This window comes from Heteronotia binoei, chromosome 6 (genome assembly GCF_032191835.1).
Source record: "Heteronotia binoei isolate CCM8104 ecotype False Entrance Well chromosome 6, APGP_CSIRO_Hbin_v1, whole genome shotgun sequence".
Taxonomy (NCBI): domain Eukaryota; kingdom Metazoa; phylum Chordata; class Lepidosauria; order Squamata; family Gekkonidae; genus Heteronotia; species Heteronotia binoei.
Window position 1 is genome coordinate 29,665,660 of NC_083228.1, and position 121,896 is coordinate 29,787,555.

The 121,896-nt window shown below is 43.2% G+C and overlaps 2 protein-coding genes across 2 annotated transcripts; one reads left to right on the forward strand and one right to left on the reverse strand.

Annotated features, from left to right (window-relative positions):
- Window positions 1-43,509: 43,509 nt before the first annotated feature.
- PCBD1 (pterin-4 alpha-carbinolamine dehydratase 1) lies at window positions 43,510-48,899 on the forward strand. Its single transcript, XM_060241186.1, has 4 exons — window positions 43,510-43,808; window positions 46,741-46,872; window positions 47,571-47,651; window positions 48,422-48,899. Exons 1-4 carry the CDS (start codon window positions 43,686-43,688, stop codon window positions 48,518-48,520), a joined length of 435 nt encoding a protein of 144 aa, XP_060097169.1. The 5' UTR covers window positions 43,510-43,685; the 3' UTR covers window positions 48,521-48,899.
- Window positions 48,900-48,903: 4 nt separating this feature from the next.
- On the reverse strand, window positions 48,904-106,737 carry SGPL1 (sphingosine-1-phosphate lyase 1). The gene is made up of 14 exons (XM_060241183.1): window positions 106,464-106,737; window positions 78,716-78,881; window positions 76,437-76,504; window positions 74,155-74,302; window positions 72,951-73,030; window positions 65,934-66,062; window positions 60,200-60,288; window positions 57,303-57,408; window positions 56,966-57,064; window positions 55,153-55,302; window positions 54,130-54,368; window positions 52,600-52,746; window positions 50,669-50,789; window positions 48,904-50,570 (listed from the first exon to the last, which is right to left on the reverse strand). Exons 1-14 carry the CDS (start codon window positions 106,464-106,466, stop codon window positions 50,427-50,429), a joined length of 1,689 nt encoding a protein of 562 aa, XP_060097166.1. The 5' UTR covers window positions 106,467-106,737; the 3' UTR covers window positions 48,904-50,426.
- Window positions 106,738-121,896: the final 15,159 nt, after the last annotated feature.

Genomic DNA, 121,896 nt, shown 5'->3' on the forward strand with positions numbered 1-121,896 from the left:
AATGGCTGGAGGAAATGGCTTTGGGAGGTGGGCTGTATGGCACTGTACCCCACTGAAGTCCCTCCCCTCCCCTCCCCAAACCCCACCCTCCACCCCCAAAATCTCCAGGTATTTCTCAGCCCAGAACTGTCAACTCTACTGAACTAGGCTGCCCTTCTAAAAATGCATAAGAACAAGGGCAAAGGATTTATTTCTTTCAACATTTTAATTCGTAAAACCCCATTGTGAAATTTGCTGCTCTACACCCATGGTTTAGGTTCCTATATGTGCTTGCTGGGTAAAAGTTCCTGCCCATAAACAGGAGAGGGGCTGCTCTAATCTTATCCCAGGGTGTAATAATCAATGGTGATGGCTACTTGCTCCAAGACCCTATCCAGTCTCTGGCATCCTCTTGTGCTCCCAGACCTATAGGCTTGATTTTATTGGCCTAGCTAGCCAAACTCAACTCAGGTTGTTTGCTCACACCCAAAGGATGGGGAAGTGGCTGTTAGTTCAGTGACCTCTGGATTACTATAATCCCTTGTTGTCTGAGGCATATGTGTTGAGGGGGAGGGTGTCCTAGAATGCCACATGGACATCCTTGGAGCATACTAATTTCATCCTTTGCATCTGCTTCCAACATGACAGGGAACAGTAGAACTGCAGTGGCAATGGGCCCAGAACCCACCATGGTTTGGATTCCATTATGAAAATATTTGTTCACCAGCTAGCATCCAAAGTTCTGAAACAGAGGTCAGCTGTGCAGAATGCAGTTGCATCTTTTTTTCTGGACTGATAATTAGAAGAGAAGTAGGTGTCATCCAACTAAAATTTAGTTGTAGTTCAAAGGGTTTCATTTGCACCAAAAGCATGTCACTTTGACGCAAGAAGCAATAGAGCAGATTTACTATCATCTCTACCTTTCTGTGGGAGACTTCTGACAGGTGCAGTTTTCCTTCTGTACAGTCCTGGATGACCCCAGCTAGCCCAGTCTCATCAGATCTCAAAAGCTGAGCAAGGTCAACCCTGGTTAGCATTTGGATGGGAGACCACCAAGGATTGCCAGGGTCGCTATTCAGAGGCAGGCGATGGCAAAATGCCTCCGTTAAGTCTCTTGCCTTGAAAACTCTACAGAGTCCCCATAAATCAGCTGCAATTTGATGGCACTTTACATATTTACATAGAACAAATATGGAAAGGGACGTCCAGTATTATACTTGCTTGAATTTGGCAAGCCCAGCCATGACAAAGACAGCAGAGGCTCACTCTTGTCCCTAAGCTTACAAAAGTATGCTTTTCACTCACCCACTCCAAAATGATTGGGAGAAAAAAAAGAGGTAAGAAAAGCAACAAAAAGGTGAGGGATGCAGGTGGAAGGGAAGCTGGAGAGATGAAATAATCCTACTATTTCCACACAAGTGCATTGTTAATTAGGAGCAATCCCCGTGCAGGATTCAGCCAGGTGCAAATGTAACATTCTCAGTTAACAGAAGTGAAGAGAGAACATTCACAAGAATCTTAATTGCCTAATTAAAAGCAACCTGAGCTGGAGGTTCAGAATGAGCAAAACTAGTGAAATGTCTTCATCCTGTATTTCTGGCTTATTGCTTCTCATGGGGTCAGCCTCATCATTAAGGCAACTGTGGGTAGCCGCCTAGTGAAGGAAGAGGCATTAGGCATGCCATTCCCAGTATATGCTCAGTTTAACAGCTTCCTGTGCAGTGTATGAATGGCAGGCTGGAGACAGGAAAAAAGCTGAAATAATGTGGAAGACCGCAGGCTTGGTTGGCAGGGCCATTATCAGTGGGGGGCCCTTTGCTGAGGACTGCATCTTGGATGTGTGCCCATCACAGACCACAGATGCTTGACTAGGGTTGCCAACACCAGGCTGGGAGATTCCTGGAGATATGAGAATAAAGCCTGGAGAGGGTGGAGTTTGGGGAGGGGAGCTATCTCTGTGGAATATAATATCATCTGTAGTCCACTCTCCAAAGCTGCCGTTTCCTTCAGAGGAACTGATCTCCATAGTCTGGAGATCTGTTGTAATTCTGAGAGACCTCCAGGCCCCACCTGGTGGTTGCCAAAGTGAGCCACTGGGCCATGAGTTCCATGTCCATGCCTCAGTTTCATTATCCTCCATGGTTAGCATTGCTGCTTTTACACTTGATTCCCACCCTAACAGTCTTTTTTAATTGAGAACCAATTTGGTGTAGTGGTTAAGTGAGTGGACTCTTATCTGGGAGAAGTGGGTTTGATTCCCCACTCCTCTGCATGCACATGCTGATGTGACCATGAGTCAGTCACAAGTTCTCACAGAGCTGTTCCTCTCAAGAGCAGCTTCTGCCAGAGCTCTCAGCCCCACCTACCTCACAAGTTGTCTGTTGCGGGGAGAGGAAGGGAAAGGAGATGGTAAGCTGCTCTGAGACATAGTGAATGGCAGGGTATAAATCCAATCTCTTCTTCTTCTAATGAAAATACCCCTCAGTGTGTTTATTGCTACCACATTAGATACCACAGCTTGGGAAAAGTCAAGTGGTTTGTGTTCTACTCCACCTAGGGTCACCAGCTCTAGGTTGGGAAATACCTGGAGATTGTGGGGGAGGAGAGTGATATAATGCCATAGAGTTCACCTTCCAATGCAGCCATTTGCCCCAGGTGAAGTAATCTCTGTCACCTGGAGAACAGTTATAATCTCAGGAAGTCTCCAGCCACCACCTGCAGGTTGGCAACCCTAATGCCACCTGCCCCAGTCCTCCTTAACCTGAACCATTTCACATACTCTTGATAGATTCCTGTTTAGATAAAATATAACAGAAGCCACCGTGTTTCTCTCCCATTCCCCTGCCACACAAACTTCTGAGGTCTTTCAGCACTTGTAGGGTTTCATTCCCTTTCTCTTCGGAACACTTCCCCTCTTATTTCTAAATCTGGACACATCTTTGGTTACATTTCTTCCCCATATTATCAGATTATTATTTTTTATACATTGCTGTTTAAAAGTTACTCTGGACTAGGTTCTGAAATTGAGTGTATCTTGAATGCTTTATTGAGTAAAACTTATTGAGTTACAGTTTGGTCTGTGAAAATACACAGTGTGAAAGAAAACAGCATTATGGGTCAAGAAAGAAAACCGGAATTCTTTCTGACAAGAACTGTTGAAGATCTGGCTCTGGAATGGTAGATGGAGCTGAGAGTCAGAAAGAACCAATTTCACTGTCAGAACTGTCCCATTAAAGAAAACTGGTAATTGTAGCTTTTCAGAGAACAAGAAGATCTCAGCCAGAGAATTGTCAATACCTTTACAAAACTATAATTTTCAGAATTCTTATGAAAATCTATAATAATTAAAACAACCTGACAGCCCAGTGAATGACCTGGGTGTACTTGATGTCATCGAATGGTTAAAACTAAATTGGTTGATCCTTGATCAGTACCCAAATGAAAACTCCATGTGGGTGGATATGAGAGTTTTAAGAACCAGATGTAAATATAATGACTAAGTAGTTGAAAAATGAGATTTTCACAATTGTTTTCTTATGACTATAATTATCTATATTGGTTAGAATACACATTCTGGCTCGTAATGGCTTATTTTTGTTCTCAGTCCTATGGCTTTTCTTTTTTTAAAAAAAATGCATATACTTCCAAATGCCGTGAAGAGGCTCGGGTGCTTTTGGTATGTGTGTCAAAAGGCACCCTCTATAATAAAAATGCATCCAGAATTCAGCTCAAACCTCAACATTGTTGTGGCCAGCCCTCTTGCGCATTTCGAGAAGGAGCAGTGCCAGAATGACTCAGCAGAGCCAGAAATCCACAAGCAGGGAAGAAGATCAAGTCCACATTTCCGTTACAATGCTTCCACAAGCACAAGCACAATTTGGGAGGGAAAACTCTAAGGTACAATAGGTACCATAGAGTTTTTCCCTCCCAAAATGCTAGAGCATCCGGGAAAACCATAGAGGTTTCCTGGAAACGCCTAGAGTGGCCGGCGCACAACATCGTTACCACGTCACATGCAGGTGATGTTATCGCACCACACGCACTTTGCACACACAAGAAAAGATTCCCACCAGAGGCTGCGAGGGACTTGGCAACCCTAGATGGAACCCCCCCTGAGCCTGCTTTGTGGGAAGGGCAGGATATAAATTGAATAAATGAAATGAAGTTTATAACCTGGACATCTTGCTGCTCTTTAAAGTGCGCCTGGACTCAAATCTTAGGGCGTTTTCGCACTGACCTTAATCGGCAGCGACGTCCCTCTTCACCGCGCAGGATCTGCGTGGATTTCGCACCAATTGCTGCAGAGCACCTGGAAGAGCCGCAAAGTCCCGCGGCTTTTGCGGCGCAAATGGAAACTGTTTTTTGGCAGTTTCCATTTGCGTTGCAAAAGCTGCGGGACTTTGCGGCTCTTCCGGGTGCTCCGCAGCAATTGGTGCGAAATCCGCGCAGATCCTGTGCGGTGAAGAGGGACGTCGCTGCCGATTAAGGTCAGTGCGAAAACGCCCTTACTCTTCCACAGACAAATGCATCTTTCAAAATAAAGAGATTAGAATTGGTCAATGTAATATCTCCTGTCTAAGCAATGTTTGTGTTTCACAAATCTTGTCAGTAACTTTAAGCAGTTGAAGGAATGATGTAATACTTTTTATAAAAATATGAAAATGTATTCTTGTGGAAAATCTGAACTCAATTAAGAGGGGGACATTTTATTCAGTACAGAAAGCAGGAAAGTTAAATGTATTTGAAAGCTCTTGTTGAAAAGTAGACAAGGAAGCCAGGAGGACGATTTCTAAACTGCTTTCCACTGAATTATACACATTCTTATTAACACAGCCAAGGAAGTATTTTATTCAAGGTATAGATTTTTGCCTCAGGCATGTCCCTTTAAAAAGAATTTCATTTACAATATTGCAGCAAAATGTCTTCTGAAATTCCCTAGATTTACTATTTAATCAGAAGGAAATAACAGCAGGAGAAGTCTGTGGAAAATTAAACATATACAAACATTAAGAAAGACAGTAAGTGATGTATACTGCCCAATGAAACTTTATAGTTTGTGACCGATAGCCGTATCTGAATGTGTGATTTACAAGTTTGCATTAAGAGCCTGGATCTCTGTCTAAACACTATAAATAACTTGTACTGGTAACTCTACAGAACATTTTTCAGCTGGGTTCTGAGACATTAGGCAAATGTTTTGCATCTAAAACTATTGGGAGGAGTTCTCACAGAAAATAGGAATGGCTTCACAGTATTCCAGTCAGGATTTAGGAGAGCACATTAATAAAGGAATTAGGATTGTAATCTACTACAATGATTATTCTAGGTGTTGGTCTTCTTTTACTGCATTGCCTTCTGCCTTCCTAATTCCACTTGCTATGCTGCTTATGGCATATCAAGCCTCAGGCAGACCATTACCATGTGACCCTGAAGAAGGTCTGTGGTTCAGTGGCAGAGTATCTGCTTGGCATGCAGAATACCCCAGGTTCAGTCACTGACATCTCCAGTTCAAAGAACCAGCTGGTAGGTGAGAGGAAAGACCTCTGCCCAAGACCCTGGAGAATTGCTGCCAGTCTGAGCATAGGGAAAGGGTTGGAACACTTTCCCTATGAAGAAAGGTTAAAATGCTTGGGGCTCTTTAGCTTGGAGAAACGTCGACTGCGGGGTGACATGATAGAGGTTTACAAGATAATGCATGGGATGGAGAAAGTAGAGAAAGAAGTACTTTTCTCCCTTTCTCACAATACAAGAACTCGTGGGCATTCAATGAAATTGCTGAGCAGTCAGGTTAAAACAGATAAATTGAGGTACTTCTTCACCCAAAGGGTGATTAACATGTGGAATTCACTGCCACAGGAGGTGGTGGAAACTACAAGCATAGACAGCTTCAAGAGGGGGTTAGATAAAAATATGGAGCAGAGGTCCACCAGTGGCTATTAGCCACAGTGTGTATATATATGTGTGTGTGTATAATTTTTTTGGCCACTGTGTGACACAGAGGGTGTTTTCGCACTCACCTTCAGCCGGCGCCGCGACCCTCTTGACGACGGAGGATCTGTGCTGATTTCCCACACGAAGCGCTGGAGCAACCAGAAGAGCCGCCAATTTCCGGCGCGAAGCCCGCTCAAGCGTTTTCCTGCTTCTTGGCGATTTACGTTTGAGCGGGCTTCGCGCCGGAAATTGGCGGCTCTTCTGGTTGCTCCAGCGCTTCGTGTGGGAAATCAGCACAGATCCTCCGTCGTCAAGAGGGTCGCGGCGCCGGCTGAAGGTGAGTGCGAAAACACCCAGAGTGTTGGACTGGATGGGCCATTGGCCTGATCCAACATGGCTTCTCTTATGTTCTTATGAGCAGACAGTACTGACTTTGAAGGAACAATGCTCTGATTAACTATAAGATGCATTCATGAGTTTATGCCATATGAGGTTATTGTTTTTATTCTGTAACCTGCCTTGAGTCTCAGAGAGGAAGGTGGTCTATACATAAAATGAAATAAATAAACTGCAGAAGGAAGGAAGGAAGGAAGGAAGGAAGGAAGGAAGGAAGGAAGGAAGGAAGGAAGGAAGGAAGGAAGGAAGGAAGGAAGGAAGGAAGGGAGGGAGGGAGGGAGGGAGGGAGGGAGGGAGGGAGGGAGGGAGGGAGGGAGGGAGGAAGAAAGAAAGAAAGAAAGAAAGAAAGAAAGAAAGAAAGAAAGAAAGAAAGAAAGAAAGAAAGAAAGAAAGAAAGAAAGAAAGAAAGAAAGAAAGAAAGAAAGAAAGAAAGAAAGAAAGAAAGAAAGAAAGAAAGAAAGAAAGAAAGAAAGAAAGAAAGAAAGTCCCTGTATTCAAAGCAGAAAGGGCAGCCTTGCTCATAATTTTTTTTTCTTATGGTGGGGAATTAACCTTTCTAGAGAAGAAACATCCTGACCTGGATGCCTTGGCCCAAGTTAGCCTGCTGGTCAAGGCTCAAGTCTCTAGAGTGCAAGCCGGAACTGTGCACATCACCTATGGCACGATTGTGCATTTGGTGGAGCAGAAGAATGACGCACAGGATGTCATCTCCTCCATGACCATCTTGCATGGGGAAGAGGAGCTCAGCATCAGCTCCAACAACTGTCTGACCCGCTCCCAAATGGTGCATGCCCTCAAGCCCTTCCAGGACACCACTGACTGCTGTGCGCCTATACAGCCAGTCTAGGGCAATTCATTCCCCTGATTTGAGGGCTGGACCAGGCACTGGCCTCCACACTGGAACCAGCTGTTCTCTTACAGATCAGGGCCTTGGCAGAGAGGTTGCAAGTGAGCATCACCACCAGGTTGCATCCTTTCTGCAATAAAGTTGGCCTGTATAGATAAAGGGTAACACTGCTCTCCCAAATGCAGACCTCTTGCAGTGGAAAGACTGCAAAGACTGTGGAGGCTACAGGTCAACATACGTGACCAGAGGGAACAGTGGGTGGAAGAGGCTGGAGAGAAGGAGGAGCCACAGTCCAACACCTCAGCCTCAAAGAGCCCAACCAAGGAGAAGCCCCACTATTGGTTGTCAACAGTGCCAGAGATGCATGCAATGGTGAAGGATTTGGTAGAGGTGATGGTGAGGGAGTATCTCACCAAGTCCTCTGAGACCATCAATCCCAATCCCTTAAACTACTGGTCACACAAAGCTGTCATCCAGCTCAACCTCTCTTGCATGTCCATGAGCCCTGAATCCACCTAATACCCAAACCCCAGCAGGGAAAAGGAGTTCATAATCAGGAGGGGATAAATGAATATGCTTGCTAGTTGGCTTTTAACAAGTTCCCAGCCTGTGATGTAACTGTGACAGCTGACAGATGAAAAAGTGCAGAGCTCAGCTGAGCGTATATCTAGCCTTCTGATCCCATAGAGCAGAATGGGAACTCTGTTATTGGCAGCTAGCAGTGCCTTTTAAGCTTTGGAGGGCTAATGGTATTTCCAAGGCAGGAGAATTCCACCCCCATTGCCTTGGAGTTTTGTAAACAGTTTAATTAAGTGGAGACTGTAAATATATCCATGCACCAAGCACCATAAACTGCTACAAACAGCACCAAAGTTCATGGAATGTTCATGCTGGGCACCTTCCACGAACACTGCTTCACAAACCACAAACCAGTCAAAATCTGTGATGAACTTACTTCATAAACTGGTTTGTGACTATCCCTATTCATCACATCCAGGGGTGGAATTCTAGCAGGAGCTCCTTTGCATATTAGGCTGCACACCCCTGATGTAGCCAATCCTCCAACAGCTTACAGTAGACCCTATACAAAGAGCCTTGTAAGCTCTTAGAGGACTGGCTACATCATGGAGGTGTGGCCTAATATGCAAAGGAGTCCCCACTAGAATTCCACTCCGATCAGATCTCAGAAACAATGTAGGGTCATCCCTGGTTAGTATTTGGATGGAAGACCACCAAGGGTTGCTATGTAGAGGCAGGCAATGGCAAACCACCTCTGAATGTCTCTTGTCTTGAAGACCCTACAGGGTCACCTTAAGTCAGCTGCATTTTGATGTCCCTTCCCCCCCCCTCCCCTCCCCCCCGAGAAGGAACACTGGTTATATCGATTCCTTGACTCACCACAAAGACCATTCATGGTTCCCAGATCTGAATAACCTTGCAAACAAAAATGGTTTCCACAGAAGCAAAAAGACAAATTCTAAAAAGGTGCCACAGGATTCAGACTTTGACCGATTTTGCACTCACCTTACTCCGCCCTCACATCTGTCTTCTCCGCAAGGCATCCTCCCGATCTCCCACTATTTGCGCTGGGGCTGCAGCAAACATTGCAGTTTTCAGGCAGCAAATGGAAACCTCTAAAAACCAGTTTCCGTTTGCTGTGCAAAAACCATGATGTTTGCTGCAGCCCCGATGCAAATAGTGGGAGATCGGGAGGACGCTGCGCGGAGAAGACAGACGTGAGGGCAGAGTAAGGTGAGTGTGAAATCGGCCTTTGTTCTTACACCTGTTTGTTAGCTGTTGTATGTGTATACTAATTTACTGCCATTCACAGATCTTACCAACTGCCTTAATCCACTCTTGAGTATAGTCATCAATTTACTTATGCAGCTTGACTCTTAACTAGCCCTTTCTGGCAACACCCCCCCCCCCCCAACTCCCCCTCCACCTATACAAAATGGCTGAGGAAATTCTGCTTCATTGTGTCCAACGAAGTGTGCTTCATTGAATAAATTAATTGAATACATTGAATAAAACTTTGTCTTAAAGGTGCTACTGGATTAAAATTTTGTCCTTTAAAAGATGTGTTTATGCCATATGGCTATGTTATCATCCCAGAAAGATGCTCAGGAACCTTAAGCTTGTATGTGTGATATTCTTTTTGTGCTAGCAATGTAACTGATTCATACTACCAACATGGTTAAACAGTACTTTTTCCTCTCAAACCAAAGTTGTATCTGTATGAACAGATGAAGCTGCCACTAGCCTATCTAATCCAGTACAGTCTGATCTGACAATGTGGTGTAGAAGATAAGGTGTCACTGGACAAGCCAATCCCTAGCTGGGAGTAGGGGATCCCCTGGTTTGGAAGCCCCCTCCCCACCGATTCAGGGTTATCAGAATGTCTGCTGGGCTCTCCATTATGCCCTATGGAGACCAATCCCAATAGGGTATAATGGAAAATTGATCCGTGGGTAGCTGGGGCTCTGGTGGGACTGTTTTTGAGGAAGAGGCTCCAAATTTTTAGCATAGCATCTGGTGCATCCCCCCAAAACTCTCACCAAGTTTCAAAAAGTTTGGACCAGGAGGTTCAATTCTATGAGCCCCAAAAGAAGGTACCCCCATCCTCCATTATTTCCAATGAAGGGAATGCATTTAAAAGGAGAAAGTCCCTTTAAATGTGATGGCCAGAATTTCCTTTGGAGTTCAATCATACTTGTCACAACCTTGATCCTGGCTCCACCCCCAAAGTCCCCAGTTATTTCCTGAGTCAGACCTGGCAATCCTAGCAAATCCCCACTGAGCCATTAAGCTTACCAGATGACCTTGAGCTGATCATTAATGTTGGTCAAACGACCATAATAAACAACTGACTGACTGATCACTAATAACAGACTTCAAACTTCACACTTTTGTCTTGCTGTCAAGACAAAATAGGATAGTCTTCCCATATGTGCTGCTGCTGTGAAGGCACAGGAGAATCATGTCATATGTAAGAACATAAGAAAAGCCATGTTGGATCAGGCCGTTGGCCCATCCAGTCCAACACTGTGCTACACAGTGGGTAAAACCCAGGTGCCATAAGGAGGTTCACCAGTGAGGCCAGAACTCCAGAAGCCCTCCCACTGTGCCCCCTCCCCCAGCACCAAGAATACAGAACATCACTGCCCCAGATACACTGTTCCATCCATACCTTATGGCAGCCACTGATAGACCTCTGCTCCATTTTTATAATTTTATTGATTTTAACTACAAAAAGAAGAAGCACAAGCATAGATACAGAGACATTAAAGAAGGGGAGGGGTGGATACAAAGTGGGAAAACAGAAACAAAGAAAAACGCAAATATATCAGTTACATTTCTACCTCCAAATGAAATACCCAATTCTTTCTACCTGCAAGTATTAAGTTGTCCCCTTATATTTTACCATCTTTATCTTTCATTATAGATTTTTTACTAAACTATTACTTAAAATACAAGTCTAAACTATTCTTCAGCACATATAAGTATAAAAAGGTCAGAGAAGTCTCAACACAGAACTGACTGGCTAAGCTTAACCATATTGAAAATATAGACTAACTTGTTAGTTTAACAATATCGTCATTAAAATGAGCATAAGAAACAAATATCTTTATCCTTCTAACTAACTTAATTCAAGTGGAAAGAAAAAAAATCAGATTTAAAATATCATAAAACATAGAGAAAAAAATAATAAGCTAAAAATAAAACATAGTAGTTTATTTGTCTCAGTATAAACAATTTATCCAAACATACATATTAAGAGCAGATCTACCAGATTGCAAAATAATTGTGCTGTCTGCCTTCTTAAAAATTGATCCGTTAACTATTTATTTATATAATATTCTTTTCAATCCTTTAACTCTTATATCCATATTACTCTAGGAGAAACAACTTAATATAACCCAAGAATCTCACTTGACCTTTTAAAAACGCATATCAGTTCTTATTGAAAATTCCATATCCGATTACCCATAGAGAGAGCGACAGTTCAAAGACCCTTCTTCCTGAAAGATTTCCACATCTTGATTTTTTTGCTGCTAAGCTCAACCATATTGAAAATACAGACTAACTTGTTAGTTTAACAATATCATCATTAAAATGAGCATGAGAAACAAATATCTTTATCTATTAAGAGTGGATCTACCAGATTACAAAATAATTGTGTTGTCTGCCTTCTTAAAAGTTGATCCAAGTTAACTATTTATATAACATTATTTTCAAAACTTTTCAATCCTTTAACTCTTATATCCATATTACTCTAGGAGAAACAACTTAATATGACCCAAAAATCTCACTTGGCCTTTTAAAATTGCATATCAGTGAACATATGAACATATGAAGCTGCCTTATACTGAATCAGACACTTGGTCCATCAAAGTCAGTATTGTCTTCTCAGACTGGCAGCGGCTCTCCAGGGTCTCAAGCTGAGGTTTTTCACACCTATTTGCCTGGACCCTTTTTTGGAGATGCCAGGGATTGATTGTTGAGAGTTCCATATCCGATTACCCACAGAAAGCAAGACAATTCAAAGACCCTTCTTCCTGAAAGATTTCCACATCTTGATATTTTTGCTGAGATGTACCTTCTCTCTCCTTAATGCAGTGATCCCTCTCAGTAAAAATAGGAAGGATTCCATGCCATTTGTTCCTCCCAAAAAAACTTCAATCAGTCTCGATTTCCAGTCCTTCTTTTTAACTGCGCAATAAGATTCCATTTTGGTTTTCTTTTGTTCGTTTCCCAACAGATCACTCTCCATTTCCAATTCCACAGACGTCACCAAGATCTCTTTAACACTCTGCTCGTGTAGATTTGAGATTTCGCTAGCTTTCATCATAAAAGCTCCCATTTGCTTTTTAATCAACTGTGTCAATGAACCAAGATCTTGCTGTAGAGAAGATATGGTAACCATTATATCTTTTTTATAAAACATTTCACTTGGTAATGCCATTTTTCTCTATCAAATAACTCAGTCTATCAATCCAAGTTGAAAAGTAGCTCAGAGACCCAGTTAGTCTGCCTCTCCAAATCTCCTACAGCTGTGTTTTTGGATGTTACCATTTCAGTTGCATTCAGATGACAAAGACAAATCTCTCTAGGATATATCTCATTTTTGTTCAGACCATATTGTAGCCAGATGATAGTCTCTTTAACACATATCCAATTATAATCCGGGTCGATTTGAATATCTTTATTCAGTCTAAATTCAAATTGTTGCAAATACTCAAAGTTGTTCTTTATCTTTTTGAAGCCTCATTCACAGGAAAGTGTGGGGGGGAAATCCACCTCTTTCCCTTCCTTTGAACGGTCCCGCTTGTTGTTATGTAAAATAACCCATTAGCCGGTGGTATTGAAAGCAAACTTACTTGCCGAGTAGAATTGCCATGCTTGAGGTAGGAAAGCGATGCATAAGAAGCTTGTTAAGAGAAGAGAGAGCAAGCGATCGGGTGTTCATCTCTTACTGCTGTGGTAGCGACCATGGCGGCACAGCTTCAGGGCATACAAGAAGGACAGGAACAGCCGCCGCTATGCCACTGGCTTCTTGCAAAAGTCCCATACCAAAAGGAAACCCCTTCAGGGTCTCCCTGGAGATGCCACGTCTGTGGCACCTCTCCAACCGCCTGATTCAGGGGAGCTGCTAGAGAGACGGTCCATGGACCCCCACTGAGCTCAAGGCAACATAACCTGGAAGTCTATCCAATCCCTTCTTGAAGCTGTCTATGTTTGTACCTGCCACCACTTTCTGTGGCAGTGAATTCCACATGTTAATTTATCTTTGGGTGAAGAAGAACTTCTTTTTATCTGTTCTAAGCCCAGGGCTTTTTTTGTACCAGGAACTCCTTTGCATACTAGGCCACACACCCCTGATGTAGCCAATCCTCTGGAGCTTACAGTAGGCCCTGTACTAAGAGCCCTGTAAGCTCTTGGAGGACTGACTACATCAGGCGTGTGTGGCCTAATATGCAAAGGAGTTCCTGCTACAAAAAAATCCCTGTCTCAGCCTACTGCTCATTCAGTTCATCCAATGTTCGCGAGTTCTTGTATTGTGAGAAAGGGAGAAAGCTACTTCTTTCTCTACCTTCTCTATGGGATTAATAATAAACCCATGGGCAATAAGCCCATACCCAACAACAAGCCCTTGTCCTCTGTCCTGCTACCTGAGATCTTTCTAACAAGAGATGACATAGACTGAACCTGCGGTTCCTGAATGCTGAGCAACTGCTCCCTCTTCTGAGTTCTCCACTCTCTCTGTCTGCTCTCTATACTTCATGCAGCTCCATAGTACCAAGGTGCTTAATCATGCCTCTGCCTTTTTCTTCTAGAGGGCTCCCTCTGCAACCGTCAGCCCAAAATTTAGCAGATGCACTTGTAATGAGGTTGTTAATGACACAAAATCCCCACCAAAACTTCGGGTGAGGGCCCTAATCACTAACTATAAAAACAGTCAGACCTGAGAACCAAAGATGGTTGCCCTTGGAACACGTACAGTTTAATCAAAGAGACAGCAAGCAATTCACTGTTGGTTGCAGCAACAATTTCTTCTTCATCAAGGACCTCTGGGATTTGTTGGTTCATATTCCTTCCAATTGTATACAACTAAAGAGCTGTGGGATGCAGGGCCAGATCTAGGGGAGGGGGCAGAGGGGGGTGCTTGCCCTGGGCGCCAACAGAGGTTGTTGTTGTTCAGTCACACAGTCGAATTTGACTCTTTGCGACCCCATGGACAAAGTCACACCAGGCTCTCTTGTCTTCCACCATCCTCCAAAGCCTGCTCAAATTCATGTTTGTCGAACTCCTTTTCCTATTCTAAACCAATCAGTTGTTCCATATCCCACACTGGCTATCCAACTAGTTCTGGGGACATAACAGAATAAGGCCTAGTGTGTGGCTGAAAAGAGAGTTCTGTCATTGTGAAAACTCAGGAGGAGGGGAAGGAACATATTTCTGCCATTTCCAAAATGAAAACATTTCACAGCAACAAGGAAGGAGGCAATATTCCCACTAAAAGGCTTGCGGCTCCAAGCCATGTAGACTGCGCATGACTCCTGAGGTCTACAGGTTATTTCCCAAGTGGATTCTGCTAAGCAAGTGGGGAAGTCAATTTTTAAGTCTGGGAGAATAGTAATTCAGCTATCAATGAATATTGATCTTCTTTCTTGACCTAGGAAGACATTCTCAGATTACTTACAAAATGAGGGAAACTATACATTATTTATCCACCTCTTAAAAGGTTTGTTTCTCCATTTTTGTCCTGAAGCGGCACAAGCCAATCTGGAGGGAGGGAGTTGATGAGAAGAAAAGGTGCAATTATTCTAACATGCCTACCTGTTTAGGACACTTTCTTTTATGCATTGTCTTCCTTTTAAAAGCTAGTCCCACTATCCCCCCTCTTTTCCTGGTCTTCTTTTCCCATTCTCTTGAAGTCCAACATGAAAATTAACCATCGATCATATATATATATATCTTTTTAGAGGGTAGACATGTCAGTCTGCAGTTGAAGAGCAAGATTCAAAGCATCTTAGAATCATAGAATCATAGAGCTGGAAGAGATCTCCAGGATCATCTAGTCCAATCCCCTGCACAAAACAGGAAATTCACAAATACCTCCCCCTAAATTCACAGGATCTTCATTGCTGTCAGATGGCCATCCAGCCTCTGCTTAAAAACCTCCAAGGAAGGAGAGCCCACCAACTCCCGAGAAAGCCTGTTCCACTGAGGAACAGCTCTGTCAGGAAGTTCTTCCTGATGTTGAGCCGAAAACTCTTCTAATATAATTTCAACCCATTGTTTCTAGCCCTACCTTCTGGGGTCACAGAAAATAATTCCATACCATCAGATACCTGACACAGGAAGCTTTCTCTCCCAAAAAACTCATACCCCAAGTCTCTTGTTGGTCTCTAAGGTGCTACTGGATTCAAATCTAGCTATCCAATATACAGAGTTCAAGAATATTATGAGAAAGGGAAGAGAAGGCATTGGTCACTGATGGAAGTACTATCTTTATTGTCGTCTGGAAGTATACCAATAATCAGGGCTTTTTTGTATCAGGAACTCCTTTGCATATTAGGCCAAACACCCCTGGTTTAGCCAATCCTCCAAGAGCTTACAGGGCTCTTAGTACAGGGCCTACTGTAAGCTCCAGGAAAATTGGCTACATCTGGGGTGGGGGGTGGCCTAATGTGCAAAGGGGTTCCTGCTACAAAATAAGCCCTGCCAATCAGGGCTGGATCTAGGGGGGCAGAGGGGGGTGCTTGCTCCAGGCGCCTATGCAGGGGGGGGGGTCCAAATTGGGTATGGAGTCCATTGTATTCTATGGGCCCATAAGATAGCGTAGGCCCATAAGGGGGGCATCATTTTTTAATTTTGCCCCCCTCAAAAAACATGTAGATCCAATCCTGCTGCCAATAATTCAGAATTCATTTTAAGAAGCCACCTAAAAAGTATCCTCACAGGTTGTCCATTGGCAACCAAAGAAAAAGGGGAGGAACCAACAGAAGAAAAAGCCCAGTGGCCATCCATCAGTCCCTCTCTGGTTCCAGAATGAGAAAGTTAATGAAGATAGATGAAGCCATCCACACAGTTGGCCTCTGGGTACTAATGAAAATTATTTAATGGTCAAGCGCTGTCACTGGGAGAGTTGATTAATTAGCAAAGGATGCAAGGAGAGGAACTCTAATGGCATCTCAGCTACTAATAATAGCGATCCAATCAAGCCAGGTGAGCTGGTGTGTGAGGATGATGAGAGAAGAGCATCGCTTTGCAGCTCACCTTCAACACCAGCCACAAAGGCAGCAGGTGCCCTCTGCAGCAGCGGGCCTTCCTGACCCCTACGGTAGAGGGACAGGCCCAAGATTAATTGCTGCCTTCTCCAAAATTAACTTTAGCCTTGGATCTGAAAAGCCATATGGTTGGGCACTTGAAGGAAAGAGCCTGGAACGGCACAATGGTGTTTAAAGGACACTGATTCCCAGTGATTTTTTTTACCCCAAACCCATTCACCCCTCTGATGAGAAACAGAGTGCGCAAAACATGAAAGTGAAGGCAAGGGTACTTTTCAGTACACAACGTCTGTCTGTATTCCTTCCTTCACTCTGCCTGTCTCCTTCCACTTTTAGTATCCTCTTCTTTTTCACTTCCCTTCATTTAATCTACCTACTTTCCTTAATCTGGGATACAGTTTTCACACAAACACATATGAGGAGGGCAGTGTCAAGTTCTTTTCAGAACACCAGGTGTCTGTTGGACTAGTTACAATTCTGTATTTTTGCTGCTTATACAGTGAGCTCTTTTATTGCTTGCATTGCACTTCAAAACTGCTTCTTTTCTACCATTTCACCTAGCCATTGTAACCAATGGGACTGAAATTTTGCATTCAGAATGGCCACTTTCCCCATGATATCACATCTGAAAATGCTTCTGTAAGCACAGACTCAAAGATTCCATGTCTGAGTTCTCCATCCCATAAAAGAAGCCATGTTGTATCAGGCCAATGGCCCACCCAGTTCAACACTGTGTCACACAGTGGCCAAAAACCAGGTGCCCTCAGGAGATCCACCAGTGGGACCAGGCTCCAGAAGCCCTTTCACTGTGGCTCCCCAATCACCAAGAATACAGAGCATCACATCGTGTTCTATCATTCCGTTGAGACTAATAGTGCAAAGTTCAGTCCCCCCCTGTACCCTGACATGCCATGTTGTAATACCCAGGGCTGGCTTGTGCACTGTGATTCCACCTGCAGAAGCCTCGGGACTGTTTGGAGCTTGGGGTTGTTGTTATCCTACCTTGAGCAAATACTTTGCCTGAACTGGTCAGGACCCCATGGAGCTCAAAGTTCAGATCTGGTAAGGCAGAGACAGTTTGCCTAAAAGTATTCAGTACTCTCCTCTCTCTCCATGTCACCTCATTTGGGCTATTGCCTCCCAGAATAGACTTGTTAGCTTGCTGAATAGGAAGTCACAGGCTCTTCCATACAGCCCGGCTGCTGTTTGTGAGGAGTTACAGTCTGATATTTTTCAAGGTTGCTAGACCAAAGCCAATTTATTTCAACGAGTGCATCTAATTCAACTTAGAACTTAAAACTGCATCTGTGCAGTCCACTCCTAGCCAAAGTTTGGTCCTCTAAGCCCTTGGAAATCAGCAGGCTTAGGCATGCCAAGCTCTGCATGGAGTCAGGCTGTTTATGCCATACCTGAATGTAAACTCCTATTTTCCCTGTTGGTTTCACAGAGCCCAAATAAAAGCAACAAAGTGCATTTAATGCATGATTGACAGACACAAATAAAGACAAGGGATGTAGGAAAAGCCCAGCAGGAACACATTTGCATATTAGGCCATACACCCTGACATCGCCATTGTTTCACACAGGGTTGTTTTTTTAATAGTAGTAGTAGTAGTAGAAGAAGAAGACCACCACAGATTTATGCCCCGCCCTTCTCTCTGAATCAGTCTCAGAGCAGCTTGCAATCTTATCTCTTTCCCCCACAACAGACACCCTGTGAGGTGAGTTGGGCTGAGAAACCTCTCCCAGAAGTTGCTCTTTCAAGAATAACTCCTACAAAAGCTATGGCTGACCCAAGGCCATTCCAGCAGCTGCAAGTGGAGGAGTGTGGAATCAAACCCGGTTCTCCCAGATAAGACTGGAACTCATTTGCATATTAGGCCACACCCCTGATGCCAAGCCAGCTGGAACTGTGTTTCTGTGCATTCCTGCTCAAAAAAAGCCCTGGATAAAGACAAAGACCCCTTTGGTGCAATAGCTTTCCCTCCACCTTCATCATCTTCATGCATCTGTGCACAATTTGCAGTCCTGGGGTCATCCTGATTTAAAAAAAAGAATGACATCTGGATTTTTAGTTCTGTCACTATGCATCCGGATTTCAGAGGGCCTTTCCCCTCCTGCAGCTGGGGAACTGGGTGAGTGCAGAACTTCTATTTTCACTGAGGCATTTGAACTGATGTTAACTGCAGTGTGAGTTTTGTGAAAGTACCAGGGAGTTTTTAAAACTTCTTGGGCAATATAAGCAACTCTCCAGGACACGCAGGGACCAATATATCATCTGTGTCCTAAAATTCTTTAAAATAGGTTTTTAATAAGTTATGCTTCACCTGAGCTTTAGAAGTCGTCAGTTCAGCAGAGCAGTAAACCTTTCAGAGAGAACCCATATGAATTCCAGATTTTATTTTTTATTTACTTGATGACTCCAGGGATTTTTCTCGCCGATGCTATTCTAGGCTCTTTTCATAAACCCCCAAAGCAGGCAGTTAAAGAAACTCGTGGGCTTTATGCCTTGTGTTGTTGCTGGTTAGAATACCCTTATTTATTTCTAGGCAAAATGATAGGGACTGTCCATCATGCTAGAGCTTCCTGTGATTGTAGTTTGATGCCATAGAGGCATATCCATTCTACATGTGTAGACCAGTTTTGACAGTCATTTCGTCTCCCTTGGGAAGTCTTTGTAGTTCTGTGATGGCGCTACAGTAATCTAACAAGACAATCTGAAGCCTGTCACTGAATTCTTAGCAGGAATTCTAAGCACTACATTCCTGGGATTCTGAAGCAGGAAGACAGGACACCTGACCCAACTGGTCTGAAATGATAGTAAATGTGTAGTGTAGATCCTTCAGTGATTCTTTCCTGCTTGAATTACAGTTGATGGCCAATGGCAAATAACTGGAAGACTGAATAACTGGAAAATTGCTCACTTTTTATCGAGTCCTCAAATAGTATTGCAAACACATTGCTCATGCTCATTTGCACACTGTTTTCTTGCTGCTGTCCTCCTCACTGAGGGGGGGGGAACTCACATAAGAGATGCTTTCTTTCCTTCTTTTATAGCATTTGTGTGTGTGCGCACAAGTGTGTGTGTATGCTTGTGTGCCTGGAAGTCATGGTGACTTCTGGTGACCCCCCTAGTGGGGCTTGGATGTTTCAGAGAGGAGGCTTGCTATTGCCTGCCTCTGTGTCCCAGCCCTGGTATTCCTTAGAGGTCTCCCATCCAAATACTTGCCAAGGTTGGCTCTGCTTAGCTTCTGAGATCTGATGAGATCCAGCTTGCCTGGGCTATCCATGTCAGGGCTGAGATGCTTTCTTTCCTTGATGGTTTCAACTCTGCTGTGGTAGGGCTTAACCTAGTATTCCAGCTTTGCTCATTTCACCTGCCTGACACTTAAAGCCAAGCATGCTCTAAATAGGCTCACAAATACTTTGCACGTTCTTACATGACCCTATGGGAACTATAGTTCAATCTACTTTGTTCTTAACACATAACGAGATGATGAATGCCACAGACTGTGCAAGCCAAAAGCAACGCAAACACACTAAAAATGTAATTGCAATTAAATGAGGCATGACTTGCCCATGACAGACCTGGAAGTTTATGGAATCCTAGCAACCCGCTAAAAAAAATTACCAGTAGCAAGAATGCTACCAACTGCACAGCTGTAAAACCACATCAACTTCTGCTCCTTTTGCATGGTAAACAAATCATCCATCTAAGAATACTTGGAGCTTAACTTGAAAGAATACAGGTCTTGTAAGCAAGGCATATTTGATTTTCAAGTATATCTTTTGTGGCAATCACAGTATCGCTGTGTACAATGGTGGTGGTGGTGAGGGGGACCCCGGAAGCCATTTCAGAAGATAGGCTGTATCCTTGACTCAGCAAAATGTATAAGCAGTGGACTTCCATATATCCTTTTCCCCAACCTTAACATTCCTATTCAGGATCTAGGGTTGTGTGTGTGCAGCTACAGTCAGGTGACGTCATGGCACCTATCACCTGCTCAGTCTGGATTCAGCCCTCCTTGCCCCTCAAGGAAGTGACTGGTGCTATCCAATCCACATCCCAGGATCATTGGTACCATGTTGTTTCTGAGAATACTAGCCTAGGAGCCCAGACAAGTCAGATTGTGACACAGACAATTAATCTGTTTGTCTTACACATCAGTGCTTTACTGCAACAGAGGGTCACATTCCAGTTTTACAGAGAATCAAAGTTCAGCATGTACTACCCCCATCTGCTGTTTGTCAGTATATCAATACAGATCAACTGATTAAATCCTGCCAAGCCAGTGTTTTCTCCCAGTGTTTTCTACTAATGCAAGAGATAATGATTCCCTTACCTTGTAATCTCTCCTCCTACAGCTGCATTGCACAATGAAACTGCTGAGCATATGCAGGAACACAGAAGATACTAACCTGCCTATCCCTGATAACCTTCCATATCTACCTCTCCATACATTCCATGCCCTGGCCTGGATAGCCCAGGATAACCTGATCTAGTCAGAACTCTCAGAAGCTAAGCAGGGTCAGCCTTGGTTTGTATTTGGATGGGAGACCTCCAAGGAAGACCAGGGTTGCTATGCAGAGACAGCCAAAGGCAAACCACCTCTGAAACATCTCTTGCCTTGAAAACCCCGAGGGGTCACTATAAGGCGATTGTGACTTCTTAGCACCTATTAGAATAATTATTGCTAAATGAGTAGCATTCCATCCCTTCAGTAAAAAAAATACAAACTAAGTATGGTCTTCCACCCCATACTTAATAGAATATAAATTCCTCCCTTCAACCTTTCATGTTTCACTCAGATTTTTGATACCAATAAAATGGTAGATCTAGATCATTTGCTTGGCCTGGGGAGATGCTTGTCTTTATGACAAGAGTTCCCTTTTCTATAATCTACCCGCTTTTCTGCCGCTTCCCAGATGTATGCCTAAAGTTCTGTAGAAACCTTGTGACATCCTATGAGCAGATGTCTTAATTCTATACAACAACAACAAAATCACTTGAGAGCAAATAAAAATGGTAAGAGCCCGGAAGCGATGCACAAATCATGCTCTTCTATAATTCATCATTTCTTTCCTTTCCACATTTCTTTCCAAAGCCATTTTTTGTGCAGTTTTGCCTATTCCAGCGATTATCATCTACCCAAAACGGAGCTGCTTTCAGCACAGGGTTTTATTCTGCTTCCCATGTATGCTGGGGGACTTGGAGCAGCCACTTCTGCATGCTCCATTTACCACCCCTGTTTCTAGGTACCTGTCCTGGGAAATGTACTGATCTTGTTTTGCCTTTCTTTGCCTTTTGCAGTGATTCGGGTGATGTTCTGCCAACATGGACATATGTAAAAGGTGCATGAGAATGTACTAGTTTCATTTGACTTCCACGCATATACACACTGCCTACCCACTTCAAGGCTGTTTGCAGATTTGGGAGGAGAAAATCCTCAGGCCACTCTTGCACGGCTGCTTTGACTAATCATCCACTCAGTTCCCAAGGGTTCACAAGGAAAGCAAGGCTTCAAAATCACAACAACACCTCCTATCCAGATAGCAAATATTACTGCATGTGATTGAGTTTCAGCTCTTCAGCAGGTCCAGAGGAGGGCAGCAAAGATGGTGAGAAGTCTGGAGACCAAGTCCTACGAAGAAAGGTTGAAGGAGCTGGGTATGTTTAGCCTGGAGAGGAGGTGGCTGAGATGATATGATCACCATCTTCAAGTACTTGAAGGGCTGTCATATAGAGGATGGTGTGGAATTGTTTTCTGCGGCCCCAGAAGGTAGGACCAGAACCAATGGGTTGAAATTAAATCAAGAGTTTCCGGCTCAACATTAGGAGGAACTTCCTGACGGAGCTGTTCCTCAGTGGAACAGGCTTCCTTGGGAGGTGATGGGGTCTCCTTCCTTGGAGGTTTTTAAGCAGAGGCTGGATGGCCATCTGACAGCAATGGAGATCCTGTGAATTTAGGGGGAGGTATTTGTGAATTTCCTGTTTTGTGCAGGGGTTGAACTAGATGACCCTGGAGATCCCTTCCGACTCTATGATTCTAAGAAGCAGAGATGAAACCAACTTTTGATTCAGTGACTAGCAATGCTTTGCTTCCAGAATGAGACAATGACAACCACAACACAGCTGTCATATTCCTTTCTGGCTTAAGTGGTACAGGCAAACCAGAAAATTCCTTCCTTCACTCTGCTTCTCTCCGACACACCTGCTGTTGTTCCTACAGAGGCAGTCAGTGGTCATGGTGACAACTGGTGATGGAGCAGCTAGCATCTGGGAAGAAGACTCTCCTTATAATCCTTATATGGTGCTCAAACCCTCCCCCTGCATTACCCCAACAATATTTAGACAAACAATCACCCTGTCTACATCTGTTCTAGCTCTAGAACACAGCTGGCAGGGAAGGGCTGTGGAGTCATAGAAGCTTGCAAAGGTACTGGTGTGTGACCAACGCAGAGACTTCCTGAATCACCTGTAGTCTCTTTGAGATCAGTTAAATATGATGGACATCAGGCATCTCCATCAGTCTTCTTCAGCTGAATACTAACCAAGGAGGTTTATTTGTTTATTTGAAAAGTTCTATCTCACTTTTGTCTCCCCCAGAGACTGTTGCCAGGGAGATTTTGCCCTCCAGGCTCAACTTGTCCCCTGACTGCTGATGCCTCTACACGGAACTTCAATGTGGAGGAACTGCCTTTTTATTTGTTGTATTGTAGTAGATGTGATAAGAGCTCCGTGGTGCAGAGTGGTAAAGCTGCAGCACTGTAGTCGGAGCCCTCTGCTCACGACCTGAGTTCGATCTCAGTGAAAGCTGGTTCAGGTAGCTGGCTCCAGGTTGACTCAGCCTTCCATCCTTCCAAGGCTGGTAAAATGAGTACCCAGCTTGCTGGGGGGGACGTGTAGATGACTGGGGAAGGCAATGGCAAAAAGTCTGCCGTGAAAACAACGTCACCCCAGAGTCGAAAACGACTGGTGCTTGCACAGGGGACTACCTTTACCTTTAGTAGATGTGATGTCACCCCATGAGTCAGTAATGACCTGGTGCTTGCACAGGGGACTACTTTTACCTTTTAGTAGGATTTCACATGTATATATTAACAGAGGTCGATTCCCCACTAGCCTTGTCATGGTCTCGTGCTCCTGTTTCCCGCAGTGCTTCTGCCCGACGCACACGCTGCCTCAGAGCTGCCACTTGCCCTGCCTCTTTCCCAAGTTCTCTCCGCCGCTGTAGGATTCTCTGAAAACCAAATTCTGAAGCTGTGGAGGGAGCTTGGGAAAGAGGCAGGGCAAGTTGCAGCTCCATGGCAGCGTGTGAAAAATCAGGCAGAAACACCGCGGGAAAAAGGAGTGCGAGACCGCAGCAAGGCTAGTGGGAAATCGGCCAGAATTTTGTATTTGTTAGCTTCCTTGTGTGTTCTGTTTAACAGAGAGGAAAGGTATAAGTGTGTGTGTGTGTGTGTGTGAAGTGCTGTCATGTTGCTTGTGACTTATGGTGACCCCATAAATTAACGGCCTCCAAAATGTCCTACTGTTAACAGCCTTGCTCAGTTCTTGCAAACTGAGGGCCACGGCCTCCTCGATTGAGCCCATCCATCTCCTGTACGGTCTTCTTCTTTTCCTAGCATGACCATCTTTTCCAGTGACTCTTGTCTTCTCATAATGTGACCAAAGGACAATAGCATCAGTTAAGTCATTTTAGCTACTAGGGATTTGACCTAGAACCCACTAGTTTGTCTTTTGGCAGTCAACAGCATCTGCAAAACTCTCCTCCAACATCACATCTCAAATGAATCTATTTCCTTCCTGTCAGCTTTCTTCATTTTCCGACTTTCACACCTGTACATAGTAATGGGAACGCTGCTGCATGAATGCATTAAATAAATTAATAAATGAAGCAGCTTACAAAGGAATTTGAATATAATTTAGACAAACAAGAACAAGAATACACAGCATCTTTCTAAACAGACTGCCAGCTACATGGGAGCTGGATTTTAATTAGGATGGTGAGCAGAAGGGAAAGATGGGAAAGATGTGGAAAGAAGGAAAGATGTGGAATTCACTGCCACAGGACATGGTGGCGGCTACAAGCATAGCCAGCTTCAAGAGGGATTTGGATAAAAATATGGAGCAGAGATCCATCAGTGGGTATTAGCCACAGCATATTATTGGAACTGTCTGGGGCAGTGATGCTCGGTATTCTTGGTGCTGGGGGGGGGGGGCAAAGTGGAAGGGCTTCTAGCCCCACTTGTAAACCTTCTCTCTTTTTTGGCCACTGTGTGACACAGAGTGTTGGACTGAATGGGCCATTGGCCTGATCCAACATGGCTTCTCTTATGTTCTTAAGTTCTTATGGTTTACCTTTTTATCCTCATGCATCTTCACAAATCAAAATCAGAGAGAGAGAGAACTCATTTGCACATTAGGCCACACCCCCTGGCATCACCATTACTTTGCAAGGACTTATTTTGTAGGAAAAACCCTGCAGGAACTCATTTGCATATTAGGCCACACCCCCTGACACCAAGCCTGCCGGAACTGCATTCCTGTGTGTTCCTGCTCAAAAAAGCCCTGGTTATTAGGACTTCAAAGGAGGGGGGGATACAGGTATCCAATACCCTGCCTGTCTTTTCATTTAAAGGGCTATAACAGTGCAGGATAAGCTGGTCTAGATTTGTAAAAATGTGCAGGAGTTAAAAGTTTAAATCCTCTGTCCTTTCCCCACACTGGTCACAAATTGCGTTGGTGCAAACCTAGCCAAAGGAGCCCCATGGCGCAGAGTTGTAAAGCTGCAGTACTTCAGTTTGAACTCTCTGCTCATGACCTGAGTTCAATCTCGCCGGAAGCTGGGTTCAGGTTGACTCAGCCTTCCATCCTTCCGAGGATGGTAAAATGAGTACCCAGCTTGCTGGGGGGAAAGTGTAGGTGACTGGGGAAGGCAATGGCAAACCACCATGTAAAAAGGTCTGCTGTGAAAACATTGTGATGCGACATCACCCCAGAGTGGGAAATGACTGGTGCTTGCACAGGGGGCTACCTTTACCTTTAAACCTATCCAAGAGAGCCATATTGAGATTGCTGCTTTGGGCAGAATGTTCACTGCACCTCCCATTACTGCAGCTGGACACCTCCACTGCAGGAATCGTATGGTACCACAGTCAGAACATATTGTTGCCTGGCTAGTCACAGCAGGTAGTTCAAACCTGTGAGGCGCTGTCTGCTGAGCAAATGAGAGAGTTCTCACCCAGCCTATTCTTACACACAGGGCAAAGAATCAAGGGCTCAGAATGAATTCCTTCACATCCTTCTCTACTTTGCCAAGTGTAATTTTGGCTAATTCCAGCGCATTACTTGGGGAAACATATGTTTAGACAAGAAGAAGAAGAATTGCAGATTTATACCCCGCCCATCTCTCTAAATCAGAGACTCAGAGCTGCTTACAATCGTCTATATCTTCTCCCCCCACAACAGACACCCTGTGAGGTGGGTGGGGCTGAGAGGGCTCTCACAGCAGCTGCCCTTTCAAGGACAACCTCTGCCAGACCTATGGCTAACCCAAAGCCATTCCAGCAGCTGCAAGTGGAGGAGTGGGGAATCAAACCCGGTTCTCCCAGATAAGAGTCCGCACACTTAACCACTACACCAAACTGGCTCTAATTCTGGGTCTACACCAGGCACTACACCAGGATGCCTCCCACATACATTTTGTGAATAAGAGGACAAACCCGTTCCCTAGAATTTGTTTCAGAATATTCAAAAGGCAACTTTTACATGAATTTGAAACAAAAACCCTCTGTTTCTGCATCACACTTTAGTTCCGAGCAAAGAAGACTTGATGATGAGATTTACAAGGCATTTATCAGGGAAACTTATTAGGACCCCTTCAATTGCTGAAGTTTATTGTCTCTGCAACTGCTAATGGGAGCTCTAAATATATTATCTTACCTACCCCACAGAGCACATTTCAACACATTGACAGAAGGTCTGGACTGTAAAAGGGGGATGGGTATAATCAAACAGTAAAATTTTGGTATAATTTTCCTTTAGATCCCTAATTGAGTTTATAGTGCTGGTTTTCACTGTCTCAAGAGCTTTTAAAATAAAATAAACCGGGTCTCTTTTTACAAAGCCACTCTACAGATTCTCCTGTAGCTTTTCCCTGACCTCTAGTGGCCAAAAAAGTGTTGTTGCAACATGTGAACAAATCGTAGACCAGACCTATGGAAAGTACACCCAAATTATTTTCAGTTCGGAGTTGTAAACATGGGGATGCCCCTTATTGTATTGTATTGTATTGTATTGTATTGTATTGTATTGTATTGTATTGTATTGTATTGTATTGTATCTCTTAAGGGGAAAGCCTTTGCTTTAGTTTTATTTTCACTTATTATGTTGGTCACTGGCTGTGGCTGGTTATGACTTAGCAGAGCCCAGACCATCTGGATTACCAGCCTCCAGGTGGGACCCAGGGACCCCCTGAAATTACAGTTCATCTTCAGACTACACAGTAGGGTTTCCAACCTCCAGGAAATGCAATATGAAAACAACCCACAGGGTTATAGTGACCACAATTACTAAAATTTCATGCACTATAATTCCAAATGCATAGGTGGAACACAGATGCACACATACATTAAATTATGGAACACTCTCAAAAATGCCTTAACCCACTAAAAAGTCACAATACAAAGTAGAGTCCCATTGCACAGGAAGTCAACTTCATATCCTGCTTCGAAGTTCCTTCCAGCAAAGGTACACTCCACAGTCTTTTCCACGGAGACCACTCCAGTAATTTCAAGCACAATCCAAATGAAAGACAACTTCAAATTCTTCCTCCTTCAATTATTCTAATAAATTCTTCATATGGTACATTTACAACCAACATCAAAGTCTTATCTCTTTCCTAATAGGCAACTGCTCAAAAAACGGCTCACTTTGGAATTATACTGCAAGCAATTTTAGTAATTGTGGTCACTATAACGCTGTGGGCTGCTTTCATATTGCAATCTAGAGTGACCTCTCTCTGTGTTTTCAACCTCCAGGAAATGGCTGGAGAGCTCTTGCTATTACAACTGATCTCCAGGTGACAAGAGATCAGTTTGCCTGGATAAAATGGAAGGTGAATGACACTCAGGGCTTTGAAAGGTGGCTTCTATGGCATTCTACCCCATTGAAGTCCCTCCCCTCCCCAAACCCCACCCTCTTCAGGCTCCACCCCCAAATTGCCAGGAATTTTCCTACCCAGAACTGGCAACCCCACTACAGAGATCAGTGTCCCTGGAGAAAATGGATGCTTTGGAGGGTGGACACTATGGCATTGTACTCCACTGAGGTCCCCGTCCTCCCCAGGCTCTGTTCCCAAATCTTTAAGAGTTTCCCAGCCTGAGTCTTGCTACTGTCCCATACCCCATCCATCCCCAGCTGATGTGGCTGGGGAGGGGGGGGGCACCTGGCAACCCTACCAGGCCAGGCCTATGTTATAATAAAGTTCTGTTCTGATTTGGTATGGGGATGCTGTGGGATTATTACAATAGGTCTCAGTACACAGATTACAGTGGATGGAATAGATTGTTACACTATTGCCAGTAGGGCTGCCAGCTCTAGGCTGGGAAATATCTGGAGATTTGGGGGTGTGAAACCTGAAAAGGGTGGGGTTTAAGGAGGAGAGGGTAGAATCTCATAGAGTCCACTTTCCAAAGCAGCCATTTTCTCAGGCGAACTGATCTCTGTCAGCTAGAGATCAGTTGTAAATCCCAGATGATCTCCAGCAACCACCTGGAGGTTGGCAACACTAATTGTAGGGTTGCCAGGTCTGTGTTGGAAAATATCTGAAGACTTTGGGGGTGGAGCTGGAAGAGGGTGGGCTTTGGGGAGGGGCCTCAGCATGGTACAAGGCCATAGAGTCCTCCCTTCAAAGCAGCCATTTTCTCCAGGGCAGCTGATCTCTGCCCCCTGGAGATCAGTTGTAAAAGCAGATCTCCAGCAACCACTTGGAGGCGAGCAACAGTAATTGTCAGCCTTCCTTGGCATTAGGATGACCAACTTCCTAGTGGAACTTAGAGTTCTCCCAGAATTACAATTGATCGCCAGAGAGATCAGTTTCCGTTTTTGGGATTTGAGTTTTAATTGAGAAACTATTTGTGACAGCAAAACTGGGCTCACACTCTCTTTTATTGAAAGGCAAATCTATGCAAGATTCAAAAAACCTTTGGAAACCATTTTATATATGTCTCAATACACTGGTTTAAACTTATGATTTATATGTGACTCGATTCATAGAAATTATCATCAAATACTAAGATATTAACGTCAGACAACTAGAAAGCAATTTGTGACTTACAGCTAGTAATTTTTGTTTCTCTCTTTATGCATGTAAGATTTTTCTGTGCTTTATATTTGCAGTGTAAACATGTAACAGCTTTTGCCCCTACATCCCTCTCCCCAACCTGTTCCCTAACCCTCATCTGAAGAAGCATACAAAAGCTGACATTCTGAATAAAACTTTGTTGGTTTTAAAGGTGAAGTTGACTCCTACTTTGTTCTACCCTTGAGGAAATGGCAGCTTTAAAAGGGAAGCTCTGGCATCACATCTCTCCTGAGAGCTTTTGTATACTACCTCTCCAGGCCTGCGTAAGGCAGTCCACAGTTGAAAATGTAAAATACAATGAGGCAGATACCAGTAAAAACAATTTTTAAAAAATCATATCCATAAGAATAAAAAGGAAATCAATAAAAAAACAAGTAAATGAAAACAGCCAATAAAAACAAGTCAGTATTAAAAGCAAATAAAACAGAGCTGTCTAAAATAGCTGATAAAACAGCCTATGAGTTGATCAAAGGACCACTTTTTAAAAGATGGAGCTCATTAGCTGAAAGCCTGGAAAAAGAGTTTTCTGATCTGGCACCTAAAGAGTAGGAACCAAGTGAGTCTTGGGCAGAGCATTCCAAAGGCAAAGCACCACCATTGAAAAGTCTCTACAGGAGCACATAGAGAAGGACTTGCAAAGAAGATTTCAACAGGCAGGCTGGACAATATGGGAGGAGGCAATTTTTTAAGTATCTGAGGCATTTACAGCCTTATAGGTAGGGTTGCCAGGTCTGGACTCAAAAAATATCTGGGGTCTTTGGGAGTGGAGCCAGGAGTAAGGTTGTGCCAAGCCTGATTTAACTCCAAAGGGAGTTCTGGCCTTCATATTTAAAGGGATCATGCTCCTTTTAAATGCCTTCCCTTCATTGGAAATAATGGAGATGGGGGCACCTTCTTTTTGGCCTCATAGAATTGGGCCCCGTGGTCCACTCTTTTTGAAACTTGGGGTGAGGGGTGAGGAGAGGCACCAGATGCTATGCTGAAAATTTGGTGCCTCTACCTCAAAGAGCAGCCCCCCCAAGACCCAGATACCCATGGATCAATTTTCCATTATACTCTATGGGGACCAGTCTCCATAGGGTATAATGGAGTGCCCAGTGCACTCCTCTGCTTTCTGATAACCCTGAAGTGGGGGGAAGGCCTCCAAACCAGGGGATCCCCTGGCCCCAGCTGTGGAGAGGCAACCCTACTTATATTACACCTTGGGAGAGTGCTCTTCCCTCTTCCTTGAACGATGAGAAGTCCCAGGGACTGCATTTATGCACCAAGGTGGACTTAGTTATTCTGGCACCCTGTGAAAAAGTCTAGCATGGGGCTCCAGAACCACTGTCACTTCCTGCTGGGGACAAGCAAGGGGTGGCCCTTGTCCGGCATGAGGTGGGTGACAGTGATCACTAGGAACTAGCTGCATTGTTAGCTGAATTGCCTGGGTCTGGTTATTGACACACAGGGCAGTTCAGTGCATAAGGGTTCTTTATGCTCGATGTGTACAAGGGTCAGATTGCAAGGGATGCCTGTGGAAGAAAGAGGCCTTAACTGAATAAATGAAATTTTGTTGTGTATAAATGTATAAATTCACACTAAGCATTCATGCAAAATAATAAATACAGATCAACACACATACACAGAACTAAGAAACGGAGGGGTGATCGATAGTGACAAGAAGAGGATTGGTTTGTAACAGGGTGATATTCACCTGATCCTGAAGTCTGGAATCCACATGGAGGAAGGAGCAGGGAGGGACATGACTGATCAGTGGTTCATGTCAGAGGTGCAGACAGCATCTGAGGGCACACTCTTCTGGGCGCCTCAAGAGATGTACAAAGTTAGGGCACAGAGTGCCAATTTAAATATGCTTTGGAGGGCTAGGGACAGGGTGGCCCAGGTGTAATGAGTAGCCAGATTAAGAACATAAGAGAAGCCATGTTAGATCAGGCCAATGGCCCATCCAGTCCAACACCCCGGTGTCATCAGGAGGTCCAACAGTGGGGCCAGGACACTAGAAGCCCTTCCACTGTGCCCCCCCCCCAAGCACCAACAATACAGAGCATCACTGCCCCAGACAGAGAGTTGCAACAATATACTGTGGCTAATATTAAAATTGTGTACATGTGGGGTGCTTGGCTTGTGCTTCTGAGATTTGGAACTTAGCCAACATTTGTGTTTCTATGTGTCAGCGGGTCAGTGTTGAGTGGAGAGAGGTGCTAGACCTCCGAAATTACTTTGAAGGAGACAGTATAGTTTGCCAGAGTCAGGGAAGATGGGTTTGTGGATTAGTAGGAAAACAAGGCTGGCTGCTTCTTGTTGATTGCAGCAGTCATGCGATCCTGTGTATGTGCTTGCTCTTAGCAGTTCCTTTTGGTTCACCTTCGCCTGGGTCTCTGAGGCTGCTTCCAAGACGGAGTCTGTGCTGACTCCACATAGCCTGCTTTTGACAGACCACTGTGAGATGGGAGGCCTGGTCTTATTGCCTTTCTGGCTGCCTTGTCCCTCCATGTTTTGGAGAGAGTGGGCTTAATACAGGTATATTGGAGGAGGGTAACAGTATGAGCCCCAGATGGAGTGGGCATGAGTAGCTATTGCAGCAAGCCAGCAGCCTGAGTCCCAAAGAGCTCAGTGTGAGTGTTGGCAGTAGAAGCCTGCATTTTTTATCCCTCCCTCAGGGGTGACCCCATGGACTTTAAGGATTCCAACCCCCCCCCCCCCATGCATGGGGCCCTGTGGCAGCTATCCCTGCTTCCCATTGGCTAAGACCGCCCCTTGTTGTCCAGCTTTGGAAGAGAAAGCCCTGGAAGTTTAACTCCACTCTTCCTTTGCACATTGGCCCAGTCCAAACTGGATTTGCCTTTTCAAAACATTGAAGAGGAGGGAGGACCTGGTGACAGTTTTCACAGCACAACATCTGGCTTTGAGTCTCAACAGGTGTTATGCACAACTTTGCAGCTTTCTCTTGTTCCCCGCTTGCGCTTAGGATATTTAAATTCACATTCACTTTCCACAGTGATTTATCTTTTCTTTTAAAAAACAATTTGGACAGAGCATAAAAAATTATGACTGTTCTCCGGTACTGTTACAACAGGCTATATGTCCTCAAACATATATTCAATGTCAAACTCTTCAGAGTTTAGAGAAGTGAACTTTGGCAATTATTAACGCTTTGGCCACAGGCCAGGAGAAGAGCTCTTGCTTTTCATTATCCTGTCATGTGCGTTCCATTTAGGGGAATAAATTAATCTAAGAAATGGGTGCCAATATTAAGTGACTGGAACCAAGACAAATATATTTGAGCTGTTAATGACAGGGATTATGCCAAAATCAGCAGCATTCAAAATCTGTGCTGATTTTGAGACGTTTTGGCTGCTGGGTGGAAACTTGAGAGCCCAGCCCCCAGGTGGCACCTGGAATTACAGCTCATCTCCAGACTACAGAGACCAGTTTCCCTGGAGAAAATGGACACTTTGGAGAGTGGACTTTATGGCAGTGGCAAGGTCCCAATCCTCCCCAGGCTCCATCTCCAAATCTCCAGGAGTTTCTCAACCTGGATCTGGCAACCCAACTCTCCTATGCCCATCTGGTGGCTAAGGGGGACCTGGCAACCCTATAACCAATGGAGAGAAGTCCCAACCTGGAGATTTCAAATAATAATGAACTGTAACTTACTTCAGCTGCAAGTAAAGACAGATTAAAGACAGAATAAACATCACTTAGGAAATACCTACAGAAAGAAGAGAGAACTGCATGTTCTCACCTTTTCTTTGTTCCCTTGATAAGCACAAAAGCTTGAAGCTTGTTCATTTATTAAACTTTCTCATATTTTATATTGGCTAAGTCTGATTTTGCCATGCCTAGTTGGCCTTACTATCTGAAGCATGGTAAGGAGGAGGCAAAGGCAAAGAATCTTACCATACCTGGAGCAGGATAACTCTGAAGTTGTGATAGATTGCCCCCACATTTGCTTGTAGAAGCTAAACTGTAGGTGTGGCAACTAAGTGGGCACTCCAAACAGCAATGTAGGCAGGTGTCATTTTGTAGAAAAATAGGTGGTGGGGCTCATTAGCATATGCTGCCCCCTCCCCCCACCAACCAAAAGCAACCTGATGCAAGAAAGGAGAGATGTGGGTGAGCAAGGTCAGCTTGGGCTGGCTAGAGATCCAGCCAGTCCAAGCAGGCCTAGCTCACCTGGGGCTCTCCTGGGCTGCCCCCTTCCCACATTCAAAAGGCCAGGAAGCCACCCACTGCCCAAAATCACATAAGAAGTGGAGAAAGGGTGGTGTGGGTTTCTCCAGGGGTTAATGAGGGCTGCTGGGGGTGTGGCAAAGTTCCTGGTGGCTGACTGGCTGGCTCCTCTCCTGATCCAGGGATTGTTATACAGCTGCACCTACTATTCAAAGGACAAGGTAGGTAGGTGGGGGAGGGCATCAGAAACATTCAGGAGCTGCACCCCTGTGAGCTCTGCATGAATTCAAGGGCTGAATTTAGGTATGGAGACATTGGCATCATTAATGGTAGTCGGTGGTTACCCAGTTTGTAACTGGCACCCTTGGAGGACTGAAGGGAAGGGGGATGTCTTGAGGTAGCCATGGCATTCTGCCAATCTTCCAGGTGTCCTACTCAAAGGAACAGGGAAGGGAAGGGCTATATTAGGATGCAGCAGAAGGGTGCAGGTGATGACATTGTGCTTTGAAGATGGAAATTCCTTCCATCAGCAGAAATTACTGAAAGATCCAAGCCTATCTTTCAAACCACTGACTCTAAGAGGTAAAAATAATTCCTTACCAAAATTTTCTGTATCATGCAGTATAACCAGAAGAGATGCAGAATTACTTGTGAATGCATATATCCTTCAGTCTATTATATTTTATCCTTCTTTGAAGGCTCCTGTTCCTAGAACTATGATGTGATTTTTGCACTGTTGAACATCTACTGTTAATACTTGCTTATTAGATACCCTGTCCTATTGATTTCATTGATTTCTGTTGTATACTTGGACTTGAGTCGAAGGAAGGAAGGAAGGAAGGAAGGAAGGAAGGAAGGAAGGAAGGAAGGAAGGAAGGAAGGAAGGAAGGAAGGAAGGAAGGAAGGAAGGAAGGAAGGAAGGAAGGAAATTTCTATGGGATTTCAACACTCATGTCAAGTTCACCTTAACAGCGGTCACATGAGCAGTTTGATCCGATATCATTGTGATACCCCTGCAGATTTAAATATCTGCCTTCTGTGCCCCAATTGTCATCACTCCATTCTGTCCCATCTTAACAGACACCAGAGAAAGACCAGTCTTTATGGATACCAGCAATTTCACCCTGTCTTTCCAGCCGTCTGAACTCCCCTCTTGTGAAGTCAAGTAGTCATTCTGGATCAGGAGTCCCCAAGGATTCCTGGCCCTGTTTATTTGAGCAACAAATACCCCCTCCAAAAGAGAAAACCTGTTTCTGTGTCAAAGTTGGTGCTCGAGAGCATCACATGATTGACCCAAGGGTAAATATACTGAAGTCAATGGGACTACTCTCATGTAACTGCCCCCCCTTTCCAAGGCAGAGAGGTGAAGGGAAGGAGGCTGAGAGGGGCCAGAGTAATTGGCAGAAGGCTTGTGGAGCTGTCAAAAAGAAGCCAGATCTTCAAATACATGCTTGTGCTCATGGGTGGATGATAAAAATAAATAAATAAATAAGGATGCTGCAACAATCTGAACGATCAATCATTCGGTGAGCGTGGAGTGTAGCCAGTTCAGGGTGGGATGTCTGATCAAAACTTCCTGTTACAAAATAAGATTGTGCAATTAGAGGCGTGGCCAGAACATTCCAAGCCTTTAGTGTGACCACAGCCTTTGCCTCACTGACTCAACTGTCATGGTCAGGGGCATGAATGTCACTTCCTCTTAGATGTGATCCATCCTTCAAGACTTATGGGCCTCTTTAATTAAAACTTTTAGATGGGAATTTTTAGGATGAGTTTATTGATCTTTATATGCATTCATATTCTTCACAGATAGTGTCTGCCGCTACATTGCATTGAGCAACTTAAACTAAATACACTTCTGCTAAAATCTGCTAAAACATTCCCATGATTTTACACTGCCCACTTATATTAAGAATTGCTACTTCCATTCCCATTTGTCTGCTGAAGTCTGCTTAAGAGCATATGAAAGCTTACATTCTGAATAAAACTTAGTTGGTCTTAAAGGTGCACTTGTCTACAGCTTTGTTCTAAATACACTTCTGTTGAATTGTATATGCTTCCTGGGGCTCTTAGGAGGAAAGGAAAGGTACAAATGTTTTAAAATGATTTTTTAAAAACAAAATTCTACCTGAGTCCCACTTCCAGGCCTGCTCATATCCATTTCATTCATTCCTCTTGAGTGACTCCTGAGTCCTCAATGACTTTGGGAAGGCAGCGTGACAAGAGAGAGACTTGTGTGGGGATAATTAATAGATTAATAACATCCATGTTTATCTGGCTCCTTAGTTGTTGTAAAGGTTGCCCTAAATCCCAAACAATGAACAAGACTTCTAATTAAGCATTTTGTGTGGCAGCAGCAATGTTATAAATACTGACAGAAGAACTGGATGAACCTTCCATAGGCTGAACTGTACTTCCTCTGTTCAGAACGGTTGCAATAGAAACTTCTCTGGCAGCCAAGCTGACAGAAGCTTGAACCTTTGCCACCCTTGCTGTAGCTCAGTCCCTCTGCCTCTACTTCGCCATTGTTTCAGGGTCCTCATATGGAATTATGCCTGCGCACATAACGTGTTCTATTTTTAAAATGGCAAAATCATTACTGTTATTTTTCTTGTAATTAAGCAATCTGCGATTAAATCTTTCTCTTTGTGACTGTCCCGTTTTTTTATGAAGGGGGATCAAAAAGTAACTCAAATAACAGATTTCTACCTTCAGATAGGGACTATGGCTTGGAGTATCTGTTAAATGTTCAGCCAAGGAAATCTCTTGAGGGCATTTGACAGGTGATGTCTAGTGTTTTCTGGTTACCCCTGGTCACCCTTGCTTGTTCTCATCTATATTCTTGCTGCTGCTGCAAGTGGAGTCCATTTGAAAATGGCAGTCGCAACTGTCCCTTAAAATCATGTCTTTTCCTGGCGTGATCCTCCCTGTCATCATCTCAGAAAATATTGAAGGCTCCTGGTCCACAAACTATCCGCCTTGTGTCAACAAGGGTGAAGGCCTTCTCGGTATTGACCCCTGTCCTGAGGAACCAGCTGCCTGAAGAAGTATATGCCTTGTGAGATCTCCCAAGGTTCCATGGGGTATGCAAGGCCACACTTTTTCTGGCAAACTTTGAGTGATTGTGATCCACCAGGCAGCTGATAAATTATGCTCCAGCTGTGTCTTCATCATCCATCTCTCCTGCTCTGCTTGATAGTGGATAGATTTTACCTGGGACAGGCTTTCAATCGTTTATATATTTTTAAGTAGTTTTATATTTTTAAAGTAGGAGTAAGCAGTGAAGTGGCTAACTTTGCAGATGACACTAAGTTGTTCAGGGAGGATTGTTTTATTGGGTGTGTTTTATATGTTGTTAGCCATCTTAAATCCCATTCAGGGGAGAGGGATATAAATTTGATAAATAATAATAATAATATTTTTTTATTTATATCCCGCCCTCCCCGCCGAGGCAGGCTCAGGGCAGCTCACAGACATGGAAAGTGCCATGAATTACAGTAAATACATTATACGATAAAATACAATAAAATACATTAAATAAATAAATTAATTAGTTAAAACCACAACAGTTAAGGTGCTATAATACAAGACAGTATATATCAGATGGCTGGATGTCATTTCAGGTTTCAATCTTGTAGGCCATTTGAAAAAGGATAGTTTTGCATGCCCTGCAGAACTGATTATAGTCCCACAGGGCTTGAACCTCCGCTGGTAATTGATTCCACCAATGGGGAGCCGTTACTAAGAAGGCCTGCTCTCGAGTTGTTTTCAGTTTGGCCTCCCTTGGTCCAGGGATTTTTAAGAGATTTTGGGAGCTAGTTCTCAGTGCTCTCTGGGGAATATATGGGGAGAGGCGGTCCCTAAGGTAGACAGGTCCTCGGCCATATAGGGCTTTAAAGGTAATAACCAGCACCTTGTAACGAACTCGGAACACAATTGGCAGCCAGTGCAGCTCCCGCAGCCCCATGTAGAGGGCATTACAGTAGTCCAGCCTCAAGGTGACCGTTGCATGGATCACTGTTGCTAGGTCGCCGCATTCCAGGAAAGGGGCCAACTGCTTCGCCCTCCTAAGATGGGAAAAGGCGGCTTTAGCAGTGGCTGCTATCTGTGCCTCCATTGTCAAGGAAATCAATCAATCAATCAGTCTGAACAGTTTAAAAAAGCACATTCTGGCAGCTAGCCAGTACTAGGATCTGAACAGCCAGTAAGAAAAGGAGGTGGGGGGGGCGGGTCATGACTGCTCTCTTTAATTTTTTGAAAGACTGTCAGAGGAGGGCAGGGAGCTCTTCCTGTCCGAAGAAGAAAGGACTCACAATACTGGATTTAAATTATGTATAGAAAGGGACTAGCTGGATATTATTTATTTATTTTATTTATACATTAGATTTGTGTATCACCTAATCCCTGCTGCTGCAGAGCTCTGGGTGATGAACAGTATCACAAAAACAAACCAGTTAAAATAATAAAGAACAGTTTTGTTGTTGTTCAGTCACACAGTCAAGTACGACTCTTTGCGACCCCATGGACAAAGTCACGCCAGGCCCTCCTGTCTTCCACCATCCTCTGAAGCCTGCTCAAATTCGTGTTTGTTACATCAGTAACACTGTCCAGCCATCTCATCTTTTGCCGGCCCCTTCTTCTTTTGCCTTCTGTCTTTCCCAGCATCAGGATCTTCTCCAGGGAGTGCTCCCTTCTCATTTGGTGGCCAAAGTATTTGAACTTCAGCTTCAGCATCTGACCTTCCAGGGATGCACTTTTCAGGCAGCCTTTCATAGGATTGTCCATAGAGAAACAATCTTCCGGAACAGTTTACCTGAATGGCTGTGGAGGGCATTTTACTCATAGCATTTAGGAAGGCAGGTAAGATAATTTTATTTCAGAGGGAATTTGCTGAAGGGTAAACTCTTTTAGTAGATCTGGCTGAGTTTCCAGCTTATCCTTTATTAACCTGTGTGAATAGTTTTTAATCTTGTCACTGTTCTGTTTTTGTGTACTTTCCCTGTCACTTCTTGTCAGACACTCTGAGTGTAAGAAGATAAGGCATTTATAAATATTTTAAATAAAAATGGTCCCTTTATGACCAGCAGCAGAGCCCCGTGGCACAGAGTGGTAAGCTGCAGTACCGCAGTCCAAGCTCTGCTCACAACCTGACTTCGATCCAGGCGGAAGCTGGGTTCAGGTAGCCGGCTCAAGGTTGACTCAGCCTTCCATCCTTCTGAAGTCAGTAAAATGAGTACCCAACTTGCTGGGGGGAAAGTGTAAATGACTGGGGAAAGCAATGGCAAACCAATCCATAAAAAGTCTGCCTTGAAAACATTGTGAAAGCAATGTCACTCCAGAGTTGGAAATGACTGGTGTTTGCACAGGGGATTACCTTTACATTTTTATGACCAGCAGACAGGATGTGATCCAATAAAATGAAGCAGAAGACAGAAAAAAACAAGTCAAAACGGACACTTGCTGGTAACTTGACTTTATATTTTAATCAGTAGGCTTATATTCCACCCTTTCCCATAAAGGGCTCAGGGCAGATCACAACATAAATTGAACAATAAAAACCTACAATTCAAATTTAGAACAATACGATAAAAGCCAATAATAAAAACCTACAATTCAAATTTAAAACAATACGATAAAAGCCAAGCAATAGAACAATAGACTAAATAAGGTACGTCACCGGCGGAGAGGGCACATTTCACAAAATACAGCAGTTTTTGGCCCAAAAAGGAATGATGGTGTAAATAATAAGATTCAGCATCACAACAAGGCTGTGAAGCATTATGTCAACGACAAGGGAAATCAAGCTGATGGAATAGTTGGTGGAAAAGGATGCCCGCTGCCTCAACCAAAAGCCCGGCAGAATAGCTCCGTCTTACAGACCCTACAACTTGAATTTGTAAAGTGTCCTATTGAAGTTCTGGAAAAAGGTCAGATGTATACAGCAATCTATTCAAACATCTCACTGATGCTCAAGACCCTGGCACAGCAAATATAGCAGAATAAGGATATTTAGTGGAAATCCGATTCTTTTCGAATCTTTTCAAATCAAATATAAATTGTTCACTCAGGTTAGCCAGTATCCTTCTTCCTATCTCCCTCTTTGCAGACATACATTTTTGCCATCACATTTCCTTCCGTTTCCCTTTGATTTGTGAAGGATCCATTTTAACAAACTGCTGACAAATGACAGTGGAAACGAGCCATATATTATTGAAAAGTTACCAAGCAACATAATAATGTACTTTTCTCATGATCAGCACTGCTCCTAGAATGATTCCCTGGATCACAGAAAAGCCCCTCTATCTAATGGACTGCGATATAGTTGATGGATCTGTACATAAGCTTTCCTATTAGTAAGCAAAACAGAGCACAATGTGGGCAGTTTTTATCACTACAAGTACTGATTTATAAGAACCCCCCCCCCATGTATATATGATCAGGAAATAACTAGACTTCTGACTTGAAATTCAAAGGAGGGTTCCTCTGGATATCAGGTCAAAAAATGTTGAACACTTTCTGATCTGGAAGAAAAACCACATTCTAAAATTATATTTTTGATAAATATATTAAGTATGTATTTAGTTTTGAAGCACCTGAATTCTTGGTGCAGTTTAAAACTTCTATTTCAAGACATTTGTAATACTATAACTGACCTATGTGAGACTGACTATGCACTCATTAAGACTTCAAAACCCATGATGCAGTGTCACCATTATAAATGTAGAATTGGTAGTATTGAATTAAGTGATGTGCAAGTAGAACCTACTGAAATTCAAATTAACAGTCACATCTCTTACAGAAATCTACAAGCCAAGTTACAAAAACGGAAAATTCCAGCAATTTTCATACATGCCTAGGAACACACGCATACCTAATAGATTTTTGCCTGTCTTATCAGAGCAGTTCTAGGCAGGTCTTCGCTGCTGTTTTCTTACATTGCAGCTGCCTACAAACCCCCTTTCCACTTGAGGCTTAATGTGTGGAAATGTGCAGGAGAAACAAGCCAAGGAGAAACATGGCAATATCCCATTATGCCTCTGTCCTGGATGCTAAGCAGCATGGACCCTAATTAATATTTGGATGGAAGGTCACTAAGGAAGTCCACAAAAGCTGGAAATAACAAACCATCTCTGAATGTCTCTTGCCTTGAAAACCCTAAATGTCACCATAGGACATCTGTGACTTGATGGCAATTTTCCATCAGTGTGCCTTTGCTAACTGGCCAGACATTTTGTTGTCAGCCCTACATACAAAATCTGTATGACATATGAAGCTGGCTTATATTGAACCAGACAATTGGTCCACCACAGAGAGAGCATTGTCACTCAGACCAGCAGTGCCTCTCCAGGATTTTAGGAAGAGGTCTTTCACATCACCTACTGCCAGATTCTTTAACTGGAGATGCTCGGGGTTGAACTTGGGACCTTCTGCATCCCAAGACTGCATCCCAAGACACTGAACCATAATTCCTCCCTAGATCGACTCAAGTAGAAATCAGTGACCTGTATCCTCCTGTTAGACTAAGCTGAGTCTGAAGCTTTCCTCCAGTGTAACAAGTCTCCTCCGGGTTAGCATTTTCATTTGTTGCCTATTTTTATTTGCTAGGTTGTTTACAAAGGACCAAGAGCCAGCAATGTGAACTAGTGCCAGAGATTTATGCCTCAAAGTGCAACCTAAAACTAACTTTCTTGCTGTTTTATTTTGGAAAGCAAAGTGTACTATAGAGGGGATACAAAAAGAAAAGAGGGAATGTAAAACACCATACACATCAAGATTATTATACATTACAGGATATATAGAACAAAAAAGGTCATTATAGCTTTTAAGATATGTTCTATAGCAGAGGTGGCCAAACAGCAGCTCAGGAGCCACATGTGGCTCTTTCACACATATTGTGTGGCTCTTGAAGCCCTCAACACCCTGTCAGCTACCTTGTAGAGGCAATTCTCTCTTTAAATCACTTCTTCGAGCCAAGCCAGCTGGCAACTTGGAGAATGCATTTAAAGTTAAAGTTGATTTCTTTCCACCTCTCCTTCCCTATTCCATTTGCCCGCCTGCCTACTTGCCTTGCAGCTCTCAAACATCTGGCGTTCATGTCTTGTGGCTCTCAAGCATCTGGCATTTATACCATGTGGCTCTTACATTAAGCAAGTTTGGCCACCCCTGTTCTATAGGGTTCAATGGTCCTTACTTCAAACACCTAAAACACACTTTCTAGTCAACCCCCCATCATCTTTACACAGCACACATGCCTGAGCAACCTTTCCCCAGGACCAGTGGGCACCGAACTGCAGCTTGCCATCTCCTACTACACTCAGTGGCTCTCATTTCAGAATAAACGCAATTTAATCACAGGACAGGGTAAAAGCCAGGCTGCCACAAAAAACACTGGGATGCATCACAGACACTCGTGAACAATATTCTAGAACTGAAAAAGCAGAACTCACACATGTTTATTACCCCATTCGGGACCAAAATGCCTCCAGAACACCCTGGAATAGGCATCAAACAACCTAGAATGCCACAAAAAACACTAGGATGCATCACAAATCCTCCAGAACAATATTTTAGAACTGAAAAAGTGGAACTCACACATCTTTATTAGCCCGTTCTGGGCCAAAATGCCTCCAGAACACCCCAGAACAGGCCAGAATGGCTATCAAACAACCTAGGCTGCCATAAAAAACATGAGTTTCCATAGGATTGCTCCTTGGTTTCATTGGCACTAAACTCAGGCAAAGATTAGGGCTGTCTTTAATTACTAGATTACTTAGCTATAACTACAGATGATTTCTCAGTGACAATTAATTTTTATTTCTGATTTTAAATTTTACTTAGTAGGTCTTGGATTTTGGGAACTCTTGATTTTGCTATACAGTCATAATACCAAATAGTAAAGATGGCCTCTCCTTCTAATAATACATAATATTTCTACTAATATGATGCATATGTGGACATTTGGTAGCATGCAAGTCCATTTGAAAGGCAAATGAATACTCAGATAATTATTCTGGAGAAAAACATCTTGTCAATTTATCAGTGGAAATGGGCAGTTTAAGTTTTATGTGACATGGAGGTAACTGACACCTGAAACTTCCCTAGGTAGAGCTAGGAACCATGGAGAGACAGGAGATGCGTTTCTACAAATACGAGGGATGTCCTGGTTTGCGGAAAAAACTGAAAAGTGGAATTAAAAATGGGAGTTATGTGCCACAGCACAGCCAACATATAGATGCCAGCATGGGGATTTCAAACAAGTGAGAAGCAGAGGTGGTTTGCCATTGCTATACCATGCCACTTTCTATCCCATCCAGAATAGCCATAAATGTTTCACTTGCTCAGGCATCACACAAAATTGTCTGAAAAGTTGTGTTGCCTACCACTTGGAGATTCCCATGAAAAGATGACCTAAGAGAGTGCTGTGGAAAGGACAGTTGGTCAGATTACAGGAGGAGAGAACAGAGGACTAGGTGGGAGTGGCAGGCTACAGGGTTAGGGCTAAAAATGCACCAGGCAAACTTTTAGCTCCAAGGCCCCTGAATCATCCTGTCCGGTGTGGTTTGGGGCTTAAATCCTCGCCTCAAACTAATGCGGGTCAAGTAGCTGCAGGCTACACAGCACACGGCCAGGGCCAAGGGCCGGCAGTGGAAGAGTCCCCCAAGGGTTTTTGCAGGTCCCCCACTCACACATCAGTCAGTTTGTTTGCATTCCACAAGACCTGGTGCAGTATTTAGCCAACTAACAGTAGAACAAAGGTGTCATATTAAAATGTATGAAAAACTGAATAACTGGAATGGTTTAAGCACTACTTCACATAGCCAGCTGCATCTATTCAGACTAGTGGTGGTTGTCCCAGGTTTTCTAACAGAACAAGTTTTCTAGGCTGGCTTGCAGCAATTCTTCTTTAACTGAACAAGACAAAAAGTGAACCTTCTATGGTATTTTCAACCACTGCACTATACCACTTATGCATGACCACCTTAATCCATGCAGTGGGTCAAAATGAAGGTGAATGCAATAGTAAAGCAATGGGGGGAATGTCCCTAGTGCACTGTGGTTTAATGTGAGCAAAACCAGTAATGTAAAGACTGCCTTTGAACGGTTGGAAAGTTAAATGAAGCACTGGTACTTGGACAGGAAGGGTTAATAAAAGTGTACTCTTTCTGTGTTTTGTTTTCCAAAATTTTGTTCCGGAGTGCCTGTAACGCATCCCACCTTTTCTACTGATGCTATTATTTGTTGAATGCCCATTCCATGGTGTTCTGGAGGCATTTTGGCCCAGAACAGATTAATAAGTGCATGACATTTCTGCATTTGGATTTCCAAAATATTCCTCTAAAGTGCCTTTCAATGCATCCCAGTGGGGGGTTTTTTGTACTTTTATTTGAATGACCATTTTGCCTGATCTGGGGTGCTCCAGAAGCATTTTGGCCTGGAACACAACATTTTTGTGTTTGGATTTCCAAAATATTATTCTGGAGTGCTGTTAACACACCTCACTGTTTTCGATGTAGTATTATTTGTCTCATGCCTGTTCCACTGTTCTGGAGGCATTTTGGCCTGCAACGGGGTAATAAAGATGTGTGATTTCTGCTTTTTCAGTTCTAAAATATTGTTCTGGGGGGCCTGTGATGCATTTTAGTATTTTTTGTGGCAGGCTGATTGATGCCCGTTCTGGCCTGTTCTGGGGTGTCCCAGAGGCATTTTGGCCCAGAACCGCTAATAAAGATCTGTGAGTTCCGCTTTTTTCTTTTCTATAATATTGTTCTTGAGTGTCTGTGATGCATGGCAGTATTTTTTGTGACTGTCTACCTTGTTTTATGCCCGTTCCGGCCTGCTGCTTTTACTCTGTTCCTTTAATCACAATGCTCTATTATTCCTACCCAAATCGCCGGCACGCAACACACACACACACACCTCCTTCTAGTAACGTTGCACCTTCAAGACCAACCAATTTTTATTGAGAACGTAAGCTTACGTTCTCAATAAAAATTGGTTGGTCTTAAAGGTGCACCGTGACTCCTGCTTTGTTCAACTGCTTCAGATCGACACTGCTGCCCGCCTGGATGCTTCTAGTAACATCAAAGAAGAGGAAAGCTGTCACGGAGTATTTATCCTCTCGCAGTCCCACCCGTTTGCACGGCATTGGCTAATCCTTAGAGGCGAGAACCGCTTTGTGGCCCACTTTCCAGCTATGGCCGCGCCCTCTTCCGCTAACGCAAGAATCACGCTGGGGCATAAAGCGAGGGGGTGGCGAGAGGCGGGCGCCTGTTGCTTGCGCACCCAAGGTGGGGCTACATCGCTGGTTGCAGGCATGGTAAGTAAGGCGAGGCTTCGTTACTACGGGTTGCTTGGTGGAAGTTTTTATACAGTAAATCCTTGAAGCTGCCTGGCGCACGCAGAGGCAGCGGGGCTGGCAGCTGCTCCAGCGAGACGAACACACCGGTTAATGAGTAAACCCAAGTTAAGCGCGCTGTTTGCTCCCTGGAGGACTTGTTTGTAAAGTGTGAGCGGTTAACTTTCGGCGTGGGGGTGGGGAAGGAGCTGATTGTTGGTACGCTCTGGTCTCTGTTGTAAATAGCGATGCTCTTTCATGATCCGTGGTGCATCCTGTAAATTACAGGTTGCAATAATCACACCTCCCCGCATTAAAATCGCATCAATCATGTAAGGATGGGAGCTTGGATTCTGCAATCGGCTGGACTCAGATCTGCCTGAAAGCCTTCCAGGGTTTCTGTGCTTGGACTAGCAGGATCTGCCAAGGCTAAAACAAGACTGTGGGAAAGTCACTCAGGATGCTTGAAGCAAACAACTTCAGTTACGGATGTGGATGTAGAGGGGGTGGTTTTGGAGGGTGTATTTAGTGTTGGGATAATAAAAGCCAAGTTAAAAGCCTGGAATTGCTTTTTTGAGCTTGGGGCGGGAAGGTAAAGAAACTTCTACCTGAGCTGATTTCCATGTTTGTTTATACTGGGCTTCATAGGGTTAAAAAGCAACACGGTTGACGTCACCCATCCAGCTGTTGCTGGCCCACTGCAATAAGATGCATGCGGCTTTAAAAGATCATAGGAAGCATCTGAGAAGAATTGCTTTCCCTGGGTGGAAGGAATCCTACATAAACACCCACTCCCTCAAATAATTAAAACAGTAACGGGAGCAGGGATTATAGTAACCACTGGGAACCTTCGTTTTATACAAGACTACTGAGCAGCAGCAGACCAGACAGTCTGGAGTGCAAACTGAGGTGTAGGAAGACTATGCTTGAAAGGGATGGAGTCCTGTTGAAATAGTAGAGATTAAAGCTTGCTGTTTTAAAGCCCAATTCAGGTGATGAATGTACGGCTGTCCTGAAACAGGTGCTGCTTTGTGTAACCCATAAGAAGAGGTGGAGCTCATTCCTGCCAGTGGGAAAGAGGAATGAAAATCAATGTACTTCTTTCATCATTACTATTTTATCTCTTGTTTTGTCATGATCAAGGCCAACTGAGGGGTGTGTTGCCATGCCACTGTATTGCTGGGTTTTTACCTGGGAGAAGCCTTGATAAATTGAGAGGCGTCCTCACAGTGGTGTACACACTCTTATCTTGAGCAGGTAAAAGGTCAAATAGCCACTGCCTGTGATCCAAGAAAAGCCCTTTCTTTCTGTCTCCTGACTGTCCCTCGAGCAGTGCTGTTCTGAGGGGATGGGACTGTGGCCATGCTGATGGCCTCCCAGTGAGCCGGCTTGCCACCTTCCCTCCCCTAGCCCTGTTGCTAGGATACTCTGAACAAGCTTATCAAGTGATCTCTCCACAAGGGCTGGTCTTTTTTTTGTGCTGAACAGCAACAGGCCTGTGTCTCTGCTCTTCACTGAAGGGAGCTCAACTTTGGCTGCCACTGCAATGAAAAGTCCAGGGGCTTAAAATGGGGGGAATGGGGAGCCCATTCTTGAGCTTCTGAGGCAAAGAACATGGTTCAGAAATGAACTGATTGACTTTATCGCCCACAAAGGTACACTGTGGGCACCTCCCTGGCCAGTGAGATGCTGCAGGGCTAACAGGTTTGCTTTCTTTTGGACGAGAGAGCACTAGAGGTTTTAAGGTGTTTGTAACATCTGCAGTCCTCCTCCTTGGCCTTCTTTAAGGCTTCAAGTTAAACTTGTCTCAGAAGGCGTTGGGAACAGGCTGATTGATACATGGTGTAGCGGATTTCCTGCAGTTAATTGCTAGAGAGGGAGGAAAGTGCAGGCTTAATTGTGGCTTTCGATTAGCTGCCTGAGAGATCCATGTGGATATAAATATCTTAAACATAGTTTGGAAAGAGTTGTGTGGAAGCAGGAGCCACTTGCTAACAGCTTCTTAAGGCTATCTATGCAAACACCATTCAGGTGGGTAGCCATGTTGATCTAAAGCAACAGAACGAAGTTTGAGTCCAGTGGCATCTTTAAGACCAAGTCTCTCCCCCCCCACCACCAAATTAAGAATTGGACATAAAGGGTGCCACTGGATTCAAACTTTGTTTTATGCAATACTGTACTTGTAAATAGTATGTCACTGTTCTTATTCCCCACCCTCTTCCAAATCAAAGATAGACACGCAAAATATTAAAAGCTGTGATCCTTCAAAGAAAGATTTAAAAGTTCTCAGATGTAATATGGAAAATGCTGAGAACAGCTGTCACATTTCAAGTTGCGGACAGTCTTTCCCAAGCAGGATTGAACAAACTAACCATTAACTAAATAATAAACTGGCTAACAGGAAAGATTTTCCATTCATAGAAACAGATGCCAGCTAGCTGAAGGCTCCAGCTACCATGTTAATCTGATTTCTGACCCATTGGATTAAGCTCTAACGTTGTCTAAGCGTCAATAACAAGAATGATGCGTGGGTTGAGTTCTACAAACATGCCACTTTGTGCAGCTGACATGGCAATATGAAGCTGAATTATACAGAGTCCATCAACTGATCCAAATGTTGTCAGGCCTTTTCCCATCAGCTGGTACCTGATCTTTGTGGTTGACAGGTGAATCCAAAAACTTCAGCTACAAAGCATGCGCTCTCCGACTGAGCATTGCTGCCACACACACACCACACCCAAATCAGTCATCAGATCTAACTTTAAACCCTGATATTTCTCAATTAGAGCAGATATGTGATTTTGCTGAAATCACAGTCCAGGTTTATACTGCGAGTGCATGTTCCATGTCATCCAATTTAAACTGAGCGCTCATGTCTCCTCGATCACAGTGGCTCCTTTTTTCCCTCTCCTAGGCAGGAAAAGCCCACAGACTAAGCGGTGAAGAGAGAGAACAGTTGCTGCCAAATCTCAGAGCTGTGGGATGGAATGAGGTGGAAGGCAGAGATGCCATTTACAAAGAGTTCCATTTCAAGGACTTCAATCGAGTAACCACATTCTTTATTCCCCCCCCCCCTTTTCCCCCCTCCTCTGAAAACTCTTAGACAGTTAGCTATTAGTACAGATGTCAAGGGCTTGGCAAGAGTACAAAGTAGCAACAACATGGGATGAGGGGAGAAGTGTGCAGTGCAACTCGTGCACAGGAAGATGATCAAAGAAAACCATTTCAACATGTGACCGTAACGAGTAACTGGGGTTACAGCTAACAGCAGCGCTTAGGATCTTTAGAACACTGCTTGGATGCCGTAGCTGTTTTCTGTCAGCCTGGAAACAGCTTCACCTTATTAGACTAGGGTACAATCCAGGTCCTACAGAGATCAACGGCAAATCATTGGCGTTTGCATTCCATGTTCTAACTCTTCAAAGTAGCATGGTCCTGTGCATGCCACTTGAGACCTTGGGAGTTTGATTTAGTTATGCAATGGTATTCTATGGTACTTACTATATCAACAGTTTGAAACCCTTCACAACTTGCACACAAATATGGTTGGAACCCATATGCTGCACCTGCAGGGTAAGTTATCAAACACTCCCTCTGGGCATCAGGAGTTTAGTGGTGCACCCCAGGCTCCTTTCACATGGGAGGGGAAATAGATAAGTGTTCCAGGGTCAGTTTAGGGCTGAGTCCTTCTCTAAGAGAAATTCATGACAAGGGTCTTCCTAACTTACCTTGTACCATTGGCAGGCTTTTGGATTCATGACCAGAGTAGCTCTCCAGGCAGAGAAACTGGACCATCACCCTGAATGGTTCAATGTTTACAACAAGGTAAGAGACAAAAATCTGGTTACAGCTCACACGGAGTACATTAAATGACTACCCCAGTTGCAAGAGTAAAACTGTTTACGCCAGTGTTCCCTCTAAGCGGAGGAAAAAATGGTCCCAGAGCAAGCAAATTTATGCTGTAGCTCCCAAGTTGAATGGCAGTCGGTCACAAAGTAGAATTTTGCTCACAAGACTTCACAGCTTACAGGGAGTATTGGCTTACAAGTATGAAATGCATTCAGCATTCACGGGCCTCAAAAAGCAGGAATGCTTTGCCTTGCATCGTGTTTGAGAAGCAGGTAGCTTCCTATGCCACCTGCTTCTCAACCACTCCCACCCACCAGCTGTTTTTATACTTTATCAGCTGGCAGGCACAGGGCTAGAATCAAGCGGGGGGGGGGGGTAAAACAAGTGGGGAGGGGAGTGCTTCCTCCAGTCCCTTTTCCAAGGTGAAGACTGCACATTGTGAAGGAGGAAGGGCTACTGGCTGTTTGACACCCTGGCTGCAGTACAATATGGTCTGCCAGTCTCTTCAAAGGAGAATTGCTAATAGTGTTTCAGTGTTGCCTGGAACTCTCCTAGAATCAAACTGAGCCAGTCTCTTGATCCTTGTCATGCCCAAACAACTACCTGTTTGTACAGATAAAAAGATGAATGCTTTGGGGGAGGGGGGGTGTTAACAGCAACCTTGCTGCAAACCTGATTGATCTCAGTAAAGACTGAAGTGGAAAATGTAGTCTAACCAGGTTTTTTTTTTTTTTGTATTATTGCAGGTTCATATAACCTTAAGTACCCATGAGTGTGCAGGCTTATCTGAACGGGACATTAACCTGGCCAGTTATATAGAGCAAGTTGCAGGTTCTCTGTCTTAACTACAAATCCATGAGCTTGAATCGAGGAGCCCCCCCCCACACACACACACGCCCTCTCTTGTGTCTGAAGAGCATCTTGCCAAATGGACTGTCTGAACAAATGATGTTGATCTAAACATTTGTTAACCCAGTATCAGTATTGTTGTTTCTTCTCAGCTATAAAACTCACCCTTGACTATACCCACCACAGTTGCCTTGGTTAAGGAATCCATACTGAACGGTTTTGCCCAAGCTTTTACATTTTTTACCTTTGAAAAAACATCTTGTGTGAAGTAATTATGTAACAACATTGTAGTCTGTAGTTGTTCAAGCGATGTTACATCAGCACCCAGTCAAGGGAACAGTTGCAGAGTTACATAAATAAAAGCTAAAGACACAGTGTCTGTTGTGAAGTTTTCTTTAAATAAAATCTGAATAGAGTTTGTGACTCTCCTTTGACAAGAAAGCTCAATACAGAGTTTTGCCAGAAGACAGAAACACTTGTACACTTGACTTCGATCAACTGTACAGAAGATACAGTGACAGTGGTTCCCTTTTGAAAATTAGGTTTCAGTTTTCACTCAAACAATAGCCTTCCAGTTGCTTTACATTCAGGATGTTCAAAATGTTATACTAAATTTAGAGTGGTGAATCACCCGTCATGAACCCATCCAGCATGCCTCCTTTACTTCTAGGGGTCTACCTTTCATAAGGTACAGATCTAGTGGTGTCCAGAAACTACACTCTTAATCAATACTTGGGAGAGGAGGGGAAGCTAAAGTCTTACTTTCTTTCTAGGAAACCAGCTGCAAACTAAAAGGGCTAGAATTAAATGATTACAATGAAAGAGGGAGGGGGATATCGGTGGAATCCTATGAAGAGGTTCAGCTGAGCCAACACTGGATGGAGTGTATTGTACCTGAGGCTAATCTGCCACTGAAGTTATTTTCAGGGTAGTACCATCAAGAAGTTTTATCAGTCAACAACTGATCTTTGGCATCCCAGAAGGACTGCTATCAGCATTAAGGCAAACCTGTGAGTCCCCTTTGAAAACATATGAACAGTGAGCACAAAAAACATAAGAGACCACTGCAACGTAAAAGGTGATCATTTTGCATTCAAAGTGACAGATATAGAAAGTTAATTTTTGTGCCATGCTTATCCAAAACCTCCCCTTACAAAACTGGATTCTGCTCTAATATCTGGGCAAAATATGATGCTGGCCCCCAGGAATCCAAATTAGCTTTACAAGTATGCTGCCTGCAGCATCTTCAGTTAGTGCAAACTCTTCAGATTGCATACTAGGGAATGAATAACCGTTTTGCTCTCAACCGCGCCAAAGATATGCTCAGCTCTACAAGGTGGTATTGCAAAAAACTACAGAGAAAGCAGCAAGGCTATAGGGGTAGACACTTGACAGTGAACCAGTGAGAGAACAAAGTATTCCTTCCACATGGTGATCTGAAAAGAACATTCCTCTTCTTTTTGCCTTCACTCTGGGAAGGAAAGTTTCTCAATAGTTGACCATACAACATTGCAACACATAAAACGCAGGAGAGAGAATGAAGTACAGGAGCAATTAAAAAGGAACAGCGGCAGGGAATGAGAAGTTTTCAAACACACACCTGAGTTACAAGGGACTATGAATTAGCCATAAATTTGGCTATTTCTTTCAGATCTATGGCAGTGTGCACTAACCTGAAAAATACAAAATTAGTATTACATTTCTACTAGTTAGTTGTGAAAATTCACAACAAATAGCCCCCTCAAAAAATCTCATACGAAGTCTGTGCCACTTTCAGAGGGACGTCACTGAGCTGCCAGATGCCCTGCACTCGCAGGAAGAACAGCTACTAGAAGACATTATCATTCCTTGGAAATCTTTAGAATACCACCTGCTAGTTGGAAGGCACAAGTTACTGAAGAATCAGTGGTGGTCTGGAGACCCATTCAGGAGCTTGTCAGCAGAAGTATGGGACCCAGTGCTGTACAGGGAGTCCAAGTAGACATGAGAAATGTCTGTGATTATGCTTCTGTCTGGGATGGTTTGTGCCAGGCCATAGATCGCCCCCTATAAATTCAAACACAAAATATAAGTTTAGCTTTTCATCCGAAGTAACTGTATTTCACTCTAAATTAAATCCAAACTTCCCCTCTAAACTGCCTTACCACGCCAGTGGTTTTGGCTTTAGGGTCCTTCATGATCTCAGAGACGGCCTCTCGGATATCCTTCAAGAGTTGTTCTGCCACACCAGGTTTTGTGTGCAATAATGTCAGGGCAATATGGAGACTAGGGAAGAGATGGCACGAGAGAATGTATGTTAGCTTTTTAATAAACTTTTTGTTTAGAAAATCTCTGGAGAGCCTGTAAAGGATTTTTTTCGGGGGGGGGGGGGGGTTGCTTTGTTTGCCCACCATTCAATACATCAAAAGTGCATATGGAATTCTCAGATTATATTTGACAGCCACACAAATGCCGGATGCTGCATTATGTAGGTGTAACACAAGCTGCTTGGGCTTCGTCTTTCCTACTTTAAGCATCTAGAGAGGGATAATTTGCTAATAGCTCCTTGCAGCACAGAGCATTCATAACAAGGTTTCCTCGCAGTGCCTCTTAAAAGCAGCATGTGCATGAGTGACTTGTTTAAAAGAATGAAACGCACCACAGTATCATTTTAGCTCACTGATTTCAAACATTTTGTCTTCAACCACAAATGCCAATAATCTGAAAACAGAGATCCTACAAGGATGCAGATTTAACTGGGGATGATTGCAGAAACCGGTTTAATGAGGTTCCTCTTATAAACTGGTCATCAGAGGTGATTCTGGTGAGCAGCTGTGTTAAGTCCTGGCACTGAGTACTAGAAGTGCAGGTTTTGCATAAGTAAGCCAGGTGCTTAGAGAAATGGTGCATTTCCTGACACTTCGAGGGCTTGGCAGACCTTCTCCTCTATGCTCTCAAAGTCCTACACTGTCAAAGTTCATGAAACTAGATCTAACAGCAGTTGGGGTTGGGGGCAGCGTGGAATGGCATCCCTGCCTCTGAACCTTGTTCTGACCACAAGAAAGGAGAGGTATAGCTTAAAAATGAAGTGGGTAAAAAGGAAAGTATATATTTTGTGCGACTAAAAGGAACAGTCACATGCACCAACAGTAGCCTCAAAATACTTCATTAGAAACTGAAATATAGATCTTTAATTGCTGTAAATGTGCAGAATTTACATTAAAACATTTAACATCTTCCATGGGCACGCACTGTAGCACACTCCCCATCACAGCTCAGTTTTATCCCTGCCTTTTCTGAAACTGATAAAAGGGAAGCAGTACAGCCAAGGGAACACCTGTATTTGGGGGGGGGGGGAGTGGAGGCACTCTCCCAACAGTGATCTGAAAGCCTGCTTTTTCACCACACCATGCTCTAACTTCGCAAGTGGGTCAGGCTGGCCCTACCTCAGGCACTCTCAATTGTGGGAAGTGTGACTGTGCCTTGGCAGCATGAAGCCACTCACAGGGATGAGGACCTGAGGAACAAATGTGCTTCCAAAAAAGTTTCCCTCAAAAAGTTTGTTTCACAGAACTCCTATGTCTTCCCCATAAGGCACATGGGACATCAATGCAGTAAGATTTTCATTAAATCTATTGGATATCTTTCAAGTAGCACCATGGACATATATAAATAAGGCCAAAAAGAGATATATTAAAACATGGATTCATCAAATCATCTTCTCTCCTTCTCTTTTGGAATACAATGTTCCTTCCCTTTCTAGACAAAGTTGTAGACAAACTTTTAAATACTTATTTTAATTAAATTTTTTTGGTCCCGCTGGAGTCCAGATAAAGCAGTTAGCAGAGACTGGATCCAGCCCACAAGGCAACAGCCGTCCATTTCTGCAGCAGAGCACACCTTCTGAAGGCTACTTAAGATGGACACTTTCCTCTCTGATATTTTGTAAAATTAGAATCTTCAAAAAACAAATGTATATATCACAATACAGCAGTACAAGTGTCAACAGATGGAAGGTGCTCCTCAACAACTGCTTCTGCTCCCCCCCCCCCCGAATGTTGGTCATCGACCACATTTAGGATCACAGTGAACTCACCCTGAGGGGTACTGCAGTGCACATAAATTCCATCCTTTAGATGATAACATATTTGTCAACTGAAATATGTCAAACGTGTCAGACCCAAGAGCGATCACTGAAACCTCAGGCTTTCCAGCAACATAGATGTGGTCGATTTTCCGCAACCTTAACAAAAAAAATTTAAATGGTATGGTTCATGTTATAATTTTATACTGCCAAAAAAAACAGCAACACAGAAAGCATGCACAAGTTCTCTTTCTCTCCATATCTGTCACTCATGTTTAATTTTGGTAACTAATCTTTAGAAGCCAAAACAGACCATGCTTTGCAATGCATTTTATTCATATGGCTAGGTTCTCTCCCTTTTGAGCACCTCAAATCCTTCCTTAAAGGAGTGCACTAGTGAGGGAACAGGATGGCTCTGGGTGGGTGACAGATTTCCAAAACCAGCCCATTCAGTAATCTCAGCAGTTCGGCATCTGTGCCTACATCTAAAGGCTTTGAATGTTTGCTCATCAGGATCCTCCAGGATGAGGTCTTGTGGAACAAAATGCCTCCATATATACCAAAGGAAGTCCCAACACATTTATATTTACCAAAAGACTGTCTTCTCGCAAAACCAAAAAAGGCTTGAAAAGACCATCTCAGTACCATGACTTAGAACTAGCAATCCCAAACAGATTTGGGTTATTAGGGTTTGTAGAATCTTTCGGGATCAAGTGCCGTGTTCTACTGGAGAAAGTTTTCCTTTCAGACGTTTTGTTCTCAGCTACGGAGAACATCCTCAGTGGCGTTGCAGCCGGAGCAGGCGCTCAGACTTTCTTGGCTGCTGTGCATTGAGTGGGGCCAGGGCTGCTGGAGAGCTGCTATTTGTAGGCTGGAGGGGGTGTGATGAAAGGGCAATTGGTTTGTGGATGTGCCCATTGTTTGGTGGGGCTTCCTGGAAGGGTAGTGATAAGGAAACTGGCTGTTGAATGTGACCATTGTTCTGTGTTAATTGCTGGGAAGGTTGGAAGGGGTTTGAAGATTTGGGTTAATCAGTCTAGCAACACCACTATGAGAGTGGTTTGTTTCCAAGGCAGAAGACACAGCGTGAGTAATTAAATGGGGACCAGGAAGAATATTTTAAATTCTGACATTTGGAAGATTCATTTGCCTACGTCATTTATAACCACTGAATGTGAATGGATGTCCTTCTCTCCCCAGATAGCATCACTGCCAGCACTTGCTCTTGAGGGACTAGACAGGCTGTCATCATGATACAACGGTTTATGAATGCTATAAAAAGCCAAGAGAATAACAGAGGGAAAAGGCCAAAGTGGGAAGGAAAAGACCATTTCTCTCAGCTGGGGGGGGCACCTTACTCACTTCCAATCCAATGCCTTAGTGGCTAATATGAATGCAGATTAGCCTACAATAATATGTTTGTGACATCTGCAGCATCTGGGTCCTACAGCAAAACAGCTACAAAATAACAAAAGAGCTGAAGGGCTGGCTTGTCTGTCTTTGTTTTGGGAGGAGAAGAGGAGGAGAAGGCCTTCTACATACTCTGATTCAATGAACCGAGCCGTTGAAATTATCTTCCTGGTGGCTTCCACGTAGCCATCTTCTCCCAAGAGCATCATAGTTGCCCAGCAACCTGCAATGATGCCACCAGGCCTGGAGCCAGCCATAGCAGGGGAGGCGTAGATTCCTCCTTGCCAGTCAGTAGACACGAAAAACTGGTAGTACCGGTATTTCTTCTCGCTGTACATTATCACTGAGGAGCCCTTCGGAGCATAGCCATACTGTGAAGATGACAGGCAGTTCAGATTGCAATATAAGAGGCTGACATAAAAATTCCCAGACAAATGCCTTAATGTGCCAGGCAGTACATTATGAAATATTGTCTTGTATCCAACCAAGTGCTCTTGGTACACAGAGCGCTCCCACATTCCAGTCTGCTCCTGCAGTCCTTACAGACCCTCGGAAAGCCGACTTCATCTGGATGGATTACATTATGTTGCCCACTTTCCCATCTTCACTGAAGCCCCTACAACCTTTGTGGCTATTCTTCCATACAGATTCTGTGAACCCAGGAATCAGGAGTTCGAAGGAACTACAGAAGCACAGGAGAATGTGAATAAACTCTCAGCACCTTCTGCAGACAATATATTGGATTCAAGCCAACAAAATTTCTCTTTCATAATATAAAGTGTATACATCAATGCGCTTAAAGCTCAAGTTTCACTTGTGCTCCCAGTGTCAAACAATCTATATTCTGAAGATTAATATATCTGGTGTTCAGTTCATGTCTTTGTATTTTTCCCCATTTTTAATTACATGGAAATGTTAGTGCAGCCAGTATGCTCACTTTGCATCAAGATCGTAAGCATGCTGTCCTGATTTTAATGAAATTTGTTTTCAAGAACCTGTGCTTAGGGCTGAAAGTAATCTTCGATGTCTGAGTTTTAGTTAGTGTCATGGGAACTAACAGCACCAGCTCTTCTCATATCATAGAGGGTTAACATTAGGAATTCCAACGCTGCAAGTATGTCTGATCCAGCTCAAATCAAACTTATTTTCACTCACTTTGTGGGTATCTGCGGAAATGCTGGTGACACCTTTTACTCGGAAGTCAAACCGATGTTTCAAAGGGAAACCTGCCTTCTCCATAAAGACAATGAGAAACCCTCCTAGACAGGCATCCACGTGGAAAGGAATCTTGTATTTCACTGCGAGCTATATAAAAATTTAAAAACAAAAACTGGTCTTGAGTATCTTAAACTAAACCAAAGCAATACAAATTAACTTCTAGCTTGAGTCTCAGCCTCAAAGAACCAATAAAATCATACACCTGAAAGAATCTAAATGTTCTCCACAAAGGTTTGGATATGCATAATGTCAATATGCAGACTGCAAGACTTCGACACAGACCTGCTGCTAGCTGGTTTTGCTAGACTTTTCAGGAATTACAAGTGGGAGACTTCAGGAGACTCCACCCATCAAGGGTTGTTTCCTGTTCAATTTCATCCACAAGAAATTCCATCTGCAAGTGACATATTGTTTTTCTTTTTCCCCAGAGTAGCCATTGACAAAATCCCAATTGCTCCCTTCTTGAATGCTGAATTTTGGTACTCATGCTGCCTACCTAAGCCTATTTATTCAGTGAATGAATTTGTACATCCAAATATTCACCGACATTTCTTGCAGCCACTTGTTTATTATTTTATTTAGTTAGAGGGGAAATTTTATACTGCCTCTCCAGGACCCTGTCCAAGGCAGGATATGAAATGAAAAACAAAACATTAAAAGAGATTAATTAAAATCCACTATTAAGGGGGGGGGGGACAAAAACCCAGCCCAGCATGAAAACAAAGACCAGCACAGACTGCTGACTGTTTAAAGTAACAGTTTCCAGACTAAAACAGTGGCAAAAGATCAGGAGGAGGAGGTACCATCAAGTTGCAAACAACTCACAGCAACACCAATCCTAGGGGTGTGCCAGGCAAGAAAGGAAGCAGATGCTTTCCTCTATGTAGCAACCTCAGTCTTCCTTAGCAGCCCCCTATCCAAGTACTAACCACGGCCGACCCAAGCTTCAGTAAGCTCAGGTTGCCAGGCTATCCAGACTGCTCATTAAAATATTAACCCCTTACTTAAAACAGTGTTGTCTAACAATGATCCAGAATATTCTCTCTCCAGGATCGAGCAGACAGGGACATAATTTAATCATTCAAATGTCACTCCACAGCTGAGCAGCATAATTCCAGCAGGGTGTCTATTAAAGCTTGAGTCATTGCATAAATGAAAAGCTGCCATGTGGTAAGCCCACAAAATTGTGATATCAAATCACTCACAACTAGACGTGGAGCAGCGTTCAGCTACATCAGAATCAGGCCTAGGGTTGCCAAGTCCCCTCTGACTACTGGCGGGCAGGGGAAGGTTGCCATGTCCAGACTGGGAAACTCTTGGAGATTTGGGGATGGAGCCTGGGGAGGGCGGGGATCTTGGCGAGGTACAATGCCATAGACTCCACCCTCCAAAGCAGCCATTTTCTCCAGGGAACTGATATCTGTATAATGGAATTGAGATGTAAATCTGGGGTATCTCCAGGTCCCACCTGGAGGGTGACATCCTTAGACAGCATCAGTTTTTGTAAGTACTCTATGTGCTCTCTGTGCTTCTGGGCACTGGATGTGAGCATTCAACAGGGCTTTCTTTATTCATCTACAGGAAGGGGGGGAGGAGAAATCCTGCATGCTTAATGATGTTCCCTCCTGTAACCAGCAACAGTAATCCCATATGAATGCAATCTCTTGGACTGCAAGAACTGTTCTTATGCTTCCCTTTCACTGGAGCGCTACAACAATTGTGCGTGAAAACTGCTGATAAGTGCTATTACCTCTGCCACCTCCTCAATTGGGTCTATGATCCCATGAGGGAACTGGGGTGCTGAGCAGACTAGCATTGCTGTGTTCCTGGAAATAGCTCTCTTCATTGCCTGGAGGGAGGAATAAATTGAGAACATTATTAGCTGCTCAACATCCTCCATGTACCAGTCCTCAGAACTTCAAGAAATTCAAAAGCATGTAATGACTCAAAGAAAATTTAAAAAAAAACATGTTTTAGTTCAGTCCTCATTCAAACTAATGCTGTTTAATATTTTAACCAAGACCAAAACTACTAGTGGCGCAATCCTGCACGTAAATAATAGATGTCAGGAAAGACTAGAGCGATACCTTCACATCTACTTGCATATCCTTGGTCAATGGAATGTGCACCATCTTCATCCCAAAATAATTAGCAGCTTTGTCAAAAGCTGCATGGGCACTCTCTGGCGCCAGGCTGAAAGACAGAAATGGAAGCAAGGCAACTCAGCAAACATCTGCGGATCTTTACAGTCCATGCTCATCTTACTGCCCCTTCCCCAATTTACTGGACACACACACACCACCAGGAAGATGGGGCAGTTTGGTTACATCTTCAGCTGACGGACAGTTTTAAAACTAATCTGATCCTCTGTGGGGTTTTTTGGTTTTGTGTGTTTAAGCCACACACACACACAAAGATACAACTTTCCATCCTTGCTGATATACTGCTATGTCATTATAGCCTACAGTTGCAATTAGTAGAAAACTCATTCAATGTGCTCAGCAAGGATTTTTCACACAGAGTATGAAAAGCAACTGAGTTGAAAAAAAACTGCTGCATGAAGGAGCTGCTGTTGGCTGACCGATTAAAATCTCTCCTAAAACCCTGCAGGACATGCACGAATCTTTCAGCATGTCTAAAGGAGCTCTCTGAATATGCTGTTCTATGTTGAAATGCTTGTTCAGAGGTTGTAGAGAACTACAGGGCTCAGCAGCAGAATGAACACTTGGCAATGCAAAAGGTCCCAAGCTCAGTCCTGAGCATCTCCATTAAACAGATGGCAGGGAAGACCTTTCACCACCTCAAAGTGCCGCCACTTGATGACACAATGCTGACCTAGATGGTCGTATTCACAAATGTACAGTGGCATCACCTCAAGTCTGCCTCTGATCTGCCTCGGTCCATAATTCAGCTATGCATTTAAATCAAGCGAATGAAAAACAGCCTTGACCTGGATGGGCCAGGCTAGCGTAATCGCATCAGATCTCAGAAGCTAAGCAGGATCCCCCTTGGTTAGTGACTAGATGGGAGACCTCCAACGAATATCAGGAGCGCTGCGCACAGGGAAGCAAGGGCAAACCAACTCTGAACGGCTCTTGCCTTGAAAGTCCCATGGGATCTCCATAAATCGGCTGTGACTTGAAGGCACAAAAAGAGCAGAAACATGCAATTTATGCTACCAGGAGATGGCAGTGGTGGAAGCTTTAATCAAGCTGCCTCCAGAGGAACTACTTTCCATAACTGCTTTCTCCAGTGTTAAAATACTAGAAAGGACAGCATTCTGGAAACATTCAACTCTCTTGACTCACTGTCTTTCTTATGAGTAGCTTGCCGAAGAAAAGTGTATTCAACTCCATTAAGGAACACACAATGTACGGAAAAAACAGTATTATATCAGAGGCCAGCAGCCCCAGCTTTTCTGATTTTAAACTAAGAACAAGAGCCATTCTCTCAGCACCGAACTTGCCAGCATTTACTTGAGGAATCCCAAAGGTGTACAGCATAAGAGTCCACAACATCTGCTTAAGCCAAAGGTTATTCTGAAGGTTCAACAGCAGCAGAAAAGAAGAATCAAAATTAGGGGCAAAACAGCAGATACAAATGATATGTTTTGTAAACCTCACAAGTAAATTATTCAGGTAGCCATGAAAACAAGCCAAAGGAAATATGTAATTACAACTCATTTGAATGGGGCTTACACGGAAAGCGCACGACAATTAGATGAAGGATGTCATCAATCCATTTTAATGCTGTACACCAGGGGTGGCCAACAGTAGTTCTCCAGATGTTTTTTTGCCTACAACTCCCATCAGCCCCAGCCAGCATGGCCAATGGCTGGGACTGATGGGAGTTGTAGGCAAAAAACATCTGGAGAGCTATCATTGGCCACTCCTGCTATACACCTTTGAAGTCTACGTAATAATCACACTTCTTTAATATGCGCTGGCCAAACTTTTGCTGAACACTGAAGACCAGTGATGTGCATGCTACTGCTCTATGCATGGAACACAGAGTTTTTCTGCATTCCTCTCTATTTCTGCAGCCTCTTTCAATCCCCAGAAAGATTACAAGCTGGGCAGGGCTAGGAATCACAAAGGTAAGAAGCCAGTCCTCCTTTCTCTTCCACAAGTGCAGCTCTGCTGCGGAAAGGGAGAGATTTCATCTTCTTGTCCTTCAGCCCACTAACCCACATGGCTGTTCCTCCACATGGATCCCATGACCCCTTGCTCTTTCCAGGGGTCTGGAACAGAGAGGAACGCAGGAAAACTGTATGTCTTTTTTGGACAGATAGTTGCACACATGCCATTATAACTCAGAGCTTCAAAATATGGTGCTGGATCTATAGAACTGCACATCCATTCAAAGACGTGCTTTAGAGTCTCACACTCAAAACAGTAACCACCTACTCCACATGACAAAGAATTTTTGAAACTGCATGCAGTGCACATGTTATCTGTGGTGGTGGAAAGTGCCGTCAAGTCACAGCTGACTTATGGCAACCCCATACGATTTTCAAGACAGGAGTCGTGCAGAGGTGGTTTGCCATTGCCTGTCTCCGCGTCACAACCTTGGTCTTCCATGGAGGTCTCTAACCAATACTAGCCAGGGCTGACCCTGCTTAACTTCTGAGATGCGAGATCAGGCCAGCCTGGGCAATCCAGGTCAGGGTGTGTGGTCTGTGCAAGGGCAAAAATCCTGCTCAGCAGATGCAAGGCTCAGAAGGTACATCAGCAGCTCTGCAAATTCTAGCCATGATAATTATTAATCAAAACATTATAAAGCAAAGGTTTCTAAAAGGCTTTTGAACCCACTTCCTCCAACATACATCTTAGCAACATTTGAAAGCTTAACCGAGTAGTAACTGGATGGAAGAGATGACTGACAAAGATAACTTGCCCCAAAAAACTGGGAATGCTATAAAGGGGTAAAAAATAAATACTTTTTTTTATATATATATAAAGGAAGAAAATAAATAGAAGCATACATTTCTGGGTACTTGATTCCTTTTTCATACGCCATGTCCCTGTAGCCTTTACAAGCCATCAAGATGCTCTCAGTTCCACCAGAAGTCATCTATTAAGAAGGAGTTCAACACATACATACACTTGAACTATCATATAACCAAACAGCAGCACAGGATTGCACAGTACTATATTGTGAACTGAGTTTCAGTCCCTAGGTTTAGAACAAGCTTCAGGTTTGACAGAGCAAGAAGATGATATGGATTTATATCCCGCCCTCCACTCCAAATCTCAGAGCGGTCTACAATCTCCTTTACCTTCCTCCCCGACAACAAACACCCTGTGAGGTGGGTGGGGCTGAGAAGACTCTCACAGCAGCTGCCCTTTCAAGGACAACCTCTGCCAGAGCTATGGCTGACCCAAGGTCATTCCAGGAGATGCAAGTGGAGGAGTGGGGAATCAAACCTGGTTCTCCCAAATAAGAGTCTGCACACTTAACCACTACACCAAACTGGCAAAAGAATCTTATAGGCCAGCAGTGTCACAGAGTTTAAGAGACTTTTTAAAAAGTTAAGCAGCAGAAAGGGACATGAAAATCTAAGCAAATATTTGCCCACTTAAGGTGCTCCCCTGAGTCCCTCACTCTTCTCCACTGTGTAAATAGTGAGCAACTTCTGGGCACAACTCCAAACCATGAGAGCTTCAGAACCACCATGCGTGATAGCTCATTACCTGCCAACACCTTTGCACTTAAACTTGACCCCACAGTATTGTTTGTCTGCCTTCCAGCAGAGAATGCAACATCTGCTCAGAACAGTGTGAATCACTGTCACAGGACACTTCCTCTGGTCTCTGCATATGATTCAGCAACAGCTGACAGCCTTTTGAGACATTCATCTCCACTTCCTTCAGTTAACACCAGCAGAAGAGTTCAGCAGACAAGAAGCAAAAACTGGACAGACAGCATTTGTTTCAGAATGTCAGTCTTACGTCATCAACATAGAACAGAGATGTCAAACTCCTTTCTCTGTCAGGCCGGGCCATGCGTGCCATAAAATGTAATGCCATGTAATGGAGATATAAACTTTATAGATGACATAGGCAAACCCAATTAACGATGCTATTTTTTGCTCAAAATATAAACAAAAGCAATTGATTCCTAGAAATGAAACAACTGATTTACTGAGGAATCCACAAAAGCCCCAATCATATGCAAGACCAGGGATTTTCCTCAAGGGCTACCATAAAAGCGGTGTGTGACAAACAGCGGCAATATACATGCTAAGGGCCACTGAGTGACAGCTGATACAACTCACTCTCATGGATGGACTGCTTCGAACTGTCAAAGGAGAGTGGCAGGTAGGCAGTTGGAAAAGTCAGTTGGGGAGTTGAAGACTGACTGGAGAAGAAAGCAGGTTTTTGGGAGATGCTCTTGAAAGTATGACCAAAAAGTCACAAGGCAGAGTCTAATGCAGAGTCCATGAAATGGGGTTTTAAGAGCTCTCGTGAGAGACTGCTCTCAGAAGTGAAGAACAGTCTCTGTATTTGTCAATCAAATCATCACATCTTGAGTGGGGAAACAGTCCCTTTATGAAGCTTATTGTCCAAAGGGGGAAAAGATTGAAAGGCTGGCAGATCAGGCTTTGGAAAACGAATTTTGAGGCAACAGTACATGGTCCTAAATAGCTGCCCAAAAGCCCAGGTCAGTAGTCTGATTGGACAGATAGTAACGATTGAGCCAAGAGGAGAAGGTCTAGTTTGGTGAGCCAGTTTGGTGTAGTGGTTAAGTGTGCGGACTCTTATCTGGGAGAACCGGGTTTGATTCCCCACTCCTCCACTTGCACCTGCTGGCATGGCCTTGGGTCAGCCATAGCTCTGGCAGAGGTTGTCTTTGAAAGGGCAGCTGCTGTGAGAGTCCTCTCAGCCCCACCCACCTCACAGGGTGTCTGTGGTGGGGGAGGAAGATAAAGGAGATTGTGAGCCGCTCTGAGACTCTTGAGTGGAGGGCGGAATATAAATCCAATGTCGTCGTCGTCTTCTTCTTAGTGCAGAGACCTTGGTCTTATACCCATAGGGACAAAGTTTAGCACATTCAAGTTTGGGTGAAACTGTGAAAGGAAAACATTAACCAGAAATATAGTCCAGTCATAAAAAGTTAAACTAGTGACATCTGTAAATCCTTGAGAGAAAGTAAAATAACTTGAAGGGAAACACTGTATCAGGTAAAGCCAGTTACCTCAGCAGAAGTTTTGTGTACAAATTTACATCTGTTCAACCCTAAACACCTGTGTATGTACCAGTACCTTTCCCTGCCAGGTTGTTTTAATACACCAACTTTTGTTTAATCCATCCCTATGCCTAATGAACCATTTTCTGAAAGGTAAATTTTGAATAGAGAAACAGTGACATTGGGATCGATTTTAGTGGAATGGTGGTTAAATCGGTCACACCTGTCGCATAACTGGCAGCAGCAGTTGAGGTTCAAAATCAACCCCCCTGGCAGGAATATCTTACATTTCCATGCAAATTAATTACTTCTTTGTGTGCATATATAAATATATACATAGCATATATCTTTAATCTCATTGCATACATTAAACTCATTCTCCCCAAATAGAGCTATACATCCACTGTATTCTAATGTTTTGTGGGTTATTTCTATTAGTATAGTGGAATAATGTCTGTAACATTATGCAACGTAGTAGATTAGATTTCTCTGGCAGGACCTCTAAGAAAAATGTTGTTTAACCTATGCTTAAGAGGAGACCAGTGGAGCATGATAACAGATTCTAGATTTATTCTTCTTTACAATTAAGAAACCTAATAACAGCCTCTCACCATCAAAGTCTCCATTTCTGGTATATGCATGTCCTTGTGATTCTTTTAATCTATTAAAAACATCTTTATTATTATTTTGTATGCTAATTTACCGCCCTGCCTCCTGAATAAAACTTTGTTGGTCTTAAAGGTGCCATTGGACACTTAACTTTGTTCTATTGCTTCAGACCAACCCACCTGCTGGTTGGACTCTGATGACAGCAACTCACAAGCAGCTCTCAAACTGAACCAGTGGGTGATCAAGCATTTCTGCTTAGCAAGGATCTGGGGGCAAGTGCTGCACAGTGCTTTTGCTGAGGACTGTGGGGAGAGGTTAGCAGTATGTCTCCCATTTCCCCATATGCACCTCCCATAGGAGCCCAGCAAGCACTTTTGCCGAGGATGAATTCGCCCTTGCAGGAGGCTCAACTGATGCAGCTCTTTGGATTTCCCTTTCTCTTTCTGGAGTGAATGCGAAAACTTATAGTCTTACTCTTCTGTATACTTCAGAGATCTACTGAGTCTCAACAGGCACAACACACACAGTGAGCCAATGAAGTGGGTGTGCAGCATCACCCTGTGATTCCTTAGGCATATAGCAGCAGTGTTTTTACAGCTGTCAAGTAAAGAGATGACCTTTTCTCTAGTTTTAAGTACCAAGATCAACATGTTTACTAAATGGGAAATAATGGCTAGACGCTGTTTATTCAATGGCCTTTGGCAATCGGTGGATACCGAGCTACTGGAATTTATGACACATGTCATGTGCTTGGGTGGGGATGAAAGAGGAACAGGTTGGAGATGGAAGACCTGGGGGAGAAACTCAAAGGTTTTTTTCCAAAGGTTTTGACAAAGCTTTTGTTGAAACTGATACTGATTTAAAAGATACGTCATTAACATGTGATGTAAACATGCTACAAAGGGAAACTACATGGCCTAAAACATTTCTGAAGCAACAGAGAACTAACTATAGCCATTGTGGATGCCAGGTTGCTCCTGGAATGTTTATAAAAGGAGAGTCAGGGTTATATGCTTTTACATTTTTATCCATTAGCCATCGATATAGCCTCAAGTACTATGAGAATGGCAGTTGAGTCCCCAGATACCAGCTGAGTGGTATGAGATGAAAGAACAGGAATAGGACACTGAGAATTTCAAACACACACATTTTAGATATGAGAAATAAGTAGCAAGAATAAAAGCAGGAGGAAGACAGCATAACACAGGGGAAGAGATGAGGAGATGAAATCCACCAATTTCCGTAATAAGGCAGAAAGATCTAGCCAGCCATTCCACATGACCCAACAGAATGACTCAACATGTCCAAAGTAAAAAAAAAAAAGAAAGACTGCATAGTTTAGTCTAGACTTACTCCAACCTACAGATAAATGGCTTTAGACTGTTCTGAAAGCCACACTTCAGCAAGGGCGTGCAAAACAGACACTGTCGCTCTTAAGAGCCAGTGGGGCACAGCACCTAAGAGAATGAGCTATTCCATCTCCAGGCAGACTCTGAATGTATATGGAGAAAATGCCATATTAGTATCATTGATAAAAATGTGTTACTCATCAGCAGAAAGAAACCTCAACTCACACTTCATCTTCAGTCGCAGGCCACATTAGCTATTCAAAGCAAAGTCTATTGATCTCCAATCTTATCACCAAGTCATTTTAATGAATAACCTGCTTTCAAAGTTTTGCTATTTATGGGCTGCTTCTTTCTTCCAGGTTGCAAGAGACAAGGCAAACTGGCACAATAAATTTCAGCAAATTACAACGGGTTGGAATCATCTTGCGGTTCCCTCAGGCTTGCCTCCGCTGACACCCTCTTATGTACATTCACCATTCAATTCTATGCAGAGTTACTCAGGTCTAATCCCAATGAAATCAAGGGTCTAGACTGGCAAAACTTCACGTAGGACTGCACTGCCATGGCCTTCCTTATGCTACTGCTCGAGAAGCAGCAATCTTGCTCTGCATTGTTGGCACTCTTGCACCTAAGCTCAGCTGGCAAGGGATGGAGCACAGGGGCAACTACTGACTCCCTTGCCCCAAAGAAGGCACCTCTTGCTTCAGAGGGGTTGTGAGGCAGGAAGTTTTATGTGTGACTCTTCCAGATGGAGAACTGGCTGCTGCATCGCAGGGGCAGAAGACTGTCCTGAGACCATCCAAGCAACAGGCGCTGCTCCAAAGATGACCTGAGAGCTCTCTTGTTTATCTTTTCCCTCCTTGATAACAGCGTACAGAGAATGCTGATATTTCTGGAATTTCAGAATCCTTTCTACAAGGTGGTCCTAACTTCTTAACATATTTAGTCCATGCAACCTCAACAGAGAAATGACTAACAAAGCAATTCTTTTGCACGCTTGGCAAATTTTTGTTACCGGAAGTCCACAAGCCTTGAGCTACGATCTACCAACTACGATCTACCAACTAAGACTGCATTTGCAAGTAACTTCACACGACATACAGCACAACCTCTGCTTTTATGCAAGCAAACTACTTCAGCAGTTCTCAGGCTGGCAGAGCAAGGAATGTACTCCTGAATAATTACAGCTGACCAGGTAAACTGGAGGCCTTCTAAAGTACCAGCAGTAACAAATGTGGTGACCATCTGTTTATTTATCAGATTTGCATTCTGTCCTCCTACTTTAAAAACAAAACCATGCGATCAGTTTGCCAGCAAAGCATTAACTGTCAAGGTACCTACTCCTACAAAGGCAGTGCCAAAGCCAAGCAACCTTAGTACACTGTGAACTCATGATGGGCATATTAAAATTCAGCTGATGAAAGAGCATCCCTAGGATGTTTTGCAAGCAAGAGACTAAAAACTTCCTACAAAGAATTTTTAATGGCGAGAAGAAAACATCATCACCGCAACTAGTAACAAGATAAAGAAGCAAAGCTATGTGGGGGAAGCTCAGGAGATTGCCTTACTTACTACTCCACAAGAATCGGGTCCACCATGGAAGAGTGTACAAGTCATTCTGACTATTTCGGCTTCCATTTTCCTCACGCCTGGGAAGATATCTGGATGAAGAGGGTTACTCCATGCAAATTCCTCATAAACCTTCAGGGAGAAAAATCAACACATTACAGTTAAGGTGTGATCACACTAGAAGAGTTAATAAAATCACACCTCCTCCCACACACACACCCAATAGTGATTACAATCTGAACTATCCAAACACTTTTTGTTACAGAAGGAAATTGTCAGCCTTTCTCTCCACCAAGGAGCATTAATTTGGCGAAGTCTGATGAGGATATCCCAGAGTTCTGTTCCACAGAATTTTCCTAGAAAAGCTTCAAAAATCCTGACTACACCATCCATACAATGAACGCTATTGCCTTACAATGTCATTCCCAGGTCTCAGTTGGGGCTGGAGCTCTCTGGAATGGTGCTCTGGAAGCTCTAAGCCCGATCTCTCCTTTCTATCCCATGGGCCCATAGGATAGAATGGAGAGTTCTGGCAGTGAGCACAACACTAAAGAAGAAGACATTTTAAACTTTAAACAGCTTCTCTGTGGTAGCACCACAGCCCAATCTGTATATTCTGCCCTATGGGCCCTCTCTGGTGCCATGCCCATGGCCTGATCTTTCCATTCTATCCTATGGGCCCCACAGGATAGAATGGAGTCCATTCTATAGGCTCATAGGCTGCCTGGGGAAGAGAAGAAAGATTGGAGAGACCTCTCCCTGCCGACTCAGCTCAGGCTCCGCTGGGCTGCCCAGTTTCAAATGGGTAGTGAAGCAGAGTCTGTAGAATAGCCAATCCTACAGGGAGAGGTTTCCTTGCAGAATCAGATGCTGTGCCGGCACAACTCATTGCGCCAAAGAGCTCTGGCACCTCTTTTTTGTACAAAATGACCCCTGGTCATTTCCTACAAAGAACCAGGGAGGGGGGCTGAGTTCAGAGGTCACACCAAACCAACATGAAGCCTACATGTGCACAAAACCAGCTTGATAGTGGGCTTGTGCTTCTCTCACCTCTTTTCATGCACGAAGGAACTAACTCTGGTTACCCAAGATGTAGCAGTTCTGATACCATGGCATAACCAAAATTAGCCTCTCACTTATCCATCCATAAGGATTCCAAGCCTGGATTAAACCTCAGTTTAGAACCATAACTTGTGGGAGGAAAAGATAATTCCAGTTAAGCTGTGTGCCCACATTTGTACATCACAGGTAACTGCAGTTAAGTTTTAAACCAGCAGTCTTATATCACACACTGCATGAGAAGGAAAGAGGGAGGAACACACAAGAGGCCAGCAACTAGTCAGATTCGTGCACAGTCAGACTTAAGGTTAGTCTAATTCTGAGTGCAGACTGAAGAGGTACCTAGAAAGAGGTTTAAAAAAAAAAGAACTGACAGGAGAAGCAGCAGACGCACTTTTTTGAAAGGTAAATATGTATCTGCTTCTTTCCTCATTGAGCTCCCCTTTCCATGAGGAAAAAAAAGATCATTGCATTAGTGATCTGCTGAAGCGATGTCACTGCACATGGCAACGTAAAAAGAAAAAAAATCTTGCAAAGGTGGCTTGCACATAATGGGGCACAATACATTGAAATGAATTGTTTCCACTGACTCACTCTGCACACTTAGGAAATGGGTGGTAATAAATAAACATAGTACACACACCCAGCTGACATCTTAATGATACATTTTAGGGCAAAGAAATCCTTGTCTTTGGTCCACACCTATTTTTAGATTTTGTTCACCATTTGCAAATGAAGAACTTTACAGAATACAAGTAAGAGGGTCTATGTAAAGATTACATGCAAACCCCCAATTTTTTTTTTAACAGAAAGAAAAATAGAGGAGCCATGTCATGAAAGGCCAATTTAAAAAGGCTACATAGCAGATTTTTTGAATATATATCTGGTTATTGCTTCCCCATTCCAAATGATCATCCCAAATTCTGGCCATGTTTCCTACCTTAGGCAAAAGGGACATCCTTTCCCCTAAGGAGTCTTCCACCAACTTATGTGGCTCTTCTGTTGGACTAGGCTGGTGGAAGGAAGGGGAGCTAAATAGGGTCGGCCACAGTCAGTACTCGAATGGGAAACCATCAGGGGGGAAAATGGGGTTGCTACGCAGAGGCAAGCAATGGCAAACCACTTCTGCTCATCTCTTGCCTTGAATGCCCCATGCTTCAAGGTCACTATGAGTTGGTTACAACTCTACGGCACATTCTTCTCCACACACAGTTACAAGTTGTAAGCATGTCCTAGGATCTTGTTTGGGGGTGGGAGGTAGGCTATAGAGACACCGTGGAACAGAGGATTGAGCACCCCTTCTGCATTCTAAATTGTACCCTCCTGAAGCAGCTTTTCAAAAAAATTTATGCGTGTGTGAGTGTATGCTAACACTTCGTCACACATGTTTGAGCACAATATCTAGTTAGGTTACTCAGTCTTAATACTAATATTATCTTTAAAGCATCATCTGGGTACTTTAATATATCCTCCATTTCCTTTTCTAGATCCAGCAATTCATGACCAAGCCCCATGGAATCTCAATTTCCAAGATCACAGAGGGACTTCTTTGAACCATCCCATGCATTGGGGGATCCTAACATACTCCAAACGAGTATAAAACTATACAAAAAACCCCTCCACATCTTCCATTAAACCCTTCCAAAAAAAGACCTTCCATCAAAAATATGATCCTAAAGAAAGAGAAGGTTGTCTTGGGGTGGGGGGAGAAAAATAAATTGGTGGGCTTATCTAAAAGGGTACTTAAAGACTAAAATTAAAGGAATGTGAGACAAAGGAAACACTGTGCATCCCAAGTTCTTTGCATCTAGAATGAACGAAGCAATGAAATAGCCACTTTAGGTGGGTGCAGCAGTTAACATAAGGAGACATCAACCGTTCAATAGTGCTACTTTATTCATTCCTCCAGAAGGGAAAAGTTCACAAATAAGGTTTCTGACTCAACATCTGTTGTCCTTACAGACTCAGATACTAGCACTGTATATAATTCTATGCCTAGACTATCAACAAGAATTTTGAATATATTTTCACTTTTTTTTCTTTTACACTGATGTGGGGTAACTATCATATACACCTAATTTTAAAAGAAAGAAAGCTGACTCAGTCTGGATTTCGTTTTGACTCCAACCTCACATACATAAAGTGCTTTTAACAAGGGTGGGAGGCTTAGCTGAGCATGTCTGCTCAATTGTCTCACAAGGATACACCAGTATGTTTTGCTAAGTAGAGAGACTTGAGAACCTAGAATGAAATTTACATGCACACGGATTTACATCTCTCTCCGAAGCTGAATTTAGTTTGGAAACACGGTGCAAGAACACAGAAGTGGTGCAGACTGGCACTGCAAATGGGGGTGGGAAGAGAACTAAAACAGAATAACCCATAAATATGGCAAGACACCCCACCCTCCTTTGCTTGTGATGAGAGAAAAGAAAACATATGGAGATGATGGAAGGCTGGTGAAGACATACCCTAAACAAACAATAGCCACATGCCAGCTCACCAGCTTCTCAATATAAGGCTTTTTCTCCATAGTTCTTAAGAGAATTTTATTGGAGGGCAGTTATACCATATTTTGAGACAGGACAGGGAAAATCCCAGGCACCTAGAAATAAGAAATATTTTACCAGCTTTGCTAGATCCCTAGTAAGAACATCCATCCTTACTCACATAACCCAATCATTTCTGTTTCACAGCATTTGGCCAAGCATGCTCATAGTGTTACCTTCTCCCAGCATGCCTTTGAGAACCAGAACTGAGGACAGCTCCATGGTGAAATGTATCATCTATGATATGGGAAACCCTTGGGCAGTGCTTTTAAAGAAGCTTTCTACCTTGAATTCAGGCACTCTAGGAAGAAGGGATAGGCACAGACCCAAATGCCAAGCCAAAGTCCAATCCAAACTTGGCCTATGTTCAATACTTGTGAGTTGAGGTCCAGGGAAAGCACCTTCCCAGACACTCACCCCAAGCTTTTCAGGCGGGCTTGGGATCGCATTCAGCATGATGCATGTCCACCAGTTCCAGGCAGCATTGGACTCCACCCCCCAGTGTGCCCGTATTCTCCGAAGGTGTCGCAAGCATGTCAGTCACTTCCGGAAAACACATGCTTGCATCACTTCTGGAAAATGCGGGCACACCAGGGCCCAATGCTACCCAGAGCTGGTGGGCACGTGTTGCTTCCAGGTAATGTGAGCATGCTGATGGCAGACCCCAATACCATCCAAATCGATTCTGTTCAGGGTGGGGCTCTAAGTTTCAGTCCAGTGTTTGGTCCAGAGTTGCCTGGCTCACAAGCCCTGGACTAACCAAATTTTTCCAGAAGTGCCCGTCCCTACTAGGAAGTGAAAAGAAGCACACAGAGTCTTGGAATTGGAACACAGATGTCCCCCATCAATTTCAATTTAGAGGAGCATGACAGCAGGGAAGATGTAGTGGTGTGGTGCAGAAACATACCCTCCCAGACTCACATCCTCTCACTTGGTTTGCAGTAGGCAAATACTTAGAAGAAATCACAAACCCAGGGCTTTCTTTGTAGCAGGAACTCCTCTGCATATTAGGTCACGCACCCCTGATGTAGCAAATCCTCCAAGAGTTTACAGGGCTTTTAGTACAGGGCTCTTAGTACAAGAGGACTGGTTATATCAGGGGTGTGGCCTAATATGCAAAGGAGTTCCTGTTACCAAAAAGTCCCTGCATAAACCTCATGAAAAATAATGACATTTGACTGACTGAATGCAAGATGAAAAAGAGGTGCAAGGCAGGACTAGGGCACACTGCAAAGGAGCACAGACAAAGGGAAATGATGCTGGGCATGAAATTCAGTTTTCTGAGAATCTCAATAGTCCCTAAGCAAAGCTCTCTAGTCCCAACAGCTAAAAAATACCCCTGAAAGTGGAAAATGCATACTGGAACCTCAGAAGCTAGCAAAGTTATTGAATAAAGCTGCCAGTGGTTGTAGAAAGGACATCAATACAAAATGACTGAATAGTTCCCTGCCTTTCCATCGGTCACAATCAGGAACTCCTACAGAAGAATAACCATTGCAAAATTATGCAAAATAAAAGAAAATAATACAAATTGGCTAAGCTTCTCTGGCATGCTGTACATACAACTTTGAAAAGATCCTGAAAAACAACCTGATGAATTCATCTGTGTATGAATAAGTCTGGGTATTGTACTAACACTGGCTACACAACAGCACATTCCACGTGCACCTTAACAACTGCCTTTCTGCACCTCTCTATCAATTACTGATTTTTAAAAAAAAAAATAGATTTCACCCATGCAAGCATACAACACCAGTGGTCACTCTTTTGGGTGTCATCTTTAACCTCAAAGAGTATCACTACATCACAGTTCATATACAAGCCACTGTGCCTTGAGACTGGTTTTGCTTCTAGTCTGCTAAGGTGGGAAACAGAGAGCAAAACAACACAGAAGAGCCAGTCAGAAACACAGGGGCTAACTGTGTTGCACAGCCCAGCCTCTGGATTCTCCAGCTCCTATCCAGATGGTCTATAAACCCCTGCTGTAAGGGTCACAGGCTAGTCACCTCTGATCTACAACACTTCCTGAGTAATTAAGCTGTATCTGCAGCCAGCTCTCAACTAACATTTCTTATTTCTTCAGAGGGATCTTGGTTAAAGAGTACTGTACATATCCTTCCTTGTGCAATGATGAACATGACCATCTGAGAGGTCATGTCCAATCTGAAACTAGTATTGGAGTCTAGTCGGTGCAGACACCCAGGAAAATGGAAAGAAGCAATATCAGGAAACCTGCAAGAAACTCCAAAAGATACATGCACACACCCCAAAAAATACACAGGAGCCAGAATGTAGATGCCCCCACTAGGTTTTACTTGAGGAAGGGCGGGGGGAAACAATACCAAATATGTATACTAAAATGGCAAAAATACACTGTACTTTTGTGGTATAACTTCACCACTAAGACTGCCAGCCTGTTAGAAAGCATATGTAACATAAATTATGAAAGTTGTTGCTATTCTCAGTCCCCTCTAAGTAACAAAACACAGCCGTACGGTTTGAATTTAAGAGGTAGGCTGTGGAAAGTACTATCTGACATAGGAATCAGAACACTCATTGTCTCTATGTGAGGGTGGCAACCAGTATGCAGGAACTTTTAAGTAATTATTCAGCCAGCCACAATGAGAGCACAAAGTGCTTAGTTCCCACATTTCTAGGGCTAGGTTTAGCATCACACTGAGCAGGAAATGTACTAGTCTAGCAGAGACTGGTACAAATCTGAAAGGAACTGCACCAGAAAGTCTACTGAATTGCCTTTTAAATTAAATGCAAAATGTCCTTTCAGAACAGAAAAATGAGTGAAAGTCATTGTTTATATCGTTTCCCCATTATAAGTAGTCTTTATGGTGTTTAGGCCTATGGGAGGGGGGGACAGAGATCTGGGTCCTTTCCACTTGTCATAGAATTAGCATGAATATTTACAGGCTAAATTAGATCCTAAGTGAGCAACATATACCACAGTTGAGCCTCCTACCTAAACTCAAGACTGGCACAGCAAGTTTCCTGCCCTGCAGGACCAAAATGAATTAGCATGGCTTCTCAAAATAGTCTTATTAAATATGATACAACCAGTGCCTCGTGTTGCTGCCATCAACTGCAATAAAGCTGCAGCGGGACAAAGCCAATAAATACTTCCTTTCTGGTGCGCTATGTGCCTTGCTGAAATATATTCACATCTTTTCCTGAAAATCGACAGCAATGTGCTTCTCAACAAATCTACTTACTCTGCAGCTATTTCACCAATACTTTTCTACACCCGTATTTCTCCAAATTTTTATCTTCATCTTTGGATGAACATTTAGGGAGGGGGAAGTAGTCTTAGTAACTATCTTACAGGACAAAATTAATTTCATTTGAACTATTTCTTTAAAATACACACACATTCAATAACCTTAAATACACACTGCATTACCTTCATTAGCAGTTTAGTAAGTTTGTCTTCTCCACTGTAGACTGTCCCTGAAACCTTGCCATCTTCCCAGCGTAGTTTTCCTGAAAGCAGTGAGACAAAAACTGGTTGGTATTTATCTTATTTAAAAACACTTTGCTGATCATTTCTGAAGTTTACTGTTTGCATTCTTTTGCTTCGCAATGACTACAGAAATTGACATTCTGCCATTTTCAAACTGCAACACAAATGCATCTTAATCAAAATAGCCCATACCTTAAGCTCTCTCCAATCCTATGTAGGCATTTGCCAAATTTTACCAAATAAGTAATAATGGTTCTCTTTATTGGGCTACTACAGAAGTTAACAGGTTCGGATCTCTGAACCAAGGTTAAGTAAGCAATGCTTAACCTTGGTTACCGCTGTTACTCTTTTAAAAATGTTAATTTATTTTGAGGTATTTCTGTATGGCTGTTCCAGAAAAAAAAAATCCATTCAAAGCATTTAAGGAGTATTAAAAATCAACAGTAGAACCAACACGTGTCTGGGTTTCCACCCCTACCCCTTCTTCTAGCTTTAATTTCAATTCAAGGTCTTTCAGTGACTCCAGCAATGCCGGAAAAATGGGGAATTGCGGCATGGGCACTGAACTAGCTAAACCCCTGAAGCTGAAAACAGATCAGTGGCCCAAAGCTAGGGCCACAGTCATTCCCATTCTCCTAGCCTGCAGCCCGTTACTGTGGAACCAGGTTAGCCAAGCTGGAGAGGCAGGGAACAAACAGGGAGGAGCATGTGATCCCATGGCTTACTTCTAATTTTTTAACTGATTGTATCTCTTCTCTGGTGCCAAAACATATGAAACTATACGCAAGAAATTAAGTAAAAGCAACCAGATACTCAGGTATCCTGCAAGCAAATGTAAAAAGTATTCCTCTTACAATATGTCAGGCTGAGGTGCAAAATGCATAAACCAACATAAAGATTTCCGCATACCCATGTAATTCAGTACATTCCACCATAATTATGAGACTACAGCAAGGGTTTTTTTGTTTACCACAGCCATTATCTTTTTTCTCTTTGGAACCAAAGAGAAACTAAAGAGAAACTATTTAAGAACAAGTGCAGATGTCAAAACTGTCAGTAATACCAGTGCTTTCCCTACACTGAGTAATGGAATTCATGAAACTATTTGAAAATGTTTATGATACCAGCACTCTCTCAGACCTACCCGCCGAGCTGTAATCTTTCAACTTCTGCAATACTTCTGGTTGGCTCAGGCCTTTGGCAGGCAGCGTTTGGACATATGGCTTTCCATTATGCAGAAAAGCCAAAGAAGAAACCACATCGTCCATAGCCTTGTTCACCTTCTGCTTTATCTACAGAAAGAGAAAAGTACAAACCTACAGGGTGAATACTTTCCATCCTAGAGTCATATCCAATTGCAGAGCCCTTGCAACAGCAGCTTGAGCCTGAACACAAGCACTGGCATCCTACTGGGGTACTCTTGAAAGAATTCAACATTTTAACTCTGAACTGAATTGTTATTGTTTTTTAGAGTTTGATGTTTTAGTGTTTTGTAGTTCATCGCCCAGAGCCCCTGAGTAATCAGGGACTGGACAATTCATAAATCTAATTTATAAATAAATAATCCTTTAATATGCTGATGGCTGAAACTCGGTTTCTGTCTTCTGCATTCTCATATGGTTTTCAAAGTGAAGGTCTGCAATTCTGTAATAACAGACCTGGGAAATGAGTCGTCTCCACTTGTCACATATCAAAGGCGACAACCTCCAGTGTGCCACAGTGTTGGACCTGCAACCACATCTCCCCAGGCGTAAGCCCCAGTGATCATGGAACTTACTGGGAGACTTCAAGCGACTCATTTGCTCTCACAAGAGGTCAGCAAGTTATGGCTCAGGAGCCAAATGTGGCACAGTACAGAACTAAATATGGCTCTGTGAGGACATGGGGAGGGGGACTCACAACCCCCTGGAAACTTAGAAAGAGGAGAAAGTAGGGATGGAAGCCCAACAATAAAAGGGAAGAAAGGCTTTAAAGAGAAAAGAAGTGGGTGCCCAAGGAGGGAATATGTGACAGTCAGGATTGCAGACCTATCTGGAGTATACCCTTCTAACTTCCACAGAAGTCAGTGGGCTTAGAAGGGTAAAACCATGTTCATGATAATACTGTAGGACACTTACAGCCTAATCCTTCACATGTTTGCTCAAAGTAAGTCACACTGTGGTCAGCGGAGCTCACTCCCAAATATGAACAAGATTACAGTCTATGAATGAGAAGCTGTTTAAAAGTGCAATGCTATTAAGTGAATATCCACATTTATTATTAATTAAAATGCTCTGTTACAATGGAAAGCCACATTGGTCTGCAGTAGAGCCGCTAGATTTGAGTCCAGGAGCACTTTAGAGACCAGCAAGATTTTCCGGAGATGAGCTCTCTCTAAGGTGCTATTGGACTCAATTCTCTCACAATTCCTTTCTCCTAAATAACTAGGTCATGAGGCTTGGTCTTGGGTCCCATTAGAGTAGCAGCAGGGTTCTTTTAGGAATATGAGTGTTAAGAAAGTACTGCAAACATTTCCATTTCTTCTTAATTTTCAATTTCTTTAAAAAAAGTTATGACTTCAACATTTTCTGAAATTTACCTTCCTAATTCAAATGCTACTAGGAAATAACAACAAAATAAACTTTTCACTTCTCGAATGTATAAAGCCAGGTATTTGTTCAATGACAGGTTGCATTTTGGAATTCTCTTGATCTTTCTAGTTCATACTCTTTGTTAAACTGTTTGAACTGAAAAAAATATTTAGTGGCTGTTTAAACAATGTTACAAGATCTACTGAATACCCCAAGATAATTAAAAATACTCTTTTGCTAGCTGGGTCCAGTTCTCCAATTATAAATACTGGAATTACCAAGTTGTCTTGAGTATATTTATGCAAGACTGCAACCTCTTACTTCTACGTACCAGTCATTATTTGCACCATTCTTCAGATGTTCTGTTAGACAATATGCGACAAACTCTTGTAATACTTGTCTTCTAAATGCTCAAAATTCATTGCCCAATAACCTTATTATGGATGAAGACATATCAAAAACAGCTCATAAGGAGATATTCTAATGGAAGGGAAAATTGACGTCTATCATCTATCTCCCTCATGCCCTTTGGAGAAGTTTCTAAATAAACTTCCCTAAATGTTAAGTTTATAGATGCTTTGTTTTACATTTTCCCTTCTTATTTTCTTTAAGAGTATGGAATTTTTGACCAAGACTTATTATTTATGAAGGTTTTTAACACAACTGTTGGGCAGGGGAAGATAACTGGCTATTTTATGTTGACATAAAAGATGTTAGTGGCACTAGCAATCACCTGTACATTTGCATACAGTTGTGTCCATTTTGCTATTCTGAGCACTGAAAGAACTGATACAAACAATACTCATAAGAAATTTTCCTGCTACAGAATTAACTAGGTAGCTATGCCAATACTTACCACAGTGCCAATAAAAGGCAATTTCCGTATTGTTCTGAAGAACCATTTTTTAGTTCGTGTCTTTATATCTACAAAGAAAGTATAAAAGAAAGTCATGCCATCCCCTGGCTTCCAAAGATATATCCCATGTATACTACTGTTCCAATATGAAGAATTTAAAATCTTCCTCTACTTTAAGCAACCTTCTCTCAGCATACCTGACTCCTTTTCCAATGGAACAGCCACTTAAATTGGAGGAAAGCTTGCATATGCTGGAGAAACTCCCCCAGCCTAAGGCAGGATACAAGAACCTGATAGTGTAATGAGGGAGTTAATAAGACAATGACTGTCTACAAGTCCAAAAGTCATTTTATACATTCAACATGTTTCAGTAAATGATACAGAAAAGAGTTGACAGTTCTCCCCCATAAGGCCCTTAAGTATTCAGCTGCACAATTAATCATATGCCCTTTGGTCTGAGGAAGTGTGTATGCACACAAAAACTCACACTTTGAATAAAAGTTTCTTGTACTGAAAGGTGCCACTGGACTCCCCACTTTGTTTCTATGTCCTATCTGTGTAAGTATTTAAGAGCCAGATTTAAGAAAGAAAGAAAGAAAGAAGAAGAAAGAAAGAAAGAAAGAAAGAAAGAAAGAAAGAAAGAAAAGAAAGAAAGAAAGAAAGAAAGAAAGAAAGAAAGAAAGAAAGAAAGAAAGAAAGAAAGAAGGAAAGAGAAGGAAGGAAGGAAGGAAGGAAAGAGAAAGAAGGAAGGAAAGAAAGAAGAAGAAAGAAAGAAAGAAAGAAAGAAGAAAGAAAGAAAGAAAGAAAGAAAGAAAGAAAGAAAGAAAGAAAGAAAGAAAGGGAAGGAAGGAAGGAAGGAAGGAAGAAAGAAAGAAAGAAAGAAAGAAAGAAAGAAAGAAAGAAAGAAAGAAAGAAAGAAAGAAAGAAAGAAAGAAAGAAAGAAAGAAAGAAAGAAAGAAAGAAAGAAAGAAAAGAAAGAAAGAAAGAAAGAAAGAAAGAAAGAAAGAAAGAAGAAAGAAAGAAAGAAAGAAAGAAAGAAAGAAAGAAGAAGAAGAAAGACATCCAAATTCCTAAAGATCTCCAATTCTCATGCACAAACAGTACATGCACAAACAGCTACCCATGCACAAACAGTACAGCGTATACTGGACAAATAAGCAACCTGATCACAACAACCTTTTCTGTAAGGTCTGTTGTCTGCATTTCTGGTAGTACATTGACATTGTAAACCAGGGGTCCCCAACATGGTGCCCTTGGGTGCCACAATGCCCACTAACACCTTTCTTGGTGCCTGACAAATGCTTTTAGAAAGTGGGTGGGGCCATGTGAGGCTTTTTCCCAGCAAAGCAACTGATTGGTCACTGGAGCTGTGCAGATTTTTTTAAATGTTGCTTTGGAGGCAGCTGCCATCACAGCACAAGGATCTTCACTGTGTGACTGAAGGTAAGCCATGGCAGCCATTTTCTGGCTGGCTCTACTTCCTGTGTTGGAATTCCACAGGTGCCTATAGGCTCAAAAAGTCTGGGAACTCCGTTTTAAACTGTCGAGATGAAGCCTCAATCTCTATTGTGCTATGACTTTGCCCATGTCCATCCAGCCCCTTCTCAGTCACAAAGCCCCTCTGGATGCTCTCTGGCATAGAGTGGGAAAAATCTAAATGAGTAGTTAGCACTCACATGCCCAGGCACATGCCAGTCGTCACTGCAGTCTGTTTGACATAACTGAAACTAGTAAAAGAATGAATCAAAGACTTTCAAATTCTATCTTGCAAACGCAGAAAGACCGTAACAATGGAAAAAAACAAATCCAATTTAAAACTGATTTACAGTCTGAAAGACTGGGAAAGGGCTCAGAATGCATTTGGAAATGTGCACTAAAGGAAAAGGATATATTAAGACAAAAAAAAGTGTGACTAATGGAAATGGAACTTAATGAACTGTTGGTTTAGAATGTTCTCAAACAAACCTGATTGCTAAATGTTAATCTTAATAGAACACATTCAACTTAGGTCCTTTCTGAGTATTTGCATGTTTCCTTTTACACTTTCCAAGCATCTCTTTGCAATTACAGCTAGCTGCTTTTTTGACACAAAAACTAATGTTATGCTTGACTGCAATATGAACAAATGCTGCCACGGTATCTCAAAGAGGTATAACTGAACTTTGGCAGCAGATTTCAAACCACTATTTATTCCCAATAAATATTGATTAAAGCACACAACATACTCAAAGCATTGTATAGCCAATGCTTGCCTCTCTTAAGACGTAGGAAACACTCACCATCTAGTTCGGTGATAAACGTATACAGCCATACCACCAGAAGGGTAGTGGCAACCGTTAATCCTATGAGTTGTGATGGTTCAATCCCAGCACATTTTTCATTTACAAGACTTCTTGCTTTGTGTAAATACTGCAGGAAGATCTCCATGTATGAAACAAGAGCATCCTAGAATAGAGAATAGACAAACAGTTACAAATAGAGTCAGGTCAAATCAGAACTTAATATATTTTCAATATAGTTGCATCCAGTCTTTGCATGTACATGTCATAACGATTTTTTGCAGTGATAAATATATTCTCCATTGTGTTCCATAAAGAAAAGCACAGGATTGAACTTTGCAGAATAAACTCATACTCGAATCAGCAGCTCTTTAATTAACACTGCTAAGAGAATAATAGAGGACATACGATCAACACATTCAAATGTTCAACAAATAATAACTGTTTTATGCAAAGTGAGGCTTGCAAACTAGGAGCTGCTTCTGGATCATGTACTGCTTCACCCATGCTCTTCTCCTCAGAAAAAAAACCCCAATAGAAATAAGTCTGCTCCCTTTCCTTGTAGACCTAAAATACTACATAGTATTACATTTGCCCTGATGGTTATGTTTTCCTAGGGTTCCTACCTGTCGGAGAACCAGCTCTGACACCGTAGATGCAGAAAGAAAGATTTATAAGGCAATAAAAACTCAGGGAGACGTCTGGATAAAGAAAAAGTGCGCATGAAGGTTGAGCGAGGAATCAATAGTAGCTCACCTCTTAGAAGACTCCTCCTGCCTTTGTCCACACAGCTTTTATTAACAACATGACATCACAACATTCCACCTGCATCAGCCAATTAATCACCGTACTTATTCTAGCAACGCGCCTGCGTAGATTAATCAACTAGCATGCTTCCTTATCATAACACTAAGAAGCTTGCATGCAGAATTCTTTATTCACGGTCTCATGCTCTCAGCTCTTGAACTGAATTCCTACACTACCCTAACCAGATTTGGAAACCAAGGACTGAAGCAGATTTGCAAACCCTGGTTGGCATTTACCTCAATTCACAGAAGACACAGATGTAAATTATGGTTAAGGATGAGGAGCGATGGGAGGAGTGCATTTTCTTGGGATCTACTACTCATATTCCATACATAGTTTACAGGGCACCAGTGTCAACATCTTCATCAGACAAACTATTCTTTCCCAACTTCTAAGCAGTGCATACATTTTCCTACTTATGGATTTATTTACTTCATTTATATCCTGCTTTTCTCCTCAATGGGACTCAAGGGTAGCTTACATCTCCTCACCTCCATGTTATCCTCTCAGCAACCCCATGAAGTAGAGTATGCTGCTAGTTTGTGTCTGGCCCAATGGTACACACTGAGTTTCCTTGGCACAGCAGGCATTTCAGCTTGGCCTCCCAGATCCTGGTCTGATACCACAAAACACAGGCCCAAGGAATCTTTAAGAAATCTCATTAACATTCAACTTGGGAAATAGCTTGCAGTTATAAGGAAAATAATGTGCTGGAGTACAGGGAAAGATATGCACATTAAGTACTGTCATTACTTCCAACTTATGGTGACCTTGTGAATTAGTGACCTCCAAAATATCCTATTGTTAAAACGGCCTTGCTCAGGTCTTGTAAACTGAGGGCCACATCTTTCTTGATTGATGAGTCAGTCCGTCTTATGTCATGTCTTCCTTTTTTTCTGCTGCCTTCAGCTTTTCCTAACATGACTGTCTTTTCTAGTGACTCTTGTCATGATGTAACCAAAGTATGATCGCCTCAGTTTTGAGTGATTTTAGCTTCTAGGAAGAGTTCAGGTTTGATTTGATTTAGAACCCAGTTATTTGTCTTTTTGGCAGTCTATAATTTCTGTAAAACTCTCCCACAGCATCCTATTTCAAATGAATCTATTTTCTTCCTGTCAGTTTTCTTCACTGTCCAATATTCGCACTCATCCATAGTAATGGGGGAACACTATGGTATGAATTATCTTGATCTTAGTCACCAGCAACACATCCTTACACGTAAATAATCTTTTCTAGCTCCTTCAGGGCTGCTCTTCCCAATCTCCCACTGATTTCTTGGTTGCATTTTCCCTTTGGGTTGGGATTAAGGAATAGAAAATCTTCAGCCATTTCTATTTCTAGACCATCAACCTTAAAGTTGTGTAATTCACCAGTTTGTCTTCTTGGTGTTCACCTGTAATCCTGCTTTGAGCACTTTCTGCTTTAACCTTCATCAGTAGTTGTTTCAAGTCTTCATCATATTCTGCCAGCATTGTGATATCATCTGCATAGTGCATACCTCAAAATGTTCACTCCACCTTCATTTAAATCTAGATAATTCTGTCCCGACAGCAGCCCCTTGTCCAGAGTATCAAAACAATCAGATGTTGTGGCACACCCGTTTCTTTTAAAACCAACCACTGCTTTTCATGAGCAACACAGTCAAAAGCTTTGCTGTAATGTATGAAACACATGCGAATTTTCTTCTGAAATGATCTTGTATGCTCCAGTAAGCAAAGTTAATTTATAATGAGATCTCTGGAGTCTTGTCTGAATTCAGTTTGAACATCTGGCATTTCTCATTTCATATCTGTTGTAAAGCATCACTTTACTCACGTGAGAAATTAAAGCAATGGTCCAATTTTGTTGCAGTCTTTGATGCCTCCTTTATTCAGAACTAGAATGTAAATTGAACATTCCCAGTCCGTGGCCCATTGTTTTGTCTTCCATATTCATTGGCATATTCTTATTAAGATTTTGATGGGTTCTGTTTCTGTGCCTTGAAATAGCTCTATTGATACCCTATTAAGTCCTGATTTGTTTCTCCCAAGTGCTCTCGTTGCAGCTTTCACTTAACTTCTTTAAATTGTAGGTTCTTCTTCAAAAGTTTCTTCTTGGAAGGAATCTGTGATCCTTTCCTCTGTTCTATATAGTTTTTCAGTGTCTTGTTCCCATCATTCTTCATTTTGTCCTGTTCATTTAATGTATTTCCATCCTGATCTTATAGCATGCCTAATCACGCTTTAAATTTCTCTTTGATTTCTTGGATCTTGTGGAACATCTATCTTGCTCTTCCTTTTTTGTTGTTCCCTTCTAATTTTTTGCACTGGTTAGTATGCTAGTTCTTTTTGTCTCTATGTGCAAGTTGCTTGAATGCTCCATTTAGACAGCTGATTCTCTTTCTGTCACCTTTTACTTTTGTTTCTCATCTATCTTTAGCAACTTTAGAGTTTCATCATCAATCATCCATTAAGGCTTCTCTTTTGGCTACCGGGAGAATCTTTGTGCATTTTTCCTTGATAGTATCTCTGGTTTCATCCCATAGTTCTTTATGTTAATCTCAATTTAATAATGGAAATCTGCTCCTTACAGTCTGCAGCAATGTTGTTTAAAATTAAGACTACGAATGTTTTAATGTTTTTCTTCAGTTTTATTCTAATTTTGAGTGTTAACAATTCATGTTCTGTACCACAATCAGAGCCCCATGGTGCAGAGTGGTAAAGCTGCAGTACTGCAGTCGGAGCCCTCTGCACACGACCTGAGTTCAATCCCAGCAGAAGCTGGTTTCAGGTAGGTGGCTCAGGCTGACTCAGTCTTCCATCCTTCCGAGTACCCAGCTTGCTGGGGGCAAAGTGTAGATGACTGGGGAAAGCAATGGCAAACCACCCCGTAAAAAGTCTGCCATGAAAACGTTGTGAAAGCTTCCACAGGAGACTACCTTTACCTTTTTTACCACAATCAGCTCCTGGCCTTGTTTTAGTAGTGAGAATAGAGATTCTCCATCTTCTGCTTCCGATTATATAATCTATTTGCTTTCTACATTGGACACCCAGTGACGTTCACATATATAATCATCTGTTTCCCTGAAACAGGTTCACAATGAGCAAATAGTGTCTTCACAGAATTTATGAGTCGCTCTCCTGCTTCATTTCATACTCCTGGCCCAAATCTTCCAAAAATATTTGATTCTGCTTTGTTTCCTACTTTTTGCATTCCAGTCACCTATGGTAATCAGCACATCTTATTAGGTGTGTGATCAATTTCTTCCTGGACGCTTGCTAAAAAACTTTCAATTTCTTCCTCTTCACCATCTGTAGTTGGGGCATAAACCTGAATGATAGTTACCCTGATAGGCTTTTCATGAATGATTGATATTACTCGGTCAGACTTTGCATTATAGCCTCTGACTGCCTGTACTACATTTCACCTTACTATTATAGCAACTCCATTTCTTCTGTGTTTGTCATTTCCCAAGTAAATCACTGCAATTTTCTGACTGAAAATGTCCTAATCCAGTACTTTACATCACTCCCTCCCAGGATTACAGTGTTTAAATGCTCTCTTTCTTGTTTTATGATTTTCAGCTTACCTTGATTCATACTTCTCATGTTCCATGTTCCTATTATATCAGTCATATCAAATAGCTTCGGACTTTCTTTTGGCATCCATTCATGTCAACAACTGACCATCCTTTTGGCTTGAGTGCACTTCCATCATTAAGAACAGCACTGCTCATAGCTCTCCTCAGCTCTTAGCCAGTAGCTTACTAAGTGCTATCTGATTTGGGGATTCTGTCTTCCAGCACTATATCTCATCATAGGATTTTCAAGGTAAGAGATGATCAGCAGTGGTTTACCATTGCTGCCTTCTGCACAGTACCAGAGTTAGCTGAAGAGGCACTGTCGCTCTCTACAAAAGATCCTCTACCAGTGTCACCTTCCACTACCTGTGCTGCCCAGTGGCTCTCTTTCAAGGATTCCTCCATCCCCATCATCACTGCAACTGTTTGTTCTCTTCTGCTGTGTTTGTTGATTCCTGAATGGGGGTGGATGCATCTTAGTCTGGTGTCTCAGCTGTGACCATTCCACCTTGAGTGAGTCTGCTAGAAGTTTAGCCTCTTGATTGAATCTCCTTCTTCACTGAATCACTGATACACATTAAGGCCCTCACAACATTAAAGTGTGCGTCAAAAAGGGGGTCACAGAGAAAGATAGCACAATAAAAAGTAGACAGGCTAAAGCAGAAAGCTAGTAAAGAGGCTATTACTCCATGAAGTGAATATAACTTGCAAAATGAAGGGTCTACTGTGTGAGAAGATCCAATTCATAATCTGCATGTTCTGCAGAAGTCTCTCAGCTACAAAGACCGCCTATCTATAAAACTATAATCCTAAAACATTACTGGGAATTGTGGTTATACCCCAAACAAGATATGTAGTCCAGCAGCCTATCTCTCACACAGTACTCAACCAGTTTTCTGTATGGCTACCAAAAGGACATAGAAGCTGAGGTAGAAAGATAGAATATCTCTCTCCCTTCGTCATGCACTTCTGATTTAAACTGGGGAAACGGCTACAATTTATCTTTTTAAATGAGGAAAAGTTCCAATTATAGATCTCTCACTATGCAGTCCAGAGAATATTTTCCAGGGAGTAAACTGCACTGAATAGGTCTGAGGAGGAATATGAGTGGACCTGTTTAGCCTGGCATTGTGAGTGCTTTATCCAGTGTGACCTTAGTAATTGCTTTCTTCAGCTCCCTAGATTTCCTTAGGAAAAACTCATTCCGTGTGCATGTCATCAAAATGGCAATCGTCTCCTCTCACTTGAAGCTGTCACCACGGTTCCCATAACTTTTATTACTGATGTCAACAAAATTCAGTTACTTCACATGGGATAGAAATTTGCTTACTTCCTGATGGTCATCTTTATAGTACATGGAGAATCCATCTCCTCCCTGAGGTCTAAATTAGCTCACCATGTTTCTGAACATTCACACAATGTGCTATTATCTTACATTTATTTTTAGTCCCAGTCACAAGCACTGGTTGCAGCTCCAGCAGTGTAAACAAATGCTACCCAAAAAGTATTTTTAAGGCTTTTTGGTACTGTGGGCAAAGGACATTCCAGAGTCACAGGAAAACAGAGGTCACGTAATCCCTGATCAAGTTCAGGGAAGCTTATCACTTCCAAACACAATTAGTTATACAAAGACTTTGAGTTTCTCTGCCAAAATTTTCCCTCCTAGTCCTTGTTCCCTTGATATTATGACTCAAACACCACCTACAGAAAACGCAACCCAAAATGTGACATAGCATTCTGAGTTCCCAGACCTGTGGCTTCTCAAAATTAGCTTTTTAAACACAAATGTGCTGCATATGCTAACATTAACCACTGTAATTAAAATGAGAAGTTCTGTGTTAACAATACTGCTAACCAAAGCATTTTCCTAGTTGCATTTTCAATACTTCTACCTCCTCTTCCTAGTTCCTCTGTAACTGTTAACCAATTTCCATTAAAAACTCCAGAAAATGACAATAACATCATTGTGCAACAAGATTCCTCTGTCAACCAAGCCTGTTCTGCCTATCTCCCATTAAAGCTGCACAACAGAACCACACATTTGCCCTGCTCCACATTGCTCCTCAGACCTGTTGTTCAGCTTCCAACCTATTCAAGGTCATTCAATGAAAGGTGCCTGCCAAGGCATGGTATTTGGCGTTCATTGAGACATAGCAACATCATGAGCAACACAACATATATTATGGAAACTGCACCTCAGTTCTACATTTGCACCTACACAACTGCAGATGACTAGTCATGAGAAGGTGACTAGCATGCTAAGCATCTTAAGGACCTACTTATTCCTAAATATCCATACTCCACAAATCTGCCTAATCCCTTAGGTAACATTCTGCCTTACAAGGGCCCACAACTCTTTTTGTTGCAACTGACCCAGAGCTGCATTTTATTGTTGGAAACTCTCTCAGGCAGTTAATTCAGAGAGGTTGTACAAAAATCTCCAGAATAAAATAACTTGGATGAGTACTAGCCACAACTAAGATGTAAGCCAATTTTGCTCTAGAAGTCAGCATTATCCAATTTATGTTTTTCTACCAGTCTCTCTTGTATGAGTGAACAACAGGACTCCTATTCCCTAAATATTTACATTTGGACTAACAACTCTGAAGGTTCACTGATGGAAGAGGTAACAAGCATCAAGCAACAGGCATTTTGAAAGATTTTAAACAGAATAAATTTATTTATTTATTTATTTAGAACATTTTATGCCACCTTTCCGCTCATTTGGTGTCTATTTATCAGGACATATATGTGTACACAGAGAGAGAGGGGGAGAGTGCTGGATGCAGCTGCTGAAATAATATTTCACATTAATTTAATATTCAGAAGTATTTCAGAATTCAGCTTAACAGCACAATCCCGGGGGGGGGGCAGAAAGTCTTTTGGGAGCAGACAAGCCGCTACGTGGGCGCAGGAAAGGTTTGCGCCAACGTATGACTGGCGCCACCACAGTGGAGGGGAGTTACGTGGGCGGAGGGTCACCCAAGCACCACTCCGTCCGAAGGCAGTGGCACCTGAGGGTGGGCAGAAGTGAGGCGGAGCACAGCGTTCAGGAGGAGAAGGGGGTGGAGTTGGGGGCACAGCCAGGCTTAGGCGGCTTCCTGAGCAGTTTGGTCCATGACACGCCCCCAGAGAGGTGCAACATTACGCCTACAAAAATAGCGGCATATCTCATAGGGGCTCATTGAAACCAAAAACAAAGGTCGTCTCCACCACTGCAGAAGCGTGCAAACTCCTTAGGGAGCAGAGTGACTGCCTCACCAATCCCCTCATGCCTCGGCCTGGAGAGCCCCCTCCCCAGCACCCAATCATGCCCCCCCAAGATATACTTCCACTCTGCCTTGCACAACTCAGTTGTTAGGGACAGGTTCGCATGGCAGGAAGTTCTGACAGTGAGCTCCCGGCCATACAGACTTAGAATGAGGGATAGGCAAGAGCATTGGTGACGGGTTTTGCACCACGCAGTTGCTTTGACAGTATCTTTGACTTGCAAGGGGGAGAGAGAGGTCTCTCCACTGGGGCTAACTGCTCTTGTTTCCAGGTCTCCACAGGTTCTGGACTCCCAGAGGCTCTGCATGCAAAGACTGTCGCCCATGGCTGGGTAAGTTCCCCTGCCCCCCATCCTCCCCCTCCCCTCGCTTTCGACCGCTCGGTGTGTGAGCATCTCTGGCACTTGAACCGGCAGTGGGCTCCAGCAGGGGGCATTTGCTGAGCCCACTCCCCTGTGCTGCTGCCTGCTCCCTTCCCTTGGTCTGCCCTCTGCTGCATTCCCAACCCCTGGAAGGGCATGGGTGTGTGTGTGGCAGCTGCCCCGATGCGGAGAGGGAGGTCAGAGACTGTCCCTTTAAGAGAGCCCCCGGCTGAAATGCAGTCTGCTCTTCCAGCTGCAGATGCTCTTGATCTCTGTCTCCGTTTTGCAGGTGGGACTCCAACACAGAGGCTTCCGTGTGCATTGCTCCACCACCACACCACTCCCTCAGCTCTTCTGCCTGCCGCTCAGAATGGAGCCACGCCCACAGCGAGACTGCCCAGTGCGCTTCAGGGAAACTGTTGCACTCTGTTCCGGAAAAATAAAGTCCAAGCTGTGCCCTCTGTTGTCTCTCCTGCTTGGCATCTGCTGCACATTCCCGGAGCAACCCCCCTCTCTCTGTCAGTGGCCTCTCCGAGGGAATGCCTGGGAGGGTGGAAAGACTTGGTTCTTGGGGGGCGGAATGGTCTATGAGCCGCCACGCTGCCCCCCGCATGGCTGGACAGGGGAGGAGGGTGCTACCCCTCAAACTGCCTGGGCTGACAGCCTACCCGACCGCACAGGGCTGTTGTGCGCTGGGCACTTGGGATGCATGCCCAGCGGCTCAAACTCTGAATTCTGCGTCCCCCAGGGGAGGTGTTCCTTGCACATAGCAGGGGGCTCCAGGGGATGTCTTTCGGACTTGATCTGATCGCTTCCAGACACACATTCCAGCCATTGTCGCTATCTAGGACAGCGAACTTCTGCACTTGGTACTTCCTGCTTGTCTTCTGCCCACCTGCCTGCCAGTGGCAGAGTCTCTGACAGCAGGAGGAAGTGAGGGGATTAACAGCCTCTCAGGCACGGGCTTTCCGCCCCCTTGCCTGGTCACATGCAACGGGCTGGCCAATCCAGTCGTCCTGCGTGAGCCGCACCTCCCCCACCCCCACCTCGGCAGCAGGCCAATGGCGTGCGCCTGGGCGGAATCACCATGGCAATGGGTTCTCTCTCGCTTGTTGGGTCACTCTTCCCCCTCCAAGCGTGGCATAACATCTCCCCTTTAGAAGCAATGAGCGGCGCTGTAGATCCGCCCACGCTCGATCAGCCAGCCGCCATGTATGTCTGGATTGGGCTGCCCAAGTTTCAAAGGTATTCAAATTTTGGTCTTGAAAATGACCTCTGAAGACTATTCCAAAATAAAAATTTAAATCAGGAATCATTTGTATTTGACATTGATTTATGTTGCTTTGTTAATGTGCGCATACTGCAGCTTCCTTTATGAATACTTTTATGAATATGTTTTGTTGTTTAATTTCTTTTTTTTAAATTAACTTTGGTTGTTGAATGCAGGCAAAAGTTTTAAGTAACAATCTGCTTTTACATTCCTCGTCCCCTACAACACATATCCATTTGTTTTCTAGATGCTAAATATCTAACCTGAGGAATTTACACAGCCAACTTTTTGGAGCAATACAGATGTCCATGTGGGTTTGGCAGCTATAGATACATTTTTTGTTCACTTTAAGGCCTACTCTCAAAGGAAAGCTGACAGGATGCCTCACTGCTAGACAATGAATCTGTCTTACACATCAGTGCTTTTATGCAACAGAGGGTCACATTCCAGTTTTACAGAGGATCAAAGTTCAGCATGTACTACCTCATCTGCTATTTGTCAGTAAGTATATCAATACAGATCAACTGATTAAATCCTGCCAAGCCAGAGTATTCTACCAGAATGCAAGAGATAATAATTCCCTTACCTTGTAATCTCCTCCCTGAAAGGTCCCATATATTTTATAGCTGCATTGCACAATGAAACTGCTGAGCATATGGAGGAATAGGGAAGACACCAATCTACCAATCCCTGATAACCCTCCAAATCCACCCGCTGGAACATTCCATAACCTGACCTGGATAGCACAAGCTAGCCTGATCTCATCAGATCTTGGAAGCTAAGCCAGACTTGGTTAGTATTTGGATGGGAGACCAAGGTTGCTTTGGAGAGAAAGGCAATGGCAAACCACCTCTGAATATATATTCCATTCTGTCTGCTGCAAACTTTCTATTACCAGCCAGCTGTAAGCAGCATTTTGGGGTCAGGCTATTTAAATATTTTAATTTTTTCTGGCACTCAGGGAACAGAGAACTACCTGACTATGAATGGATTTAGGACATGGAGTTTCAAGATCCATCTCTGCCACAGAACCAATATCCAGCCTCAGACAAGTGATCTCTCAGCTTCTTGTGTAATATGGCCGGATTCCCTAGGCCAGGGGTCAGCAACCTTTTACAATTAGAGCCAAATTACATCAAAATGCAGAGCATGAGATGAACAAAAAGCCAGTGAAAGAAAATATGCAGCATTACAGTACCAATAAATGACATGTTTATTAGTAATCCATAAAGTTTCTGTTTCTTGCAGGTACTTTATTAATAAAAGCCATTTATCAGGTTTCACAAGACGCAATCTACACAGGCTAGCCCAGCACAAATGTTTTAGTACAGTGGCAAAAATCTCCATAGAGACTACTGGCAAGTATTCATATCTATCGTTTCCCTTTCTATAAAACATCTATTAAAATATCTATAAAAACTTACCGATGATACTAGCATCTCATCTACCCCTACTCTAGTTCCAAACTAAACCATACTTAGAAGTAGACCCGGTTGTGCTCCAGGTGATGGCAGATACAGAAATAGTACAGACAGATATATCCCTGAACAGGAAGGAGGTTTGGGGCTTATGTTCTCCACTCTTCACAAATTAAATCCTAATTGCCTCTTTCTGGTTCAAGTGTCTGGCATGTTTATCTGGTCAAGTGTTTTTAAATGATATTTGGTTTTATTCACTCCCTTATGTTTTATAATATTATTTTAAACACATTAAAAACTGACTTCAGTGCAAGGACTGTGTCTTTGCGACTGACACCACAACTAGTCAATAAGTACCACACCCCGGTTCTAAACAGGAGGCAGGATAACTTCCTTCCCACCAATCTAGACTGGCTGACATGAGGGCCTACCAATCAGCACTGTACAAATCTGGCTTCTACGGAAATCCAGGAAAACAAGTCCTCTGAATCTAGAAGGTATAGTCTCGAAATGGTGACAAATATGCTTTCACAGTGAGCTCACTCATGGAGCTCCACAAGTCTGTATGCAGCCAATGAACCTTATATGTAGACGACTGAAGTGCAGAAGCAATTGAGACTCTTCTCAATTGGGCACATACATACTCCCCGGGTTTTCTTTTTTAAACACATACATACAAACACATAAACTTCCCAATGCAGATATTCTGTAACAGCCTCACATTGCCCAAACCTGTTGCCATGAATACAAAAAAACCACTGTGAATAAAGACTGCTCAACTTGTGTTGAATAGTGTACACTTAACATATGGTTTTTCCAAATAAAGTACTGTTGGCCTGTATTAAAACCGCTAAAGCTGTTTTTATAGCATGACTCAAAGAACAATCTCAAAGTTTAAGCTTATATCAAACAAAAAGCAAATTTCGGTACAATAATGAAGTTTCAACTTGAAACAAGCTAACAATAACATTACAATAATAATGTGATGAGCACCTAGGTTTCAATTCATTTTGTGAGTAATTTTCTTCAAAAGATGGTCAAACTAGGTGTTTTTAATACAGTTTCTTCCATGGAACCAATGGCTCAAAATGCCAAATTTATACAGGATATAAACCAGTCTCTGCATTCTCTTAATGAGGATGTTCACAGCAGGGGGCTTTGTAGTCAAACCAGTTGCCAGGCACACCAATTGCTCAAACATCTTACTCTCCAGATCTAGCACACTTCAAAATGGCTAGTAAGAAGACTTCCAAAGGTTAAACTATGGGATTCCTCAACAGTCAAAACAGCACATCAGTGATACACATATTGCTTAATTCCTGCGATAAACATTGAACCACTATCTAATAACCCAGATCATTAATTAACAAGCCGAGTACCTTTCCAAAATTGCTTAATTTCAGTTAAATTATTTTCATCAAGTCTTACTTTTTAGCACTACAATGACCCCACCAAAATTTAAAATCCACGCCCATGCATTACCTTGCTTTTGCCATTCTTAAAAATGGCTTTTTTCAGTGTTTCAGAAAAGAATAAAGGTTGTTCAGTGGTTTTTTTCCATAGAAACTTTGATTATGGCTGGACAGACATTTTCTACACATCTATCAAAATGAACTGTTGCTGCTTGCAAAAAACACAATAGCAACATTGTTTCTTCTGCATGGTTCCTTCTGTCAGCCACCTCTTGATCTTTATTTATTTGTTTGCTTATTTATTTGGTTTTTTTTTTACTGGCCACCCTTGCCTGCAAACAGGGCTCAGGAGATACACACACACAAATAACACACGATTTAAGTTAAAACCATGAAAACCCAGTCCAGATAAAAGCTGTTCCCATTACAGATGGCAAAAAAAGTTACGGTTCCTAACTTCCTGGGGTAGGTGGGAGAGAGTATGAGAATGCCAGACTGTACACTGCCCCGTGCTGTCCTCAACCAGATGCCTGGTGGAACATCTCTGCCTTACATGCCATGCAGAAAGGTAAAAAATACTGCAGGGCTCGGATGTTCCCTGAGCGCAATGCTCTTCCAGAGACATACTGCTTTTCCCAGTGTTATGTGGCTTACATTTTAGTTCATAGTTCATTCAAAAAATTAAATCAAACTAGTAGCAATTAAGTCCAAGATAGCAGCAATTTCTGATCTTAAGACCACAACTTTTTAGCCATCAATCCATACAGCGACAATAAATCATATGCACCAAACAAAAACTGACTGAAACATCCAAGATTTCACCTTATGCCTAAACCTTGAGAATGAGTCAATCAAACTTCAAAACAACATTTCACAGACATATCACAAGCACTGAGAAGACTGGTTACCATCTGAATCACTTCAGGTGTGGAGACACAAGCAGTTTGTTAACCCTTCAGAACTTTTACCCAAACATCTTCTACATAAACCAAGGTCCAGTAACACTATAGTCACCATGGGCAGTTAACTTTTTACTCAGGGAACCAACAGCAGAGCAACAAGATATGAGTTTACTGAATCAGGGTGGACTGGATTCACTGGATTCACATGCCCTGCTTATGCACCAAACTCACCAATATTCGATACTCTCCCTGACATCCACAGATACATACATGTGAAATGTTTCACTGTGGTTATTGCCAATACTACATATATATGAGTCAAGTCGATGCCATGTAACTGGCAATACCTGAACTTTAACTCCTTCACAGGTATACAAAGCACAACATTCACAAAATATCACTGGCATTCAGTGCAATCCTAAACAGAGCTATATCCTTCTACGTCCACACAAGCTTAGAAGGGTATAAATTCTGCTTATTTGTTTATTCGAGCATTTTAGGTGACTTTTTTTTCCCTCCAGAGGAACTCAAAGCAAGCTTACCAAAAAAAGAAAAGTGCCAGTTTACTAGAACAAGTATAAAACCAAAGGAAATTTGGGCTGAGCTGGCTCTGGCAAGCTGTGAAGGACTGCACTGTTCGACAATTCAACTGCAAGTCTACCCTTAGCATGAGGGTTAATTCATTTATTCCCAGAATATCATGGGAACTGCTTTTGTTAAACCTCATGTAGTTCTGCAGACTATATAATAAATATAATAAAAACTTTGGTGAATCAAACTGTTGCATGGTTTGATCCTAAACCAGCAGTGGCTCTAGCAGCAGTAGCATGGGATGCAACTACATCACAGGATTGCTTCCCATTGGCATTTACAGGAGCTGCACAGGATCAAACACACACCGGCTCCCTCACTGCTCTGAAAAGCTGCTGACCTGGACATTCATATTTTAACAGAACCATCTTCAGATGCATTTAGGCATACACAGGAATTACCTCACCAAACAGGATGCAAAGTTTGGGGATGAAATCACAGTTTTAGAAAGACAAGGCTTTGAAATGAGGAAGTATAACTAGCTTTTAGTTTCCCAAGCACACTGAGACATTACTGAAGTCTTCACACACACAATAATTTTACGTATCGTATTGTAGATATACTTTATTTTAAATGTATTCTGAAAGGCTTTAATGGTTGATGGTCACCACCTTGGGGACTCATTTGGGTGGAAAGGCATCATCACAGCAATCGTTTAAATAAAATAATAAATTACTACTCTAGCTAGCTGAGGCACAACTAAATTTTGATCACCACCAATATTATTCAGTAGCAATCTCCTATAAGGAAAATTCGCCTAACACACACACACACACCAAGCAGAACAGGACAGATTTGCTCTCACATGCAATGTTTGCATTGACCCCAGTCACTCTATGAGCCATGAATATCAAAACCAACAAGACAGTGAACACTGCTGAACTCAGCATAAATGGAATGCAAAAATCCAGGTAACAACAGAAAACAGGTTTCTTTCTCCTATCTGAGCAGCTGTTTGTAGGGCCTAGCCCATTTCCTTCCTTGATTATTTTGAGCATTTTCAGCTTTTTCTCCCAGAGAAAAATTTCAGAATCTCCTTGAAGATACTAAACTCTGGAAGAAGCACTGTGGTTGCAAAAAGAATGCATATAAGTATATGCACTCTGGGCTGGAAGAGGGGAACGATCAAAAGGTGCTCACAAGAATAGCCTCCATCTTCTCACCCACACGCTCAGGCCTCCTACAATCTCACTGTCCCTTCTAGGCTTTGCAGAAATTTTCTGCATGTTCAAACACTTTATTTAGATTAAGCTGACACTGTTCCATAGCTGCAGCAACTGCTAGGAAAGTAGGAACTTCTGAATGATCTTGTAGGCAGCAAAGGGGGTCACGATGAAGCAGATATTAGAAAGTATGGTCCAACTGAAAGGAAGAGAGCACATTTTGTAAATCAAGCAGCTTCAAAAAGCCTAATCCCCTTCCTAGTAATTTTACCAGGGTCACAGGAAAAAGAGGTAAGAAAACAGGTTTGTCTGCCTATGCAGCTTTACTTGTCGGTCTGAAGTAGTAGAACAAAACAGAAGTCGATTGCACCTTTAAGACCAACTTAGTTTTATTCAGAATGTAAGCTTTCGTGTGCATGCACACTTCTTCAGACAAGGAATGACTAAAGTTACAAGTGACCAGTCCAGGAAGCACTGCCCCCACCCCTAATCAATCATGTTTGCCATTAACTGCATGTGGCCAAATCTGCTTGCCTATGCAGTATCATGCTGTGATCACTATGGGATTCCCACTGGGATAGAAACAAATCACTGAGGGGGGAAAATCAAGAGGGAAATGGAACTAAAAGCAGCAGCAGATCAGACTGTAAGCAAGCATGAAACTAACATTTGTAGAAGCAGAGGGACTTTTTCAGGGACATTTCTCTGAGCTCGAGTCTTCATCCTAAAAATACATCTTTGTAGTTGAATTAAAAAGGAAAATCATCCTCCTAAATGATCATGGAGCTTAAGGATGCTCAAGAAAACAAAATAATGTACTAGGAAGTCAGGACTCTATTTTTTATTTAATTTTTTTTAGAAACAGTGAATAATTAAAGCTGCCTTACAATGAATCAAACCACTGGTCCATCAAATCAGTATGTGGGAGGTAAGTAGGTAAGAGCAGGGCTTGAATTCAGCAAGAGCTCAGAGAAGCATAGCTCCTGAACCTCCAGCCAGGATCTGCATGCAGTGGGGAATTCTCTCCCCGCTGCACACAGATCTTGGGGCATTATGCAAATGAGATATGCTACTGAGCTCCTGCACCTTTTCCCCTACAAAACAACTCCTGGGTAAGAGTGTAGTTAGGTTATTGTTAAAACTCTGTAGCATACTGTAAACATTCTGTTTTTCATTCTGTTCAAGTTTTCCTTTGTCAGCAATCAGGCAGTCTTCAGGACAGGATGTGATGTAATGCTACAGTGTGTGTGATGTAATGGTTACAAGTACTGAGCTGAAGAAACCTGCTGGTATGGGGCAGCATTGGCAACACCAGATTCTTTTCTTCTTTGGTGCCCCACTGACCAAGCCTGGCATCCAGGTAGCAAGTGAGATTAACTATTTGTTAACTGATAGCTCTCACTTTCCCCAAGTGATCTAGTTTAAGGTGTATGATCATGGTGTAAACAACCACCAAGCTATTCCCATCAAGATAAATATTGGGACTGAACTGGCTATCAATCAGCACAAGCTCAAGACACATCCAACCTAGGTGAAGATGCAATACAAGTTCAGCTGAGGCTGCTGCCTAGATATAAATGTATGTATCTATGGGTACTAATATAAATAAATGGAAATACACTTTGTGCTGAATATCCTTGTGAATACAAAGGGGGGAATCACATGAAATATTGGCGTATAAGGACAGAACACAATTTGGAAAATTAATTAGTCCATTTGGAAGAATAAAGAGAATTCAAGATGCAGAAGTAAAAGCAACACTAAAATAATCTATACAAATACTAATTTCAGAGCTGCTTTTACAATGGAAAGATGTGGTCATTTTAGCAGTAAATATTAACAGCCATCTTTTTTTGCTTGTTTTGACTATAAAGGTGAGTCACCACCTTTTACTCTGACACTGCAGAGTTCTTCCTTATCTTAACCAACCATTTAAAATAGTAAGCTCTTATGCCTTGTTAAAGTAGTAATAATCTTTAATGGGATGAGATTAATCTTAACAGCCACGCTATCATGAATGGCTGCAACAGGCCACAGGGTGTTTTGCACCACACAATGCAGAAAATTTCACCCCAAAACAATGATGGGGGGGCAAGGGGAGAACATTGTAAGGGATATTTTTATTGAGCATATGCAGAACCTTGTTTGAACTAGGGAAGTGAAGAAGTCCAATTTCCCTCTCCCCTCTGAAAAGATATGTCAAGCCTTTGTGAAAATGAATGAGAAACTCTGGGTCCCACACAGGATCAGTCCAGATAAGGTTTTGCACATGTAAATAAGAACCAAAACAGTGGACTGTGCGGAATGCTCATGAAACCTTATGGACATTCTCAAGACCTTTGTTTCCTCCCTCCCTATCATTAAAGGGTAGAGAACTTCTAGAACTGCTGCAGCCACTGAAAAAAGGTTCCTTTCTCCTAGTTCATTCTTGTTTCTACTAGATTTAATGAAGAATGAGGATCAAGGAACATGTTATGCATTAAGCTGAATCAAGAGCATTAATGGAATCAAATGCAACTTGTCCCAGATTTTTTATTCAAGTTGGCTGGGCCTCAATTTATGCTGCAAGTACATCATCATCACTGTTTTAATGCTATAACGATTACTCCAACAGCTAATTTTGTTAGATGGTCAGCCATGTTGATACTTTGTACGGGATTTCCAAACAATGAAAAATCTTTAATGAATAAATTACTTGCTGCACTGAAAATATGAAGCATCATTATTAGAATTCAGCACAGTGAGACAAAAATAATAAATATTATTAGAGCACGGCAAATAATCTCTGCTACTGTGTCACTGTGAGCTCCATCACACCAAGGTGCCAAAACGCAGTTAATTAATTCTACAGTATGAATTCTACTATCTTGCTCAAGAAGTATGTGCCAAAACATACAAATAAGGAGATCCTGATGCAAATTCCATACAACTTAAAAACACACACACTCTCTCCATAAGTGTAATTTTTGCTATTTTGAAATAATTCACTCTGCACATGTGCCGTCACAATCTATTATGATGTCACAAATTATGAAAAACAAAAAGATACCACTGAAAACAGAAACCATGCACTAGACCTTTAATCCTGGTTCAGCCCTGTCCCCAAAATGGTTTTCTACACTAGAATCACAGAATCATAAACTCATAGACTTGGTTTTTATGATTCCATTATTCAAGTGTAGAATGTCAGTTTGGGGACAGAGCTGAACCAGGATTAAAAGTCTAGCGCGGAATTGGCCCATATGTAGAATGCCGCCTCCTCCCTTCATAAGGTCTAGCATCACTTCCCGCCATTGCCTTGTAGTATTACACAAGGGAGCAGAATTATGGGGAAATGACTGTCAGCTGATTCTAGGCTGAGTTTCTGCTTCCTTCTCATTGCAGGTAATTAAACACTCTGGTATAACCAGAAGCTCTTTCAGCAAGGGAGGGGAACTGGAGGAAGCTGACTGCCAGTTGATGAGTGGTACCTCACAGGTTAAATGAAAGCCTCTAATTGTTATCTTTAATAGGAGATAAAAACTGAGTCAGACCTTCTCTCTCTGAAGGAGAACTGCTTTGGGTATATAATTTTACAGGTTAGCTGTATATTTTTATTTATGTTAATCATGTGAAATGTTGTTAGCCGCCCTGAGCCGCCTAGACGGGGAGGGCGGGATATAAATAAAATCTATTATATTATTATTATTATTTTCTAACTTGTGGGAGTTTCAGAGTAATATATATAAATTTTGTTTTAAGTTCCATGTTTTCATCCATATGTAGCCTAATGCTCTTTTACTGTACCAGAATAATATATGAAACATGTCATAGATTTATTATTCTGGATACATTTATGCACTTTTCACATGGTCAGTGTTTAAAGTCTTTTCACAAAGTTTCTTAATTCTAATTTTTAACAGTAATCTATTTTTTTTAATTTACATTCCTGTAAACCTTGTAAATATGCAAAATGCCTATGGGCTGTATAACTAAATCAAATATTTTTTCTTCCTATTATACCATTGCTGTCTTCTTTTTTCCCAGCCTAGGCATGGCCAGAGGCATGAGTCTTTTGGTGCAAGTCAAAGGGGTCCTTCAAGTCCCATGGCTTGCAACCTTCAGCCTTGAGGGACTGTCCCATTAGATCCCAGATTAGGTAGCCATAAAAGTTTGAGTGAGCAAGTCCTAGTACTGGCCAACAGATTGTCACGGCTGGGGCCGGGTCAGGCAAAGTCCAGAGGCAGTCCGAGGTCTGTAGCCAGCAAGCAGGAGTGTCCAAGGTGCCAAATCCAAATCGCTGTGCAAGTATTGCAGGTCCGAGGTCCAGAAGTCGAGGTCAGGGAGTCCAGAAGTCAAAGGCCAAAGTCAGGGAGTCAGGAACCAAAGTCAAGCCGGAGTGGATGCTAGAACGTCAGGGAAATGACTAGTTGCTTCCACAAAGCCTCCTCCCAAAGCCCACAGCTATATAGCCCTCTGCTGGCTGTTGCCCATTTGGGCTAATTGCTGGCTCTGGGAGGCAGCCAGGATCCTGTTACAACTCAAGCATCCTTGCTCTTAGGAGGGCCAGAATCCTCTCAAAACTCAGGACTCAGGGAGCGTCTTGCTTGTGAGCGTGCCGCCCTCCTCCGATCCCTGAGGTCCTGACGGAGGCGGTCACGCACACGAGCCACCCGAGAGGGCGAGGCAGGGGGGCTGGGATCTTCTTCAGCAGGAGGCAGGGGTACAGTTTCCTCGGCAGACTCGTCTTCCTCTGCAGGGTCCCCAGCACCCATGACACAGATCCCAGCCCAGCACAGAATGTTTAGAGTAACTTTTCTTTCGGTTTTATTTGCATTCCATTTTGCTCATTTCAACTGTGCCAGTATTTTTGGTAAGATGCTTTGGATCTCCACTGGGAGAAAAAGTAGGACAAGAAATACCCTAATAAATAAATCTCAGTGTTTTCCTTCTTCACAGCACTGCTAGGTTGTAACAAGAGAATCTAGTTCTGCCATCATATACATAATACCATGGGAATCAGGCACCGCACCAGCCTTTCCTCACTGTTTACAGTCTTTCTTATTCAATTAACTGAGTGCCAGTATGTTCAGTAGGTAAGTATTTGAGAGTTAGAAGAAAGATACACTGGGCAGGTTTACAGCAAACTGAACTGGATCTTTTATATCTGGCGACCTGATATCCATTAAAAGAAATGGGACTAGAACACAGTGTGATCACATTACTTGATGAGGAATGAAAGAACGTTATCCCATTGCATTACTCCGGGTAATCTACCTCAAGAGCCACTATGTAATGCATGCTTGACTCCACCGATTTTCAAGATCCGCAGCACAGTTCATGGACCCTGATTGTGAGTGCTGCGGATGTAGGCAACAGGCCCCCAAGGTCCATTTCCACACATGGAAGTTTCAGAACTGGCTGATTAATTCTCAAGGCAGTCAGACGTACGACCATTCACTGCTTCTTGATCTGGGTTACCACTCTAGATCAGTTCACAGTACTGAACTGGCAGCACAAGGCACAGCATGCAGGATTTCCCTGTCCAGGGCTAGGCTTCAGACTAAGCAAGCCTCCCTTTGCTGTCTTCCTTCCTGACAGTATATCATGGTCTCTCTGTACACTTTTGCCCCAACCCCTCTTCTTCCTTGGCCCTCCACTCTTCAACCCTATATCTTTATCACTACATCCTCCATCACTTCAGAGACACTGTAACTGGTTGACAGATCGCACCCAAAGAGTGCTTGTGAACAGTCCTTCATCCTCTTGGAGAGGAGTGACAACTGGAGTGCCTCAAGGATCTGTCCTGGGACCTGTTTTGTTCAACATCTTTATAAATGATTTGGATGAAGGAATAGAGGGAATGCTTATTAAATTTGCCGATGATACTAAATTGGGAGGGGTTGCAAATACAGTAGAAGACAGAAACAGGATGACCTTGACAGGCTGGAAAACTGGGCTAAAATGTTTCTTGTGTTTTTATGTTAATGTCAAACCATGGGTGGCCAAACTTGCTAAACTTAAGCGCCACATAGAATAAATGTCAGATGTTTGAGAGCCACAAGGAAGGAAAGAAAATGGGGGGAAGGAGAGGTAGAAAGAAAGCAACTTTACCTTTACCTTCCAACCCTATGATTTTCTCCCTCCCGCATAACACTAAAACTCAGGGGCATCCAGTGAAGTTGTTGAGAAAGACAAAAGGAAATACTCATTTATTAACTGAATAATGAAACTGTGGAACTCACTGCCAGAGGATGTAGTGATAGCCACAAATACAGATAGCTTTAAAATTAAGGAAGATTAATGGAGAATTAATTTCTCCACCAGGTTTATGCTGAGGTCAGTAATGTTGGGGGGTTTTGCACTTCATCCACGTGCAGAACACCACCCAAGACTCAAAGACCTTGCTTCTACTGGTTTATTAGAATTATGACTGATTAGCTGGTTTTAAATGTATTTATTTATTTGTTTTAACTGAATTGTATTTAAATATGTTGTCCACCCTGAGCCCCCCCAGGGGAGGAAGGTTTAGAAATTTAATAAATATTTAGGATTAATTAATGGAGACTGATAAAGGATAGATTCATCAACTGCTATTAGCCACAGTGACTTCATGAAACCTCCCTACCCAGAGGCAGCAAACTTTTTAATACCAGTGATAGAAGGTGGCACCAGGGGAAGCCTTGCCATTATTCCGTTTGCGCCTGGGTGACACAGGATGCTGGGCTAGATGGTCTGATCCAGCAAGAGTTTTCTTATGGTCTTACTTCAATTCTACTCTCTTGGTCCCACTTCCTTGAGCCTCCTTGATTCTTGACCACTCTCTCTAGCACTCCTCTCTTCCCCCCTCCTCCACAGTTTATATCTCCTTCTCATCTTTAGCATGACGTATGAAGCGTCTCCAGAGCCCCCTGTGTTTTTAGCCCCTTCTTGCACCAATTCCGTACCTCTCTTCATTTTCCTCAAGCTGCCTACTTGGCATAGACTTCCTTTAGATTTTTCTTTTTCAGCTGATTGTCTTCTTGTCTTCTTGGAATTATTTCTTTCAAAATTCTTGTCTTCTTGGAATTCTTTCTTTCTTTCAGACTCATTTCTTTTGGGCTTTCTGATCTTTAACTTTCCTACATCAAAGCATCTTATTCCAGTCCACAGTCATAACTTTGTTCAAAGTTTAATCCCAACTAAAATGACAATGCAGCATAGAGGATTCCATATTCTCTTAACAATCTCTCTTAAAGCTGCATCTTCATTTTCTTGCACTGCCATCTCAGCCCTCATTAATACCAAACTCAACTCCAACAATTACTTGTAAGGGGGGGTGTTATGCTGTCAAAATAAAGTCACATTATTAAACATCATAAATGACTGTGCACTGGACCAGCTGGTCACAGAGCCAACCAGAAGGATAATGATCTTGAACTTGGTGATGCCTGGAACACAGTACAAGATATCACTGTTGTTGCACCAGTAAGGAACAGTAACCACAATGCTTAAGTTTCACATTCATATCAATGGAATTGGAAAGTTACCCTTAAGCCTAAAATATTAACATTTGATTTCAAAAGTGGAAACTTTACAAAAGTGTGCAGAACACTTAAAAGGAGGCTGAAATGGAAACACAAGAGTCTCCAATGATTAGAGGATGCTGGAAAGCGATTTACAACCACACTAATTGAAGTCCAAACAGAATGCATCCCCCCAGGTTAGGAAAGGTACTACCAAGCCTAAAAGGATACCTGTGTGGTTAACAAGGAAGCCATCAAGGGCAAAAGGGCTTCTTTTAAAAAATGGAAAGTCTTCCTCAACAAAGTGAACAGAAGGGACAAGTGAGACTGACAAAAGTGTAAATTAATAATTACACAAGAGGGGGAAAAAGAGAAATGGAGAAGACTGTTAAATGTTTAAGTAAACAATGAGCATTTCTTTAGCTATATCCAAACCAGGCCACCACTCAGAGAGGCAGCTGGCCTCTTAGATGACCAAAAATAAAAGGATCACTGAAGGAAGATGGGTAGGCCAGGCTAGCCCAGTCGCATCACAGCCCAGCAGCCACCCAAGCAAAGAGGCTATTTTCAGGAATGGAGTCTGAAGAACTGACTCAAACTGAGGTGATGAGAGATGAAGGTCTAAATATATTGGGAAAATTTAAAAAAACCAAAAAAAATGTGCTCCTGAGCTCCTGAACCTTTTCTACAAAACAACCCCTGAATGTGTGTGGGTATGTATGTAAACTTTGACGGGAATTTAAACATTTCAGTTTCTTCTTCAAACCTGAGGAGTGCCCCAAGTTTGAAGAATGGTCTGTTTAGCCTCCACATGGCTCCAATCCACAGATTTAACTATCCACAGATGCAGGCCATGGGCAAAGAGAACATCTTCTCTCTCTTCCAAAATACCCAAACTCAGCGAAGCTAATGGACAGCAATCTCAGGACAGACAAAAAGAAACACAGCAAGTAATTAAAATGAGGGATTTGCTGCCAGAGGATGTAGTGAGGAAGGAAGGAAAAGGGAAGGGAGAGGTGGAAAGAAAGCAACTTTACCTTTAAATGTATTCTCCACGCTGCTGGCTGGCTTGGAGAAATGATTTAAAGAGACAAATGCCTTCTCCAAGATGGCTGAAGGGAGGGGGGGGCACTTTGAGAGCCACACAATATGTGTGAAAGAGCCACATGTGGCTCCCAAGCCACAGTTTGGCCACTGCTGTGTCAAACAAAAGGTATTAAACATTATTACATTCAATATTTCTGGTGCAGCAAATTAAGAACATATTAACTAAAAATATGGCATGTCTGACAGAGACTAAGCAGTTTTAGGTGCAAATCCTGCAGTGGAGACCATGTTCAAAGCTATTCTTTTCACAGTCCCTTAACTTTAATCCCCTGGGACTATGGCCAACTTCTCAGTAAATCTCTCTGTCTTTCTGTATGTATTACATTACTTTAAAACGCAGATGTTGGCTCAAATGAAGATATTAATGTTATCCCACATTTCTTCCAAGGAGCTCAGAGAGGTATACATCATTCTCCCTTTCTCTATTTTGTCCTCCAAACAAGCCCATGAGTCAGTTCAGGCTAAGAGAAGGAGACTGGCTCAGTGATTGAGCCACTCACAGCACTCTGGAGGTGTGACGTCAAGCCTTCCCAGTTCTAGTTCAATATTCTAACTAATACACCAAACTGGTTTTCTCCAGAAAAAAAATCCCATACATAGAAAATTACAATGTTATGGATGATGCTAAGCTAGAACCTTTCTCCCTGAACTACTAATTTTATATTGGAAATTGAATGTTTATTTGGGGGCGGGGTTTACATTTAGTCATGTCAGTTCCCTAAGAGGTACAGGTGAGACACAGGCTTCTTACTTAGTGCCTCAGGAGATAGGTTTCATACACAGCTACATTCTTGCTCCATTTCAGCATACCCTAAGTGACCTTACTGTATTACTCCCCTACTGCAGGAAAATTCCTTCAGTTAGACTGGTGAGACTAGTTGAGTCTTAAGTTAAAGATGGTTGCAAACCTATAATTAAAAATGAAAAGAAAACACATGGCATGCAGACAGAAAAACTGAAGCCCAAGTATTGTGTGTGTACTCTTTGGCTTGAGATGCATGCCTAGATGTGCCTGAATAGATTGAGACACTCTACAAATAAACAGCAAATTACAGAATTTGAAGGGAGACAGTTTGAAAATGAAAACCCACACAGAAGATCTGCTGTATATGTATATTAATACTGTCTAGGAATGAAGAGAACTGCAAATGAGGATGAGAGAGTAGATCTCATACATTTATGTTTCAATTGTCCATGGGGAGGATCCCTTTAAAAAACAGTACAGATACAGAAACTTAATTTAATTCCAACTAATGATAGCTCTGATGGCCACTTTAAAGGACATCTTGTGAGCTACTTACCATCTGGAATGTTCGTTATCTAATACTGAACACAGTGCTGTTGTGGGTTGCCCAAATATGAAAGCAGGTTTCTGTGTATACAGATGATACACATCTGGTTTCTGTTGGTCTTAAAGGTGCCACTGAACTCAAAATTTGTTCTAATGCTTGGGATGGATATATCATTTGATGTGCATCTCACAGAAACCAGTAATTGCACATAAATGACTGGAGCAGAATTAATGTCTGTACTCTCAACATTTAGGGCTCATTTGTGGCTCATTCTAAACAATGGGATATATCACTTAAAGAAAAGAGGTAAAGGTAGTCCCCTGTGCAAGCACCAGTCATTTCTGACTCTGGGGTGACGTCGTATGACAACATTTTCACGGCAGACTTTCTACGGGGTGGTTTGTCATTGCCTTCCCCAGTCATCTACACTTTCCCCCCAGCAAGCTGGTTGCTAATTTTACCGACCTCGGAAGGATGGAAGGCTGAGTCAACCTCGAGCTGGCTACCTGAACCCAGCTGCCATCGGGATCAAACTCAGGTCGTGAGCAGAGCTTAGGACTGCAGTACTACAGCTTTACCACTCTGTGCCACAGGGCTCTTTCACTTAAAGAAAAAAAACCCACAATTTGAAACATGCACTTTCTGAAAGCAGCAATGATGATGAAAATGGGTTTTATACTAGGAGGAAACAACTAAAAGCAGTGGCGCCCCAACCAGAACATTCTATTCAGCATGCAGGGGCAGTTCTCCACCCAGCCAACCAAAAGTAGGTGCCCGAAGCACCGGTAGCGCTCCCGAAGTCAATAACATGAGAAAATATAATAGACATGGTTTATGCTCATCACTGCTTAGTGAAGAATTAAGAGAGCCAGCTTGATGTAGTGGTGAAGAGTGGCAGATTCTTATCTGGAGAACCGGGTTTGAATCCCCACTCCTCCTCTCCATAAAGCCAGATGGCTAACCTTAGGCCAGTCACAGATCGGTCAGAACTCTCTCCGTTCTACCTACCTCACAGGGTGTCTGTTGTGGGAAGAGGAAGGAAAGACGATTGTAAGCTGCTCCAAGACTCCTTTGGGTAGTGAAGGGTGGGCTATAGAACCAACTCTTGTTCTTCTACTGTTTCTGGCCACCAGCTGGGTTTGACATGAGCTCCACTGGCATTATTACTAGGGCTTGGCTTGCACCCAAGTACAACCACTGGCATCATTACAAAGACTTGGCTTGCACAAATGTGCAACCTTTGTCTTCTCATTTCTTTTGTTTTTCTAAGTACACTAGCATCTTCACAGGTAGACTCCACACTCAGCCCAAAAAAGCCTGCCCATCCACAGTTTATATAATGGACAAGCAAAGTTTGAATACAGTGAAGTGACTCCACACTAGTAGTTTTTTCCCCCGATATTACACCTCCCCTTAACCACACTTTCCTGCACATTAAAAAATCACCCTGCATTTAAACAGTGGGAGCAGGTTTACAGAAAAGCAAACTGCTCATTTCACACACAGACCCACACTCATGCCATATTTGAAACAATTCTGAAGATAGTTTCACACATTGACCATTTTTCTACATGGATGTCACCTATACATACACCATCACATGCGACAAATTAACATGTCCATACTGAAGGTGAAAAGGTAGAGTGAAGCCATGACTGTGAGCGCAAAAACACAGGAACTTCAGATTGTTGCCCACAATAAGTCTGGCCGATCTTTGTTTTCTGTAGTAGCGCTCACAGCTGATCCCCCCCCCCCAAGTAAACACATGAACAAACAGCACTCTGCATCAGTTTCTGCAATCCTGACTATGCTCACACAGCTCCAACAGGAGGAATCACTACTCCATTTTCAGCTTGGTTTCTCCTTGCCATCTACTCCCAAGTACACATATTTAAAGAGAGCAACAATATGTTTTGCAATGTTTCTACACTGGACAAAACAGGCACATGTAGTAGTTTCTGCAACAGCTTTCTTTCTGGAACCACTAAAATCACAGGAATTGCTGAAGAATGTACTTGTGTGATACTGCACAGAGAAACACTGCTCCATGCAACCACACACCTAAGAATAGTGTACAAGGAGAAAAACAGACCACAATGAACCTGCCCTTAGTTTCTCCAAGTGCCAAAACAATTCCTCAATCAGCTTCTTCTATGGAATCACTGGCAGAGCTTTTAGAAAGCAATTTATTGGGGTTAAGCCCAGATACTCCCCTGAAGCTCTCTATAAAGAGCTATATTAAAGGATTAAGCTTTGAAAGATGCTTTGATCAGGACACGAGCTTCTTCCTGCTCTACCTCCTTTGCTTCCTTGTTTAGAAATAAAAGGGGGGGGGGGGGAGTCATCTCATTTCAGTCCCCATAAGTGACTTATGCCTACAATTGACAGAATTGAGTCAGTTTCATCATTTCCTAGAGACTTTCTCTTTTCTTTCTTTTTACTGTTGGCCAAGAAAGGGGATTCACAGAAGGACAAAAAAAATGATAAGTGACTAGAGAACCAACACAGCAAAGCACAAAGGCACAGGGGCAAAGGGGATATAAAGAAAATGCATTTTAGCCCTGGGTAGCCCCTCCTGAGGGAGTCACTCGACCCCTGAAGTAGAGAGGCAGAGAAACTGAGGCAAGTCGGGATCGGATCCTGAGGCAGAGTGAAGGAAGCCAAGAATGTTTCCTCAACCCACAGCGAGTAAACAGAAGCGCTGAATATACTAGATATGTAGAGGGAGATCCCTATCGCCGCCCTCCCTCTTGCCCTCTCGACCTCAGATCGTTCTGGAAAGATCTGTGACTTGCACTGAACTTGCCCTCTCCGATGGGCGGTTCAGGGGGGAAAGGAGGGAGGGCCGGAGACCCCGCGTTGTCGTTCCCTCTGCGCCGGATTCGTGCGCCGACGCCACAGGGCAGCGTGCGAAGATGGCTCTGCCTCGCCTGTGGAGCAAGTGGCGGCGGCGGGGTGGGGGACAGAAGGGAGACGCCTAGAAGAGGGGGAGTCCAAATAATAAGAAGAAGACGGCTAATAGGAACCACTGCAGGAAGGGATGGCGCCCATCCACCTCCTCCGCTGCTCCCCGCCCGCATCGCCAAGAGGGGCTGCCCAGGAGGGAGCTCACCATGACTCTCTGCCGCGTCGCTCAGCTCCGACCGGGCGCGGGGGACGGTGCTCCTCTTCTCCGTCCCCGACTCGGCGGCCTTGCGTCTTCTGGGCGGCGGGAGGAGAGGAGCGAGGAGGCGGCCCCCGTCTTGTGCTCGCGAGTGGCTACGGAGAAAGAGGCCGGGCGAGAGCCGCGCCGCCCCCTCGCTCAGTCTCCGCGGCCCTGCTGAGATTGGAAACAAAAACGCCTCCGCCCGAAGCCGGTCCGGAAACAGGCCCAGGCGCCCTGCTTTCGATTTCGCCCCAGTCCCCCGCAGAGCTTCTCTCCCGCCAGCCTGCAGCCACAGCGCCCTCTGCCGACGCCCGCTGGGCCGTGTCAGTTCCGCGACTGTTGAATGTTTTTGTCTCTTGAATGTTTGCCCTGTTGTGCAGATGAAGAGCTGGTCCTTTTGTACCCTCCTTTTTCCTACTTTGAAGAGTCTCTGCGTAATATTCTTATAGACAGACGAAGAGCCGCTGCCAGTCTAAGTAGACAATACTGACTTTGATGGACGGAGGGTCTGATTCAGTATAAGGCAGCTTCATATGTTCGATAGATAGACAGACAGACATCTCTTTACAGATTATCCCAATCCAATATCTCTGCAACAAAGCAAAATCCTAGAATTGCCAGGTCTGTGTTGGAAAATACCAGGAAACGTTGGGGGTGGATCCAGGAGAGGGCAAGGGGACTCAACATGGTACAGTGTCATAGACTAGAGTCCACCCTACAAAGCAGCCACTTTCTCCAAGGAAGCTGATGTCTGCCAGCTGGAGAGAAGCTGTAAAAGCAGGAGGCCTCCAGGCCCCACCTGGAGGCTGGCAACCCTACAATACAATCTCATTACTGAAACTGTACTGCCATCTTGGACTGTGTTCTGATTTTTAAATATTGACACTGGTATTTTTTTTTAACACTACTTTTCTTTTGCATGTAGAAAGTCAATAAGGGGCTTCCAGCTAGCAATAAAAGTACCTAATGTGTTTTCTTTAATTAAAGAAGTAAATTTAACCAGGGCTTTTTGGTAGAAAAATCCCAGCAGGAACTCATTTGCATATTAGGCCACACCACCTGACACCAAGCCAGCCAGAATGGTTGTTGATGAGGGACAAAAGATTATTGGAACTAGAGGGACACGACTTAAGATTTGAGTGGCATGGATATCTTTAGTATGAAAAATTTAAAATAAATGTAGACTTGAAAAGCCACTATATTAGACATGCATTATTGAGGATTTGGAATAAATATAAATCTAAGTTATATTAAAAAAAAAACCCAAAACCATGATTTTCTCCGTTTATGGATAAGAGATGTTATCCCAGTTGAGCTATTCAAAGTCCTAAAAGATGATGCTGTTAAAGCGATGCACACATTATGTCAGCAAATTTGGAAAACGCAATAGTGGGAAAGATCAGTTTAAATTCCAATCCCAAAGAAGGGTAATGCCAAGGAATGTTCAAACTATCGCACCATTGCACTCATTTCACATGCCAGCAAGGTCATGTTAAAGATCCTACAAGCTAGGCTTCAGCAGTATGTAGATCGGGAACTACCAGAAGTTCAAGCTGGGTTTCGGAGAGGTAGAGGAACTAGAGATCAAATTGCCAACATTCACTGGATTATGGAGAAAGCACGGGAGTGTCAGAAAAACGTTTATTTCTGCTTCATTGACTAATCTAAAGCCTTCAATTGTGTGGATCACAACAAACTGTAGCAAGTCCTTAAAGAGATGGGAGTAGCAGACCTCCTCACATGTCTCCTGAGAAACCTGTATAAGCGTCAAGAAGCAACTGTCAGAATGAGATATAGAACAACTGATTGGTTTAGAATAGGAAAGGGGGTTTGACAAGGATGTATATTGTCACCCTGCTTATTTAATTTATATGCAGAATACATCGTGCGGAATGCTGGCCTGGATGAAGCACAAGCCAGAATTAAGATTGCTGGGAAAAGCATCAACAGCCTCAGATATGCAGATGACACCACTCTAATGGCAGAAAGTGAGGAGGACCTAAAAAACCTCTTGTTTTTAATACAAACTTTATTGTTTTTCGATAAAAGATACAATTACATGTAAAGATAAATTGCTCATAAGAACCCAACAATATAATAACAACAATAATAACAACAATTACACTCACAGAAGTCAAAAGAAGATCAACTTTTGATACACTGCATTTCTAGGAATAATATTTTGCTCACTCCAGGTGAGTTACCACTGGGTACCATATCTCTATGACCTCTTTTCGTACAAAGTTGGGGGCATATATTTATTTGAATAAGCAAATTTGTTAAGAATAATCCCAGATCATATTTCTCCATGTAGTTAGAGTTGGTGTAAGAACCTCTGGTTAAGGGTGAAAGAGGAGAGCACAAAAGTAGGCTTGAAACTCAACATCAAAAAAACTAAGATCATGGCATCTGGCCCCATCACACCTTGGCAAATAGAAGGGGAAGACATGGAAGTAGTGACAGACTTCACATTTCTGGGATCCAAGATCACTGCAGATGATGACTGTAGCCACGAAGTTAAAAGACGTTTGCTCCTTGGGAGGACAGCTATGGCGAACCTGGGCAGTATAATAAAAAGTAGAGACTACATCCTGCCAACAAAAGTCCATATAGCCAAGGCAATGGTATTCCCAGTAGTAATGTATAGCTATGGGAGTTGGACCATAAGGAAGACCGAGTGCAGAAGAATAAATGCTTTTGAGCTGTGGTGCTGGAGAAGAATCTTGAGAGTCCCTTGAACTGCAAGAAGATCAAATCAGTCAGTCCTAAGGGAAATCAACCCAGACTGTTCCCTGGAAGGTCAGATGCTGAAGCTGAAGCTCAAATACTTTGGCCACCAAATAAGAAGGGAGCACTCACTGGAGAAAATCCTGATGCTGGGAAAGACAGAAGGCAAAAGAAGAAGGGGATGGCAGAAGACAGGAGGGCTGGCCGGACTTTGTACATGGGGTCTCAAAGAGTCAGACTCGACTGTGCGACTGAACAACAATGATGTTACCAATGGAAGAATGGGTAGCTTTCTGAAACTTATTAGTTTTCTTTCAAGGTGAATATAAAATGAAACAAAGGGAAGATTTATTAAAAGGTTATAATTGCCAATGGTTTCTTTATGCACAATTGTTAGAAAGATTTAAAATGGACAGACCATTATATGATTTTGAGGAAAATAAGACTGTATTTGAATAGACCTCTGAACGATGCTCATGTTATTGCCAAAATATATAAATTAGCATTGAACTATGAAGCTACCTTAAGGACTCTCAAAGGAGCTTACAATTGCCTTGCCTTCCCTTCCTCACCACAGGTACCTTGTGAGGTAGGTGGTGGGGCTGAGAGAGTTCTGCAAGAGAGTATTGCGACTGGCTCAAGGTCATCCAACCAGCTTCATGTGGAGGAGGAGTGGGGAATCAAACCCAGTTCTCCAGATTAGAGTCTGCCACTCTTAACCATTGCATTTCATTGGCTCTCTAACCTACACAAAGTCTCACGCTAAATACCACAAATCAGCAAAGAGTCATATGGCATCATAAATCTGAGGTGGCATTGGCTGAGTAGGCTGTATGTCCATAATGACACAAGCCATAGGGTTTGTCTTTAAGGACCAATAAGGCACTTCATTGTTTTGGCTGAAGTAGATTTAACATACACTGGGAATTTTATCCCCAAAATGACCCTCTTCACCCCCATTATTACCATTGCCCTCAGATTCCCTTCAGCATTATCCATCTCTGAACAGCAGTTTTAAAATATTCTCCTGTTCTCATAATAAACTACCTCATTTTCTAAGCACCAGCCATGACCATTTTCTCTCCCCAACAGTCTTGATCCCTCCACACGTACACGCACAATGTAGCTTCTGCCCTTTACATGCCACTGAAAATGCTGACAGACCCAAAGCTCTCTAATTGGCCCTTATCCTTCCTAGCCTCACAGATGATTTAGGGACATGTCATCATTTCCTGTTTGACTCCCTTTGTGACATCAGGCTGTACAGATCAGCCCTCAGGTAGGCATGCCAACCTCCAGGTAGGGCATGGAGATCTCTTGGAATTATAACCAATCTCCAGTCTCCACAGATCAGTTCCCCAGAAGAAAATGGCTGCTTTGGAGGGTAGACTCTCTGGTACTACATCTGGCTGAGCTCACCTTTCTCCTCAGACTCTGCCCTACCCAGGTTTCACCCCTAAATCTTTAGGCATTTCCCAACCCGGAGTTGGCAACCCTAATCTTCAGCTAGTTCTCTTCCAACTTCTTTCCAGACTTTTTCAGAAGGGAAAGTTGTCCTCTGCTTTCTTTTTCCCATGGGGGAGAGATCTCAGGAATCTGTTCTTGACCCTCTGCTATTCCCTCTCTACATGCTGTCCCTGGATGACCTCATCAAACATCATGGCTTTCAATATAAGCTTATGCTGATGAGACAGGGTACTTCTCTACCTCAAAATTTCCCTCCTCCACCTAATCCCACATCTCCCAACTAGATGTCTGATATTTCTGCCACTCAGTGCCTTTGGACCAGCTGCCTCATAGTGCCTCCCAAACCCTCTTTTCTTGGTGTTCCATATCAACTGGCAGTGTCACCTGTTAGACAAAGTCTTGGCATTATCTTTGATGCCTCATTTCCATCCAGGGCCGGTGCATGGGAGCAGGGAAAGTAGGCAGTCACCTAGGGTGCCACCTGGCCTAGGGGGCACCACTGGGCGCCCCCTCTCCGACATATGACTCTTGCTCCTGACCGCTGTCACCTTGTGCTCTCCCGTCACCAAGCTGCCCTCAACAAAGCCAAGCCACCCCCCTCTCCCCGATGCGTGACTTGGCCTCCCACCTCATCCTATCCCACCACCCTCCTTCCTGGCATGGCCGGCAAGTGCTTATTCTCACATTTTTTAAAAAATATCACATCTTTTTGAAAAATTAAAATTAAAAATCAATAAATTAAAAATGTGAAAAGTTTCAAGTTTGGCGCTCTTCATTTTTCCTATTTTTTTTTTTTAAATAATGGAGGGCACTAGTGGGTGATTCGTCTAGGGCACCAGAAAGCCTAGCACCGGCCCTGTTTCCATCCTGTACAAATCATGTCACTTTTGCTCACACAGCAAGTACAGCCATTTCTTTCTGTCCCTTTGGCAAAATCTGCGGTTCATGCTCTCATCATTTCTCATCTTGACTACTACAATCCCCTGCTCTGTGGCCTCTGCTGTCAGACCTCATCCTTCTCACAACCAATGTTCCCTCTAAGCTGCAGAGGCTTGCGAGCAAAAATTCTACTTTGTGAGATACTGGCTTTAAAGTCGTGAGCTCCTGCATAAATTAGTGTGCTCTGGGGTAATCCTTCCTAAGCTAAGACAAAAATGTGTGAGCTGGAAGCTAAAAATCTGTGAGCTAGCTCACACTAACTCAGCTTAGAGAGAACCCTCCTCACAACCAGCCCATAACTCTATCATCATAACAACTGGCCATTCTCATAACTACATGAGATTCTGGGGGCGGAGCCTGGGGAGGGTGGGGTTTGGGGGAGTGGTATATAATGCCAATAGAGTCCACCCTCCAAAGCAGCCATTTTCCCCAAGGGAACCCATCTTGGTCATGTCGTGGGTTGGTCCAAGCCAGCCAGTTCTGGCAAGTCTTATAGCACTGTCAATGACACAGAAACATCGGGGGCAGGCCCCAGCACACAGTTGGATACTGATAGCGTGCCCTCAGACCCCATGAACATCAGGTGTGCCAAGGAGTCACCCCTGGAATGCAACACCTCAACAATCTGGGATCCATATGGGATGTCACAGGTGGCATCGCTGCCCAATCCCCAGAGCCGCTTGAGCGCCAGTGCAGAAGGGCGCAGTTGGGACTCCTGAAAAGGAGGCAGAGCACACACGCCTGGCCACCCGACAGCACCTGGGTCTGACATCTCAGGAGGATCACCTGGGATTAGCAAGCCAGGCTGACAGCTCACTCACAAGCCCAACGAGACTCAGCTGTGAGCCTAGCATAAAAGGGGAAGCAGTAGATGAGTCAGATGTAGAAGCAACATGCCAGGCTGTTGCCACGACTACTGCAGCAGACTGCGGGTGCTTTCACACAGTGACTGTTTGCAAGTGGATTTTGCCATTCTTACATAGTACAAATCCAGTTGCAAAGTGCATTATTTAGCGTGTGAACACACCCTGTGTTCTCTCCTAAGACTCCTGCACTACCTGACTCTGAACGATGACCCCTGAACCTGCTCAACAACCATCTGAATGACCTCAGACTGTTGGACCTTGCTTCCTGCATACTGCTGCGAACTGGACTTTGCTCTTTCAGTAGCCAACCTTTGGACTGAACTTTTGACTCGGATTTGGGAATTTGGTTTGGATTGGACCTATACTCTAACAGGTCATCTGGAAATCATTTGTAATAGCAGGAGATCTCCAGGTTGACCAACCACAATTGTTTCCTCGGATGCCCAGACAAGTAAGGATTTCTTGCTGGGAAATGAAACAGGGCTTCAGAAATCACCCAGCCATTGTGGATGGGATGGGCTTATCCTTGTACACCCACACATATGGAAACCTATGCATTATAAATGTATATGCGTAACTGTGTATTTATACAGAAATGGCAAGTTTGCACTGAAGTGGGTGACTTTGGTCATGGTAACTGTAAGCTTGCTGGATCTTCCTCAGTTCCTCCCCTGCTTGGATTTCCTTGTTTCCTTTTGGGTTCCAGGTCATGTATGAATTCAGCACAAACCAGTATGTGGCACACATCCAAAACTCCTTTTCTATTATGGGAAACAACTTGAGGGAGGCTTGTAAATCAAGCTCTTGGCAGCATTACAGACACTGCATGGCACAGTGTGATTTTTTTTCTGCAGTTTGCTCAAACCAAAATGCATTCACCATTCAGAATTTAGTCCAGGAAAAATATCATTACAGCTGGGTGTGGGTGTAACAAACTAAACCAAACAATGACAGAGCTATCTTTCAGATTCATCTTCTACTTAGTTTAATTGCCATGGTTTCCCCGAAGGAATTCAAGGAACTGAAAGTGCTGACCATTTTCCTCTTAATCTCTAGCTTTGCTTGCAGAGTTGCATTTCCCAAGTCGCCTGGGAAGAAGGAATGACTGCTATGCAACCCATTTCTGTAGTAAGCCTTAAATGTCTGGGCAACTATGTCAGGCAATCAGGGCCAGCGCATGGGAGTAGACCAAGTAGGCAGCCGCCTCAGGCGCCACTTGGCCTAGGGACGCCATGAGCTGCCCCCTCTCCCAGCGCCTGCTGCCTCCTCGGCCCGTCCGCCTCTCTACGCTCGCCTCCTCCCCACACCGCCGTACGCCACCTCCCCTTGCCTGCTGAAGCCTCCCCAGGCCTGCCACTGCATGCCTCCCTGCCCACCTCTCCGCCACCTCCCTGTCCTCGCCGGATGGCTCCCTTTGGAGCAGGGGAGGGCGGGCTGTGTGCGATGCTCACGCAGCCCGACGACATCACTTCTGGTGACGTCATCAGGTCATGCACAAAGAAAGTCTGGGGGGCGGGAGGAAGGGACCCTGCCTAGGGGCGCCAGACCTCCTAGCGCCGGGGCTGCAGGCAATGAATCCTCTGCAGGTTGCCAAATCCTACCTTGGCTGCAGTAAGGGAGTTGTGTTGCATGTGCGATTTGCCTGACGCAATGACATCACCTGGATGACATCATCACACCAGGCACATTGCTCCAGGGATGTTCTAGAATTCAGGTTAAAGCTCAAAGGTACCATAGAGTTTTTTACTCGAATGCTAGAGCATCCCCCGCATGATGTGCCCGGCATGATGATGTCACTTCCGGGTGACGTCATCCCACCAGGCACATCACATGAAGATGGAGCTCCCTGGCAGCCTGCTCCATGCCAGGGAAAAACCCACCCCCAGCGGGAGCTTGGCAGCCCTAATCCTCTGACGACCTCAGTGCTGGCACCTAAATCTAACCGTAGTCAATATATGCAGTAAAACACCGACAGCACTCAAAACACATTTGAGTAGCTCCTAATCAACCCTCAATAAGAGAACCTTGGCAAGAACTTGCCTTGGCCTTAACTCAGAAAGACATGAGTGGCCCCCTGTATCTGTCAGTGAAATAAAATTCCTAAGCTTTATGATTAGGAGTCATGCAGCCACAGGTGAAAACTTTATGCTTAATGTTTTCCAGGACTGGTGGGCTCCTGTTTTAGCCACCCTATTTACTCATATAGATAGGACTGGTAGGTCCCTTCAGGAATGGACCTCTTCTATTGTGGTCCCAAATTATAAGTAGGTGGGGCATACTGATCCAGCTAAATATAGGCCAATAAGCCTGCAGGATGTGATAGGAGTTTTTTATGCAAAATATCTCCTATGCAAGCTTTATGCAAGCTGGACCTATGGATAACTGGAAACACCTTGTTAGCCTCACAGCGAATCAGATTTAGGCAGGAACATTCCGCCCTGGACCTCTGCCTTCTAGCACAACACCTTATCAAAAAATATTCAAATGGATCACCTAGGCAAATGTATGTGGCATTTATCAGTCGCAAAGCTGCATTTGGTTCCATATCAAGATACCATTTATGAAGAAAACTGAGCAATGTAAGTATAGATAACAGACTGTTAGAGCATATATAGATACCTGTTTAAGGATCAGATTAAGTGTCCATGGCCAATCGTCTAGTGCAGTTAAAGCCACAAAAGGGGTATTCCAAAGCTATATTTTGGCCTCAGTGCGTTTCAGTCTTTATGTATATGATATGGTAGAATTCCTGTTGGGTCCACATTTCTTTCCAGTCAAAACAGACTATTTCAGTTTTGTTGCATACAGATGACACACTGCTAATTTCCCATATTATAATTGGTTTTAGAAGGCTGTTGAGACAGTTCAGCTCCTGCTGTAAAACAAAAACCCTACTTAATGTTAATTATGATAAAACCAGGATTATGGTTTTTGGTAGAAGATCACATTATTATAAATGGACAATGAACGAGAAATCATTAGAACAAGTATCTAGCTTTAAATATTTCATCAGTCTGGGTCTAGGACACCCTGTATAAGGGCCCTGCGGGATCTCACCCAATTCCGCAGGGCTGTAAGACAGTCCTCTTCCGGCTGGCCCACAACTAACGGCCCAGTATACCGACTACTGTATACTGTATACTGAATTTGTATCTGAAGCTGAATAGAGTGTAGCTCCACGACCGCTGTCTGTTTTAATGATGTATAGTTATAACAAATGTTTGATTTTAATTATATATTATGAAATGTTAATTTTAAAGTGTAATTTTATATTTTTATGTTAGTTTTATATATGTTGTAAGCCGCCCTGAGCCACTCGGTGGGAAGGGCGGGATATAAATCCCAGATAAATAAAAATAAATAAAATAAAATATTAACTATGCTAAATATAACCTCAAAAAAGCTATCTAGGTATTCTTAGATTTTACAGGAAGAGAGAAGGATGTCTGATTTCTTCAACCTTAGACATTTACAAAATGGAACTACTGCCCCAGTTGCTTTATCAAGCAGTAACCTGGGACTCTGGAAATCTCCAGTCTTTAGAAATTACTCAAAACAAATTTGTGTGCCAGCTGTTAGTTGTTCCACCATCAACAGACACGATTAGAGTAGTGTTGTCTCTACCTTCAATAAGAACCTTCCTTTATAAAATAATAAAAAAATACTTTATAAAATAACCACTAACTACCAGCTGAAAATCATTTCTATACATCCTCAGAACATTGGACTTTGATATGTGGAGAGATGAAGGGTAACACATGGCACAGTTTTGTATTGAGAGATTAGCGGCTAGCCGTAGCTTCTCAGTAGAATACTTGTGGACCTTTGGATTCTCTGCTGCCAAATTACCAGGGCTTTTTTTGAGCAGGATCACACAGGAACGCAGTTCCAGCAGGCTTTACTTCAGGAGGTGTGGCCTAATATGCGAATGAGTTTCTGCTGGGCTTTTTCTACCAAAAAGAAAAAACCCTGCAGATTACTCAAAGCAAATTGTTAGACCAGAGTGCTCAAAACAATGAAGGTCTAGTAGGCACTTGAAGAACATTTATACTTTATAGACAGCAATCTCCCCCTTCCCTGACTCTTCCAGCATACATTACCGATTTAAGGAACTGCAAATACAGAAAGGACTTTACACTTGCTTGCAGTTCTGGAAGGCTGTTTTAATGCAATCCCATATAGGAAAAGAGTCTGCTCCTGTGATCAAAAGTTTATTGAGAATTTGTCCCACATCATATTCCAGTGTCCAAGATATGAGGCTGAATATAACAAATGGGAAATATCCCATTTCCTGGGAAGGCCAGATCAGGAGAAACTAGTCATATTGGCAGATAGGGACAAATTCATTACTTTCCAAATTGCAAGATTTGTTGACAGAATTGTAAAGGATAAAAAGATGACGGGACATGCTAACCAAAGTACATCTGACTAGTGACTAGTCCCATGGCTTTTTTTGTAGAAAAAGCCCAGCAGGAACTCATTTACATATTAGGCCACACCCACTGATGTCACCATTATTTTGCACAGAGCTTTTTGCAGAAAAGGTCCAGCAGGAACTCATTTGCATATTAGGCCACACACCCCTGACATCAAGCTAGCCGGAGCTGCGTTCCTGTGCATTCCTGCTCAAAAAAAGCCCTGACTCGTCAACTCTGGGTCACTTGTCCTTTGTCTCTGGACTGTATGGTCTTAGTTTCTATTAGCCGTATTTTTAATGATGACATTGCATTTTAATGCTTTCTGGGGAAATGTCCCATTCTTTATTACTTTATTATTTTTCAAATATTATAATGTTGGGCATTTCCATTTTACTTTGTACTGTTGCCGTTGCTTTTTCTTTCTTTTTTTTTGCAAATGCAATACAGATTGATTGATTGGGGGGGGGGGGGGAGACCTCCCCAAACAGAGAGGGGCCTGATTCAGTTTGAAACAGCTGCAAAAGAGATTGGATTTATACCCCACCCTTCACTCGGAGTCTCAGAGTGGTTTACAGTCTCCTATCCTTTCCCCTCCCCACAACAGACACCCTGTGTGGTAGATGGGCCTGAGAGAACTACTCTTGAGAGGAACAGCTCTTTCAAGAACTGTGACTGACCCAAGGTCACTCAGCAGGTGCTTGTGGAGGAGTGGGAATCAAACCTAGTTCTCCCAGATTAGAGTCCCCGCACTTAACCACTACACCAAACTGAGATTGCAAAGAGAGAGAGATTAGCCTCTCCTTGACCTGCAGTTCTCATCTCATGACATGAAATGGTTCTGAGAAACTACTCATTTGTGCCCTTGGGAAAACTTGTGTGGTACCCATGGGCTATATGTTAGTTTCCCCACTAGGGCAAATAGGGGCTTCCAGAGACCTTTCAGGTCAGGGAAAGAGGACACAAACACTGTGTGACATCAAGTTAAGTGGCGTTGAGTGGCTATGGAAACAGAACTGGCACTTGGGTTTTCTTGCAGATTCTGGATCCTGGACTTGTGTCTCTGTTAAGTCATCTGTTGTTGCTTTGAGTAGCTGTTTTAGCTTGTCTGTTAAAAAAGAGGGGAGGGGGGAGAGATTGCTTCTACTGAATGTTTCAAAAGGGTTGGTGGGGGGGGGGGGGGGGGCAGCCCTGAACACCAGAAGGCAAAACAACAGATGAGGGGGGTTGAGGGTGAGAGATGGGAAGTGCTTGGCTGTTGTCAAGAAAAAGTGTTCCCTAGCAACTTTCACACTGCCCAGAACAAAGCAGGCAAACTTTTGTTATGTGCAAGAGAGCTTATATTCTAGCCATTCTCCAGAACATAAAGCAAAAATAGAAACCATGATCCTGGCTGCAGTTTGAATGGTGAGTACCTCCTTTATAAATATTTTTTAAAAGCACATCTGGCATCTATAACTTTGGTTTGTTCCCCTCCCCCCAATATTGCATCTGCGGGCCAAATTCTTTTTATGCCATACCTTTAAAATGATAGCTTTCTGAGAAGGGAGGGACATATTGCATCAAGTATATATTAGTACACACCACTGTGCTACAATACCAGATTATCATGAAGGGTGTAACTGAGAGAGAGAAGCATCTAAATTTTTCCTTGCATTTCATTCTATGCATGTGAGTTAACCAGTCAGTAAACCAGCTGCTTAGTATAAATTAGGTTGATCTCTAAACTTTAATAATTATAATGATACCATTTCAACCACATTAGGTGGAAAAAGTAGGATAGACATTCTAGTTCTGCTAGATCAAACACTGTTACAGCTTTTTTATTCTATTGTCCCATTTCCACCTTTGAAACTGTGTTTTATTTGACTGTTGCCAATGAGCACTGGATAATACTTCTGACAAATCACACGTTCTCACTTCCATTCCTACGCCCAGAACATTTTTAATATGTTGCTTTTGCTCCCCCTTTGTTCAAGACATGATAGTGTATACCCCTATCTGTGGTAGTGTTACCCTCTAAAAAGTAGGGTGGGGGGGTTAACAGTTCAGCCTCTGCTGGGGTGGGTGTTGAACTTAGGAAAGAAAAGGTCCCTTGTGCAAGCACCAGTTGTTTCTGACTCTGGGGTGACGCTGTTTTCACGGCAGATCTTTTTACGGGGTGGTTTGCCATTGCCTTCCCCGGTCATTACACTTTCCTCCCAGCAAGCGGGGTACTCATTTTACTGACCTCGGAAGGATGGCAGGCTGAGTCAACCTCGAGCTGGCTACCTGAACCCAGCTTCTGCTGGAATCGAACTCAGGTCGTGAGCAGAGGGCTCCAACTGCAGTACTGCAGCTTTACCACTCTGTGCCACGGAGTGGTAGACTAGACCTGCTTTACAAACTGCTTGTAAAGTGGTCTAGTTAATTTTCCCAACCCACTGACTTGAATGGAAGCAAACTGAATTCATAAAAGGACAGGGTTTCCCTCTGCCCTAAATTATTTCTGCACAGATAACAAACTACAGTCATGAATTAAAACAAGTGCTGCCACAGTAGCAGCAAGAGGAGATCTGTAACTGTTGCTTCAGGGAAAAAATTGTCTATGCCCACAAATTGAATTTCCTCCTGCCTAAAGCTGCTGCCCCATCCATCAAAGTACCTCCTTTTTTCCTTTTATATGCTCCAACAAAGTACATTCCTTCTTACAAAGACCTGGCCACACCTCCTTTTCTCTTGGTCTAATTAGCCACACCTCCTCTTGTTCACTTTATTTCTTCATCAGATATCATCTCGCCTTTCATGTTTGCACTGCACACTTAGGCAAATATGCTACTAGTCTACTGTGTGTCTCTGGCAGTTTATGCCGCATTGCATTCTTTTAAATGGCAGGAAAGAAGAGGTGCTGAATAAATGGCATCTTCACAGCTAGCTCCAGCCTGAAACTACCGTAGTTGCAGCACATCATGTCTAATCCGGAGGGGGAACAATATGAGCAGGCAAGGGGGGGGGGGTACAAAGTCCTTCCCCCAAATTCATTTTTTAACTATTTTCTCTTGTAAAGTGTTACTTTAATTAATTGAACACCATTAAGAAACATCTAAATATAAGAGGTCTGGGGAAGAAGCACAAGCAGGGGTTCCACATAGCTCCTTATCACCATGCACTGTGTTGGGATTTCCACAGCAACCCACTCGGGTCTAGTTGGTCAGGTTTGCTATTAGGAGAGGGACTGGCTCGCCCCTGGTGGCCCCCGCCACGTCCCGCCATGGCCACTGCTCTAGGTGTGCCCTGACTCGGGGCATCCTGGAGGTCTCAGAATTTGGGATGGCCAAGCTGGTTTGCTTCACCCTTTTTACTCTGGCCTCTCCCCGGCTGTGCTTGGGCTCCACTTTCTCTCTCTGTCGGCCGCCCTTGTGCTGCATCAGCCTGCTTCCTCCTCAAACCCTCAGCCTCTGGCCTTTTATCCTTCCCCCAGCCCTCTCCCCACCTCCCAGGTCCCACCCCAAGTTAGCTCTGCCCCCACTCATAAGCGAGGATGCTGAGGATGGACTTCCTGGGGCATGTCCTGAGGTGGCTGGGGCTTTGGTGCTCTGTCAGGGCGTGGTGGCACCAGCCACCATGGCTCGAGGTTTCGACCTTCCCTGCTCTCTCTGTGGGACATTGCTCTGGCTTCCCCCTCTGTGCTGCTGCCACCGTGGCTCCGCAGGCATGTCGACTCCTCGGGCTGGTGGGTGTTTTGGCTGGCAGGGTCTCATCGGGAGGCTGGGAAGTAGGTTGGGGCCCTGGGGGGTGCGGGAGGGGCTCCAGGTGGAGTCCCGTCTCAGCCGGGACAGGACAGGGACATTGGTCCTTCTCCCCTTTCCTTCCTTGGTTGTGCAGACTTCTTTTCAGAAAGCAATTAACCAGATAAAGATTAGACTGAGTTTGGTTTTTAATTAAAGCTGGGAATTCAGGGAACCTGGTACAAATATTGGCATAGCATTTATCAGTATAAAGATATTTTAACAATTTATATTCTAACCAGGGGTGGAATTCTAGCAGGAGCTCCTTTGCACATTTGGCCACACACCCCTGATGTAGCCAATCCTCCAAGAGCTTACAAAAAAGAACCTTGTAAGATCTTGGAGGATTGGCTACATCAGAGGTGTGTGGCCTAATGTGCAAAGGAGCTCCTGCTAGAATTCCACCCCTGATTCTAATAAATAATAACAATTTTGTCCGATTCTACTTCCCTCTTGGTTCTTCCCCCCTTCAACCTTGTGGCTTCATCACTACATCAACCATCACTTCAGAGACACTTTCTCCTATAATACTAGAACTTGGGGGCACACAATGAAGTTGTTGAGAAATAGGTTCAGGACAGGCAAAAAGAAATACTTCTTCACTCAGGGAGTAATTAAACTGTGGAATTCTTTGCCAGGGGAGACAGTCATGGCCATGAGCACAGATATCTTTAAAGGGACTCATTTGCATATTAGGCCACACCCCCTGATCATGGAGGAGTGATCTTACTAGTCATGGTTACTGGTTACTGAAGGGAGCTTCTATATAGCCAGAGGCAGCAAGCCTCTGAATATCAGTGCTGGGAGGCAAAAGCAGATGAGGGCATACCAGAGGAGACCTCCATACCAGAGGTCTTCAACCTTTATGAGTCTGAGGGCATCTTTGGAATTCTGGCACAGCGTTGTGGACACACTGACAAAATGGCTGCCGTAGTCACCAAATGGCTGCTGCAGCTTCTCTTCAATCACACAGTGAAGATCCCTGAGTTGTGGTGGTGCAACTTTTTTTAAAAAAATCTGCAGTCAATCAACAATGACTAATCAGAAGTCTTGCTGGGCAAAAGCCCTATCTGGCCCCAACCACTTTCTAAAATCACTTGGCAGTCACCAGGAAAGATGTCAACAGGTGCCACAGTGGCCAAAGACACCATGCTAGGGCCCCCTGCTCTTTACTTTGTTTGTATGGACCTCCAGGGCTGGGCAACTGGTTGGCCGCTGT

Excerpts from the sequence above, each read along its gene's own strand:
- SGPL1 (XM_060241183.1), bottom strand. Across the intron at positions 74,303-76,436 it reads TGCCTTTTATTGGCACTGTG|ATAAAGCAGAAGGTGAACAA; the intron begins GTAAGTATTGGC and ends CTCTTTCTGTAG. Across the intron at positions 54,369-55,152 it reads TTTCCGCAGATACCCACAAA|TATGGCTATGCTCCGAAGGG; the intron begins GTGAGTGAAAAT and ends TCATCTTCACAG.
- PCBD1 (XM_060241186.1), top strand. The coding sequence starts at position 43,686 with ATGGCCGCGCCCTCTTCCGCTAACGCAAGAATCACGCTGGGGCATAAA. Across the intron at positions 43,809-46,740 it reads CATCGCTGGTTGCAGGCATG|GCAGGAAAAGCCCACAGACT; the intron begins GTAAGTAAGGCG and ends TCCCTCTCCTAG. Across the intron at positions 46,873-47,570 it reads ATTTCAAGGACTTCAATCGA|GCTTTTGGATTCATGACCAG; the intron begins GTAACCACATTC and ends TACCATTGGCAG.